The sequence below is a fragment of the Oncorhynchus mykiss genome, chromosome 20, assembly GCF_013265735.2.
Source record: "Oncorhynchus mykiss isolate Arlee chromosome 20, USDA_OmykA_1.1, whole genome shotgun sequence".
Lineage (NCBI taxonomy): Eukaryota > Metazoa > Chordata > Actinopteri > Salmoniformes > Salmonidae > Oncorhynchus > Oncorhynchus mykiss.
The window spans coordinates 3,622,328-3,766,506 of NC_048584.1; the positions used below are offsets into that span (position 1 = coordinate 3,622,328).

Genomic DNA, 144,179 nt, shown 5'->3' on the forward strand with positions numbered 1-144,179 from the left:
TTCAGTTTTTGATTTGTTAAAAAAGCTTGAAATATCCAATAAATGTCGTTCCACTTCATGATTGTGTCCCACTTGTTGTTGATTCTTCACAAAAAAATACAGTTTTATATCTTTATGTTTGAAGCCTGAAATGTGGCAAAAGGTCGCAAAGTTCAAGGGGGCCGAATACTTTCGCAAGGCATTGTATATGGTAACGGGCTATAGTGAATAACACAGAAACCTCATAATCCCCCTTTTTACACCCCTATGGGGTGTAACCATACCATCCGATATACTAGGTTGCTGATGAACCCAGGAACTTTAAACCTTTATTTTGTGAATGTATGAAGTGATGCACGTCCCTTTGTTGATTAACATATATATAAACTGGAGTTTTTGATTACCCCTTTTGACACCCACAAGGGTGTCACTCATTATCCTTTATTTCAGCGGTCCCAACATAGTAATATGTTAATAGCATTTCATGAAAATAATAAAACGTTTTTTATTAATAAAGCATTTATTTTTAAATTTTTTTACAGAAAAACAGAAAAGAAAAATCAAACAAGAAAAATAGGAAAAAAAATCAACAAATGTTATATGCTTTTGTCTCCCCCTTTTGACACCCATAAAGGGTGTCACTTATCAAAAACAGGATAAAACCTTATTGTTTATTGACATGTAAGATATAGAATAACTTTGGTCATGGAAAACAGAGTTAAGCAGAGCAAAGCATTATTATAAACCATCTGGTCCTCTCAGCTACTCCTATCCTGTACCAGGTGGGTTCCTTGCCACCCAGGGACTCTAAACCTTCACATAAGAGAGGACAAGTTATATCGTACACGTTATGTATTTAAGAAGTTATTATTCCACAACCTCACCCACAGCAAACCAGGGGTCATCCTCAGTCAGCCATATCCTCCCCTGAAAGCTTGATTCAGTATCAGCATCTCCAACTGGAGCATCAAGCAAAGGCATCATGCCTGAAGCCTTCACCACATCTGTAACAGACTTCTTAAAACAAGGTATGATGCAAGCAGCACAACACATCAATAACAAAAATACAAGAATTAGGGTCAGAAATCCAGTAACCACCATACCAGTGTACTTACCAAACCAGGCTCCCAACCAAGAGAACAGTCCAGACTCCTTCACCCCCGCCATGGTCCTCATCTCAGCAGATAGTGCATCAAGCCCACTAAGGGCCTTAGATATACTACCATCTGGACTGGTGTTATTAGGAATATACGTGCAACATTGTTCACCGAATATCTTACAGACACCCCCCTGACTGGCAAGAAGCATATCCAAGCAAGTCTATTCTGTCTGGCAACTCTAGATGTAGCCTCCAACTGTTCTGACATACCAGTGAGTGCATCACGAGAGTAATTCACAAAACGCTGTTGATTATATTAGATATAATTAATCCATGCAGTCTGTCTTGCATCCACTATGGCTGGGCCTATAATAGGTAGTAAGTGCCAGAGTCAGTCATTCCTACCCAATGCCTGAAATTCATGAGGAACCCCAACAGGCACCCCCAACAGATTAGTGTGTATGTCAACTGCATCCTCCGTCCATGGAGCACTACGTCTATATCTCCCATGGGATGTAATGTTTTCAGGCCCCCTGGATACAGAACCCAACAGCTGTTCAGCAGTAACATCAACAATGGTCAGTGGAATTATCAAACTGGTCAGAGCACACGTACCTTGCCAGTCTCCTCTAAGAATGGGTCTCAGTACTCTTTTGGGTCCACATATCCACCACACATCAGCCAGACCACTCGTTTGGTTTAGGCCTGCAACTGGCCAAGTGGCATTGATGGTCATGTTACTACTGCAATCAGCTTCAGGCAATCTCCCATAGTCTATGCCATTACCTGTACTCGTGATGCAACTGTAATTGCCTTTCTTTTCAGGGTCTTAGCTGTATACCTCATATAAGACAGCCACAAATTGTCCCTACCATCAAAACCAGTCTCAGTGCCGAATTGATCAATAGCTGAATAGTCTAGAACGTTAATTACCTGAATGAGATTTGACACAGTGGTGGTAGGTGGCAGGTTCAGTCCAGGGGTGGTAGAGGAGTGTGTCTGGCTCTGGTTCGTCTGGGACCTCTATGGTTTTGGCAGCACCTTAATAGAAAACACACCCATCGTGTCTGTCCCGGTCCTTTGTAGTCCGAGGGTGTTGGTGCCTGCATCAGAGAGCTTAATGGTTTTGATGGTTAGTAGGATTTCATCACCTTTACATAGTTCAACAGTGCTCCCAGGTTTCCCCCATATCATGGAAAACATATCCACCTTTGTGGTATCCCCTATGCTATAAGGATACCCTCTTCTCCAATCCCAGAACTGTTCCAAGTTGGTTATCATGTAATCCCCATACGGACACCCTCCCCCATTACACAGGTACACTGGCACTCCTGTACACAGGTGTTAAAACCAAACACAAATATCTCAATTTCGTCCCTGCCCTGTTGGCTCAAAATATGTCCCAAATACTTAACATGAGTCTACCATAATTAAAACTTATCCTAGCTAATTTTCACACCACGTTCATCAGAGAAAATATAATGACACTATAATGTCAATTTCACTGCCTTTTTGGATTAAATTACCTTAATATCAGTATTACAAATTACCCTAGATTATCCATCCAAATGGCTTTCCAATGAGGCTGATCAGACCACAAAGGAAAGTTACAATGGAGGTCATAAGTCATACCACCCCTCCAAAGAAGTGTTTCTTACTATATTAAACAACATTCCTTTATCAAAAGATTTCACCTATTTAATAAAGACTCAGAAAATAAAAACTTATAATATTTAATATGTGAGTGTACCCCTTTAAGATATCTTGTCTCTGGGAACATTGAAATCCCCTTAAACCCAAAACGTTTGCTACAAACAAAACCTAATAATTGTAACAATACCCTCAAATAATTTGTTTTAAATTTCCTCAATGTTTCATGTAACTCATTCAGTCTTTAAAGGATTGTCTCCCCAAAATGCTTTATACCCTGCCAATAAACTCCCACAATTGTGATAAACGTGCACCGTCCCTTTAACATAAAATAAAATCAGCCTCCTGTTTAACTTCAAATGGTGTTATCTGAACAATCAAACCAAAAATCAATAACCAGGAATTATTGTAAAATGATATTCAGCTACTTTTAAAAAATGTATTTGGAACTTTTTTTTTCTGTAAAGTGACTCAAAGCTATAATGCACGCATTTCCCCTCTAAATGACACAACCAATGTTCTCTGTCATAATTTGAGGAATGTTATTGTGTAGTCAACGTAATTACGCAGTTTTACCTTCCAACTTCCTCTACCCCAAAATGTAAACGTACCATGTATTTCGCTAAATTCATAAGAACATTTTGATGGGCACAAATCTATCGTAATTGTCTCTTTATTATTATTTAGAATTCATCAGATTTAGATAACTGTCTCATCCCATGACCCAGCACCTTTAAAAAAACATTAAAAAATATGCCTCCATTCCCAATAGGCTATTCCAGTGATCATTTGGGAAACACAATACATAGAAATTGCCTCGCCATTATCTCAAACGAATTAGTCTCTCAATTCAACCTAAACAAACTATCAAAACGTTCAGTCATATCTTGAACAAATACTAATAACCGTATCAATCCGGGCAAAACCCATAAATATTTGAACTACAATCAGAATGAATTTTAGTCTATCAATGTCAAGGCTGAGACACGAACCCCAGTCCCCCGCATCAAAGGCAAAAACTTTACCCCAAAGCCATTCAAATGATTGAGGTACCCAGCCAATAACCATACCATTATAATTGTCTATACTTGCAAACTCCGGCACCGAGACAATTCCCAGAAAACATTACAATTCAAAGGCCCAAGCTTTTCCCCAGCGAGTATTCTCCTTATTCTCCGTTTTAGCGTCTCCAATATCCAACCAGGCTCCCCGTCGACTGGGAGCCCGTTGGGCAATGCTGCCTTCTTTTGTCCACTCCCTGTATAGCTTTTCTCCCCGCTTCTACCACCATTTATTTCTAAAGTGGACTTCAATGATTTCAACACCTTCTCAGCCTCTTGACTAGTCATTGTTAGGTACATTTGAGGTGTGTATCATATAATTTTTAGAATTATTTCCAATTTACCAATTAGCCACTTTTTTTCATGTCAACGTTGCTACCTCCTTAGTCAATTAACAGTATGACTTCAAGAAATACCCGTAGGTCGTTCAAACTGGTATTAGCTATTCCCACTCAATACCCAATGTACTACATTCATTCAGTGAACTTATCTTATTTCCAATAAAACCCATCTCATTACCCTTAGGTCATTCACCTGTTATTGCACGCCGAAGAATAACTAATGTACCACAGTCACTAGAGGAACTTATCTTATTTCCAATATAACACAGGTCTCTTGCCTGTACTATTATCCGTAGATCATTCAGCCCGTCATCAGTACGCCGACTGATAACTAATGTACCACAATCATTCGACTTGTCCTTATGAAATCTTCATTCACACCAGTAAGTATGCCGACTCACCCACACAAACCAGTAGGCCACCTAGTACACCGACCCACCTAGTACATTACATTCACAGTTATATTGCCGTTCATCCACACTCACACAAGTAGGTTCGCCGACCCACCCTTATATAAACCAGTAGCTTCGCCGAACTACCTAGTACATTACATTCACAGTTATATTGCCGTTCACCTCACATTCACACTGGTAGGTTTGCCAACCCACCCTCACATAAACCAGTAGCTTCGCCGAACTACCTAGTACATTACATTCACTGTCATACCATAAAAGTGGCAAGCCTGCTAGAAAGTCCAGGTGAGTGGCTGTTTGCAAAGTGAGTTGGTGCTTCGGCTGAGTCAAGAATCACCCCACTTGTGGTATCGACCCTACGATTCTGAGATTAAGAGGCTCATGCTCAAACGTCTGAGCTTGCCAGGCAGGTAAATTGTAGTACTGACTTGGACCGACTATTGTACAGATATGTTGGTGCAAAATATGGTGATCAGTGAGAGTGCTTTGCATAGCTCCTGTGGCGCAGTCGGTTAGTGCGTGGTACGTATACAGCAGTATGCAGAGAAGCAATGCCGAGGTTGTGAGTTCAAGCTCCACCAGGAGCAAGTATTCTTCTTGAACCCTCTCCCTGTCTATTTCTTCTCCAGAAAAGGAGCATTTATTCAATCTATTTCATAAGTAATTGGTATGTCATTGAGATAACAGGTCAGACTACAGGCACAGCTAGGATTCAAATGCATAGTCTTCTGTATCACCAGCTATGCCTGACACTTCAGCAAGCCTGCTCGAAAGACCAAGTGGTTGTCTGTTTGCGAAGTAAGTTGTTACTGCGACAGAGAAAAAATCACCCAACATGGGGCTCAAACCACAACCCTGAGATTAAGAGTCTCATGCTCTACCAACTGAGCTAGCTAGGCACCACAACGTAAATATTGAACTGGTCCGAATATCGTACAGCTCCGTTTGTGCAAAATATGGTGATTAGTGAGAGTGTTCTTGATGGATCCCATGGTGCAATCTGTTAGCGTGTTGTACTTATACAGCCCTATGCAGCAAATTGCTGAAAGGGTTGTGAGTTCAAGCCTCGCCATGAACAAGTTTTCTTCTTGAACCCTCTCCCTGTCTATTTCTTGTCCAGAAAAGGAGCACTTTTTCAATCCATTTAGGAGGACCTTTCATAGGTAATAGGTATGTCATTGAGATAACAGGTCAGAGTGCAGGCACAGCTAGGATTCAAATCCATAGTCTTCTGAATCACCAGCTATGCCTGACACATCAGCAATGCAGGGTGGCAAGCCTGCTCGAAAGTCCAAGCGGAGGGCTGTTTGCGAAGTGAGTTGGTACTTCGACAGAGAAAATAAGCACCTAACGTGGGGCTCAAACCCACGACCCTGAGATTAAGAGTCTCGTGCTCTACCGACAGAGCTAGCCAGGTTCCTCAACAGCAATATTGAATTGGTCCGAATATTTTACAGCTCCGTTTGTGCAAAATATGGTGATCAGTGAGTGTTGTTAAGCCTGTTTTATGACTGAGGGTTCAACTAAAGAGCTACCAAGACTTCAAAAGCCCTACACTACCTAATAACAATATAATAGTATTTAGCCAGAATTGTGATGCTTTTAATAAAACATTTTATTGTACAAAATACATACAGGACAATGACAAGACAACCATAAATAACTCAGGACAGTGTACATGACAATACTCCCAACATAACAAACACATAGATGATACAGCGCAATAAGTAGGGAACACCTTGGAGTGATATCAATCAATAATAAAGTAGAAGAATAACAGTTGTTTCATTGGAGTCCACAGTCAGTTGTGTAACCTTCAGTTGCATCTCCAGTTAGTAGTGTGCAGAGTTGCTGTAGGTACTCACATAGAATGTGTGACCAGGGGACCCTGAGATGCTGGAGCCAGGTCTTGAGCAGATACTCTCAGATGAGGACCTGGTAGGCTGCGGGCGAAAGAGAGACTGTGTCAGCCACTAACAACTTCCCATAATGGCACAATGACATAGTTGCCACATTTGCACACAGAAGGAGCGTCGATGGTGACGATGTCCAGTGCCTTCAGAAAGTATTCAGACCCCTTTACTTTATCCACATTTTGTTACGTTACAGCCTTATTCTAAAATGGTTTAAATAAATCAATTTCCTCAGCAATCTACACACAATACCCCATAATGAAAAAGCGAAAACAGGTTTTTAGAAGTTTTTGCAAATGTATATAATTTATTTTGATATATACACACCTTATTTCCATAAGTATTCAGACCCTTTGCTATGAAATTGAGCTCAGGTGCATCTTGTTTCCATTGATTGATCATCCTTCAGATGTGTCACGCCCTGACCATAGAGAGCTGTTTATTCTCTATGTTGGTTAGGTCGGGTAAGGTATGGTATGGTTCCCAATCAGAGGCAGCTGTTTATCGTTGTCTCTGATTGGGGATCATATTTAGGTAGCCATTTCCCCATTTGCTTTGTGGGATCTTGTCTATGTATAGTTGCCTGTGAGCATTATTAAAGCTTTACGTTTCGTTTGTTCTCTTTGTTGTTTTGTTCTTTGAAGTTTTCCATTCCAATATAAAGGATGGAAACATACCACGCTGCATCTTGGTCCACTCCTTGTAACGATCATGACAGAAGATCCCACCACAAACGGACCAAGCAGCGTGGCCAGGAGGAGCAGGTATCCTGGGCCTGGGAGTATATCCAGGAGGTAAAGACATCCTGGACTTGGGAGGAGATAATGGCAGGAGATGAAAGCCTTCCATGGAAGCAGACGCAAGCGGTGAAGGACGGACAACGACGGCACCGGGGTTTGCGGCCATGACGGAAGCCCGAGAGGCAGCCTCAAAAAACATTTTTGGGGGGGCACACGAAGTGGTCGGTGAGGCCAAGGGGCGAGTCTGAGAGCGAAGAGAAATATTGGGATAGACTGAGCGAGGAGTATTGTGAGATAGTTGCGGGGCGTGATGAGGTAGAGTGGATGGTTTGGTGTCTGGAGCAAGACAGTCGCCATGAGGAGCGTGGGATCAGTTTGTCACCATGTTTTGCGGAGAAATGCAATGTGTCTCCAGTGCGCATCCACAGCCAGGGGGCGTTCTCTGCCAGCTCCTCGTACTTGCCGTGCGAAAGTGAGCATCCAGTGAGGACGGGTTGTGCCGGCTCAGCGCTTCTGGTCTACAGTACGCCTCCTCGGTCCAGGATATCCTTCGCCGGCTCTAAGCACTGTGTCGCCAGTGCGCCTTCACAGCCCAGTGCGTCCTGTGCCAGCGCCCCGCACTTGCCAGGCTAAAGTGAGCATCCATCCAGGATGGGTTGTGCCAGCTCTACGCTCTAGACCTCCAGTGCGCCTCCACAGTCCAGTATGTCCTTTGCCCCCTCCCCGCACTCGCCCTGAGGTGCGTGTCATCAGCCTGGTGCCACCTCTACAGTCCAGAGATTCCGGCGACAGTTCCCAGTCCAGAGCTTCCGACTACAGTTCCCAGTCCAGAGCTTCCGGAGATGGTCCACAGTCCGGAACCTCCAACGATGGTCCACAGTCCGGAACCTCCAACGACGGTCCACAGTCCGAAACCTCCTACGACGGTCTGGAACCTCCTGAGACGGTACGCGGTCCAGAACCTCACTTACACTACGGATTACTGATTACACACACCATTGTATATTATACTTAGTTACTTTATTTAATAAATATACATTTTGTTACTCCTTATCTCCATGTGGTCTCCCTTTTGTTACGGGCTTTGAGCCGGTTCGTGACAGCCTCCAGCGACCGTCTGCGGTCAAGAGCCTCCACCGACAGTCTGCGGTCCAGAGCCTCCAGCGGGGGTTCCCAGTCCAGAGCCTCCTGCGAGGGTTCCCAGTCCCAGGCGAAGATCTACGGTCCGGAGTCCCCGGCAACGATCTACGGCATGGAGTCCCCGGCGAAGATCCATGGTCCGGAGCCTCCGGCGATGACCCACAGTCCGGTTCCTCCGATGACGTATCCACGAGCGGAGTGGGTACTTCACCCCGCACCGGAGCCGCCTCCCCTATTGAGTCAGGTTTTTTTTTGGGGGGGGGGGGGGGGGGGTACTGTCATGCCCTGACCATAGAGAGCTGTTTATTCTCTATGTTTGTTAGGTCGGGTGTGATTAAGGGTGGGTTATCTAGGGGAATTGTATATATATGTTGGCCTGGTATGGTTCCCAATCAGAGGCAGCTGTTTATCGTTGTCTCTGATTGGGGATCATATTTAGGTAGCCATTTCCCCATTGTGCTTTGTGGGATCTTGTCTACTGTATGTTTAGTTGCCCGTTGAGTATTATTATAGCTTCATGTTTCATTTGTTCGCTTTGTTGTTTTGTTCTTTGAAGTTTTCTATTCCAAAATAAAGGATGGAAACATATCCACGCTGCATCTTGGTCTACTCCTTATGACGGACATGACAAGATGTTTCTTCAACTTGATTAGAGTTCACCTTTGGTAAATTCAATTGTTTTAACGTGATTTGGAAAGGCACACACGGGTCTATATGAGGTTGAAAGTGCATGTCAGAGTAAAAACCATGCTGTGAGGTCGAAGGAATTGTCCGTAGGGCTCCGAGACAGGATTGGGTCGTGGCACAGATCTGGGGAAGGGTACCAAAAAATGCCTGCAGCATTTAAGGTCCCCAAGAACAAAGTGGACTCCAACATTCTTAAAGTTAAGTTTGGAACCACCTCTTCCTAAAGCTGGCCGCCCGGCCAAACTGAGCAATCGGGGGAGAAGGGCCTTGGTCAGGGAGGTGACCAAGAACCCCATGGTCACTCTGATAGAGCTCTAGAGTTCCTCTGTGGAGATGGGTGAACCTTCCAGAAGGACAACCTACTCTGCACTCCACCAATCAGGCCTTTATTGCAGAGTGGCCAGACAGAAGCCACCCCTCAAGAAAAATAACATGACAGCCCGCATGGAGTTTGCCAAAAGGTACCTAAAGGAAACAAGATTCTCTGGTCTGATGAAACCAAGATTGAAATCTTTGGCCTGAATGACAAGCATCATGTCTGGAGGAAGCCTGGCACCATCCCTACTGTGAAGCATGGTGGTGGCAGCATCATGCATTGGGTATGTTTTTCTGTGGCAAGGTATGGGAGACTAGTCAGGATCGAGGCAAAGGACCTCGAGTGCTCAGGACCTCAGACTGGGGTGAAGGTTCACCTTCCAACAGGACAATGACCCTAAGCACACAGCCAAGACAAGTGGCTCTAGGAGAAGTCTCTGAATGTCCTTGAGTACTGAATAAAAAAGTACTGAGTAAAGGGTCTGAATACTTGTATATATGTGATATTTCAGTTCTATAAACCATTGTTTGCTTTTTCATTATGATGTATTATGTGTAGATTGATGAGGGGCAAAAAACTATTGAATACATTTTTGAATAAAGCTGTAACCTAACAAAATGTGGAAAAAGGTCTGAATACTTTCCGATGACACTGAACAAAAATAGTTACAGTTCATACAGGAAATCAGTCACTCTCCAGTGGGTGGGCCTATGCCCTCCCAGGCCCACCCATGGTTGTGCCCCTGCCCAGTCATGTGAAATCCTCTTCTTCTTTTTTTCAGCCAATCAGAATTAGTTTTATTCCACAAAAGGGCTTTATTTTTTATTACAGTCAGAAGGTCCTGGGCTGGCTGGTTACATGTGGTTACACGTCACAACATATGGTTGTGACGTGGGTTGGACGCCACATTCTCTAAAACTACACATTTTAGAGGCCTTTTATTGTCCCCAGCAGAAGGTGCACCTGTGTAATGATCATGCTTCTTGATATGCCACACCTGTTAGGTGGGTGGATTATCTTGGAGAATGAGAAATGCTTACTAGAAGGGATTTAACCAAATTTGTGCACCAAATTTGAGAGAAATAAGCTTTTGTGTGGATGGAACATTTCTGGGATCTTTTATTTCAGCTCATGAAACATGGGACCAACACTTTACATGTTGCGCTTAATTTTAGTTTAGTTTAAATGAGTGTGACAGGAATTGGAGCGCATTCAAACATTTGTGCCCAACACACAAACAAACATCAGCCTTTCCCTTTCCCCAAATGCCCTCTTTCCCTTTAAGAAGGACACCTTAAAGATATCTTCTTAAAAGTATCTGTTAACAGTTTGTAAATGCCTTTCAAATTAGGTCATTTTTCAGGTGCAACCAGACCTTTCAGAAATGTCTCTTTGTTTTGACTTTGAATAGCTTGATCAGTAAGTCTAGCCTCTAGCTAACATTCCACTCCTTGCCACTCATTGTAATTGCTTGTCAGACTGGACTTTTGGAAATCTCAACGTTCAAGATGCAGCCGGATTTACGGCACAGTTGTTGATTGGTAGTTGGAAACAACATTAATATTTTCCATGATAATGTTATGGAACATGCGGTGAGTGCAAATTTGGTGCAATATTGAATTAGAATTTTAAGAACAACAGCAAACTGTCAGGGTCTAGGTGATGTGGGTTAGGCGGAGGACACAGACATGAGTAATAATAGTAACTTTACTCTGAAATTATCTTCCAACAAGGAGAACAAAAATCCAGAATCACATAAACGAGACAACTGACAACAATAAACACGCACAAAACCATGATGGATCCAGAGGGTTAAATAGGGAAATAATTAAAACGTAATAGGAACCAGGTGTGTACAATCAAGACAAAACAAATGGAAAAAGAAATGTAGGGTTAGGGTTAGGGTTAGGGTTAGGGACGTCAACAGCAGCCTGAACAAGGAGAGGCAGCAACTTCGGTGGAAGTCGTGACACAAACAATACCGTTACAATCTGTTGCAGTAATTTCCTTCTGAAAAGGCAGTGTCAATGCAAGATCATCACTTTTAAGAAGATAGCATTAAGATGTCCAACACACAGCCATATACAGAAGAAACTCAACCACTACACTTTTGCAGGAACTGTTCTCACCCCTAAGGGCAAAAACAGTGAGTCAGTCCTCCAGGTTTCTATTTCTGTGTTGTGAATGAACCTGTTGGTGTAGGCTTTTACCTTGGGTACTCAAGCAAATACAAATTAACACTGCAAATCCTCTATTTGATGTTTGTGTAAAGCAGTGCATAGCAGACTACTGCACATTTACTGTAGGAGCTAAAAAGCTGCAAACATCTGGCCTGCTTATAGTCTTGCAGCTGTGTTTGGTATAAAAAAAATGACGAGGGGATGGCCTTAATCTGGGCCGCTGCAGTGTTTTAGGATGAGAACCCTAAAAGAGAGGACAATCTGTAACTAGTGCTGATTGTCTAGTGCTGAGTGTCTACTTTTGAGGTTTTGGTTCGATTCTGAAAAAAACTATTATGATTTTTGATTTTGGTTTCGAATTTAAATGCACTATGCATTATGTGGGTTGAATGCTGTAACAACACAATAAAACAATTCATAAAAGTTCCATGATGGTAATGACTCTGCTTATCACTTATTAACCATAATTTAATAAAATTACTTTACTTTAATAAAATATTTCAGTTGTGTATATTATATTTGTTTAATTTAACTTTATTATTTTATTCCAAGTCATCATCTCAATTCTATAGAGCTGTTGCCTATACTGTCTGACAAAATCACTATTTTAGTAGTTGTTCCAAGTAAATAAGGGATACTTTTAGGACTGCTGAACACAAATACCTAACGGAGCAACTGCTCTCTCATTTTAAACCACTAGATGCAGATTTCCATTGTGCTCTTAGATTAATTACTGTTGACGGTCATAGAACTCATCATTGTGTTTTGTATCAAAAAGTTTGTTGGGCCTCCTTGTATGCAAAGAGAGAGCAGCATTTTCTTGTGTTTATCTACAAAACACTCATGCAGAAACGTATGTACCTATAATGGCGGCAGGGTAGCCTAGTGGTTAGAGCGTTGGACTAGTAACTGAAAGGTTGCAAGTTCAAACCCCCTGAGCTGACAAGGTACAAATCTGTCGTTCTGCCCTTGAACAGGCAGTTAACCCACTGTTCCTAGGCCGTCATTGAAAATAAGAATTTGTTCTTAACTGACTTGCCTAGTTAAATAAAGGTAAAATATAAATAATCAATAATTAAATTTAGACTAACAAATGACCAAACCCGGTCTCAGGCTTGGATAACACTGGAGGCCCCTTCGGTCTCCACAGTAAAGCTGCTTTTTTTTTTGTGCCCTTTATGTGGAACAACTTACAGAGCTCTCTGAAATGAGATGTTCTGTTCCCCCTTAGTCAGTTCAGAGTAATGATTGGAGACCTACGTTGATAAATGTATGTTTTGTGTAATTTATGTAATTTTGCATATTGTATGTTTGATGTATTTAAACAGGGCTTGGGCCCTACTCTCAGGATGACCTGTCAAAATAAAGGTTAAATAAATAACAATTATTCTGTCTCTTATATAGCAGGCGTAAAAGACCGTACAAGGAGCCGCGCAATGGATTATGGTCATTGGGGTTAATTATCTGCGCTAAACTATATAAAACATTGGCCTGTTGGAAACTACTACTCCCATGCATGAACTGAAATAAATGGAATTCAAAATAATTGGACCAATGTTGGTCAATTAGTTGTTTAAAAACCGAAAAATAACCGTCATTTCGGTTAATTGCTCAGCACTATCCGTAACACACTTTTAATATTTAGAATTGACCAGCCAAACCACCCTTCTTAAGTCGCTTAACCCTGAAGCCAAACGCACCAATGTGTCAGAGGAAACACCATTCAACTGAAAACCGTTGTCAGCCTGCAAGTGCCCGGCTTTCCACAAGGAGTCGCTAGATTGCGATGAGCCAAGTAAAGCACCCCTAAACCCTCCCTTAATCCGGACGACGCTAGACCAATTGTGCGCCGCCCTATGGGACTCTCGGTCACGAACCCGAGGCTTTAGTGATTCAGTAACGCTGCAAATCAAATCAAATTGTATTGGTCACATACACGTGTTTAGCAGATGTTATTGAGGGTGTAGTGAAATTCTTGTGTTTCTAACTCCAACAGTTCAGTAATATCTAACAAGTAATATCGCACAATTTCACAACACACAATATACACATCTAAAGTAAAGGAATGGAATTAAGAATATATAAATACTTGGACGAGCAATGTCGGAGCGGCATACACTAAGATACAGTAGAATAGAATACAGTATATACATGTGAGATGAGAAATCTTAAATATGTAAACATTATTAAAGTGACTAGTGTTCCTTTATTAAAGTGGCCAGTGATTTCAAGTCTATGTACATGTTGTATGGGGCAGCAGCCTCTAATGTGCTAGTGATGGCTATTTAACAGTCTGATAGCCTTAAAAAATAAGCTGTTTTTCAGTCTCAAGGGGTCCCAGATTTGATGCACCGGTACTGACCTCACCTTCTGGTTGATAGCAGGGTGAACAGGCAGTGGCTCGGGTGGTTGTTGTTCTTGATGATCTTTTTGCCCTTCCTGTGTCCTGGAGGGAAGGTATTTTGCACCCGGTGATGCGTTGGGCAGACTGCACCACCCTCTGGAGAGACTTGTGGTTGCGGGGCGGTGCGGTTGCCGTTCCAGGTGGTGATACAGCCCGACAGGATGCTCTTAATTGTGCATCTGTAAAAGTTTGTGAAGGTTTTAGGTGCCATGACAAAATTCTTCAGCGTCCTGAGGTTGCGCCATCTTCACTATTCTGTCTGTGTGGGTGAACCATTTCAGTTTGCCAGCAATATGTACACAGAGGAACTTGAAGCTTTCCACCTTTCCACTGGGGTCCCATCGATGTGAATAGGGGGGTGCTCCCTCTGCTGTTTCCTGAAGTCCACAATCAGCTCCTTTGTTTAGTTTATGTTGAGTGAGAGATTGTTTTCATGGCACCACATTCCCAGGGCCCTCACCTCCTCCCTGTAGGCTGTTTCGTCATTGTTGTTAATCAGACCTACTTTTGTTGTATCATCTGCAAACTTGATGATTGAGTTGGAGGTGTGCATGGCCACGCAGTCATGTGTGAACAGGGAGTACAGGAGGGGGCTGAGCACCCACCCTTGTGGGGCCCCAGTGTTGAGCATCAGAGAAGTGGAGATTTCCTGGCAGCCCGTCAGGAAGTCCAGGACCGAATTGCACAGGGCGGGGTTGAGACCCAGGGCAGTGTGATGGCGATTGCGTCATCTGTGAACCAATAGAAAATTTGAGAAAAAGGCTACCTAAATGTTATTAGCATATCAACTGTAGCACTCGCGCTTTGCAAATTGAAGTGGGTCTAGGGTGACAGGTAAGGTGGAGGTGATATGATCCTTGACTAGTCTCTCAAAGCACTACAGGATGACAAAGTGAGTGCTATGGGGCGATAGTCATTTAGTTCAGCTACCTTTGCAATCTTGGGTACAAGAACAATGCTGGCCATCTTGAAGCATGTGGGGACAGCAGACTGGGATAGGGAGAGATTGAATATGTCCGTAAACACACACGCATGCTCTGAGGATGTGGGTAGGGATGCCGTCTGGGCCGGTAGCCTAGCGAGGGTTAACACTTTTAAATGTCTTACTCACATCGGCCACAGAGAAGGAAAGCTCACAGTCCTTGGTAGCGGGCCGCGTTGGTGGCACTGTGTTATCCTCAAAGTGGGCAAAGAATGTGTTTAGCTTGCCTTGAAGCAAGACGTCGGTGTCCGCGACGTGGCTGGTTTTCCTTTTGTAAACCGTGATCGTCTGTAGAGCCTGCCACATTCGTCTCATGTCTGAGCCATTGATTTGCGACTCCACTTTGTCTTGATACTGCCGTTTTGCCTGTTTGATTGCCTTGCGGAGGGAATGACTACTATGTTTGTTTTCTGCCATATTCCCTATCACCTTGCCACGGTTAAATGCGGTGGTTCATTGCTTTCAGTTTTGCGCGAATGCTGCCATCTATCCACTGTTTCTGGTTAGGGTAGGTTTTAATAGTCACAGTGGGTACAACATCTCCTATACACTTCTTGATAAGCTCGATAACCGTCTCAGTGTTCACGTCAGTATCATTCTCCGAAGCTACCCGGAACATATCCCAGTCCGCGTGATCAAAACATTCCTGAAGCATGGCTTCCGATTGGTCAGACCCGTGTTGAATAGTCCTTAGCATGGGTACTTCCTATAGGAAGGGAGGAGCAAAATGGAGTCATGCTAAGATTTGCCGAAAGGAGGGCGGGGGCAGGCCTTGTATGCATCCCGGAAGTTGGAGTAACAATGGTCCAGTGTTTTTCCAGCGCGAGTGCTACAGTTGATATGCTAATAACATTTAGGTAGCCTTTTTCTCAAATTTGCTTTGTTAAAATCCCCAGCTACAATAAATGTTCCCTCAGGATATATGGTTTCCAGTTTGCATAAAGTCCAGTGAAGTTCCTTGACGGCCGTCATGGTATCGGCTTGAGGGGGGATATACACGGCTGTGGCAATAACCAAAGATAATTTTCTTGGGAAGTAATACGGTTTGAATTTGATTGTGAGGTATTCTAGGTCAGGTGAACAAAAGGACTTCCTGTATATTATTACAATTACACAATGAGTTGTTAATCATGAAACATACACCCCCACCCTTCTTCTTCCCGGAGAGATTCCTGTTGGCAGGACCGACTCTGACAGTATATCCCGAGAGAGCCATATTTCCGTAAAACAGAGTATGTTACTATCCCTGATGTCTCTCTGGAAAGAAACCCTTGCCCTGATCTCATCAACTTTGTTATCTAGGGACTGAACATGAGCGAGTAATATACCTGGTAGCCGTGGGTGGTGTGCGCACCTCCTAAGTCTGACTAGAAGACTGCTCCAAATTGCTCTTCTCCGGCGGCATTGTTTTGGGTCTGCCTCTGGAATCAGTTCAAATGCCCTGGGTGATGCGAACAGGATCCGCTTCGTGAAAATCATAGTGCTGGTCGTAGTGCTGGTAAGTTGACGCTGCTTTGATATCCAATAGTTCTTCCCGAGTGTATGTATGTATGTATTTATGTAATAACAGATAAGATCCTGAGCTAACAATGTAAGAAATAATGCATAAAAAAACGAAATACTTCAGAGTTTACTAAGAGCTAGAAGCGAGGCAGCCCTCTCTGTCGGGGCCATCTTCTCAGACAGTTTATCCTGAGTGAGCCATGTTTCTGTGAAACAGAGTATGTTACAATCCCTGATGTCTCTCTGGAAGGAAATCATCGCCCTGAGCTCGTCAACTTTATTATCCAGAGACTGAACATTAGTGAGTAATATACTCGGAAGCGGTGGGTAGTGTGCGCGCCTCCTGAGTTGGACTAAAAGTCCACTCTGAATACCTCTTCTCCACCGGCAGTGTTTTGGATCAGCCTCTGGAATCAGTTCAATTGTCCTGCGGGTACAAACAAAAATCCGATTCGGGAAAGTCGTATACCTGGTCGTAACGCTGGTAATGCTGGGGTGTTACCGCAGCTCTGATATCCAAAAGTTCTTCCCGGAGGTTTGTAATAACACAAAATAATTCTGGGCAAATAATGTAAGAAATAATACAAAATACTGCAAAATTGCCTAGGAGCAAGAAGCACAGCCATGATGTTCTATACGTATGTCATGGCCATAGCAAACTCTCTGTAACACCCATAATGTTCTCTGTCATAACCATAGCAAACTCTCTGCCACGCCCATGATATTCTCTGTTATACCCATACCACTCACCATTTGATTCACCCTGACTATAGTTGTCATCCAAATGAACAGAGAACTAAATTGTAATTACCACAAGACTTTTACGATCACATTTACCAGAATATTTGCTTATAAATGATTTGTGAAACATGAAGGCCTTATGAACTTTTGTCGAACATCAACTTCACTATCATGAAACAAACAGTTGTCTTGATTCCAAACAGTCTTGACGTGATAAGTGAACAAGAGAATTCAAGCTGGCAGTGTGTTTGATGGAGTTGATCAATTTTACCCTGTATTTCTCTTCAGCTCTGCTATTGTTCTTACAGTCTGGATGCCATACTGTAGATCCTGTGGAGAGAGAAGAAGAGCTCAGAAGAGCCTAAATGTGTAACAGACTTGGGTTCAAATACTATTTGCTTTCGATGAAATACTTTTGCTGTGCTTGATTGAGCTTGCCTGACACAATTACACCAATGTGCAAACTCTGCCAATCAGGCACTCCAGGCAGGCTCAATCAAGAGCTCAAAGTTATCGAAAGAAAATAAATACTAGTTGAACCCAGGTCTGGATGCATAGCTACATCTGAAGGCATGCATCTGTAAATGGGCGGCAGGGTAGCCTAGTGGTTAGAGCGTGTGACTAGTAACCGGAAGGTTGCGAGTTCAAACCCCCGAGCTGACAAGGTACAAATCTGTCGTTCAGCCCCTGAACAGGCAGTTAACCCACTGTTCCTAGGCCGTCATTGAAAATAAGAATTGGTTCTTAACTGACTTGCCTGGTTAAATAAAGGTAAAAAAAAAAAATAAAAAAAAAAAAAATCTTGACTTCCTTGAATTTTCCATTCCATTCATGCTTTTACAAAGTGCATACAACAACATTCTAAATAACCTTGACTCAGTGCATGACTAATTGAAACTTCCACTGAAGTGGAGGTTAGTATTCTCCCCTGTGTGAACATACACAAATGTTTACAGTACTTGAAATTCCACACGATGTACTTGCCCTGGAAACCCACCTTGCAGGTACATTTCCTCTCCTTCTGTGAACATGTGGTTGCATCTGCTGCACCTTGCACAACTGGGATGGTAATGCTTGTCACCTGCCTGGAGAAGGGAGTCAAACGTCACACAGTAGCATGCACTGTAAACCGCAATGTGCTGTCAATACTCAAAACTCTTGAGGAAACCCCTTTCACTTAACAGAGTATAGTTACTTAAAAGGATATTGTAGTTATTACACAAACCGATAAAGTCACTGTGACCCTGTAAAGGGTCCAGATTTGAGTTGTATCAGGTTAAAATGGTTGAGTAATGCCCCCACTATGCCTCACCTCCAATGTAATTTCCCAGTGTGCCTTGCTTTTTCGAGTTAATTGTAGTTACCAACCCACAACTGTATTTGTTAGTGACAGATTGTTGAATTTGTTCATTTTCGTTCCAGTGGCTTTTACCATGTAAGTTCCTAGGCAATGTTATCATTATAATAAAACTCTTCATGAAATACATAGCTTGGAGACCTTCTGCTGAGGCCTAGCTTTATTCTAATAAAACGGTTTACAGATCACATCCACATCAGGCTTTGAAGTAGGGTTGCAGAATTTCCAGAAAGAAAAAAAAATCATGATTAAAGGATTTCCAGAAAACCTCAGGAAATTTACCAGAATTTTGCAACTCTACCTGCAACTCAGATTTTTCTGCCTAGCAAAGTAATGTCTGAGTTCTATTGGAATCCAGCCAGGGTTAGGATAGCCAACATTTTAACATTTCCCTTTGAAAACAGCCTATGTGGCATTGATATGAGTCAGACACATTCATTATAGTGTCAAAATTGACTACATAGTGTAAATAGGATCATTTCGGTCGTAAATTCTAAAATGGAGCTTGAAACCTCAACAATGAGGGCTCATGAGGGGCGCAGCAGTCTATGGCACTGCATCTAAGTGCTAGAGGCATAACTACAGACCCTGGTTCAAATCCAGGCTGAATCACATCCGGCAGTGATTGGGAGTCCCGTAGGGTGGTGTACATTTGGCTGGGGTAGGCCGTCATTGTAAATTACAATTTGTTCTTAACTGACTTGCCTAGTTAAATAAAAAATGAGTAAATGAAGGTTGTGTTTGAATTACAATTATGTGAACAAATCATGCCCCCTTCTGCCAAGCAGTGGTGGTGAGTATAATGAGAAATACTGGAATATTATGACCTTTCTGGTATAATTTAGCTAACGATGTTAGATGACATTATTGTTGGTTATGTAGGTAGCTATCTTTTGATCAAGCTAGGCAGGCTAGCTAATGTTGGCTAGCTAATGTTAGCGTAGCTAGGTAATTAGCTACCTCATTACAACTTAGTTAAGTCATAGGTCATACAAGTGTATTGTTTATTGTCTAGATAATGCTGGTTATGTAACGTTGTCAATTGATAATGCATGCGAGGAAGGCTATCTAGCGACAGGCTACAAATCAGATTTCCAAGTAAGTTCGTAAGTCATACAATTGTATTCTGTATTGTCTAGTGGGAGTCGGGAAGCAAGTACAGGGAGTGAATAATTTTTATAAATAAACGAACATGGACCAAAACAATAAACACGAATAGCGTATAGACATGAAACAGAGTCAATAACGCCTGAGGAAAGAACCAAGGGGAGTGACAGATGTAGGGGAGGTAATCAGGAAGGTGATGGAGTCCAGGTGAATCTCATGAGGCGCAGATGCGCATTGTGATGGTGGCAGGTGTGCTTAATAATGAGGACTGGCAATGTCGAGTGCTGGAGAGCAGGAGCGGGAGTGAACATGACTGTCACGGCTGGCTGAAGGACTGGACCAAGGTGCAGCATGGTAAGCATACATTTTTAACTTTATTTAACAATGACGCCGACAAAACGAAGAACAAAAAACAACAACCGTGAAGCTTTGGGCTATGTGCCCTGAACAACTACAAAGTTAACTTCCCACAAAACAGGTGGGGGAAAAGGGTACCAAAGTCTGGTTCTCAATCAGAGACAACGATAGACAGCTGTCTAAGTTCTCCCACTTAAAAAGATGAGAGGCCTGTAATTTTCATGATAGGTACACTTCAACTATGACAGACAAAATTAGAAAAAAAATCCAGAAAATCACATTGTAGGATTTATAATTAATTTATTTGCAAATTATGGTGGGAAATAAGTATTTGGTCAATAACAAAAGTTTATCTCAATACTTTGTTATATAACCTTTGTTGGCAATGGCAGAGGTCAAATGTTTTCTGTAAGTCTTCACAAGGTTTTCACACACTGTTGCTGGTATTTTGGCCCATTCCTACATGCAGATCTCCTCTAGAGCAGTGGTGTTTTGGGGCTGTTGCTGGGCAACATGGACTTTCAACTCTCTCCAAAGATGTTCTATGGGGTTGAGATCTGGAGACTGGCTTGGCCACTCCAGGACCTTGAAATGCTTCTTACGAAGCCACTCCTTCGTTGCCCGGGCAGTGTGTTTGGGATCATTGTCATGCTGAAAGACACAGCCACGTTTCATCTTCAATGCCCTTGCTGATGGAAGGGGGTTTTCACTCAAAATCTCACAATATATGGCCCCATTCATTCTTTCCTTTACACGGATCAGTCGTCATGGTCCCTTTGCAGAAAAACAGCCCCAAAGCAAGATGTTTCCACCCCCATGCGTCACAGTAGGTATGGTGTTCTTTGGATGCAACTCAGCATTCTTTTTCCTCCAAACACAACGAGTTGAGTTTTTACCAAAAAGTTATATTTTGGTTTCATCTGACCATATGACATTCTCCCAATCTTCTTCTGGATCATCCAAATGCTCTCTAGCAAACTTCAGACGGGCCTGGACATGTACTGGCTTAAGCAGGGGGACACGTCTGGCACTGCAGGATTTGAGTCCCTGGCGGCATAGTGTGTTACTGATGGTAGGCTTTGTTACTTTGGTCCCAGCTCTCTGCAGGTCATTCACTAGGTCCCCCCCGTGTGGTTCTGGGATTTTTGCTCACTGTTCTTGTGATCATTTTGACCCCACGGGGTGAGATCTTGCGTGGAGCCCCAGATCGAGGGAGATTATCAGTGGTCTTGTATGTCTTCCATTTCCTAATAATTGCTCCCACAGTTGATTTCTTCAAACCAAGCTGCTTACCTATTGCCGATTCAGTCTTCCCAGCCTGGTGCACGTCTACAATTTTGTTTCTGGTGTCCTTTGACAGCTCTTTGGTCTTGGCCATAGTGGAGTTTGGAGTGTGACTGTTTGAGGTTGTGGACAGGTGTATTTTATACTGATAACAAGTTCAAACAGGTACCATTAATACAGGTAACGAGTGGAGGACAGAGGAGCCTCTTAAAGAAGAAGTTACAGGTCTGTGAGAGCCAGAAATCTTGCTTGTTTGTAGGTGACCAAATACTTATTTTCCCCATAATTTGCAAATTAATTAATAAAAAATCCTACAATGTGATTTTCTGGATTTTTTTTCTAATTTTGTCTGTCATAGTTGAAGTGTACCTATGATGAAAATGACAGGCCTCTGTCATCTTTTTAAGTGGTAGAACTTGCACAATTGGTGGCTGACTAAATACTTTTTTGCCCCACTAAGTATGGTTCTCAATCAGAGACAACAATAGACAGCTGTCCCTGATTGAGAACCATACCAGGCCAAGACATAGAAATACAAAACATAGAAAAAAGGACATAGCCTCAACCCCCCCATACTGGCCTCGACGAGGCTCATCATGGGTCTGGGCTACTATTCTCCCCCTTTCTGTCTCGGGACTACACCCCCACCAACGGTTGGTGTTGGACGACTGCAAGGAGGAGGAAAGTTTCTCATTCACAGAGACAAGTGGCTTGAAATCATAAAAAGAATGGTCAAACAGGTTTTCTGATGGCATGTGTCAAGATATCATAATATCTATTTGGATCAGATTCTGCACCACGAGGTTTCTAAACATCTTTTTATCAAGGGGTACTTTCGACAGATACCCCTTGTGAATGACTGCGTTGCAGCTAACGTTAGGGGAAGACAGTGTGTGTCGGAGGGTGAGTGTAGCTGGTGCATGAAGTCTGGCGCAGGAGAGCAAAATGAGTGAGCAAAGTACTTTACTCAAAAATATAGGCACATGGTAACAAATACACTTTACCAAATACAAACGGTAAATATATTATGCAGGGGTGAAAACAGCACCCGTTGAAAAACCAGCTATCATGTACCGACAATCATTCACAAAAACCAGGTGGGAAACAGAGGGTTAAATACAGGAACATATAATTGGGGAATGAAAACCAGGTGTGTAGAAAACAAAGACAAAACCAATGGAAAATGAAAGGTGGATCAGCGATGGCTAGAAGACCGGTGACGTCGACTGCCGAACACCGCCCGAACAAGGAGAGAGACCGACTTCGGCGGAAGTCGGTAACAGTGTGGTCAGTGGAGAAGGCACTGTGGCCTAAGACCATACCCGGTTGGTTTTCCAATCCATCAGTGGGAGTAACCTATCCATCAAGTCTGCTCCGAGTAGCAGGGTACAGATTTGAGGCTGGTAACATACACAGGGTGAACGAGCGATACGCCCTGGAAGTGTAGTTTCAGCATGACTCTCAATGTGAGAGGCGAGGTAGTCTGAGTGACACCTCGAAGTGTAGTGTCGCATCGTTCCACTTTTAACCAACGTTTAGTTGGTTTCAAAGCCCTTTTGAGATTATCGAACAATGTTTTAGAGCTGAGCAATATTGTCGCACCCGGATCAATTAGCGCATGACAAGTTAAGCAATCCTCCAGGACATAGGAATATTTTATAGGAATATTTATGTCTGTTGCGTTATGCTAATTAGTGTCAGTCGATGATTACGCTCCCGGACCCGGGATGGGGAGTCACTAGAGGTTTTAAGCAGTCCTCCAGGACGGTTTCCAGGTATGGGTGTTTAGATTCGTGTTTAGAGGACATATTCCCCACAAAGTGGAGTGGTCATTTGCAACAACGTGATGTGCCATTTCTGTTCAAGGTGAAAGCAGATCGACTTTTGAGTGGGCTTGGCTTTAACAAAGCGTTTGACCTTTTTCTTCGCTACCTTTGTATCAGAGTCTATAGACAGTGGGCTTGTTCCTTGATCAAGCGGGCCCTTTATAGCATCTAGAAATTAGAATTTTAATGTCCTTGCTATGGGTGTTAATTCCTGCGGAACTAGTGTCCGGTAATTCCCCATCTAGTCCTTGTGACTTATCTTTTACCTTTTTCTTACATTTTTCTTGCTTTAGTTCTTCAAGTAGTGGAACTTCTGGAGAACATTGGTCTAAGTTTTGATTGTCCTTCAACTATTTGTTACCCTTGTGGTTTGGGAGCAGGAACATAGCGAACAGGTTGATTGTATCGGTAGTCGTTTCGATGGTGACGTACTTTACAGTTATTTTGACTGCGGAGGTTATTGGAATCGTGGTTTCGTGGTAGAAACCGTAGTTGTGCGTCATCTCTCAACTCACCAATACCTGATAATGCATCCTCTAACTGGAGTGAGTGCTCCTGGTCAAACTTCAAAACCGAGTGGTCAGGGCTCTTAGCGTTGTGAACTTTTGATGCCTCAAAAGCTGTGCTTGCGAGCTCTCTGAGTTGTAAGATAGGCAAGCCAACGTGGGCTGCAGGGCCCAAGTAGGTAATGAAGGTGTTATACATGTTCGACAGAAACATTTGTTTGAGTGGTAACAGCTCTTCCATTCCTGTTTCAGTGAGTAGACCAAAGTAAGCTTAACGAAGCCTATGACAGCAAGCTTGTTCATTCCAAGCTTGTTTGACGGTGTTAGCCAGTGAGCTATCATGTTTGCGAGTCGCAGAACCACTGCATTCTAATTTCAACTCTGTGGCAAGTTTAGCGTAGTCTTTTAGCACGTGTTTCTGTTGTAGACGAATGAACCTCGTTATGTGTCTATTTGACGTTCACATCAACAGGTAAACCCTGTCAGAAACCGTATCATTCGGGTAGCCATCCAATACGTCCTCTATGTCAGCTAGGGACGTCTCAGTATCGTTTGGAACGGTGTCAAAGGTGGGGTGTCAAAGCGGGTGGAGAGGGATGTCTTTATCCTTTGGGGAAATTGGGGCCGAAAGGAGAGGAGAAGCCAAGCGTGGGCTTTGTTGGCCAAGAGACACCATATTACTCAGTGCCGAATGGTCAAGAGGAGAAGACTGAGGGCCACAAGGGAGGCAAGGTCTGAAACCGATCGTCTTTACTCCTTTGAGTACAGGGCTCTGGTTGCTTGGATGGGTAGTCACGCTGTAAAGCGTGACCATTCTGGACTTCCTCCAGAAGATACCAAACGGTGGTATTCTGCTGCATTGCAGAGTCCAATTGAATGCTTAGAGTACTGATTATGGACACGTGAATGTCGCACTTGCTCCTTTCGGTCTCATATTTGCAGATAGAGGTCCTGAGTACGGAGAAAGAGATTCAGTGATGAGATTTCTTCCGCTTGCTTAGAAATCAATATTTCCATCTTCATCACCTGAGTTCAGTAATCATTCATTTGGTCAGCAACTTCAACGAGTTCTGCTGATTTGACATCCAACTTAGTCATTGTGTTCATGAACTGATCGTCTTTGGTGTGCAGCATGTTGAGTAGAACATTGTTACTTTGAGTAGCGTTCAACAAAACTGTATGTATGTTATCAAGTTGAGCGCTCCCGTTTGTAGATAACTTTTCAGATTTATCTAGTTCGGCGTGGACATCATCGTATTAAGTTTTGGCTAAATTGAGTTGTTCCTGTAGCATATGATTTTGTTCCTGTTGAATACGATTTTGTTGAAGAGTTTGTTCATCGTCATAAGTTTTTGCAATTACATTTAATTGGTCAGTTTTCAGGTGCAGTTCCATAGCTAGCAGAATCTTTCCCTTTTCTGCATTTGTCATTGGTTTCCCGGTTCTCTCCACCTGTCCCTTTAGGTCTACTGTTACCTGCTTGTGCTTCAGCTGTGCACTGCAGTATTGGACCAATGGCATTCTTGGACGGCAAGACATCAGGGCTACACTGGAGAGAAACTTTACGAGGCCTGCACCCGATGGTTGATTTTGGAGAGCTTTGTTCGTAATTTCTGCTGTTTTCCCGCTAACGGCATAATTAGGGTTGGTATCGCTGCTGAGGTCAGAGATCAATCCATTTATAGGTGGAGGTTCACTAATTAGCGGGCAAGTGGTGACTACCCCCCCTGATAGCTTGCACATTATTAGAACATTTGAAAGAAAAAATATTTTTCCTAATTTTCCAAAAGTTGGTTTTGGAATATGTTGGGAGCTGCAACGACGATTTTAATCTATTTATAGACGTTAATGAACCATCAGTAAAGCATGGTAGAGTAATACTTTTATTTTTATGAGCAGTCCAATATAAATATAAACATGCACATGTGAAGTCAAAATCTAAACAATTGTGTCCCATTTCAATCAAATAGGGTGCGAAGCCAGGCCATGTGAACAAGATGGGAATCTTATCAGACAAACTGAAATATAGGACAATGGCTGAAGGAATTACTATAGATAAAATCTGAATTGTAAATCCCACAAAACCTTTACAACAGCTACAGGAAATGATTTGCCTGTGAGATTAATAACTACTGTCACGGTCGTCCTCCTCTTCGTCTGAAGAGGAGAGGCGAGATGGATCAGAGGACCAATATGCGGCGTGGTAAGTGTCCATGGTAAAATCTTTAATAAAGCAAGACTGAACACTATACAAACGAGTAACAAAAACAATAAACCAAATTCGACCGTGAAGCTACAAAATGAGACCTGTGCTGACACAAGCCACTAACATAGACAATCACCCACAAACAAACAGTGCAACCCAGGCTACCTAAGTATGATTCTCAATCAGAGACAACTAATGACACCTGCCTCTGATTGAGAACCATACTAGGCCGAAAACATAGAAATGCCCCAAAACATAGAAAAACAAACATAGACTGCCCACCCAACTCACGCCCTGACCATACTAAATAAATACAAAACAACAGAAATAAAGGTCAGAACGTGACAGTACCCCCCCCCCAAAGGTGCGGACTCCGGCCGCAAAACCTTGACCTATAGGGGAGGGTCTGGGTGGGCGTCTGTCCGCGGTGGCGGCTCTGGCGCGGGACGCGGACCCCACCTCATCATTGTCTTAGTCCGCCTTATTGTCCGCCTCCGTGGCTTTCTCAGCATGACCACCCCTCTCAATGACCCCACTGGACAGAGGGGCAGCTCGGGACAGAGGGACAGCTTCTCGGGACAGAGGGACAGCTGCTTGGGACAGAGAGACAGCTGCTCGGGACAGGGGGCAGCTGCTCGGGACAGAGGGGCGGCAGCAGCTCTGGGCAGAGGGGCTCCGGCAGTGGCGCCGGGCAGGCGGGGGGCTCCGGCAGCGGCGCCGGGCAGGCGGGGGGCTCCGGCAGCGGCGCCGGGCAGGCGGGAGGCTCCGGCAGAGGCGCCGGACAGGCGGGAGGCACCGGCAGAGGCGCCGGACAGGCGGGAGGCTCCGGACAGGCGGGATGCTCCGGCAGAGGCGCCGGACAGGCGGGATGCTCCGGCAGAGGCGCCGGACAGGCGGGAGGCTCCGGCAGAGGCGCCGGACAGGCGGGAGGCTCCGGCAGCGGCGCCGGACAGGCGGGAGACTCCGGCAGCGGCGCCGGACAGGCGGGAGACTCCGGCAGCGGCGCCGGACAGGCGGGAGACTCCGGCAGCGGCGCCGGACAGACAGGACCACCTGCTGGGAGGAGACAGAGAGACAGCCTGGTGCGTGGGGCTGCCACAGGAACCACCAGGCTGGGAAGACCTTCAGGAGGCTTGGGGTTAAGAGGAGGCACCTGAAAGACCGGGCTGTGGGGGAGCACTGGAGCTCTGGTGCGCAACCTTAGCACCACTTCCCCAGGCTGGATAACCACTCTAGCCCGGACCGTCCAGAGTGCAGGCACAGGTTGAACCGGGCTGTGGGTAAGCACGGGAGATCTAGTGCTTACTACACGCACCTCTCCCTTCGGCTCCATTCCCACATTCGCCCGGCACGAGCGGAGCGCGGGCAGAGGACGCACTGCACCCTCCCAGCGCCCCGGAGACACAGCACGGAGAGCCGGCGCAGGATACCCTGGGCCAAAACTGCGTACCGGCGACCAGACCCGCTGAGCAGGCACCATACGCCCTGGCTCGATGCCCGCACTCGCATGACACTCTCGGGGGGCTGTCCCATAGCGCACCGGGCTATGGGCACGTACTGGCGACACCGTGCGCTTAACCGCATAACACGGTGCCTGCCCAGTATCTCGCTGCTTATAATAAGCATGAGGAGTGAGCGCAGGTCTGCTACCTGGCTTAGCTCCACCCCTCGTGTGCCCCCCCCCAAAAAAAATTTGGGGCTGTCTCTCGTACCTGTCGCACTGCCGTGCTGCCTCCTCATATCGCCGCCGCTCAGCTTTCGCTGCCTCCAGCCCCTTTACTTTCAGTGCAGCAAAAAGTAAAGGGGCTGCCACAAGCCACCTGGGAGACACACCAAACACACCAAACATGTGGAAGAAGGTGCTCTGGTCAGATGAAACCAAAATTGAACTTTTTGGCAACAATGCAAAACGTTATGTTTGGCGTAAAAGCAACACAGCTGAACACACCATCCCCACTGTCAAACATGGTGGTGGCAGCATCATGGTTTGGGCCTGCTTTTCTTCAGCAGGGACAGGGAAGATGGTTAAAATTGATGGGAAGATGGATGGAGCCAAATACAGGACCATTCTGGAAGAAAACCTGATGGAGTCTGCAAATGACCTGAGACTGGGACGGAGATTTGTCTTCCAACAAGACAATGATCCAAAACATAAAGCAAAATCTACAATGGAATGGTTCAAAAATAAACATATCCAGGTGTTAGAATGGCCAAGTCAAAGTCCAGACCTGAATCCAATCGAGAATCTGTGGAAAGAACTGAAAACTGCTGTTCACAAATGCTCTCCATCCAACCTTACTGAGCTCGAGCTGTTTTGCAAGGAGGAATGGGAAAACATGTCAGTCTCTCGATGTGCAAAACTGATGGAGATATACCTCAAGCGACTTACAGCTGTAATCGCAGCAAAAGGTGGCGCTACAAAGTATTAACTTAAGGGGGCTGAATAATTTTGCACGCCCAATTTTTCAGTTTTTGATTTGTTAAAAAAGTTTGAAATATCCAATAAATGTCGTTCCACTTCATGATTGTGTCCCACTTGTTGTTGATTCTTCACAAAAAAATACAGTTTTATATCTTTATGTTTGAAGCCTGAAATGTGGCAAAAGGTCGCAAAGTTCAAGGGGGCCGAATACTTTCGCAAGGCACTGTATTTAATCAATCTACACACAATAGAATAGAATTTAGAATTTAACAAAAATTAAAACAGAAATACCTTATTTACGTAAGTATTCAGACCCTTTGCTATGAGACTTGAAATAGAGCTCAGCTGCATCCTGTTTCCATTGATCGTCCTTGAGATGTTTCTACAACTTGGAGTCCACCTGTGGTAAATTCAACTGATTTGACATGATTTGGAAAGGCACACACATATCTATATAAGGTCCCACAGTTTACAGTGCATGTCAGAGCAAAAACCAAGCCGTGAGGAATTGTCTGTAGAGCTCCACATCAGGATTGTGTCGAGGCACAGATGTGAGGAAGTGTGCCAAAATAACCTGCAGCATTGAAGGTCCCCAAGAACATAGTGGCCTCCATCATTCTTAAATGGAAGAAGTTTGGAACCACCAAGACTCATCCTAGAGCTGGCCGCCAGGCCAAACTGAGCAATCGGGGGAGAAGGGCAATGGTCAGGGAGGTGACCAAGAAACCGATGGTCACTGACAGAACGCCAGAGTTCTTCTGTGGAGATGGGAGAACCTTCCAGAAGGATAACCATCTCCGCAGCCCTCCACCAATCAGGCCTTATAGTAGAGTGGCCTGACGGAAGCCACTCCTCAGAAAAAGGCACATGGCAGCCCGCTTGGAGTTTGCTAAAATGCACCTAAAGGACTCTCAGACCATGAGAAACAAGATTATCTGGTATGATGAAACCAAGATTGAACTCTTTGGCCTGAATGTCAAGCTTCACGTCTGGAGGAAACCTGGCACCATTCCTACAGTGAAACATGGAGGGGGCAGCATCATGCTGTGGGGATGTTTTTTCAGCGGCAATGACTGGGAGACTAGTCAGGATTGAGAGAAAGATGAACGTAGCAAAGTACAGAGAGATCCTTGATGAAAACCTGCTTCAGAGCGCCCAGGACCTCTGACTGGGTCGAAGGTTCACCTTCCAACTGGACGACGACCCTAAGCACACAGGTGTGGCCCAGCCAGAACCTTGACTTGAAGCCGATCTAACATCTCTGGAGAGACCTGAAAATAGCTGTGGGGTAATGGTCCCCTTCCAACCTGAGAGCTTGAGAGGATCTGCAGAGAATGTGAGAAACTCCCCAAATACAGGTGTGCCAAGCTTGTAACACCATACCCAAGAAAACTTGAGGCTGTAATTGCTGCCGAAGGTGCTTCAACAAAGTACTGAGTATAGGGTCATTTCAATTGTTTTATTTTTTAAATAAATTTGCAAAAATGTCTAAAAAATGTTTTTGCTTTGTCATTATGCAGTATTGTGTGTAGATTGATGAGGGGAAAAAACTCTTTAATACATTTTAGGATAAGGCTGTAACGTAACAAAATGTGGAAAAAGACAAGGTCTGAATACTTTACAAATCCACTGTACATTACTATTTAATGAACATTCAATCTAATTTGTAGCCAAACTTGAAAAACTGTCTCAAATGACGAATTTAAAAGCACAAAAAATACAAGTGATTAGTATTGTTAATTCAAATTAGAAAAAGAGTGGAAAATGAGTGGAAGTTTTTGTTTATACAGAAATCCTCAAAACAGTGTCTGGGGACCCTCTGCTAGATTCAATTGTATGTCCTTATGCACATGTTGAGGGTTTCTCATTGACCTATAACCAGTTCACACTCACGCTAACATCTCCTGTCTTATTATCTTTGTTTGATACTGAGAAAATAAGAGAAATATAAACAGAACAAAACAGAACGTGTTTTGGATATTTGAATGGCCATGCAGGAAAGGGTTTAACAATCAATATGAAAAGATAATGCAAGATAATGTTAGCTAGCTAGCTATGGTAGTAACTTCAGTATCTACTGACCTGCAAAGTTGTCAATGTAGCGCGACACATACATTTTGAAACCATCTTCTTTCTTGCTCATAGAGGTAACAGAAGAAGCCTTAACATTCCGATTAACATCGTTCACAGTCATTTGTGGGAGATCCTGCAGATAGCAGGTGTAAAATGCCATACTGGTAGCTAGCTTGATGTCAATGTTGTTGTTGACTTTGCAATGGAAGTTGAGAAGCTGGCTAATTGGAATGCGGAAGTGTTGCCAAGTGGGCGTAACTAGAGGCTATTATTGTACAGGTTTTATCATTATATGTATAATTAAGGTTGAGCACTTGTCTACTCCCAGTTCTACTATCTTCAACAATCTTATTGACAGTAAGGTTGCCAGTTGAGCTGCCAGTATGTATGTATACTGGCAGTTAGTTGGCAGTGAGTTAGTAGCCATTTGAGTGACTAAAATATCACACATAATTTTGGGGGTATAGAAATGCACAAGATCTTAGAAAAAACACTTTCTCTCATGGCTAACTACCATGAAGTTTAAAAAAGACAGGTTGAGTGGGCAGGGAGCTAATATTCATGAGCTCGCCTTGACTGACAGGTATTTGAAATGCCTATGTCAAAAGACTTGGATGCAGTGTTGCAGCACAATCATCTCATGCACATTTGGTGATACACAAAGCAACTGTGTATGGTATGGGCAGGCATAAGCTACGGACAATGAACACAATAGCATTTTATCAATGGCAATTTGAATGCACAGAGATACCGTGACGAGAACCTGAGACCCATTGGTGTACCATTCATCCGCCGCCATCACCTCATGCTTTAGCATGATCATGCACAGCCCCATGTGGCAAGGATCTATACACAATTCCCTGAAGCTGAAAATGGCCCAGTTATTCCATGGCCTGCATACATGTCACCCATTGAGCATGTTTGGAATGCTCTGGATTGACATGTACGACAGCGTGTTCCATTTCCCAGCAATATCCAGCAACTTCACACAGTCATTGATCGGAGAGGGAAAACATTTCACAGGCCACAATCAACAGCTTGATCAACTCTACATGAGACAAAGAGTGGTAACACCAGATATTAACTGGTTTTCTGATCCACGCCCCCACCTTAAAAAGAAAAAAAAAACGTATCTGTCACCAATAGAAAATAAAAAAACTGTCACGTATCTGTCACCTGTATTCCCAGTCATGTGAAATCCATAGATCAGTGCCTAATAAGTACAGTGCCTTGCGAAAGTATTCGGCCCCCTTGAACTTTGCGACCTTTTGCCACATTTCAGGCTTCAAACATAAAGATCTAAAACTGTATTTTTTTGTGAAGAATCAACAACAAGTGGGACACAATCATGAAGTGGAACGACATTTATTGGATATTTCAAACTTTTTTAACAAATCAAAAACTGAAAAATTGTAGATAGATGTTGTTACGGATACAAGTATCCTGTGTGTGTGTGTATTTAATTTCTCTCCTTCTCCCCCTACAGGTGACAATCATCACTCCCCAATCAGTCACCAATCAATCATCAATCAGAAGACACACCTCCTCCGGTTTCCTACCCAATCACAGTTCCTTTCCCTTGGTATAAAAACCCTGTCAGTTGTTTTCTCTAGAGCTTAATCTCTCTGTCAATGCCACATGTCTGTAGATTGCGCTGTGTTTCACTCTCTCCTACTATGTCTCTCTATCTCACTCGCTTTATGTATTGAGCTCTCTTTTGTTTGAGCACCTCCGTATCACTTTGTCCCCACCTTTGAGTATTGGTTTTGCTATATTGTTTGATGGTGGGAAAAGGGTACTAAGACAAGTCGCCCATGGCCATACACTACCCGTAGGTAAACTTTGTTAAATACCCTAGTTAGAACTGGGTGGACCACCCACTGTATTTTTGGATAGTTAGTTAGCTGTGTTTGTAATAGGCTTGTCTAGCTTAGGGGATTTTTGTATATTTGTTTCTTTCCTTGGGTCCAGCTCAGCCCCTTTTCCTGGCCCCCCATTACCGTGTGTTTACCAGTAAACCCTGAGTTTGACGGTAGATTTCAGTTGTTGTGGTTATTTGGTTCTCACTTACTTTGTCACCATTATAAATTGCATGAGTTATGTTATGGGTCTCGTTACCACCCCCCCTAGACTGTCGGGCCAAAAGGGATTCGTAACAGATGTGAATTACTTTGTTTCTCATCTGTTCCTGAATTTCTTTGGATCGCGGCATGATGTCTTGCTTTTTGAGATCTTTTGGCCTACTTCACTTTGTCAGACAGGTTCTATAAGTAACTTCATGATTCATCAGGTCTTGCAGTAATCAGGCCTGGGTGTGGCTAGTGAAATTGAACTCAGCTTTACAAAAAATGTGATTAACCACAGTAAATTTGTGATTTAGCAAGGGGGGGGGGGGCAATTACTTTGTCTCACAGGGCCATGAAGGTTCGGATAGCTTTTTTTTCCCCCTTAAATAAAATCACTTAACCCAAGTAAACACAAAATGCAGTTATCTTTGAGTAATATTAAAATGTGTGATCTGAAACATTTAAGTGTGACAAATGTGCAAAAAAATAAGAAATCAGGAAGGGGACAATTTTTCACAGCACTGTATATATAAAAAAGGTACAATACAACATGATCCAGCCTTCTTGGTAAAAAGAGTAGGTGAAAGGATGATCTGTCCTTTGGTCTGATGAGTTAACATTTGAGATATTTGGTTCCAATCGCCGTGTCTTTGCGAGACCCAGAGTAGGTGAATGGATGATCTCTGCATGTGAAGTTCCCACAGTGAAGCATGGAGGTGTGGTGGTGCTTTGCTGGTGACACTGTCTGTGATTTATTCAGAATTCAAGGCACACTTAACCAGCATGGCTTCCACAGCATTCTGCTGTAATACGCCATCCCATCTGGTTTGCGCTTTAGTGGGACTATCACATGTTTTTCAACAGGACAATGACCCAACACACGTCCAGGCTGTGTAAGGGCTATTTGACTAAGGAGAGTGAGGGTGCTGCATCACATGACCTGGCCTCCACAATCACAGGACCTCAACCCAATTGAGATGGTTTGGGATGAGTTGGACTGCAGAGTGAAGGAAAAGCAACTAACAAGTGCTCAGTATATGTGGGAACTCCTTAAAGACTGTTGGAAAAGCATTCCAGGTGAAGCTGGTTGAGAAAATGTCAAGAGTGTGCAAAGCTGTCATCAAGGCAAAGATGCACATAATTCCAAATGTGTTATGTCAGTTTTGATGTCTTCACTATTATTCTACAGTGTAGAAAGTCAAGAAAAACCATTGAATGAGTAGGTTTGTCCAAACGTTTGACTGGTACTGTATGCATAGTGTAATTGTTTATTGATGTGTTCATGCAAGCTCATCTGCAAAAGAGATTGTGGTCTAAACATGACTCCCTGGCTAAATAAATGTTAAATAAAAATCCATTGTTACACAGGGGTCATCAAGTCTTTGGCTAAGGTAGATTAAAGGCTAGGATGAAACCTATGGGCATGTTTGAATACTCTTCAACATCATTCCTTCCTCGTTTTGTTGAATTAATCACCAATCTGACATGAAGCGATGCGTTACTGCTGGGCTGTAAAAAAAAATTGAGCATGCCATATAGATTCCCGGATTAATGGATGAATCCAATAATATAGAACTTGACTATGCACACTGTTCATTCAAAGCAATGAGCAGCAACGACTGAAGGAACAATGATTTATAATTTCAAGTCATGAGACGGGAGGAGCAAGGGGATGAGGAAATGTTTCTTACTTCCAGAACCTTCCCTGTGATGAACTGATTGCAGGCCTCACACTGGACCCCAAAATGGATCTGGTAGTCTTTCTCGCAATAGGGGGTGCCATCCCTAAGAGAAAAGAGGGGGGTTGGGGGAACAAGAGAGTCAGGCAGACAGAGAGGGCAAGATCTGAACATTTCTAGTCAATAAACACTTAGATATTGGCTGTGATATAAGATGGCGTCTGAGAAGTCAAAACTGTAATATCTTATGCTTCACGGAGTCGTGGCTGAACGACGACACTATCAACATACAGCTGGCTAGTTATACGCTGTACCAGCAGGATAGAACAGCGGCGTCTGATAAGACAAAGGGGGGCGGATGCTGTATTTATCCTCTTGATTCCTGCTTACAAGCAAAAATTAATGCAGGAGGCACCAGTGACTCGATCAATAAAAAAGTAGTCAGATGAAGCAAATGCCAAGCTACAGGACTGTTTTGTTAGCAGACTGGAATATGTTCAGGGATCCCTCTGATGGTCTTGAGGAGTACACCACATCAGTCACTGGATACATCAATAAGTTCATTGATTACGTCGTTCCCACAGTGACCGTACGTACATACCTCAACCAGAAGCCATGGATTACAGGCACCATCCACACTGAGCTAACGGCTAGCTAACGGCTAGAGTTGCTGCTTTCAAGGAGCGGGACTCTAACCCGGAAGCTTATAAGAAATCCCACTATGCCCTCCAACGAACCATCTATCAGGCAAAGAATCAATACAGGACTAAGATCGAATCGTACTACACTGGCTCCGACACTCGTCAGATGTGGCAAACCATCACAGACTACAAAGGGAAGCAACGCCGAGAGCTGCCCAGTGAAACGAGCCTACCAGACGAGCTAAACTACTTCTACGCTTGCGTCGAGGCAAACACTTAAAATATGCATGAGAGCACCATGCATGTTTCAGTGTTACGCTCTCCGCTGCCAATGTGAGTAAGACCTTTAAACAGGTCAACATCCACAAGACAGATTACCAGGACGTGTACTGTGAGCAGGCTCGGACCAACTGGCAAGTGTCTTCACTGACATTTTCAATCTCTCCCTGTCCGAGTCTGTAATACCAACATGTTTCAAGCAGACTACCATAGTCCCTGTGTCCAAGAACACCAAGGTAACCTGCCTAAATGACTACCGACCCATAGCACTCACATCTGTCGCCATGAAGTATTTTGAAAGGCTGGTCATGGCTCACATCAACAACATTTTCCCAGAAACTCTAGACCCACTCCAATTTGCATACTGCCCCAACAAATCCACAGATGATGGAATCTCTATTGCACTCCGCACGGCCCTTTCCCACCTGGACAAAAGACACTTTCAAGTTAAGTGTACTGTTAGCTAGCTAGCTCGCTAGTTAACGTTACATGTATGATTATTATTCGTATCTCAGAGCCATTTGCTTTGCTAGTTATAGCCTAATGTTAGCTAGCTAACATTGAACCTGGTTGGTTAAGTAACTGCAGATTCATGCAGGGTAGTGTCGTCATGAGTTGGGATTATGGTTCATTGTTTAGCTAGCATGTCTTAAAAGAATCCACTATGCAAGTATCCATTTCAATATAATGTCACTGCGACAACTGTTGATAGACGTAGCTGGTAAATTCACTCTGGCTATCAAGCCGATTTCAGAGCAAGGGTAAAATAGTCTAACAAGTTAAATTTTCAGATATTACACGTTTCTAATTTTGATAAAAAGTATTTTTCAAGCTAAAGTGTACTGTTAGCTAGCTAACATTAGCTGGTAGGCTCGCTAGCTAACGTTACGTGTATGATCTTGTTATTCGTATCTCAGACCCATTTGCTTTACTAGTTATAGCCTAATGTTAGCTAGCTAACAGATTCATGCATGGTAGTAATGTTAGTAATGTGGGATTATGGTTAAATACCTAGCTACCTACATGTCCAAGCAAAAGACAAGTAACCATTTCATTAGAATGCCACTGCGACGACTGTTGATAGACGTAGCTGGTAAATTCGCTCTGGCTATCTACTCCGATTTCAGGGCACTCTCGTCTGAGTGTGCCAGAGCGCAGAATAACTGAAGAATTTACGAACGCTCAACACCTGTTGAATATGACCGTAGTCAGTTGGCAAAAAAGTGTAAATTGTAGCTAGCAAGCTGGCCAACGCTAGCCAGTTAGCTTGGGTGCTTGACTGCTGTTAACGCTTGGATCAACCTTTAAAGACATGGGTCGGGCTAAAACTTGAGGGTGTGAACGATGCTGAATGGGTGTAGACAAAGAAGAACTATCCCGTAGGTACCAAAACATTCAAAAGGCCACTTTTGAGGTTACAAGTTTCTCAACTTTCAAAGCAGAATTTCTTCCCTATTGTTCCTCAAATGCAGGGTATGATATACCAGTCTGTAGCTCTGTGTCTGTACTTTTATCAAATGTAAAAAACAAAATGTTGAAATGTTGCTACATGAGACCGAATCAAGGCGCTCAGTCACATATCTGCATTGGATGCGTCTCAAAATCGTCTGTCGCATCTCCGAACAGGCCGACAAAACTATTATGACCCCTCTATGGAAAGATGAGACTTGCTCTTAGAGTACAGATTATTGTATGGGATTTACAAATATTTGAGAGATCATTTCACTTTTGTTTTAAACTTTGAGTAAATGTATTTATTGGTTTCTTTTCATTTTGATAAGAGATGAAAATGCAATGAATTGCAGGTTATTTGTTAATTTCAAAAAAGGAAATTACAGATTTTAAGGTTGTGTCATTTGATTTGGGGTGGGGAATTCTTGGGGGGAAAAAATGGTGTCCCTTGCAATTTTCCCTTTAAGCTGTGCTCGTGCACACAGTTCCCAGGGCCTGCTGCACATAATACATATCAGCGCACGCAGAAAAGCAACGTCACTCAACTTTCTAGAGTTCTCTTGTTAGTTAATACTATCAACGTTTCCCTTTACTGTGGGAATTGTGATTGAATAATACTGCGTTGATTCACTTTCAATGTAACAGACCGAAACAAAAGAGTCTCCTGACCCCTCCTGTCTCAGCCTCCAGTATTTATGCTGCAGTAGTTTATGTGTTGGGGGGCTAGGGTCAGTTTGTTATATCTGGAGTACTTCTCCTGTCCTATTCGGTGTCCTGTGTGAATTTAAGTGTGCTCGCTCTAATTCTCTCTTTCTCTCTTTCTTTCTCTCTCTCAGAGTACCTGAGCCCTAGGACCATGCCTCAGGACTACCTGACATGATGACTCCTTGCTGTCCCCAGTCCACCTGGCCGTGCTGCTGCTCCAGTTTCAACTGTTCTGCCTTATTATTATTGGACCATGCTGATCATTTATGAACATTTGAACATCTTGGCCATGTTCTGTTATAATCTCCACCCGGCACAGCCAGAAGAGGACTGGCCACCCCACATAGCCTGGTTCCTCTCTAGGTTTCTTCCTAGGTTTTGGCCTTTCTAGGGAGTTTTTCCTAGCCACCGTGCTTCTACACCTGCATTGCTTGCTGTTTGGGGTTTTAGGCTGGGTTTCTGTACAGCACTTTGAGATTTCAGCTGATGTACGAAGGGCTATATAAATAAATTTGATTTGAAGAGATTTTGTTGTGTGCAGAATGCATCATAATAGCATTGACAGGGATGACTCAGGTCCCTACTCTACACAGGCCTATATGCAAATAGGCCATTGCCATATATGGATCTGTACCATTCCCTTTGAACTGGACTGTGTTTACAACATGAGCAGTCGGGAATTTGCTTGTTTTGAGACCAAAGCGAGAGCTACTACGTGTGTACATTCGTTCATATTCTTTGCTAGATAGTGAGTTATTAGCACAGTTATGAATCATTTGTAGTCAGCAATGGGGGAGTGATTGCTTCCTACAAAAGCACAAAACCTGTGCATTTCTAGACATCTTTGAAAAGCGAGTCAGAGGGACAGTGTTGTATTTTGAGACAGGCTTGAATAAGCGAAGTAGCCAATAAGAAGAGGGTAGCATAATTTGTCTGATTCTCTGTAATAATGTTATGGGAATAATGATAGTGGTTTCTTGCATTAAACAACACTTTCAGTAATCTCTTTGTCTGAAGGACAAGTGGGTAAACAGGTTATGCCAAGCCCTGCATAGTTTTTTCAAAAGTCTCATGGAAAGTAAGCCTACGTTGAACACCACACATTGGCTGCTACTGTAGGCTGAACGATAGAACAGCTATTTCCATGTTAAATGTTACGGGATGCATTTTCTCCATTGTTTTGATGGTAGGCCACTCTGGCAGGTCTACATTATGATCAAATAGCCACAATAACCTACTTGACCACTGTTTACTAAATTAAAGCAGGTACAGCCTCAGTGTTCAAAGTAAATGCGCAGGAAGTTGCACATATCTCACAACTTTCAAGTTTGTGCTCAGCAGAACTGAAATTTTCTCAGTGACGAAACAACTTAGAGGGAACATTGGTCTCAAGGAATTCTGGTGGAAAAAAAAGTGGTAAAGGGGCAGCCAGTGGAAAATATGGAGCATAGGGGTTGGTAATGTTGTCTAGTTGCACCATGATTGGCTCAGTGTTCTGTCACTCATGTGGGCACTAAGTCACCGCAAAATCTATGGCTAGAGCTTGAAAATTCAAGCCCCTTGTGTGCTGCCATAGAGTTCCATTAGAAGTGCCCATCCAAGGAGGCTCAAGGTAATTGGGCACAGATAAAATTACATCAAATCACGCTATATCTACCGTATATTGACATAATTGGACTGATCATGTCAACATCATACTTTTAAAATCTTAGCTAGCAGTCATCATGAATCAAATAGACAATCTACTGGCAAATCCTTTTCAATCCTTATCATATGAAGAGAGAAATTATGAAGAGAAATGGTATATCAAATTATCGGTGCTCATCTGCCATTGGACATTAACATTACACAACAAGTTGGAAACCGCAAATTCAACAATGAGTGGTTTGGAAGGAATCAGTGGCTACCTGCAAGTCTTGCAAAGCAATCAGTAGGCAGCAATTCAGAGGAGTGGGTGTGTGGTCCAAGTCTGTGTTTAAGGGTCTCCTTTCCAAGCTTAAAATGATAAACACTCAACATTGGCCATGCTGTCAATCCAGTATGACTTCTGCCGTACTGGAAACTCAGAACTCTCAGGCTTCAGTGAGTTCAAGACAACTGCGAACTCAGAGAAAAAGCTCAGACAGGGAAAATACGTTTTGAATGCCCATCCAACTCGGAATTCCAAGTTGGGAACTCGGGCCTCTTTCTAGCGCTCCGACCTGAAGATCAGACATCATGATTCAACCTTGTTTTTTTCCAGAGTCCCCAGTTGTCTTGAAAGCGCCATGAATCCAGAGAATGCCAGACTTGGATGACAAAGTTTTATGACAAAAATATACCCACGAAGGACGAAAAAAAATAAAAATGTATTGGGCACATACACATGGTGAGCAGATGTTAATGCGAGTCTAGTGAAATGTTTGTGCTTCTAGTTCCTACAGTGCAGTAATATCTAACAAATTCACAATGACTACCTTATACACACACAAATGTAAATGGATGGAATAAGAATATGTACATGTAAATACACTACTCGAAAAAATAAAGGGAACACTTAAACAACACAATTTAACTCCAAGTCAATCACACTTCTGTGAAATCAAACTGTCCACTTAGGAAGCAACACTGATTGACAATAAATTTCACATACTGTTGTGCAAATGAAATAGACAACAGGTGGAAATTATAGGCAATTAGCAAGACATAAAGGAGTGGTTCTGCAGGTGGGGACCACAGACCACTTCTCAGTTCCTATGCTTCCTGGCTGATGTTTTGGTCACTTTTGAATGCTGGCGGTGCTTTCACTCTAGTGGTAGCATGAGACGGAGTCTACAACCCACACAAGTGGCTCAGGTAGTGCAGCTCATCCAGGATGGAACATCAATGCGAGCTGTGGCAAGAAGGTTTGCTGTGTCTGTCAGCGTAGTGTCCAGAGCATGGAGGCGCTACCAGGAGACAGGTCAGTCTCAACCCAGCAGGAGTAGGAGGAGCACTGCCAGAGCCCTGCAAAATGAGAGCCCTCCAGCAGGCCACAAATGTGCATGTGTCTGCTCAAACGGTCAGAAACAGACTCCATGAGGGTGGTATGAGGGCCCGACGTCCACAGGTGGGGGCTGTGCTTACAGCCCAACACCGTGCGGGACGTTTTTCATTTGCCAGAGAACACCAAGATTGGCAAATTCGCCACTGGCGCCCTGTGCTCTTCACAGATGAAAGCAGGTTCACACTGAGCACGTAACAGACGTGACAGTCTGGAGTCAGTCATGGTGGGTCAGTCATGGTGTGGGGTGGCATTTCTTTGAGGGGCCGCACAGCCCACCATGTGCTCGCCAGAGGTAGCCTGACTGCCATTAGGTACCAAGATGAGATCCTCAAACCCTTTGTGAGACCATATGCTGGTGCGGTTGGCCCTGGGTTCCTCCTAATGCAATACAATGCTAGACCTCATGTGGCTGGAGTGTGTCAGCAGCTCCTGCAAGAGGAAGGCATTGATGCTATGGACTGGCCCACCCGTTCCCCAGACCTGAATCCAATTGAGCACATCTGGGACATCTTGTCTCGCTACATCCACTAATGCCACATTGCACCACAGACTGTCCAGGAGTTGGCGGATGCTTTAGTCCAGGTCTGGGAGGAGATCCCTCAGGAGACCATCCGCCACCTCATCAGGAGCATGCCCAGGCGTTGTAGGGAGGTCATACAGGCACGTGGAGGCCACACACACTACTGAGCCTCCTTTTGACTTGTTTAAAGGACATTACATCAAAGTTGGGTCAGCCTGTAGTGTGGTTTTCCACTTTAATTTTGAGTGTGACTCCAAATCCAGACCTCCATGGGTTGATAAATTTGATTTCCATTGATAATTTTTGTGTGATTTTGTTGTCAGCACATTCAACTATGTAAAGAAAAAAGTATATTTAATTCATTCAGATCTAGGATGTGTCCCTTAATTTTTTTTGAGCAGTGTATATTGATGCGCGATATCCGTGCGGCATAGGCAAGATGCAACAGATTGTACAAAATACAGTATACAGTTGAAGTCGGAAGTTTACATACATCTTAGCCAAATACGTTTAAACTCAGATTCACAATTCCTGACTTTTAACTCAGGTCACGTTTTACTGTGGATAAAGATATTTTGTACCCGTTTCCTCCAGCATCTTCACAAGGTCCTTTGCTGTTGTTCTGGGATTGTTTTGCACTTTTCGCACCAAAGTACGTTCATCCCTAGGAGACAGAACGCGTCTCCTTCCTGAGCGGTATGATGGCTGCGTGGTCTCGTGGTGTTTATACATGCGTACTATTGTTTATATAGATGAACGTGATACCTTCAGGCATTTGGAAATTGCTACCAATGATGAACAAGACTTGTGGAGGTCTACAATTGCTTTTCTGAGGTCTTGGCTGATTTATTTTGATTTTCCATGATGTCAAGCAAAGAGGCACAGAGTTTGAAGGTAGGCCTTGAAATACATCCACCAGTACACCTCCAATTTGTCAATTAGCCTATCAGAAGCTTCTAAAGCCATGACATAATTTTCTGGAATTTTCCATGCTGTTTAAAGGCACAGTCAACTTAGTGGATGTAAACTTCTGACCCACTGGAATTGTGATACAGTGAATTATAAATGAAATTATCTGTCTGTAAACAATTGTTGGAAAAATGACGGTGGTTGAAAAATGAGTTTTAATTACTCCAACCTAAGTGTATGTAAACTTCCGACTTCAACTGTAACTGTAAATCATGCAAATATAACTTGTGTGTGTAAGCAGTATATAAGAGAACGAATGGGACTGCCCTGGTGAAGCTCACTTCAGCCTGAACTTTATGCATCTGAGTTTCACTGTGACCTTTTTAGCTTGTTGTTATTAAGGGGCAGTATTTTCATTTTTGGAAAAATAACGTTCCCAAAGTAAACGGGATATTTTGTCAGGACAAGATGCTAGAATATGCATATAATTGATAGAAAACACTCTAAAGTTTCCAAAACTGTAACAATATTGTCTGTGAGTATAACAGAACTGATATTGCAGGCGAAAGCCTGAGAAAAATCCAATCCGGAAGTGCCTCATGTTTTGAAAGCTCTGCGTTCCAATGCGTCCCTATTGAGCAGTGAATGGGTTATCAACCAGATTACTTTTTCTACGTATTCCCCAAGGTGTCTACAGCATTGTGACGTAGTTTTACGCATTTATGTTGAAGAATACCCGTAAGCGGCTACATTGTGTAAGTGGTCACCTGATGGCTCTCAGAGTGAATCTCGCGTAAAATACAGAGGTAGCTATTTTTCCAATCGGTCCTACTGAAAAACCTGTCCCGGTGGATATATAATATGTGGATATATAGGTATAGATATAGATATAGGTGGATATATTATCGAATAGATATTTGAAAAACACCTTGAGGATTGATTATAAACAACGTTTGCCATGTTTCTGTCGATATTATGGAGCTAATTTGGAATATTTTTCCGTTTCCGTGACCGCAATTTCCGGTCGGTTTCTCAGCCAAATGTGAAGAACAAACGGAGCTATTTCGCCTACAAAAATAATATCTTGGGAAAAAAGGAACATTGGCTATCTAACCGGGAGTCTCGTGAGTGAAACATTCGAAGCTCATCAAAGGTAAACTATTTAATTTGATTGCTTTTCTGATTTTCGTGACCAAGTTACCTGCTGCTAGCTGGACATAATGCTATGCTAGGCTATCGATAAACTTACACAAATGCTTGTCTTGCTTTGGCTGTAAACCATATTTTGAAAATCTGAGATGACAGGGTGATTAACAAAAGGCTAAGCTGTGTCTCAATATATTTCACTTGTGATTTTCATGAATAGGAATATTTTCTAGTAATGTTTATGTCCGTTGCATTATGCTAATTAGTGTCAGTCGATGATTACGCTCCCGGACCCGGGATGGGGAGTCACTAGAGGTTAAAGAGTTATTCATTTAAGATTGACTTCGAGTGTCTCGTGTAGAGTTTCCACAAGAATTTGGCGTCACAAACTGCATGACTGATTCTGCCTGTCGAGCTTTCTAGTGAAGGTCTGCAAGAAAAACCAGAAATTTCCGGAATGAAGGGTTTGAAAGTGTCTATGGTTGTATGCATTCATTGTTTACTTACTCATTTGATAGTTTAAGTAATAACTAAATTAATAAAATGTTATGATAATTATCAGAGTGAGTGATAAGAGTAGGGAATGTAGTGGAACATTTGTTTGTCCTTTTCTATAAATTAATTTCTGTGTTCATGCAAGTGACTGATTGAATGTGCCTGAGAGGAATCCTCACTATCAGTATCTGCAATTTGGCAGTACGCCCAGAACCTTGTTTTGAGAATGAAAGGGATATCTCAGTTTCAAGTTCTCAGCTTGGAGAGAAGAAGCTTTGTGGGGTATTGTTGGGTCACATGCATGAACCAAACGTTAACAATTCATTCATTATGAATATTTTAATTCATGCAAATATAACTTGTCTGTGTAAGCAGTATAGTAGAGATAACGGGACTGCCCTGGTGAAGCTCACTTCAGACCGGTGTTGTGACCTTAAAACAATTCCATATAGCTTAGTAGAACACCCCCCCTTTGTGCCCCAATATTTGAAATTTCACCTATTATAAGGTTGTAATTTCATATTCCCAATCAGATTACTATTTAGAAGGGAAGCACAGGTTTTCGGTCACAGCCTAAGAGAGAAAGAGAGAGGGGGGAGGGTATAGAGATTAAGAGAGGCTTGATTGAGTGTGTTGCAGTTGATGATTACTCACTTGCTGATGTACTCCCCGCTCAGCACTTTGCCACAGGCCTTGCACTTGAAGCAGCCAAGGTGCCACTGTCTTTCCAGAGCCAATAGGGCCTGGCCATTCTTAATGTCCCTACCACAGCCTGCACAGTCTGAAACACACAAACACACTTTTAGCATTATCAGAAAGACAGAGCAGACATGGCATACACAAAAGCGCACACACACCTATGATTTATCTTTCAAATTAAACCATTAGGTGGCGATGTGAGCTAATAGAAAACTCCTCATTGTCCAAGGGCACAAAGTGATTTATGTTTTCAATATAACATTCAATACATGAGGCTCCAGGTTTTTTTACCCATAAAATACTGATTATATAAATACATGAAGGTAATTGTAACGATGTCTGCTGACAGTCGTCAAGCAAGTTCAGGGACTGAGTGTTAATAAATAAATGCAACATAATACAAAACATGAAAAAAAAATGACGCCTGGGGAAGGAACCAAAATGTAATCAGGGAAGTGATGGAGTCCAGGTGAGTCTGATGACGCGCAGGGGCGCGTAATGATGGTGACAGGTGTGTGTCCTAATGAGCAGCTTGGTGACCTAGAGGTCGGAGAGGTAGCACACGTGACAGTAATAACAACATAGAAGAAACATCCCTTTTCCAGGACCTTCTCTTTCACAGATAATTAATAAAAATCTAAATAACTTCACAAATCTTTATTGTAAAGGGTTTAAACACTATTCCCATGCTTGTTCAATGAACCATAAACAATTAATGAACATGCACCTGTGGAACGGTCGTTAAGACACTAACAGCTTACAGACGGTAGGCAATTAAGGTCACAGTTATGAAGACTAAGGATACTAAAGAGGCCTTTCCACTGACTCTGAAAAAACACCAAAAGAAAGATGCCCAGGGTCCCTGCTCATCTGCGTGAATGTGCCTTAGGCATGCTGCAAGGAGGCATGAGGACTGCAGATGTGGCCAGGACAAAAAATTGCAATGTCCATACTGTGAGACGCCTAAGACAGCACTACAGGGAGACAGGATGGACAGCTGATCGTCCTCGCAGTGGCAGACCACGTGTAACAACACCTGCACAGGATCGGTACATCCGAACATCACATCTGTGGGGCAGGTACAGGAGGGCAACAACAACTGCCCGTGTTACACCAGGAATGCGCAATCCCTCCATCAGTGGTCAGACTGTCTGCAATAGGCTGAGAGAGGCTGGACTAAGGGTTTGTAGGCCTGTTGTAAGACAGGTCCTCCCCAGACATCACCGGCAACAACGTCACCTATGGGCACAAACCCACAGTCGCTGGACCAGACAGGACTGGCAAAAAGTGCTCTTTGCTGACGAGTCGTGGTTTTGTCTCACCAGGGGTGATGGTCGAATTCGCATTTATCGTTGAAGGAATGAGTGTTACACCGAGGCCTGTACTCTGGAGCAGGATCGATTTGGAGGTGGATGGTCTGGGGTGATGTGTCACATCATCATTGGATGATTGTCAGTGCAGGCAATCTTGTTGTCAGTGCAGGCAATCTCAACGCTGCATGTTACAGGGGAGACATCCTCCTCCCACATGTGGTTCCCTTCCTGGAGGCTCATCCTGACATGCCACCTGCCATACTGCTCGTTCTGTGCATGATTTCCTGCAATACAGGAATGTCAGTGTACTGCCATGGCCAGCGAAGAGCCCGGATCTCAATCCCATTGAGCACGTTTGGGACCTGTTGGATCAGAGGGTGAGGGCTAGGACCATTCCCCCCAGAAATGTCCGGGAACTTGCAGGTGCCTTGGTGGAAGAGTAGAGTAACATCTCACAGCAAGTGGAACATCTGGTGCAATCCATGATTGCACTGCAGTGTTTAATGCAACTGGTGGCCACACAAGATAGACTGTTACTTCTGATTTTGACCCCCCCTCCTTTGTTCAGGGGCACATTATTCAATTTCTGTTAGTCACATGTCTGTGGAACTTGTTCAGTTTATGTCTCAGTTGTTAAATCTCGCTATGTTCATACAAATATTTACACATGTTAAGTTTTGCTGAAAATAAATGCAGTTGACAGTGAGAGGACCTTTCTTTTTGGCTGAGTTTAGAAGCATAAGCATTTCGCTACACTCGCAATAACATCTGATAACCATGTGTGTGTGACCAATAGAATTTGATTTGATCTCTCGTGACCACAAGGGAGAGATGTATATTGTTTTGAAAAGAGATGCTTGTCAGCTAATCTAACAGCTAATTCTTTATGATGGCAGCCATGTTTATATTTGACAAGCAAAAACTCCCTGATCCCAGAATGCCATTCACTATAAAATGCAAATAAATCAAGTCAAAGATGGCTGCACCCATTGCCTGAAAAATCTGAATTTAGTTTGGCCACTTTTCAGCATATTACAAATCTTCAACGTACGTGTTACAGTGTATACAAGAACCGGAGCACATGACTTAATAAGTCATTTACAGTTTTTGGCAAATCACAAAGCAAATAAAATGTTATCACCTCACAGATCATCACCCCAAATACAAGTCTACTTCCTAGCCTTACCGTAGCATGAAAGCTACGAAACAGAACAGGAGTATATTTTTACTGAGATCATGTGACAGATCATGTGGCACTTAGATTGCACACAGGTGGACTTTATTTAACTAACTACGTGACTTCTGAAGGTAATTGGTTGCACCAGATCTTATTTAGGGGCTTCATAGCAAAGGGGTGATTACATTTGCACGCACCACTTTTCTGTTTTTATTTTTTAGAATATTTAACACAATATATTTTTAATTTCATGTCACCAATTTGGACTGAATACTTTTGCAAGGCACTACAGTTTTTGTCGATAGAAATTCACTCGCATTTTTGTCAAATGTGCTTTGCTACAATAATTGCGCCCTCAGGATATGTGGTTTCCAGTTTGCATAAAGTGCAGTTAAGTTCTTTGAGGGCCGTTGTGGTATCGGCTTGAGGGGGAATATACACGGCTGTGACTTTTACCGATGAGAATAGGAATCAGTTAATTTGCCCTGTGGGGTACGAACAAAGGATCCGATTTGGGAAAGTCCTATTCCTGGTTGTAATGCTGGTGAGTTACCGTCGCTCTAATATCCAACAGATCATCCTGGCTGTATGTAGAAACGCCCCAAAAATTCTGTAAGAAATAACACATAAAAAAAAGAAATACTGCAAAGTTTCCTAAGAGCTAGGAGCAAGGCAGCCCTATCTGCCCAGTGCCATTTTCAGCATGATCATTACACAGGTGCACCTAGTGCTGGGGACAATAAAAGGCCACTCTAAAATGTTCAGTTTGTCACACAACACAATGCCACAGATGTCTCAAGTTTCGAGGGAGCATGTAATTGGCATGCTGACTGCAGGAATATCCACCGGAGATGTCGCCAGATAATTGAATGTTGAATGAATTTCTCTACCATATGCCGCCTCAACGTCATTTTAGAGTATTTGGCAGATACGCCATCTGGCCTCCATAACCATAGAGCACGTGTAACCACGCCAGCCAGGACCTCCACATCCGGCTTCTTCACCTAAGACCAGCCACCCAGACATCTGGTGAAACTGTGGGTTCGTACAACCAAATAATTTTTGCACATGCTGTCAGAAACCGTCCCAGGGAAGGTCATCTGCATACTCGTCCTCACCAGCGTCTTGACCTGACTGCAGTTCGGCATCGTAATTGACTTCAGTGGACAAATGTTCACCTTCTATGGCCACTGGCATGCCAGAGAAGTGTGCACTTCAGGGAAGAATCTTGGTTTCTACTGTACCGGCCAGATGGCCAGCATATTTGGGATGCTCTAGATCGCCGTGTACGACAGTGTGTTCCAGTTCCCGCCAATAACCAGCAACTTTGCACAACCATTAGCCTTTATGGGATTGGTGCCACCCCCGCAGGACGGTTGAGTTAATGTAGGCTAATGTGATTAGCATGAGGTTGTAAGTAAAATAAAATCCCAGGACATAGACATATCTGATATGGGCAGAAGCTTAAATTCCTGTTAATCTAACTACACTTTCCAATTTACAGAAGCTATTACAGTGAAAGAATATCATGCTATTGTTTGAGGAGAGTGCACAATTATGAAATTGAAATTGTATTAATAAATCAATTAGGCACATTTAGGCAGTCTCGATACAACATTTTGAACAGATCTGCAATGGTTCATTGGATCAGTCTAAAATGTTGCACATCTAGTGGCCAAAATCAAAATTGCACCTGGGCTGGAAAAATACATGATGGCCTTTCTCTTGCATTTAATAGATGATTGTAATTACAAAAACGTTTATTTTCTTTGTATTATCTTTTACCAGATCTAATGTGTTTTTTTCTCCCACATTAATTTTACATTTCCACAAACTCCAAAGTGTTTCCTTTCAAACGGTAGAAAAAATATGCATATCCTTGCTTCAGGTCCTGAGCAATTATATTTGGGTATGTCATTTTAGTCAAAAATTGAAAAAAAGGGTCTGATACTTAGAGAAGTGGGACAACATTCCACAGGACAGAATCAACTGCCTGATCATCCTATGCGAAGGAGATGTGTCATGCTGCATGAGGCAAATGGTGGCTACACCAGATACTGACTGGTTTTCTAATCCATACCCGTACCTTTTTTTAAGGTATCTGAACCCAACAAATGCATGTCTGTATTCCCAGTCATCTGAAATCCATAGATTAGGGCCAAATGAATTTATTTCGATTGACTGATTTCCTTATATGAACTGTAACTCAGTAAAATCTTTGAAATTGTTGCATGTTGCGTTTATCTTTTTGTTCTGTGTAATTACTAATAATTCCTCTTTATTCTGTACTTTCAGAAACCACACACATAATTACACTGAACATCTTTCTTGCCGAAGATTGTGGCCAGCTTTTGTATGCTAGTAACATACTGTTTGAACCTATATGTAATGGTTGTTCATTTAATTGAAGTAGTAGTAGTGGTTGAAGCAAACTAACTAGTTTTACTAGAAGAAAGAAAAACGTCAAGAAAAGACTGACAACTGTCATTTCATTATAAATATGCATAACCCATATTTCAATATTCATATAGTAATTGAACAACCAAAACTGCACTCCCACCCTCCAAGTAATCCTCCAGCAGCTCTGTCATGAGGTTCTTTTTGTACTTTCAGTAGGTAATCATCCCACCTATGGGGAAATGGAGTGGGGAGAATGAAGAAGTGGGAGGGGGTAGGTGGGTGAGCTATTGTCAATATAATTGCATATTGGAACTTTATGTCCAATTCTAAAATAAAATAAAAAACTAGTTCAGTAATATTTTCAGCTGTAAGATGACTTTGAAGTATGTGGCTATTGAGAAATGAATGCCGATCAGATGGAAAAATATCTTCTTATACCACTTTGTAGTTTTCTCAGCGCATTCCACAAAACTGTTCATCATGTTCACCTTATTCACTACCCCCATTTTGAGGTTACAGTACACAGTCTGCTTTGATCTTTCCCTCTCCCGTCAGGTGGTCGACCTTCCCTGTGGCCGACAGGGTTGCTGTATGGACAATGCAGAGGACATGGACGTCTTGTTTGTCATGCTATTTTACTGTCAGCTGTTGACCGTTCTCATTGAACTCCACTTCCTCATCTTCCTGCTTCCGAAATACTGGCATCCCCTTCATGTTTGACAGGACTGTGCCACAGGCCACTTTGCAGTTGAAGAGCAGATGCTGGAAGAGTGTGGGACTGTACCGATTGTCCACGTACAAAGTGTGTCCGTTCCTAAGAAGTGGAGCCAGCATGGTCAACACCATGGACCCGGACACCCCAAGCCCCTCACAATGTTGGATGTCAGTGATGGACCCTGTGTAGACTATATTGTCCTAGACAAATCCTGTATTCACGTCGCACATAACAAAGAACTTGACCCCAAACCTGTGCATTTTGGAGGGAATGTACTGAGAGAAAGCTAGCCTACGCTTCCATAACATCAGGGACTCGTCAATGCATAGGTTTTTGTATGGCACAAAGACCAGACCAAATGCTGATGTCATGCTGGTAAGAACATTGATTTGTATAAAATTGGTCATTTAGGTTGGCAGTAGCCTTGTTTACGAAATGCAGGCATCACAGCAGAACTAGGAAGGGAAAAGAGAGTGACAAAGAAGGGAGTTGCAAACATAGGATCTGTGCTCCAGTGTTCTCTTATGGTGTTATTTACTATTCAGATGAGAAGGACTGTCACCAGGAAGGTATACATTTCACTAATTGTGGTTGTCACCCATTTAGCGAGCCGCCCCTCACTCTTGGCTCTCTCTTCTCCTGTAGCTCCAAGGCAAATTGATTGGTCTCCTCTAATATGTCTCCCACCAGCTCCTCTGTCAGAAACAGCTTGAAGCACTCTGCCTCAGAGGGAGATGGCAAGGGGCTTTGCACTCCAGACTGATACTCAGCAGGGCCGGAGGGGTGAAATGGCTGGTTGCCTTCCAGCTACCGCAGACCTGCCGTACTTCACCCACTGTTGGTCTGCCTCCATCACCACCATAAATCTCCAGAATGACCGGGGACTTCATCGGTGGGAAAGGGGTTAAAATTATTATTGTCATATAATCTTACTTAATTGACCATGTATAGCAAGTTGAAATTTGGCCTTAGAATCAATGACCAAAAAATATGTATTTTCACGTTTCATTGAGCACCTAAAACGCACCGGATTTTAATGCCTGGAAAATACACATTTTCAAAGTCTGGAAACTACATATTTTTGACGAACGTATAAGGCGTCTTTTCAACATCCATATAAGACAGATTATTTTTCAACATAATTTTCCTTACTTGGGTGGATCCATTGTTGTTCCATTTGTCCAGTGAACTATGGACACCTCTCCCACTCTGTCTGGGCAGGGTGACAGGAAGCGGTCTAGGATAGACTAATGTTCGAGAGGTTATACACTCTTAGATAAAAAAAAGCTACTAAGTAAGGTTCTTTGGCTTGTCTCCTTTATGATGGGTCCTGCCTAGAACCCTCTATAAATGGTTCTACCAAACCCTTTTTTATCATCTAAAGGTTCTTCCTAGAACTCTCTTTGAAGGGTTCTTCTTAGAACCATCTATGAATTATTCCACCAGCCTTATTAACCTTTAAAATGAAACTCTTTATGACATTACATAAATCATATGGACTTTCTTTGAGGGCCTAGTTATAGCCTAACACAGTGGTCGGAAACTCCTGGTTTACAAGTCACATTATGCTGGCTTGCAAAGTGATGTGTAATTCCTATTGGAATCCAGCTAGAGTGAAGATATCCAACAATTGGATTTTAAAAATGTTATTTAGGCTTTATTTAACTAGGAAAGTCTGTTAAGAACAAATTCTTATTTACAATGACGGAAAGGGAGGGTTGATAAATGAGACAATCTAAATCATGTTAACAGAAACAATCATCCCACGAGAAAAAAAAACTCACCACAGCCGGATGAAATTTATGACACCTGTGGTAAGGGATCCTCAAAAATGATTTGGACACCCCTCACTCACCCACACACACACATGCACGTATGGACACACACAGTTGCACGCATGCACGGACACCACACACTTACTGCTGGAGCTGCTGATGTCTTTGGGGGTAGGGGACATAGGGTGGATGCAGTGTTGACAGAGACAGTCTTTCCCATTAAAGGTGACACGATCTCCAGTAGGAAATGGTCGTCTGAGAGTGAGAGAGAGAGAGAGTGAGAGAAGAGATACGTCTACAGTATGTGTATGTGCGTGTCTGTGTCTGTGTGTGTATATGCATGTGCATGTGGTAGCACAATGATCTTACTTGCAGATTGTGCAGACGAAACAGGCCGGATGGTACGTCTTGCCGAGAGCAGTGACCACCTCTCCCTCTACAAAGCTCCCACAGCCATTGCAGCATGTGCCATGGAGCCGCTGGTAGTCCAACGTGCACAGGTAGTCCCCGTTCTTCATGAAGAAACCTCCCTGAGCCAAGTCGCACCCGCACACTGAACACACAAACACAACATGTATTCGCTTAGCATACATGCTAAAATTAGAAAAGTTATCTCAGAATCCATCTTCATCAAAATTTTGCCTTCATTTCTTCACAAAATAAAACATTTAATTTCTTCCCACATAAAATGGTTGTAGGTAGCATTATGCTGCAATTAATTAGTAATCTCAGACAAAAAAAATGTCAAGACTCCAGCCACCCTAGTCATAGACTGTTCTTTCTGCTATCGCACGGCAAGCGGTACTGGAGTGCCAAGTCTATGTCCAAGAGGCTTCTAAACAGCTTCTTCCCCCAAGCCAAAAGACTCATGAACAGCTAATTAAATGACTACCCAGACTATTTGGAATCCCCCTCCCCCTTTCCGCTGCTGCTACTCTCTGTTATTATCTATGCATAGTCACTTTAATAACTCTACCCACATGTACATATTACCTCAATTACCCCGACATCGGTGCCCGGTTTTGAACTGCCATTGTTATTTACTGCTGCTTTTTAACTATTAGTTATTCATATCTCACACTTTTTTGTTGGTATTTTCTCAAAACTGCATTGTTGGTTAAGGGCTTGTAAGTAAGCATTTCACTGTAAGGTTGTATTCGGCACATGAGACAAATAAAATGTGATTTGATTTACACAGTAGCTCCAATTTGAGTAATGGAGGATTCCAGAAGTATGTCAGAATATGGCTGCACGATTTGGACAAAATACAGTTGAAGTCACTGTTGAAGTCACAAGTTTACATACACCTTAGCCAAATACATTTAAACTCAGTTTTTCACAATTCCTGATATTTAATCCGGTTAAAAATTCCCTGTCTTAGGTCAATTAGGATCACCACTTTATTTAAGAATGTGCATGGTCTGAATAATAGTGGAAATAATTATTTATTTCAGTTTTTATTTCTTTCATCACATTCCCAGTGGGGCAGAAGTTTACATACACTCAATTAGTATTTGGTAGCATTTCCTTTAAATTGTTTAACTTGGGTCAAACATTTTAGGTAGCCTTCCACAAGCTACCCACAATAAGTTGGGTGAATTTTGGCCCATGACTCCTGTCGGAACTGGTGTAACTGAGTCAGGTTTGTAGGCCTCCTTGCTCGCACAAGCTTTTTCAGACATTTCTCCAAAAAGTACGATCTTTGTCCCCATGTGCAGTTGCAAACCGTAGTCTGGCTTTTTTATGGCAGTTTTGGAGCAGTGGCTTCTTCCTTGCTGAGCGGCCTTTCAGGTTATGTCGATATAGGACTCGTTTTACTGTGGATATAGATAATTTTGTATCTGTTTCCTCCAGCTTCTTCACAAGGTCTTTTGCTGTTGTTCTGGGATTGATTTGCACTTTTCGCACCAAAGTACGTTCATCTCTAGGAGACAGAACGCGTCTCCTTCCTGAGCGGTCCAATGGTGTTTATACTTGTATACTATTGTTTGTACAGATGAACGTGGTACTTTTAGGCATTTGGAAATTGCTCCCAAGGATGAACCGAACTTGTGGAGGTCTACAATTTTTTCTCTGAGGTCTTGGCTGATTTCTTTTGATTTTTCCATGATGTCAAGCAAAGAGGCACTGAGTTTGAAGGTAGGCCTTAAAATACATCCACAGGTACACCTCCAAATGACTCAATTGATGTCAATTAGCCTATCAGAAGCTTCTAAAGCCATGACATAAATTTCTGGAATTTTCCAAGCTGTTTAAAGGCACAGTCAGCTTAGTGTACTGTATGTAAACGTCTGACCCACTGGAATTGTGATAAAATGAATAAGTGAAGTAATCGGTCTATAAACAATTGTTGGAAAAATTACTTGTGTCATGCACAAAGTAGATGTCCTAACCGACTTGCCAAAACTATAGTTTGTTAACAAGAAATTTGTGGAGTGGTTGAAAAATGAGTTTTAATGACTCCAACCTAAGTGTTTGTAAACTTCCAACTACAGCTGTATACTATACATTTTTGTGCATGTAGATATGTTTGTCCGTGTTCGATAGAGCCATTGGACGTCTTTCAGCGATGTTCCAATCAGCGGATTCATTGCTAAATATACAAGCACACATATTTTCTTCCAGTCTCTGAAAGACTACAACTTGTGTTGGGTGGTGCTTCCTGTTCTAGCCTCCGGCACTCCTCCAAGAGGCACCACTAACAACAACATCCTTTGGGCAAAACTGAAAGAACTGACCAGACGCAATGGCTTCAAGTGATTTCTCTCATCAACACGAATTCGACCAGAGAGTATTTTTGATGTTCTATTATCTACATTGTGACATTCAACCATACATGTTTCAACTGGACATTTTTGGGATAGCTAACGTTAGAAGCTCAGCTACAGCCGATGCCAGCATCAAGAGGGCAGATGACAAATATGGTGCCTAGCTAAGTAAGTTTCCGGCAAGCCACCTAGCTAGCTAACTTTAGTTTATCGACTGAAACCCATATTGTACTCCCAGTTAGCACATTGGTGCTGGGCCGATTCCGGCTGAGAGTCGGGCCATTCGGCTGAGAGTCAGACTCAGCCGATGTCATGTGACCCGAGTCTGTCCCGCCTTCGGCAGGATTACGTATGGCTAGGATGTGACAATTGAGCTCGTGCCGTGATTTTGTTAACAACGTTAAACTTCAATGGTAAATTATATTTCTTATCCAATTTGGACATTAAGTAACTGGATAATTTTTGTAATAATATTCCGTAGAAAAGTATGTTAAAATTATTTTACTTCTGCTTAAGTTACCAGTGTAAAAAGGCAGGTGAAATGTAGCTTAACGTTAATTTATTGGACTGAGTAGGATATCGACACATAAAACGACAACGTTAACATAACGGGACTTCTAACATATTTCAAGGCCCGTTTCAAATCAGCTATCAAATTGTGTTGTCTGTGATGTTATTAACTTACAGAAAATTGCTAAACAACCTCTTCTGATTAATCAAGGTGATTGTTTCCTGAAAATGACACGTTTTTGAATGTTAATGCAGTCACTTCGACACCTAAAAATCTATTCTCTGTCTTTCTAGCCTGCCAGCTAATTCCAGCCCCAGTTCTTCCTCCTGCAGCTATTCAGCCAACAAAGATGATTAAGGTTCCTAAGAATTAATGTAAATGCAAATCGCTGCCCTTTAGTAATTCAGTTCAGCAATATGTGTTTCAGAGCTGCAGCCCTCAAAGTGAGCCAGAAATGACTGAGAAGTATTCAGAGTATAGTGTGACTTCAAACATCTGGCGAAGGAGTACTGCAAACGTGTCAAGATTTCTGACTCTATTTAAAAAGAGCAGTCTACACATAATGTAGAAAATGCTGCTGTTCCTTCGATATTTTATATGTCCAATGAGAGCGCAGAGGAAATGTTGGTCAGGACTTTGAGGAAGAACTGTTTGTGGATGCTTTGATGGACACTGCAGGTGTGGGAGAAGGCGAAGGTCAGGGTGAGTTTGATGAGGCTGAGGAGAACCGTTGATAATGAGAGTGATGTCGAGGAGATGGTTGACAATGAGGTTGAAAGTCAAACGGACCGTTTCAAAGACTACTTGGTGAATTGGGTTCTTGAATATGGAATAACATTAGTTGCGTTAAAAGCCCTGTTTTCGATTCTGAGGTTCCACCATCCAACCTTGATGCAAAGATGCAAGAACCCTCAATACCAACAGAGTTGACAGAGCTGCTGGTGGCACTTTTTAAAACTTTGGTATTCTAGGTTCTCTGACACAATTGACAAGCTTTGGCAGAAACTCCCAAATAGGTATACAAAAGTTATTCTATGCACCTGTGAGCATACATAAGTCACCAACTAGCATGGAAAAGTAAGACATGTCTAAAAAAAATAACCATGACACAAATACACAATCTAGTGGGCTAAATGTGGGACATTCAGAATCAGTGAGGGTCAGCAGTTACAGTCGACACCACAGCTTGCGTTTGGCTGGTCAGCATTATAAATTATGCATATTCATTTTCAATTTACACAGTATGTTTCACCTTGTGGACTTTATATCTGTGGAGAAGAAGGAGACCATCATGGGTCCAAGATGGCATGAGCTACTGGCCCCCTTATACAGTGGGGAGAAGAAGTATTTGATCCACTGCCGATTTTGCAGTTTTTCCTACTTACAAAGCATGTAGAGGTCTGTAATTTTTATCATAGGTGCACTTAAAAAGTGAGAGACGGAATCTAAAATAAAAATCCAGAAAATCACATTGTATGATTTTTAAGTAATTAATTTGCATTTTATTGCACTTTTATTTGCACACACTGCAGCAGGTATTTTGGCCCATTCCTCCATACAGACCTTCTCCAGATCCTTCAGGTTTCGGGGCTGTCGCTGGGCAATATGGACTTTCAGCTCCCTTCAAAGATTTTCTATTGGGTTCAGGTCTGGAGACTGGCTAGGCCACTCCAGGACCTTAAAGATGCTTCTTATGGAGCCACTCCTTAGTTGCCCTGGCTGTGTGTTTCGGGTCATTGTCATGCTCGAAGAGCCAGCCACAGTCCACACAGGTGGACTTAATTTAACTAATGATGTGACTTCTGAAGGTAATTGGTTACACCAGATCTTATTTAGGGCCTTCATAGCAAAGGAGGTGAATATATATGCACGCACCACTTTTCCGTTTACATTTTTTTGAAACAAGTTATTTTTTAAATTTCGGACTATTTTATATATGATCCAAATTAATATCAATTTAAATTACAGGTTGTAATGCAACAAAATAGGAAAAACATAAAGGGGATGAACAATTTTGCAATGCACTGTAAGCAAGTAATTTGTGAAACCATGATGTGATGTATTACAGGATTGGATGTTGCCATTTCAATGTTTTTGAATTCCTTTGTGTATCAGCAAATTTGCTTGAGATAATCTCACTGCAACTGCTCACTGTGTCCATGTTGCATAACATAGGCATTTTCAAAGACCCACCAGTCATGGTTAGCTCCCCGCCCACTCACTCTATCTTTTCAGACTTCCAGGTAGTTTGACATTTCAGGAAAGGTAATTGTTTCCAAATGTTGATCATTTATACACAATTTTCCCACAATGCACCATAATTTACAGTATGCTGCAGTAATATGTTTCAGAGTATTTTACTGTTGATAATACCCAAAATTATCATATGAATTACAGTTTTCCGTTACAGTGTACAATTGGATGCGCTAGTGCCTCTCTGGAAGTTCAGGGTAAATTACTTGTTCACAGAGGAATGCACATATTTTTTGTGTGGAAGGACGACACGTCAGCCATTAGCGGAAATTGCTAATGCAGGTCACACCAACCACTGGTATTATGATAGAGGGATTATGGCAGGCTTCCCAGAGCCCTGGAGGTCGAGGGGCCCAGAAGGACACAAATAGACTTTGCCTCTGTGGATTTAGACAGGCATGCACACGAAACACACACACACACACACAGAGAGAGAGAAAGATTTCTGGAGGTGAAATGCTAGCCATCTTTATATATGCTCCAACAGTACTGTCTAAATTCCTGAATCTGCCCACAAGAATGGGACTTTAAAACCTAAAAGCTAACATATGGAATTGTTTTACGATGGTTATGTCATGGATCATTTAGCTATTTGCTTTTGAATTGTAGGACCCCTTTAGGTATGAAAAAATATAAACAGTTATTTGATAATATGTTGCATTTGATCTTTACTACTATAGCCCATAGAAACACATTCATAAATGGCAAGAAAGTTAAAAATAAATCATAAGGAATGTGGTTTTGAAGTGTCTATATTATATCTGGAGGATATAAGAAAGCTCAGGGAATATTTATGATTTTCTGATGTTTTTTTGGACACATATTTTTTATTTTTGTTGCCACTAAACTACCTCCGTTCATTTGTATGGGTTACCTTCAGACATGTCCCGTGAAATGTAGAGCAAAACGGAGAACACCTGCCGAGTTCGTGAGAGTGTCCTCTTTCCTGAGTGGTGTAATATTAGCCGTTTGGATGCTACTGACGTTTTTTTTTGAGATGACCGGTTTTCGGCATGTATCATGGTATGACAAACACTGCTGTTGCTCGGCACAGGTGCGTCAATAGACTCTTAGGATTTGTTCATGAGGTTGCCATGAAAATGGACAGACAAAGCTTTATGAGCGTAGTCTGGCGTATGCAGTCTTTCCAAAAATCTTTCACAAACGTAAGAAAAAATGTGAACATGAAATGTATTTGGTAGTTTTTCATTCAATATATGAAATTCAACAACACTGAGCTCTTTTTTTGTAAGCAGTAAGGAAGATTTGTAGAGCAAGACAAGGTTTTGTTAGTATAAAGGTGGTTTGAGCAATGTTCTTGGTCTAATACTAATTGTAATTTCTATGGATACCAGAGGAGTGAGTTAGTTGCAGACTAAATACTTCTCTATCACAGGCAAATATCATCTTATTTCTGTCAAGATCCTGTAAAGCAATCACTTCGAAATTTGTGAAGACAGTGGAGTGTGGTTAGCGCTTCATAGGGGGTTTCCATAGGAAGCAGCTCAATTTGATTAAAAAAGAGAGGAGAATGATAGAACATTCTTATTCTTTTGGATGCTGAATATCTGCTTGACTTGTGAGTATATTGAGGTAGTTGTACTTACAAGTTGGGCAGCTAGTTATGGATCTCAGTCTTTGGTAAAGGTGGTTCATATCAAATCAAATGTTATTGGTCACATACACATATTTAGCAGATGTTATTGCTTGTGTTCCTACCTCCACCAGTGCAGTAGTATCTAACAATTCACACACATCTAAAAGTCAAATAATGGAATTAAAAAATATATAAATATATAATTATTAGGACGAGCAATGTCTTAGTGGCATTGTTTGATGCTGCTACTGTGCGCATTGTACAGCTGTTAGCATAAGACAAATTATTATAGTTTATAAGAAGTGAACATTTGATATTGTGTCATACTATTGACTGACAATTGACTAAACTGATGAATTTGTATTACTTTGATTATTATTACTGAAAAAAACATTACATATGTTAGCCTTTCCTTCAATGTCCTCTCTCAGCCCACAATACAAACTAACAAGAAGTCCTCTAGAGTTAACCCTGGCTTGAGGGGCGATAATGTCACTGTGGGATTACAAGTTCTGAATGTTTCGTCTTCAATTTTCAATTTTCTGTGAATAAAAATATATTATAAAGAAAATAGTAAGTGGGATCATTTGGAATGAAAATTCCATAGTTCCCGTTCTGGGTGAGAATAGCACGTGACCTATCTCAAGTAAGGAAATGTATACCCTTTGAGACCAGGTGAAAGGTGCCATGTAAATACAATTCATTACCATTCAATGAATCATTCAAGGGCACACTACTCACTCAAGACAGTAACCACAAAGTGACAAAAATTGCAAGAGTTCCAACCATCCTCCACATCTTACCTTTTCTGAAGACTTCCCTGTGCATTGAACCAAAGGGCATGCACCGCAAATTCCTCAAAGTTGACAAGGAAAAGAGACTGGGAATAATAGTGAGATTTGGGTCCGGGGACAGACGCACATGTGCGCACAGACAAACATGTACGTGCGAGCGCACACACACACAAACACACATATATACATGCTCACCCTTGCAGGTAAAGCACTTGATGTGGAAGTGCTTGGACTGGACCCGCAGCACCTCTCCCTTGCATGGCTCCCCACATTTGTAGCACTGGATGCACAGCTTTTCTGCAGGGTCCTGAACATGGGCCACTGGAGGAGAGAACAGACAGGCATGAGCATGGCCACCTAAAATGTATTTAAATCACTGTGTTCAAAACGGGGTGCGTGTACACACAGCAAACATGCGGGTGTTAAAAGTGTTGTGAGTGTTATATCCGATTATTGATTCTAGTGGGGTTAACACCAGTGCGATTGAAATTGACACCAACTGCAGTGAATAAATGAAGTTTTATTTCAATCACAGTGGAATCAACACTGCGGGGTGTTGTTACTTGACTGTGTTGAGTTCATTTCCGTTAAATATGTGTACGAAATATATTTTTTAAATATCTCCTAGATTTATGACAACCATGTTTCTTATTTACTTTTGGTCTGTCCTTTTTGCCATTTATGATGTTTCTATAGGCTTTAGTAGTAAAGGCCAAAATCAACATTTTATCAAATACATTTTTTTATACCAAACGAGGTCCTAAAAATTCAAAATCAAACAGTTAGATGATCCATAGTTTGACCATCTTAAAACAATTCCATACCCCAAGTCCCCTAACATCTTTGACTCTCGTCACCTGCAACAATAAAGACTGCTTCCGGGTAAAAGGATTTTTGCTGGCTAATAATCTTGTACAGTTCACTGAGTGTCGTCTTGGTGTTTGCTGTGATAATAACACGTGAGTTTCCTCAGCGTATAGTGGGGTTGGTGTTTTAACATCAGAAACTCCAGGTTGGGTGAACAGGAGCTTGCGATGTTTTCAACTTCCGTACATCAGGAATTGTTTGAGGAAACATACCCCCATAGACTCTTATTAGACATCGCCATCTGATCCATTCGAAATATGGAGAAGCCGTCTGGTTGAATAGTAGAGTGTAGTGTATTATCCGTAAACCACAACTCAGCAAAAACAAAGACACTGCATTCCCTGATGTCCCTCTGCAATTGTTCACAAAGTTTATTTTCCAGCGATTGGATATTAGCCATCAGGATACTAGGATGAGGAGGCGGTGTAGCCTATATTTTCAGCCTAGCTCGGATTCCCTACTTTCCTTCCTCTTCTTCATCGCCAGATTAATAGCGACTCTTGGCGGAATGCATTGCTTGCCTGCTGTGGGAGTGATAAGCATTAATTTAATTTAAATGTAACCTTTATTTAACTAGGCAAGTCAGTTAAGAACAAATTCTTATTTACAATGATGGCCTACACCGGCCAAACCCGGACGACACTGGGCCAATTGTGCGCCGTCCTTTCGGACTCCCAATCATGGCCGGTTGTGATACAGCCTGGGTTCTCAGTAACTTAAGGATTGGACACTTTAAAAAAAGAAATCAGCTAAAATGACGTACCCAAATCTAACTGCCTGTAGCTCAGGACCTGAAGCAAGGATATGCATATTCATGATACCATTTTAAAGGAAACACATTGACGTTTCTGGAAATGTGAGATTAATCTAGGAGAATAGAATACATTAGATCTGGTAAATGCAATAGAAAAGCCATTATATGACTTAGGAGTCTAGACACCATTTAGATTTTGGTCACTAGATGGCAGCAGTGTATGTGCACAGTTTTAGACTGATCCAATGAACCATTGTATTACTGTATCAAGTCCGCCCAAATGTGCCTTGGTTTGGTTTATTGATACATTTAAGTACATAACTGTGCACTCTCCTCAAACAACAGCATGGTATTATTTCACTGTAAAAGTGAATGTAATACTGAAAGTACAGTTAGATTAACAAGAATTTAAGCTTTCTGCCCATATAAGATATGTCTATGTCCTGGGAAATGTTCTTCTTACTTACAACGTCATGCTAATCACTTTAGCACACGTCAGCTCAACCGTCACGCGGGGGAGACACCAATTCGGTAAAGGATATCATGCAGACATGAATAATGAACTCTCTGGGAAGTAGAAAGACAGGGGTGTATGTTTTATGATTAACCACTCATGGTGTGATTGTTATAACATACAGAGACTCGAGTCCTTTTGTCCACCCGACCTAGAATACCTCACAATCAAATGCAGACCATATTACCTCCCAAGAGAATTCTCTTCGGTTATAGTCACAGCCGTGTATATTCCCCCTCAAGCTGACACCACGTCAGTCCTCAAAAGGACTTCAAGGGACTTTATGCAAACTGGAAACCACATATTATTGTAGCTGGGGATTTTAACAAAGCAAACTTGAGGAAAACGCTACCGAAGTTCTGCAAACACATTGACTGCAGCACTCGCTCTGAGAAAACATTAGACCACTGCTACTCAGCTGCTACTCAGAAACGCTTACAATGCCCTCCCCCGCCTTCCCTTCAACAAATCTGACCACGACTCCATTTTGCTCCTCCCTTCATATAGGCTGAATCTAAAACAGGAAATACCCATTCTGAGGACTATTCAACGCTGGTCTGACCAATCAGAATCGGTGCTTCAAGATTGTTTTGATCGTGTAGACTGGGATACATCTTCTGCACATCTATCACTCCAATGTTTAATTGCTGTATTGTTATTATTTCACCACTATGGGCCTATTTATTGCCTTACCTCCCTTATCCTATCTTCTTTGCACACACTGTATACTTTTTCTATTGTATTATTGACCATATGTTTGTTTATTCCATGTGTAACTCTGTGTTGTTATTTGTGTCGCACTGCTTTGCTTTATCTTGGCCAGGTCGCAGGTGTAAATGAGAACTTGTTCTCAACTAGCCTACCTGGTTAAATAAAGGTGGGAAAAAAAGTACAATTATATATTCCGGGTAGACTCACAGAAAAACATTGACGAATACGGTGACTAAGTTTATCAGGAAGTGTATAGGAGATGTTGTACCCACTGTGACCATTAAAACCTACCCTAACCAGAAACCGTGGAAAGATGGCAGCGTTCACGCAAAACTGAAACCACCGCATTTAACCATGTCATGGTGACTGGGAATATGGCCGAATACAAACAGTGTAGTTATACCCTCTGTAACGAAATTAAACAGGCAAAATGTTAATATTGAGACAAAGTGGAGTCACAATTCAAGGCCTAAGACACAAAACTTATGCGGCAGGGTCTATAGAAAGTCACACCGACATCTTGCTTCCGGACAAGCTAAACACCTTCACCTGCTTTGAGGATAACACAATGCTACCGGAGTGGCCCACTACCAAGAACTGTGGGCTCTCCTCCGTGGCCGACGTGAGTAAAACATTTAAACGTGTTAACCCTCGCAAGGCTGCCGAACCAGATGACATCCCTAGCCGCGTCCCCAGAACATGTGCAGACCAGCTGGCTGGAGTGTTAATGGACATATTCAATCTCTTCCTATCCCAGTCTGCTGTCCCCACTTGTTGCCCCAAGATGTCCACCATTGTTTCTGTACCCAAGAAAGCAAAGGTAACTGAACTAAATTACTATTACCCCTTAGCACTTCTGTCATCATAAATTGCTTTGAGTGGCTAGTGTTGTGGAAATTCAGTACTGAGAGAGATTTGGCCATTTCTTCAAACAATCATCTTTATTTAATATTGATTAATTATTGCAATAATGAGGCTGGTCGACCCGCCCACCCTTGAGTGTTGTACCGAGTAACCTAACCTTTACACAAATGCAGAGTACTATATATAGCTGACACCAACAAGTCATGGTTGGTTAAACAGCCCCCTCATGCAGACCAAAGAGCATCAGAGGCCACTGTGGCTTCGTCCTGTCGTTATCTGCACGTGGGTTGTTGTCTTAACACTACCCTGACTTAGTTTCCCAGATGCGAGGATGATTTTGAGACAATGAGGGATTGTTCTACTCCTAAACTATCTCTAGTAAAACACATTATTTTCTATGTAATGCTGTCTTTAACCCATTTGTCAGCTCAAGCCATCTCCAGTGAAGCCCATGTAAACACAGACACTAGCAGGACAGAAATGTCTTAATATTAGTTAAATATTAATTGTTAACCATTAAAACCTCTCTTGGGTAGGGGGCAGTATTTTGAAGTGTGGATGACAAACATGCCCAAAGTAAACTCCCTGTTACTCAGGCCCAGCAGCTAGGATAAGCATATGCATGGTACTATTGGATAGAATACACTCTGGTTCTAAAACTGTTAAAATAATGTCTGGGAGTATAACAGAACTGAGGCAAAAACCCGAGGAAAATCCATCCAGGAAGTGGGACTTTTTTGAAGTGAATTGTTTTCCATTGAATGCCTATTGACTCTGTTATAGGTTAGGGCCCAGATTGCAGTTCTTATGGCTTCAACAGTCTTTAGACATGCTTTCAGGCTTGTATTTTGAAAAACGATGAGTAAAAATACCTTTTGGTCAGAGGACAAGGGAAGAATGCAGAGCTGCTTTGCGCGCGTGACCGATAACGCGCCGTTCGTTGTTTTTCCTTTCTATTGAAAACGCTATTGTCCAGTTGAAATATTATTGATTATTTAAACAATAGACAACCTGAGGATTAATTATAAACATCTTTTGACATGTTTCGACGAACTTTACCGGTTAGGATTTATTCGTCTTCATTTTTGACCTCCCTGGAGACAGTGGATTACTGACCAAAACGCCCCAACAAAACAGAGTTTTTGGGACATAAAGAGGGATTTTATCGAACAAGACAAACATTTATTGTGTAACAGGGAGTCTTGTTATATGAAGATCATAAAAGGTGAGTGATAAATGTATCGCTATTTCTGACTTGTGACTCCTCTACTCGGCTGGAAAATGTTTGTATGCTTTTGTAAGCTGGGGGCTGTCCTCAGATGATCGCACGGTATGCTTTCGCCATAAAGCCTTTTTGAAATCTGACACAGCGGCTGGAAAACAAGAAGTTAATCTTTAAACCGATGTGTAACACTTGTATATTTTATGAATGTTTATCATGAGTATTTCTGTATTTTGAATTTGGAGCTCTGCAATTTCACTGGATGTTGGCCAGGTGGGACGCTACCGTCCCACCTGCCCATAAAAGGTTTTAATATCAAATACACAAGGTAAATATGTAATTTTTCTATCACACTAGAAGTTAAGGATCATATCACCTCTACCTTACACCATAGACCCACTTAAATTTGCATGTCTTTTTATTCTCAATGCTGCCTGCAGCATGATATATATTGCCTGTGCGCATAAATGACAGACAGTTTTTGGTCGGTGCAAGTATCTGGAGTCAACAGAGGAGCGTATAATAATCCTACAGTAGAATTCATTTCAGGCAGCAGATCAAATGAATGTCTACAATGAACGAGTCACTCAGAAAAACAAATCATGACCTTTGTCAGTAAAAAAGATTTGTTAAAATGAAAGAATTGTTCACGAATTGCACATCACGACAAGCCAACATATTGTGATTTGATTTGGCCAAAGAATCAGGATCATCAGACCAAAATGTTGGGGGGAAACTATACCATAACGGAGGGCCTTACGACATGTATAATCTATAGTCATGAATCGTTTGCGTTTAATTCAAAAACATGGATTACACTTTCATTTTGTGAAGGTTTCAGAAACAGAGAAGTATCACTGCAAAAACCATGTCTCTGTCATGAACAAAAACAATCAAGGGTGGGTATCTCTTATTTTCACTTGAAAGGAATGCTGGGAAATGTGCAAATAAGGCTCTACCTACAATGTTAAAATAACACTCCCAAAAAAGACCACTAAGTGTTAATTTAAGTTGCTATTTGCAACACCCAAGACGTTAGTTTGTCAACACTTTGAAAAGTGTTACTTTAAAACATATACAATATACACTACTGATAAAAAGTTTGGGGTCACTTATAAATGTCCTTGTTTTTGAAAGAATAGCACATTTTTTGTCCATTAAAATAACATAAAATTGATCAGAAATACAGTGTAGACATTGTCAATGTTGTAAATGACTATTGTAGCTAGAAACGGCACATTTTTTATGGAATATCTGCATAGGTGTAGAGGCCCATTATCAGCAACCATCACTACTGTGTTCCAATGGCACGTTGTGTTAGCTAATCCAAGTTTATAATTTTAAAAGGCTAATTGATCATTAGAAAAACATTTTGCAATTATGTTAGCACAGCTGAAAACTGGCCTTCTTTAGACTAGTTGAGTATCTGGAGCATCAGCATTGTGGGTTCGATTAAAGGCTCAAAATGGCCAGAAACAAAGAACTTTCTGCTGAAACTTGTCAGTCTATTCTTGTTCTGAGAAATGAAGAATATTCCATGCGAGAAATTGCCAAGAAATTGAAGATCTCGTACAACGCTGTGTACTACTCCCTTCACAGAACAGCACAAACTGGCACTAACCAGAATAGAAAGAAGAGTGAGAGGCCCCGGTGCACAACTGAGCAAGAGGACAAGTACATTAGAGTGTCTCGTTTGAGAAAGTAAGATTAAACTGGATTTAATTGTCTTTTCTACACAAATGACTCTATAATGTCAAAGTGGAAGAAAAAGTCTAAGGCTTTCCGCTAGATGTTAGAACATTGCTGTGGGGACTTGCTTCCATTCAGCCACAAGAGAGCATTAGTGAGGTTGGGCACTGATGTTGGTGCGATTAGGCCTGGCTCACAGTCGACTTTCCAATTCATACCCAAGGTGTTCGATGGGGTTAAGTTCAGGGCTCTATGCAGGCCCGTCAAGTTCTTCCACACTGATCTCAACAAACCATTTCTGTATGGACCTTGCTTGTCATGCTGAAACAGGAAAGGGCCTCCCACAAACTGTTGCCACAAAGTTGGAAACACAGAATCATATAGAATGTCATTGTATGCTGTAGCGTTAATATTTCCCTTTATTGGAACTAAGGGGCCTAGGCCGAACCTTGAAAACAGCCCCAGACCATTGTTCCTCTTCCACCAAACTTTACAGTTCGCACTATGCATTCGGGCAGGTAGTGTCCTCCTGGCATCCGCCAAACCCTTTTTTGCTGCTGCTCGGCCATGGAAACCCATTTCATGAAGCTCCCAACGAACAGTTATAGTGCTGATGTTGCTTCCAGAGGCCATTTGGAACTCGGTTGTGATTGTTGCAATCGAGGACAGATGATTTTTATGCGCTACGCACTTCAGCACTCAGTGGTCCCGTTCTGTGAGCTTATGTGGCCTACCACACTTGTGTGGCCTACCATAAGCAGCTGAGCTATTGTTGCTCCTAGACATTTCCTCTTCACAATGTCAGCACATACAGTTGACCGGGGCAGCTCTAGCAGGGCAGAAATTTGACAAACTGATTTGTTGGAAAGGTGACATCCTATGACGGTGCCATATTGAAAGTCACTGAGCCATTTTACTGCCAATATTTGTCTATGGAGGTTGCATGGCTGTGTGCGTGATTGTATTCACCTGTCAGCAACATGTGTAGCCGAATCCACTAATTTGAAGGAGTGTCCACATACTTTTGTATATACAGTGTAAGTATTCAACCCCAACAACATGTTAGAATCACCTTTGGCAGAGATTACAGATGTGAATCTTTCTGGGTAACTCTCTAAGAGCTTTCCACACCTGGATTGTGCAACATTTGCCCATTATTATTTTCAAAATTCTCCAAGCTCTGTCAAATTGGTTGTTGATCATTGCTAGACAACCATTTTCAGGTCTTGCCATAGATTTTTAAGCAGATTTAAGTCAAAAACCTGCCAATCTGTCATCTTGGTAAGCAACTCCAATGTAGATTTTTCTGTCCTGCTGAAAGGTGAATTCATCTTCCAATGTCTAGTGGAAAGCAGAATGAACCACATTTGTCTCTAGGATTTTGTCTGTGCTTAGCTCCATCCCGTAAATGTTTTATTCTGAAAAACTTCCCAGTCCTTAGCGATTACAAGCATACTCATAACATGATGCAGCCACCACAATGCTTGAAAATATGGAGAGTGGTACTGAGTAATGTGTTGTATTGGGTTTACCCTAAACATAACACTTTGTGTTCAGGACAAATAGTGAAAAGATGTTGATCCATCCTCAGTTTTCTCCTATCACAGTCATTTAACTCTGTAACTGATTTAAAATCACCATTAGCCTCATGGTGAAATACCGGTGGTTTCCTTCCTATCCGGCAACTGAGTTAAGAAGGACACACATCTTTGTAGTGACTGGGTGTATTGATACACCATCCAACGTGTAATTAATAACTTCACCATGATCAAATGGATATTCCATGTCTGTTTTATTTTAGTTTTTACCCATCTACCAATAGGTGCCCTTCTTTGTGAGGCATTGGAAAAACTCCCTGGTCTTTATGGTTGAATCTGTTTATTAAATTCACTGTTCGACTGAGGGACCTTACAGATAATTGTATGTGTGGGGTAAAGAGATGAGGTAGGCATTCAAAAATCATGCTAAACACAATGTTTTTTTCTAACACTAGATTAGCGATTAGATCAGGGGTTCCAAAATGTTTGACTCAGGTCCCCCTTCTGACATTGGGGAACATCCCACACCCCCCTTTGCGTGCACGTCACGTCTATTTCTATGGGCACAAGCACTGATCATGCCACAAACCTTTCACACCCTCTTGTTGCCAGAGAGAAACATTTCCAGGCATACAGCTTATTTCCTGCATTTATACACTTTTTGTCATGGGATGCCGAAAACATTGAGCTGTTTCAAAGCTAATTCTCTTGCATTTCTATACATTTCGCCATGTCTAATGTGTATTCATGTGATATTTGAGTGACAAACATTACTCAAAACAAAATCTATGGGCTAAAAAAACCTAGCTAAAAAACGCTGATATCGTCTAGTTCAGTGGTTCCCAAACTAGGAGTCGCCACCTGTCACGTTAGTCATAATGAGGCGCAGCGTGCGTAGAATTCCACATGTTTAATAATTAATAAACCCTATAAATTAATAAACCCTATAAACCCACCCTAGTCACACCCGGACCTAACCAACATAGAGAATGAAAAGCTTTCTATGGTCAGGGTGTGACAGTATCCCCCACAAATGTGTGGACTCCGACCGCAAAACCTGACTCAATAGAGGAAGGTCCTGGTGAGGGGCAGTAAGGGGAGCAGTACCTACTCCGCTTGTGGATACGGCATCATCTTCAATGGCGGCTCTGGTGCTGGGATCGTCGCCGGATGCTCCGGTCCTTGGATCGTCGCCGGGGACACCGGACCGTGGGTCATAGCCAACTGGGTTGTGAAGGTGCACTGGAGACCTGGTGTGTATAGCCGGCATCAATTGTTCCGGAACTTTATCACACTTCTCAGGACGAGTACGGGGAGCTGACTCAAGTGGCACCAAACTGACAACACATTCCTTCATTTCAAATCCGTGCATCCTCCACCAACTCAACAACTCTCCCATTTCTATCTCCTCCAAATTCTCCTTCTTCTCCCAGACTGGCTCTGGTTCACTCTTCTGCACCGCCGACTGCTCCATGTGCACCCCCATTGATTTTATTGGGGTTTCTGTGGCCTACCTCCCCGACTTCGTCGCTTTCGCTGCTTCCGCCTGCCTCCATGGCAGGCTCTTCTCTACTGCTATTATGTCGTCCCAAGTCCAGGATGTTCTCTCCATAATCTCCTCCACAGACCAGGATGCCATTATCTCCCGAGCACGCTGCTTGGTCCGTTGTTGGTGGGATCTTCTGTCTACAGATAGTTGCCTGTGTGCACACCAGTAGTTTCACGTTTCGTTTGTGCTTGTTTGTTTTGTCTGGTGAGTCTCTATTAATTAAAATATGTGGAACTCTACGCACGCTGCGCCTTGGTCCAATCATTATGACGAATGTGACACCACCCCAAAATGGGGTCGCAGAAGAATTTCTAAAATCCCACCAAACCCTCCCCAAAAATGATATATAATATACTCAAAACTGTTGTTGGCTTAGCTACATTTACAAGCTATTCCTCTCAACTATACAATCATACTTTATATCTATCTAGCAAGCTAGTCATCCAGCAAAGCATTTTTATATTTTGCTGACTTTTTTTGTCACTTTTGGAGCACATGCTTTTGTCACTATGGTAGTTCCCTACAATGGCAAAGTGTACCTTTTCTTAGTACATGGTTTTGTATCTGTGGACTACATGTAAGTAAGGTAATATCTGAGATATAAACTGGGGTACAATAATGTACCTACAACTAAAAGTTCAAAGGATGACCTTTACAGGGTATCACCCCAAGCCAAGTGGTTGTACCCCATTAAGAACACATCTAAATCTTTATTGTGTAGGTACAACACACTCAATGAGCTAATCGTCTTTAAGTAAACATGTACTTCAAGTTGTCATATGGGACACATGGATACATACACACGTGTACACAGTACACTCACACACAAACACATGCAAGCAAGCAGACACACACACAGGTTTCTTAAAAAAATATAAAAATGTAAAGACATTGTACATTTTTCCCAGGAAGGATTGTTGTTTGGTACTCGAAAAGTAGCAATTTCTGCAGAATGGCTGCAACTTTATACCAAATGCTTCAGAAAGGGTTTTAAATCTAGTGGACCAATAATCTGCCAGATAAGGACAGGACCAGAATATGTGGGTCAAGTCCGCCAAGGAGCTTTTACACCTGTCACATGTTCCATCAAAATTTGGGTAGAACTTGGACAATCTGGCCTTGCTGAAATGGATATGGTGAAGTACCTTATACTGTATAATGCTTAGCTGGGCACAAGACGAGCTAACATTTACAGTAAGTAAGGCAGTATTCCAGACTCTCCTCTCAGATTGGATTTTATTGAGTGATGGGATATTTTTTATTTTATTTCACCTTTATTTTAACCAGGTAGTATAGTTGAGAACAAGTTCTCATTTACAACTGCGACCTGGCCAAGATAAAGAAAATCAGTTCGACAAATACAACAGCACAGAGTTACGCATGGAATTAACAAAACATACAGTCAATAATACAGTAGAAAAAGTATATATACAGTGTGTGCAAATAAGGTAGGATAAGGGAGGTAAGGCAATAAATAGGCCATGGTGGCGAAATAATTACAATATAGCAATTAAACACTGGAATGGTAGAAAGTGCAGAAGATGAATGTGCAAGTAGAGATACTGGGGTGCAAATGTGCAAGATAAATAAATAAATACAGTATGGGGATGAGGTAGTTGGATGGGCTATTTACAGATGGGCTATGTACAGGTGCAGTGATCTGTGAACTGCTCTGACAGCTGGTGCTTAAAGCTAGTGAGGGAGATATGAGTTTCCAGCTTCAGAGATTTTTGCAGTTCGTTTCAGTCATTGGCAGCAGAGAACTGGAAGTAACCAGTGAGATATACCTGCTGGAGAGCATGCTATGGGTGGGTGCTGCTATGGTGACTAGTGAGCTGAATTAAGGCAGGGCTTTACCTAGCAGAGACTACTAGATGACCTGGAGCCAGTGGGTTTGGCGACGAATATGAAGCAAGGGCCAGCCAACGAGAGCGTACAGGTCGCAGTGGTGGGTAGTATATGGGGCTTTGGTGACAAAACGGATGGCACTGTGATATACTATATCCAATTTGTTGAGTAGAGTGTTGGAGGCTGTTTTGTAAATGACATCGCTGAAATCAAGGATCGGTAGGATGTTTGGCAGCATGAGTGAAGGATGCTTTGTTGCATAATAGGAAACCGATTCTAGATTTCATTTTGGATTGGAGATGCTTAATGTGAGTCTGGAAGGAGAGTTTACAGTCTAACCAGACACCCAGGTATTTGTAGTTGTCAGAACTGTCCAGAGTAGTGATGCTGGAAGGGCGGGCAGCGATCGGTTGAATAGCATGCATTTAGTTTTACTTGCTTTTAAGAGCAGTTGGAGGCCATGGAAGGAGAGTTGTATGGCATTTAAGCTCGTCTGGAGGTTAGTTAACACAGTGTCCAAAGAAGGGCCAGAGGTATACAGAATGGTGTCGTCTGCGTAGAGGTGGATCATAGAATCATCAGCAGCAAGAGCATCATCATTGATGTATATAGAGAAGAGAGTTGGCCCGAGAATTGAACCCTGTGGCACCCCCATAGACTGCCAGAGATCCGGGCAACAGGCCCTCCGATCATTAAACTTAGTAAGGCTGAAAGCTGAATTCAGTTTGCCTGGAAGGAATAGGTGATTATTAAATAAAGGACCTTCAATAGAGAAATCACAGAATTTAAAATGTTGATGGAATTGAGTCCAAATTTCAAGAGTTTTGACAACAATTGGATTGCATGTGTAGCGTAAACAGAAAGAGGGAGATGGTGGAGGTGACTAAAGCTGACAAAGATTAAGAGAAACATGAGTTGGCTTCTGTTTGATACCACCACCCCATAAAAAAGACATAAGCTTATCCAATAAAGTGAAGAAAAAAAAGAGGGAGACACTGGAACAAATACAGAAATCTGGGCAATACGCTCATCTTGATACAATTCGCATTACCAGCTAAAGTAAAAATGGAGAATACTCCATCTCTGAAAGTCCAGTTTAAGTTTGCTGAACAGAGAAATAAAGTTATCATCATGGAGGGAAGACGAGGTACATGTGATATTGTTCCCTAAATATTTAAAGCCAGCCTCGGACATACGAAATGGAATAGTATCCCACGGAATTTGTAATGCTAATGAATTAATAGGAAAATGTATTTATAACCCGAAAACACACCAAACCTATGCAATAGGTCCACTACCTCAGGGACCCACATTTCAGGGTCTGAGATAAAAGCAAGTCATCTGCATACAAGGAAACTTTGTGTTCCAGTCCCCATCTGTAGATAACATGTGTTGTCTTTAGCATAATAGAGAGGGGTTCTAGCGCCAGGGCAAATAACAGAGTGGACATTGGACATCCCTGTGTAATAGCATAACTTTAGTCCGTCCCCTCGCCCCTACCCAGGCTTGAACCAGGGACCCTCTGCACACATAGACAACTGACACCCACGAAGCAGCGTTACACATCGCTCCACAAAAGCAGCGGCACTTGCAAGGGGAACAACTATTTCAGGTCTCAGAGCGAGTGACGTCACCGATTGAAACGCTATTAGCGCGCACCACCACTAACTAGCTAGCCATTTCACATCGGTTACACCTGGCGTGTGGCCCTTGATAATGGGAAATACTGTGAACAAAGTTTGAAGCCTTGGGTGATGAATACAGTTGTACCCAGAAATTAAAATTTGCACCAAAGCCACATTTTCCCAGTACAGAGAATAAATATTCCCATTCTCCCCTGACATTAAGCAGACGGCAAATGTTAGAAAAGGAGTGGCGACCCTTAATAAATCCTGTCTGCTCCGTTGATTCTATTCGAGAGGCATGCAAATTCGCTAATATTTTTACACCTGCATTTAAAAGAGAGATTGGTCTGTATGAGCCACACTCAGATGCATCTTTGCCGGGTTTTAACAAAAATGTAATCGACGCCTCTGTCAGGGTTTGGGGTAAAACACCCAGGTCCAGGGAATTTTCAAACATTTCAATCAGGAGAGGGGATAGTTTGGCAGAAAACGTATTGTATAAATTTGATTGTGCTAGGAGATTTCACACTTTGCATTGCTGTAATTTAATTAATAATATCCTCTAGCTTCAAAGGTCTCCTCTCTATATTACTGGTAGGAGTTTCCAAATTGTCAAGGAAGTCATTCATAATTGAATTGTCTTCAGGTGATTCAGATGTGTTAAGATCAAAAAACATTTTTTTTTGGGGGGGGGGGGGGGTGACAGTATTATTGATTTCAGTGGGACTATCTTAAGACACCCGAGGTGTTGTGAATTTGAGGGATCAGCTGTGCGGCAGATTTTCACTTGAGTTGATGAGCTAGAAGTCGACCAGCCTTTTCTCCATGTTTGTAAACAAAACCGCGTGCACGGAGTAGCTGCTGCTCAGCCTTATTGGTGGATATTAAATTGTACTAAGTTTGAAGACTCAGCCTTTCTTTGTAAAGTTCTGGTGATGGAGAGGTGGAGCACTGTTGGTCTAATTCCAGAATTGAGTTGATCAGCTGTTGTTGTTATATTTGGTTGTTTATTGAGGAGAGGAAGAGAAAAAAAAAATGTTTCCTCTAAAAACAACTTTAAGTGTTTCTCAAAGTGTAGATGCAGAGATCAAATCAGTTTTAATTGTCTCAACAAAGACAAATCTGTTCAATGAGAATGAGAAGTCGTGTGACAGAGGAGCATGATCACTAATAACAATGGCAGAGTATTCTACTTTCTTAACAGAGGGGAGAAGGGCTTTATCTACAAAAAAGTAGTCTATTGTAGAATAGGAGTTGTGCACATGAAAATAAATATAATTATTTGTTACGGGGAAAAAGGAATCTCCATGGATCTACACATCCTGGGTGGATCACACAATTCAAGTCACCTCCAAAAATGTAATGGTGTGAGTTGACATTGGGCAGCAAAGAAATAAGTTTGTTAATGAAATTGGGAGGATAAACATTTACAAGCAAAACAGAGGTGTGAAAGAGAGAACCAGACACCATAACAAAATGCCCCTGTGGATCCAAGATTATGTCAGCAGCGGTAAATTGTACTTTCTTATGAATAAGTACTGCTGTTGCCCTTAGCATTGTATTTTGAGTGGAATATTTGTCCCACCCAAGATTTACGGCGTCTACCATGATCTGCTGCACACAGATGTGTTTCTTGTAAGAATGCTATATCGGTTATTAAATTCTTAAGATAACTAAATACTCTAGTACGTTTAACCAGGCCGTTCATTGCCTTGATGTTCCAGCTTGTAAACCTAATAGCTGATTACCCAAGTCCCACCCCAAAATCTGAATGGTCAGTCATTAAAAGTTGAGATTTCTAAATGAAGACTGAAATAGAGATGAAAACCCTGTATAAGATCACCGATCATATCTTGTGACAAAAGAAAAAGCACGTACCAAAAAGTTAGTCAAAATACTGTTGAAGTAGAATGTGTAAGAATCAAATGGTTAATGAAGGCAAACAACATCCCCCCCACCCCCTGACATAAAACCCTCCAAAATAACACAGCAAACAACATCCCCCCACCCCCTGACATAAAACCCTCAAAATAACACAACAAACAACATCCCCCCCACCCCCTGACATAAAACCCTCAAAATAACACAACAAACAACATCCCCCACCCCCTGACATAAAACCCTCAAAATAACACAACAAACAACATCCCCCCCACGCCTTGACATAAAACCCTCAAAATAACACAACAAACACCCCCCCCCCCACCCCCTGACATAAAACCCTCAAAATAACACAACAAACAACATCCCCCACCCCCTGACATAAAACCCTCAAAATAACACAACAAACAACATCCCCCCCAGGCCTTGACATAAAACCCTCAAAATAACACAACAAACACCCCCCCCCCACCCCCTGACATAAAACCCTCAAAATAACACAACAAACAACATCCCCCAACCCCCTGACATAAAACCCTCAAAATAACACAACAAACAACATCCCCCCACCCCCTGACATAAAACCCTTAAAATAACACAACAAACAACATCCCCCCACCCCCTGACATAAAACCCTCAAAATAACACAACAAACAACATCCCCCCACCCCCTGACATAAAACCCTCAAAATAACACAACAAACAACATCCCTCCCAGGCCCTGACATAAAACCCTCAAAATAACACAACAAACAACATCCCCCCCACGCCTTGACATAAAACCCTCAAAATAACACAACAAACACCCCCCCACCCCCTGACATAAAACCCTCAAAATAACACAACAAACAACATCCCCCAACCCCCTGACATAAAACCCTCAAAATAACAGAACAAACAACATCCCCCCACCCCCTGACATAAAACCCTCAAAATAACACAACAAACAACATCCCCCACCCCCTGACATAAAACCCTCAAAATAACACAACAAACATCCCCCCACCCCTGACATAAAACCCTCAAAATAACACAACAAACAACATCCCTCCCACGGCCTGACATAAAACCCTCAAAATAACACAACAAACAACATCCCCCCACCCCCTGACATAAAACCCTCAAAATAACACAACAAACAACATCATCCCACACCCTGACATAAAACCCTCAAAATAACACAACAAACAACATCCCCCCACCCCCTGACATAAAACCCTCAAAATAACGCAACAAACAACATCCCCCCACCCCCTGACATAAACCCCTCAAAATAACGCAACAGACAACATCCCCCCACCCCCCGACATAAAACCCTCAAAATAACACAACAAACAACATCCCCCCACCTCCTGACATAAAACCCTCAAAATAACACAACAAACAACATCCCCCCCACCCCCTGACATAAAACCCTCAAAATAACACAACAAACAACATCCCCCCATGCCCTGACATAAAACCCTCAAAATAACACAACAAACAACATCCCCCCACCCCCTGACATAAAACCCTCAAAATAACACAACAAACAACATCCCCCCCACCCCCTGACATAAAACCCTAAAAATAACGCAACAGACAACATCCCCCCACCCCCCTGACATAAAACCCTCCAAAATAACACAACAGACAACATCCCCCGACCCCCTGACATAAAACCCTCAAAATAACACAACAAACAACATCCCCACTGACATAAAACCCTCAAAATAACACAACAAACAATGTCCCCCCACCTCCTGACATAAAACCCTCAAAATAACACAACAAACAACATCCCCCCACCTCCTGACATAAAACCCTCAAAATAACACAACAAACATCCCCCCCACCCCCTGACATAAAACCCTCAAAATAACGCAACAGACAACATCCCCCCACCCCCTGACATAAAACCCTCAAAATAACGCAACAGACAACATCCCCCCACCCCCCGACATAAAACCCTCAAAATAACACAACAAACAACATCCCCCCACCTCCTGACATAAAACCCTCAAAATAACACAACAAACAACATCCCCCCCACCCCCTGACATAAAACCCTCAAAATAACACAACAAACAACATCCCCCCATGCCCTGACATAAAACCCTCAAAATAACACAACAAACAACATCCCCCCACCCCCTGACATAAAACCCTCAAAATAACACAACAAACAACATCCCCCCACCTCCTGACATAAAACCCTCAAAATAACACAACAAACATCCCCCCCACCCCCTGACATAAAACCCTCAAAATAACGCAACAGACAACATCCCCCCACCCCCCGACATAAAACCCTCAAAATAACACAACAAACAACATCCCCCCACCCCCTGACATAAAACCCTCAAAATAACACAACAAACAACATCCCCCCCACCCCCTGACATAAAACCCTCAAAATAACACAACAAACAACATCCCCCCCACCCCCTGACATAAAACCCTCAAAATAACACAACAAACAACATCCCCCCATGCCCTGACATAAAACCCTCAAAATAACACAACAAACAACATCCCCCCACCCCCTGACATAAAACCCTCAAAATAACACAACAAACAACATCCCCCCACCCCCTGACATAAAACCCTCAAAATAACGCAACAGACAACATCCCCCCACCCCCCTGACATAAAACCCTCCAAAATAACACAACAGACAACATCCCCCGACCCCCTGACATAAAACCCTCAAAATAACACAACAAACAACATCCCCACTGACATAAAACCCTCAAAATAACACAACAAACAATGTCCCCCCACCCCCCTGACATAAAATCCTCAAAATAACGCAACAGACAACATCCCCCCACCCCCTGACATAAAACCCTCAAAATAACGCAACAGACAACATCCCCCCACCCCCCGACATAAAACCCTCAAAATAACACAACAAACAACATCCCCCCACCTCCTGACATAAAACCCTCAAAATAACACAACAAACAACATCCCCCCCACCCCCTGACATAAAACCCTCAAAATAACACAACAAACAACATCCCCCCATGCCCTGACATAAAACCCTCAAAATAACACAACAAACAACATCCCCCCACCCCCTGACATAAAACCCTCAAAATAACACAACAAACAACATCCCCCCACCTCCTGACATAAAACCCTCAAAATAACACAACAAACATCCCCCCCACCCCCTGACATAAAACCCTCAAAATAACGCAACAGACAACATCCCCCCACCCCCCGACATAAAACCCTCAAAATAACACAACAAACAACATCCCCCCACCCCCTGACATAAAACCCTCAAAATAACACAACAAACAACATCCCCCCCACCCCCTGACATAAAACCCTCAAAATAACACAACAAACAACATCCCCCCCACCCCCTGACATAAAACCCTCAAAATAACACAACAAACAACATCCCCCCATGCCCTGACATAAAACCCTCAAAATAACACAACAAACAACATCCCCCCACCCCCTGACATAAAACCCTCAAAATAACACAACAAACAACATCCCCCCACCCCCTGACATAAAACCCTCAAAATAACGCAACAGACAACATCCCCCCACCCCCCTGACATAAAACCCTCCAAAATAACACAACAGACAACATCCCCCGACCCCCTGACATAAAACCCTCAAAATAACACAACAAACAACATCCCCACTGACATAAAACCCTCAAAATAACACAACAAACAATGTCCCCCCACCCCCCTGACATAAAATCCTCAAAATAACACAACAACCAACATCCCCCCACCCCCTGACATAAAACTCTCAAAATAACACAACAAACAACATCCCCCCACCCCCCTGACATAAAACCCTCAAAATAATAAAATAATAAACAAAATAATGAACACAGTACAAAATGAAACTGTCCTATGCTCGCCTCTAAGGCGGAATGCAAGCTTCCCCAAATAGGGTCAAACTCCCAGTAAACCATCTGTCACTTAACATACCCTACACAAGAGGGCTCTCAATTATTGACATAAATATATACAACGCCAGTTTTAAATTCTTTAAACTCAAATATTAACAGTGTCGCTTAACAGTTGATTAGTTACATCCTCCACTGGCTTTAACAAATGAAAATAGTCAAATAAAATGTTCTGTCTGTCAAGACTTCGGCCCATGTGTTAGGGGGGTGATCTGCGCCACGCCACGTTCCAGTAGCCGCAATGCGCAACGGTGTCCACAACCACAGGGAGTAAAATATGATACTGTAACACCAACCTGTTACAGATAGGCAGCAGTAACACCAATCTCTTTCTCTCTCTCGGAGGACTTGAGCCCTAGGACCATGCCCCAGGACTACCTGACATGATGACTCCTTGCTGTCCCCAGTCCACCTGGCTGTGCTGCTGCTCCAGTTTCAACTGTTCTGCCTTATTATTATTCGACCATGCTGGTCATTTATGAACATTTGAACATCTTGGCCATGTTCTGTTATAATCTCCACCCGGCACAGCCAGAAGAGGACTGGCCACCCCACATAGCCTGATTCCTCTCTAGGTTTCTTCCTAGGTTTTGGCCTTTCTAGGGAGTTTTTCCTAGCCACCGTGCTTCTACACCTGCATTGCTTGCTGTTTGGGGTTTTAGGCTGGGTTTCTGTACAGCACTTTGAGATATCAGCTGATGTACGAAGGGCTATATAAATACATTTGAATTTGAGTAACGTCACCGGCAGGGCTCTAAAGTGTCACTAATTTGGTTGCATGCAGAATATTTTGTTGTGCTACTATGAAAAAAAATCTCCCAAATAATAATGGCTGTAATGATAAGGCTCCGCTGTACTGTTGTTTCTGAGTGCTCTAGAGAAACAGGCAAGTGCAGATCGTTAGCGCCATGGTTTGCACCCTGACTACACTGAAAATGGCTTGCTTCCAACCAGGTCAAAACATCTGACCCATATTACCGGCACATTTTATCTTTCTGTAGTGGATTACCGGACCGCATTTTACATTCATAAACCATGTAGTGGGCCATTCTAAAACTACTTGCGCGGCAAAGTAGTTCACCATCTGTTTACATTTGTTCAATGATGTTATTTAATTGGCTAGCTAGCTAGCTAACAATCTGGCCATTTTTACCAGTATATTCAAACATGTGGGGGCACAGAAAAAAAGGGATCGCTTCTTCAGGAGATCTACGTATGATCATAGATAGCAATGAGTGAATGACAGATCTCTTGCCCGTCATCATCACAAACATGACATTTTTAAAGAGAGAGTATAATAGGGAAAATAATGCTTTTACACAATGTAGAAACCTAAAATTCCACAAATCACTTAGTAATTTCAATCACAGGTATTCATGTCAAAATGTTTGCTTGTATAATAAAGAAATGTATTTACAGTGTTAGATATTAGTTTCTAACCCACAACATGTGCTTCAAAAGTAGCTAGATTTAATATTGGCCCAATATAGGCTGTTTCTCAATCCATTTTAAAATTCTTATTTTCTGGTGCTCCTAAATTTCATGTGGTGATCCTAACTTTTGTAAATTGGCAACACCATTTTACCAAATATCATTTGTTGTTTTGAGCCCTGGTCACCGGTGACGCAATTCCAATTTCTTAATTGTCCGCTAAAGCTGATTAATAACCTTGATTTACATACTGTTCTTAATTTTATACAAAAAACAGTTGTAGACCTTAAACTGGTACAAAATAGAGAAAAAAGTATACAGTGCCTTGCAAAAGTATTGATCCCCCTGTTTTTCCTGTTTTGTTGCATTACAACCTGTAATTTGAATGGATTTTTATTTGGATTTCATACAATGGACATACACAAAATAGTCCAAATTGGTGAGGTGAAATGAAAAAATATGACTTGTTTCAAAAAATGTTCAACAGATAAATTGGTGCATGCATATGCATTAACACCCTTTGCATTCACACCCTAAATAAGATCTGGTGCAACCAATTACCTTCAGAAGTCACATAAGTACACTGCTCAAAATATAAAGGGAACACTAAAATAACACATCCTAGATCTGAATGAATGAAATATTCCTATTAAATACTTTTTTCTTTACATAGTTGAATGTGCTGACAACAAATTCACACAAAAATGATCAATGGAAATCTAATGTATCAACCCATGGAGGTCTGGATTTGGAGTCACACTCAAAATTAAAGTGGAAAACCACACTACAGGCTGATCCAACTTTTATGTAATGTCCTTAAAACAAGTCAAAATGAGGCTCAGTAGTGTGTGTGGCCTCCAAGTGCCTGTATGACCTCCCTACAATGCCTAGGCATGCTCCTGATGAGGAGGCGGATGGTCTCCTGAGGGATCTCCTCCCAGACCTGGACTAAAGCATCCGCCAACTCCTGGACAGTCTGTGGTGCAACGTGGCGTTAGTGGATGGAGCGAGACATGATGTCCCAGATGTGCTCAATTGGATTCAGGTCTGGGGAACGGGCGGGCCAGTCCATAGCATCAATGCCTTCCTCTTGCAGGAACTGCTGACACACTCCAGCCACATGAGGTCTAGCATTGTCTTGCATTAGGAGGAACCCAGGGCCAACCACACCAGCATATGGTCTCACAAGGGGTCTGAGGATCTCATCTCGGTACCTAATGGCAGTCAGGCTACCTCTGGCGAGCACATGGAGGGCTGTGCGGCCCCCCAAAGAAATGCCACCCCACACCATGACTGACCCACCGCCAAACCGGTCATGCTGGAGGATGTTGCAGGCAGCAGAACATTCTCCACGGCGTCTCCAGACTCTGTCACGTCTGTCACATGTGCTCAGTGTGAACCTGCTTTCATCTGTGAAGAGCACAGGGCGCCAGTGGAGAATTTTCCAATCTTGGTGTTCTCTGGCAAATGCCAAACGTCCTGCACGGTGTTGGGCTGTAAGCACAACCCCCACCTGTGGATGTCGGGCCCTCATACCACCCTCATGGAGTCTGTTTCTGACTGTTTGAGCAGACACATGCACATTTGTGGCCTGCTGGAGGTCATTTTGCAGGGCTCTGGCAGTCCTCCTCCTGCTCCTCCTTGCACAAAGGCGGAGGTAGCGGTCCTGCTGCTAGGTTTTTGCCCTCCTACGGCCTACTCCACGTCTCCTGATGTACTGGCCTGTCTCCTGGTAGCACCTCCATGCTCTGGACACTACGCTGACAGACACAGCAAACCTTCTTGCCACAGCTCGTATTGATGTGCCATCCTGGATGAGCTGCACTACCTGAGCCACTTGTGTGGGTTATAGACTCCGTCTCATGCTACCACTAGAGTGAAAGCACCAACAGCATTCAAAAGTGACCAAAACATCAGCCAGGAAGCATAGGAACTGAGAAGTGGTCTGTGGTCACCACCTGCAGAACCCCTCCTTTATTGGGGGTGTCTTGCTAATTGCCTATAATTTCCACTTGTTGTCTATTCCATTTGCACAACAGCATGTGAAATGTATTGTCAATCAGTGTTGCTTCCTAAGTGGACAGTTTGATTTCACAGAAATGTGATTGACTTGGAGTTACATTGTGTTGTTTAAGTATTCCCTTAATTTTTTTGAGCAGTGTAGTTAGATTGCACACAGGTGGACTCTATTTAAGTGTTACATAATCTGTCACATGATCTCATTATATTATGAAGGAGCTGCAAAGCAGATTGGTGTATCTGTCCATGGGACCACTTTAATCCGTACACTCCACAGAGCTGGGCATTTACGGAAGAGTGGCCAGAAAAAAAGCCATTGCTTAAAGAAAAAAATAAGCAAACACTTTTGGTGTTCGCCAAAGGGCATGTGGGAGACTTCCCAAACATATGGAAGAAGGTGCTCTGGTCAGATAAGACTAAAATTGAGCTTTTTGGCAATCAAGGAAAACGCTATGTCGGGCGCAAACCCAACATCTAATCACCCCAGGAATACCATCCCCACAGTGACGCATGATGGTGGCAGCAGTTATTTCTCAATGTTTTCTCCCCTTCCACTGTCCCGATCTCTTTTCTTCACTAATTTCTCACTCCCTGACCATACTAAAACAAACTCCACCACTCCAGTAGGGCTGCCAACTCAGACCAAACTCAATCTGGGAGATTGAAGGTAATGTTATTATTTGGTGACTCCCTTTACAGATTTGAAAACTGACACTCTATTTATATGCATCTTCTTAGGGTTAGGGTTAGGGTAAGAGTAAGGATTAAGGTTAGGGTTAGTGGATAGTTAATAGAACATTTTGTTAAAAGTTGAACAAGTTCAACTCACCAAATAAAGTGTTACCAAATTGTCCTAAAACTTTTGACATTACAGGAATTAATTTCAAAGACAATCTAACTGAATAGCATTATCGCTCGCCTTCAGAATAACAAGCCTGGTCTCCAGACCAAATCGGAATGGTGGCAACACTAGGCAGATGAGCAATCCCTTACCTGGTCCAATTGATCCCATGTCTGGCGGCATGCCTACCATCCGCTCACACAGGATATAGTCGTTGGGGTTCAGGAAGGGAAGCTGCTCCATCATTGATTGTTTCGGAATCAGGTAGAGAACCTCAGCAATCTGACCATCCTCAATGATCGACATGCGCCTAACCGAATTCTTGCGCTTAGCCCTGTCCATCACCACCATATCCTCGCCCCGGCTGGAGCCACAGATCTTGCCCAGGCTGCTGAGGTTTGGCATGTCGATACTAACAAAGGTCTCGGCCCAGCAACGAGGGTTGCAAACTGACTGAAAATTAGAAACCATGCAGAAGGACTGCAAGAACCAGAGGAACACTAGGACGGCCGTATGGCAAAGCAGAACACAGGAACGGTAGGGCGGCCAAACAGTTAAAGCAGCGAAAACCGCAAACACCCTTTGAACCGTCTCAGGTATTAAGCTGACCTCTAAGACTTTGTAACATTGTATGTGTGTGTGTGTTTGTGTTGTCCGTCAAGCACTGCAAGACTAACTCCTACTCACTCCCTTAAGAAGATTAAGAGGGATGTATTTTTAGTGTTTATCTGCAGGGAAGGTATAGCAGTGGAGCCGTGACGCAGTAAGTCAAGTCAAATGGCTGGTACAGTCATTCTATCATCCTGCATTTCCCCCTCATCCAATTTCATGCCCCTGAGGCATATCAAAACAAGAGCAGCATGCATCTATGGTAATCTCCTGTGATTGGGGGAATCTTTAAGAAGATTATGAACTTCAGTCTTGTTTTTTTACCATCACATGTATTACAGTTAAAATGAATCTCTTTATAGCTAAAGCCACAGTTAAGCTAGATCACAGGTCAATGCATTTTCCTATCCATTCTCTATTCTTGAATTGAATGGGATACAATCTAGGGGCAAGCAGAGAAGTGAATCATTTATCGTTGGAGGGAGAGGGGACTTGGTGGTGTAATTCCATGTTACTACTTAGATTACATTTGATCGGGAGCAGTATCTACAATCAAAACCCTGTTTCAGATGTTGTTGCTGCAGATTTGAGTTCAATTTTTTTTGGATTGGTTAAAGTTGTCACTGGGCAGGTCGTCATTGTAAATAAGAATTTGTTCTTAATTGACTTGCCTGGATAAATAAAGGTTAAATAAAAACATTTTTAAAAAGTTATGAAGCTAGTTCTTTGACAAGGACATTTTGCCCTCTAAGGCTGGGACAGGGAGGTTTCCACATTTACCCTGGCACCCAAGAGGCTGAGATTGGCCTTAAATACATATAAAACTACAAGCGTTGTATTTGGTTGAAAACATTCTGTAAGACCTAAACCTCAACTGGAGTTGTGTATAAAGGGTGTGACCGTTGAGGAAGCTAAACTCCTAGGTATAACATTAGATGGTCAATTCATATCGAAAAAGTTGTTGTGAAGATGGAGAGGGGTATGTCTGCTATAAAAAGATGTTCTGGGTTTTTGAGACAAAAACCAACTGTAATAGTTGTTCCTGCTCCGGTCTTGTCCGATCTTGATTACTGTCTGGTAATATGGTCAAGTAGAGAAAAGAAAGACCTACTGTACAGTAGCAAAGCTGAAGCTGGCTAAAAGCAGAGCAGCATGCCTTGCCCTTACCTGCATAAACAGAATTAACATAACATGCACACCAGTCTTTCCTGGTTGAGGGTTGATTAACTGCTTCTCTTCTAGTTTTTAATGAAAATTATTACTCTAAGGAAAATTCCAGATTGTTTGCATAATCAAATAACATTCAGCTCAGACATCTATACATATGCCACCAGCGGTATCTTCACAGTCCCCAAGTCCAAAACGAATTCACAGCAACACACATCATTATACAGAGCCATGATTGCGCGCATGGAAATCCCTTCCGTACCCAATTACTCAAGCAAACAGCAAAATTACCTTAAAAACAAATATTAAACAACATCTCAAGGAACGTTGGGGACTGTGAGGGGAGTTGTGTTGTTGTAATATTTGTTGTTGTTGATGTATTGTTTGCATATCCGTGTATTTTACACGTGTGACTGTCCTTGTCTATCAGCGTGTCAGTGTTCTGTTACTTGTCATGTTTTGTGTTTTTTGTACAGCCCATGAAGAATAGTTGATGCCTCTTCAAAAGCTAATGGGGATCCACACAAACAAATAAAAATGTATTATAACAAATAACACACAAACACACATGCCCCTTCCCTGAGTTATTTCATATATACTGTATCTCTCGCTGTCTCACGTCAGGGAGTGCAACTTTCTATATTAATTCCTATGAGGGAAGTGCAGAGAGCAGTGATCTCACAGCCCTTATGTAAGCCATTTCCTCAGATCAAAGGTAACCTTATCCGGAGGTCAACATAGGTTGCATACTGAGGTTGCAGCCGAAACATGACACGTTTTTTTATTACTGTGCAGTACAGTGACTTCAGAAAGTATTCATACCATTTGACTTATGCCACATTTTGCCTGAACTCAAAATGATTTTTTTAAAAATTCTCACTCATCTACACACAATTCCCCATAGTGAAAATGCATTGAAAATTAAATACAGAAATATCTAATTTACATATGTATCCACCCCTCTAAGTCAACACATGTTAGAATCACCTTTGGCAGTGATTACAGCTGTGAGTCTTTCTGGATAAGTGTCTAAGAGCTTTGCACACCTGGAGAGTACAATATTTGCCCATTATTCTTTTCAAAATATGTCAAGCTCTGTTAAATTGGTTGTTGATCATTGCTAGACAAAACTGTAACTCGGCCACTCAGGAACATTCACTGTCTTCTTTATAAGCAAGTCCAATGTAGATTTGGCCTTGTGTTTTAGGTTATTGACCTGCTGAAAGGTGAATTCATCTCCCAGTGTAACGGCATTCAGAGGTGGAAGAAGGATCGGACCAAAACTTAGCGTGGTAAGTGTTCATGATGATTTATTCAAAACAAACTGAACACTGAAATACAAAACAATAAACAATGTGAACAAAACGAAAACCGAAACAGTACCGTGTGGCCCAAACACTCACACGGAAACAAACACCCACAAACCAAAAGTGAAACCCAGGCTACCTAAGTATGATTCTCAATTAGGGACAACTAACGACACCTGCCTCTGATTGAGAACCATACTAGGCCGAACACAAAAACCAACATAGAAAAACAAACAGACTGCCCACCCCAACGCACGCCCTGACCATACTAAACAAAGAATAAAATAACAGAACTATGGTCAGAACGTGACACCCAGTGTCTGGTGGAAAGCAGACTGAAGCAGGTTTCCTCTTAGATTTTGCCTGTGCTTAGCTCCATTCAGTTTTTTTTTTATCCATAAAAACTCCACAGTCCTTAACGATCACAAGCATACACACAACATGATTGCATCCTCTACTATGCTTGAAAATATGGAGAGTTGTACTCTGTAATGTGTTGTATTGGATTTGCCTCGAACAAAACACGTTTTGTATTCAGGACAAAAGTTAATTGCCCAATGCCTTGTTGCAAACAGGATTCATGTTTTTGAATATTTTTATTGTGTGCATGCTTCCTTCTTTTCATTCCTTTCTGTCAATTAGGTTAGTATGGTGGAGTAACTACAATGCTATAGATCCATATGCAGTTTTCTACTATCACAGCCATTAAACCCTGTAATTGTTTTAAAGTCACCATATGCCTCATGGTGAAATCTCTGAGCAATTGTCTTCTTCTAGGAAGGACGCCTGTATCTTTGTAGTGACTGGATGTATTGATACACCATCCAAAGTGTAATTAATAACTTCATCAAAGGGATATTCAATATCTGCTTTGTTTTATATTTATTTTTTACACATTACCTTTAGGAGCACCAAAAAATAATTTATGTTTAATTGATTGATATACAGCCAATATGAATTCTAGCTAATATTTAAGACTATGTTGTGCCTTAGAAACTAATATGTAACACTGTAAATATGTTTGTTTATTAAAAAAGCTAAAATGTCATTGAATTACAAGTTATTAGTTCACACATTGCATTCGGGAAATGTATTTTTTCACATTTCGTTATGTTGCAGACTTATGGATGAAAACCTCTCTGGGATATGTGGGACGCTAGCATCCACCTCGCCAACAGCCAGTGAAATTGCAGGGCGCCAAATTCAAAACAACAGAAATACCATAATTAAAATTCCTCAAACATACCAGTATTTTACACCATTTTAAAGATACAGTTATTGTAAAACCAGCCACAGTGTCTGATTTCAAATAGACTTTAAGGCGAAAGCACACCAAACAATTGTTTGGTCAGCACCTAGTCACAGAAAACCATAAAGCCATTTTCAAGCCAAGGAGAGCCCTCACAAAAGTCAGAAATAGTGATTAAATGAATCACTAACCTTTGATGATCTTCATCAGATGGCACTCACAGGACTTCATGTTACACAATAAATGTGTGTTTGTTCAATAAAGTTAATCTTTATACCCAAAAACCTAATTTGAATTAGGTGTGTTACGTTCAGAAATGCATTGTCTCAAACAAACATCCGGTGAAAGTGCAGAGAGCCACATCAAATGACAGAAATACTCATAATAAACATTGATAAAAGATACAAGTGTTATGCATGGAATTACTGATAAACTTCTACTTAAAACCTGTTAAGGATATGGCAGACATACGCCCCCTTTGGAGAGATTGGGTACCCCTAGTAAACTGGAAAAAAAATCTGTCAAAAATTGCTAATATATGCAAATAAATTATTATTGGATAGAAAACACTCTAAAGATTCTAAAACCGTTGGAATTATGTCTAAGTATAGCAGAACTCACAGGGCAGGCATTCTTCCAAACTAGTTTTTGTGGCCATGAAAGTTGGAGCAACTTTGACGTCATGGCCCCCACCCTTCCCAACCAGTTATGATTCTGGGGACACTTTCTATCTCTTCCGCTAGATGTCCTCTTTCATTAGAGCTTTGAATCGTTCAAATCCCGCGAGAATTGACCCTATGGGAGTGAAATTAGTGCGTGCCACGAGAGAATAGGCTGTGCGTATGGGCGCGAATTGGTCCCAGCCATTCCTTTGTTCCAGCACTCAAGAGAATGGCAGACGATGGCCGATTGAATTGAAGTTTGTTTTGCGTGTCTAAAACATCATAAAGCTTGCTTCTGCACTTAGTTTGACCTGTTTAGTCGACATATAATATGTAATTTTGAAGTTTTGATGCGCAACTTTTCCGGACCAGAGGACGTTTTGGGTGCATTTCAGCTGATGTTATTAGCAGTAGCTAATACAAAGACGCAAGACTTGAAACCAAACGATGTATTGGGTAAGTATGAAGCCTTCCAGAACATTCTGAACGAAGACCATCGAAGGTAAGGGAATATTTATGCTTAAATCTGTGTTTCTGTTGACTCCAACATTACGTGGAAATGTAGCTTGGAACTGAGCGCTGTCTCAGCATATGGAATAGTGTGCGATTTCTGTAACGTTAAAAATAAATCTAACACAGCGGTTGCATAAAGAAGCAGTGTATCTTTCTAACTATATGTAGAACATGTATATTTAGTCAAAGTTTATGATGTCTATTTACGTTATCTTGCCGCGCTACATAGATTTCCTGCGGGCATTTTTTAGTAATTTCTGAACGTGAACTCACTGTAAATGGACATTTATGGATATAAATGGCATATTATTGAAAAAAAATATATGTACTGTGTAACATGTCATATTACTGTCATCTGATGAAGATTTTCAAAAGGTTAGTGAGCGATTTATTTTTTAATCCTGCGTTTGTTGATTGCATGTTTTGGCTATTGAAATGAGCTGTGTCTGGTGGTGGTTTTACATATATATGTGCTATGTTTTCGCCGTAAAACATTTTAGAAATCTGACTCGCTGGCTAGATGAACAAGGTGTTTATCTTTCATTTGAGCTATTGGACTTGTTAATGTGTGGAGGTTAAATATTTGTAAGAATATTTTTGCGTTCCATGCGCCACCGTTTCAGCTGAACGTGGGAGGGTTGATTCCCAATTGGGAACCAGTATCGTAGACAGGTTAATGCAACCGCTGTGTCAGATTTCAAAAATACTTTACTGCGAAAGCACATCTTGCGATTATGTTTGGTCAGCGACAGGTCACAGAAAAACATACAGCATTTTCCAAAGAAGGAGAGGTGTTAGAAAAGTCAGAAATAGCATTATGAATATTCACTAACCTTTGATGATCTTCATCAGAATGCACTCCCAGGAATCACAGTTCCACAATAAATGTTTTTTTTCTTTCTATAAAGTCCATAATTTATGTCCAAATACCTCCTTTTTGTTCGCGCGTTTAGATCACAAAGCCAAACTCACGATGCGAGGGCAAGTCCAGGCGAAAGTTCAGACAAAGTCCAAAAAGTTATATTACAGTTCGTAGAAACATGTCAAACAATGTATAGAATCAATCTTTAGGATGATTTATCATAAATCTTCAATAATGTTTCAACCGGACAATTTCTTTGTCTTTAGAAAGGAAAAGGAACTCAGCTCTCTCACGTGAGCGTGCGAGACTGAGCTCATGGCATTCTGCCAGACACCTGACTCAAACAGCTCTCATTCTCTCCCCCTTCACAGTAGAAGCCTGAAACAAGGTTCTAAAGACTGTTGCCATCTAGTGGAAGCCTTAGGAAGTGCAATATGACACCATAGACACTGTATATTATATAGGCAATGACTTGAAAAACTACAAACCTCAGATTTCCCACTTCCTGGTTGGATTTTTTTTCAGGTTTTTGCCTGCCATATGAGTTCTGTTACACTCACAGACATCATTCAAACAGTGTAAAAAACTCTAGAGTGTTGTCTATCCAAATTTAATATTTATATCCAAATCAAATGATACGCATATTCTAGCTTTTGGGCCTGAGTTTAAGGTAGTTTACTCTGGGTACCTTATTATCTAAGCTACTCAATACTGCCCCCCAGTCCCAAAGATGTTAAATAAATAATTTTCATCATCAATCTACACACAATACGCCATAAGGAAAAAGAGAAACAGGTTTTTAGAATTGTTTGCACATTTATTAAAAATAAAAACATAAATACCTTATTTACATTAGTATTCAGACCCTTTGCTATGAGACTCAAAATTGAGCTCATGTGCATCCTGTTTCCATTGATCAGCCTTGAGTTGTTTCTACAACTTGACTGGAGTCCACCTGTGGTAAATGCAATAAATTGGACGTGATTTGGAAAGGTTCACACCTGTCTACATAAGGTCCCACAGTTGACAGTGCATGTCAGAGCAAAAACCAAGCAATGAGGTCGAAGGAATTCTCCATAGAGCACCAAGACAGGATTGTGTTGAGGAATATATCTGGGGAAGGGTACCAAAAAGGTTCTGTAGCATTGAACGTCCCCAAGAACACAATGGCCTCCATTCTTAAATGGAAGAAGTTTGGAACCACCAATACTCTTCATAGAGCTGGCAGCCCGGCGATCGGGGGAGAAGGGCAATGGTCAGGGAGGTGACCAAGAACCCAATCGTCACTCTGACAGAGCTCTAGAGTTCCTCTGTGGAGATGGGAGAACCTTTCAGAAGGACAACCATCTCTGCAGCACTCCACCAATTAGGCCTTTGTGGTATTGTAGCCATACGGAAGCCACTCCTCAATAAAAGGTGCATGACTATCAGATCATGAGAAACAAGGTTCTCTGTTCTGATGAAATCAAGATTGAACTCTTTGGCATCACTTCTTGAAGAAACCTGGCAAAATCCCTACGGTGAAGCATGGTGGTGGCAGCATCATGCAGTAGGGATGTTTTTCAGCAGCAGGGACTGGGAGAATAGTCAGAAACGAAGGAAAGATTAACGGAGCAAAGTACATAGAGATCCTTGATGAAAACCTGCTCCAAAGTGCTCAGGACCTCAGACTGGGACAAAGGTTCATCTTCCAACAGGACAACGATCCTAAGCACACAGCCAAGACAACACAGGAGTCTCTGAAATTCCTTGAGTGGCCCTGCCAGAGCCTGGACTTGAACCCGATTTAACATGTCTGGAGAGACCTGAAAATAGCTGTGCAGTGATGCTCCCCATCCAACCTGACAGAGCTTGAGAGGATCTGCAGAGAAGAATGGGGAAACTCCCCAAATACAGGTGTCCCATGCTTGTAGCGTCATACCCAAAAAGACTCGAGGCTGTAATTGCTGCCAAAGGTGCTTCAACAAAGAACTGAGTACAGGGTCTGAATACTTATGTAAATGTGATGTTTGTCTTTTATTTTTAATACATTTGCTAAATGTCTAAAAATCTGTTGTTTCTTTGTCATCCTGGGGTATTGTGTGTAGATTGATCAGGGGAAAAAATGATTTAATCAATTTTAGAATAAAGCTGTAACATAAGAAAATGTGGCAAAAGTAAAGAGGTCTGAATGCTTTCCGAAGGCACTGTATATATTAGGTTTCTACATTGTGTAAAAGCACTATTTTCCTATTTTCTTTATAAACATCTATCATTGATGTCCTGAAAAAGCTATCCCTTTTCCTTTCTTTCTGTGGCAACAAATATTTGGATATACTGGTAAAATTAACAGCTTGTTAGCTAGCTAGCCAATGAGGTAACATCACTGAACAAATGTAAACTAATGGTTAAAGACCCGTTTTCACTCTAGTAATGGTGAAACCATGACGCTAACATATCTGCCCTCATTTGTTTATGGCAATCAAAAAAAATGGCACAACGACGCCTTATCATTTCAATCTACCCATTTTGCCATGGGGTGGAGAGTAATACCGATACTGTCATCGGATCATAGGATGTGCCAATGTTTGTGAACGATTCCCTTAATTTGTTCAGAGCACTTTGAATAGTGAATAACACAAAATTGTCCTTGAAAGAGATCAGGTCTTTTTTGGATTTTCTCAATGGCAGTATTAATCCGACCATTTTTGTACCCCCTCTCCTTGAAATTTTGTTGCATCTCAAATTCCTCTCCAAATCTGAAGCTGATTTGACGTGTGTCAGATTGCATAGTAAATCTCAGGTGCTCAGAACAATAGTTAAGAAAAGCATGGGGCAAGAGGGTTGAGAATTGACTGTTTCTCCATGTAACCCAGATACAAATTAGCATAGTTAGGAGCCATAGAAGATCCCATAGCAGTACCCTTCGTCTGGATAAAGAAATTATTTAGAAACGTGTGCATGAGTGCCTCCCGAGTGGCAGAGCGGTCTAATGTGTCTAAGGTGTCACTACAGACCTTGGTTTGATCCCAGGCTTTGAGGCAGCTGGCCAGGGTTTGGCTGGGATAGGTCGTCATTGTGAATAAGAATTTGTTCTTAACTGACATGCCTAGCTAATTAAAGGTAAAATATTTTTTTATTGGATATCATGAAAACTGAGGAAAAAGGTGGTAAAAAGTACAAAAAGATACGCCAATGTTATAATGCGAGTGTTGAATAGCCAAAAGCTGTGTTCTTTTTTGGAAGGTACAGTGGCAAGAAAACGTTTGTGAACCCTTTGCAATTACCTGAATTTTTGCATAAATTGGTCATAAAATTTGAACTTCATTTAAGTCACAACAATAGACAAACACAGTCTGCTTAAACTAATAACACGCAAACAATATTACATTTTAATGTGTTTATTGAACACAGTGTAAACAATATGTGAACCCTTGGATTTAATAACTAGTTTACCCTCCTTTGGCAGCAATAACCTCAACCAAACATTTTCTGTAGTTGCATATCTGGTCAGTGGTCAGGAGGAATTTGAGGTCAGGTCGGGTTGAGGTCAGGACTCTGAATGAGCCACTCTAGAAGGCGTATTTTCTTCTGTTGAGGCGATTCTGTTGTTGATTTACTTCTGTGTTTTGGGTCACTGTCCTGTTGCATCACCCAACTTCTGTTGAGCATCAATTGGCGGACAGATGGGCTTATATTCTCCTGGAAAAAGTCTTGATAAACTTGTGAATTCATTTTTCCATAGATGATAGCAACTGTCCAGGCCCTGAGGCAGCAAAGAAGCCCCCAACCATGATGCTCACTCCACTACACTTTACAGTTGGGATAAGATTTTGATGTTGGTGTGCTGTGCTGTGCCTTTTTTTCTCCACATATAGTTTAATCTGTCCACAGAATATTTTGAAAGTAGCACTGTGGAACATCCAGGTGCACTTTTGCGAACTTCAGATGTGCAGCAATGTTTTTTTTGGACAGCAGTGACTTCTTCCGTGGTGTCCTCTTATGAACACAGTTCTTGTTTAGTTTTTTACGTATCGTAGACTCGTCAACAGAGATGTTAGCATGTTCCAGAGATTTCTGTAAGTGTTTAGATTACACTCTAGGATTCTTCTTAACCTCATTGAGCATTCTGCACTATGCTCTTGCAGTCATCTTTGCAGGACGGCCACTCCTAGGGAGAGTAGCAACAGTGCTGAACTTTCTCCATTTGTAGACAATTTGTCTTACCGTGGACTGACAAACATCAAGGCTTTTTAAGATACTTTGTAACCCTTTCCAGCTTTATGCAAGTCAACAATTCTTAATCTTCGGTCTTCTGAGATCTCTTTTGTTCGAGGCATGGTTCACATCAGGCAATGCTTCTTGAGGAATACCAAGAATAGTGTTTTTATACGGCAGGCCAGCTCTAACCAATATTTAAAATCTCGTCTCATTGATTGAACTCCAGGTAAGCTGACTCCTGACTACAATTAGTTTTTGGAGTCATTAGTCTATGGGTTCACATATTTTTTCCAACCTACACTATAAATGTTTAAATTATATTTTCAATATCGACAAGAAAAATATTATAATTTGTGTGTTATTAGTTTAACTTCTTGAATCTAGGGGGCACTATATTCATTTTTGTAAAAATAACGTTCCCAAAGTTAACGGGCTATTTTATCAGGACAAGATGCTATAATATGCATATACTTGACAGCTTAGGATAGAAAACACTCTAAAGTTGCCAAAACTGTAAAAATATTGTCTGTGAGTATAACAGAACTGATATTGCAGGCAAAAGCCTGAGAAAAATCCAATCCAGAAGGGACTCTTAGAATGCTCTGAGTTCCTATGCGTCCCTATTGAGCAGTGAATGAGATATCAACTAGATTCCCTTTTCAATTGCTTCCCTAATGTGTCTAGTGTCACAATACATAGTTTCCGGCTTTCATTTTGAAAAATGAGCCTGAACGTCAGTGGTCAGCTGGAGTCTCTCAGTGTTTGTGCGTAAGAGACAAATGCGGCCATTGTTTCTCTCTTTCCTACTAAGAAGCCATCTGTCCCGGTTAATATATTATCGAATAGATATTTGAAAAACACCTTGAGGATTGATTATAAACAACGTTTGCCATGGTTCTGTCGATATTATGGAGCTAATTTTGAATATTTTTCGTGACCGCAATTTCCGGTCGAATTCTCAGCCAAACGTGAAGAACAAACAGAGTTATTTCGGCTACAAAAATAATATTTTTGGAAAAAAGGAACATTTGCTGTCTAACTGGGAGTCTTGTGAGTGAAAACATCCGAAGCTCATCAAAGGTAAACTATTTAATTTGATTGCTTTTCTGATTTTCGTGACCAGGTTGCCTGCTGCTAGCTAGGCATAATGCTATGCTAGGCTATCGATAAACTTACACAAATGCTTGTCTTGCTTTGGCTGTAAAGAATATTTTCAAAATCTGAGATGACAGGGTGATTAAACGCTAGTAAAAAGAAATGCATGCTTTTCAACCGTTCGCTGCATGCACCCGCACGCCCGACTAGCATCACCACCCTGGATGGTTCCGACCTAGAATATGTGGACATCTATAAGTACCTAGGTGTCTGGCTAGACTGTAAACTCTCCTTCCATACTCATGTCAATCATCTCCAATCTAAAATCAAATCTAGAGCCGGCTTTCTATTTCGCAAAAAAGCCTCCTTCACTCACGCCGCCGAACGTACCCTAGTAAAACTGACTACCCCACCGATCCTCGACTTCGGCGATGTCATCTACAAAATAGCTTCCAATACCCTACTCAGCAAACTGGATGCAGTTTATCACAGTGCCATCCGTTTTGTTACTAAAGCACCTTATACCACCCACCACTGCGACCTGTATGCTCTAGTCGGCTGGACCTCGCTACATATTCGTCGCCAGACTCACTGGCTCCAGGTCATCTACAAGTCCATGCTAGGTAAAGCTCCGCCTTATCTCAGTTCACTGGTCACGATGGCAACACCCACCCATAGCACACGCTCATCCCTAAAGCCAACACCTAATTTGGCCGCCTTTCCTTCCAGTTCTCTGCTGCCTGTGACTGGAAGGTATTGCAAAAATCATTGAAGCTGGAGATTTATCTCCCTCACCAATTTTAAACATCTGCTATCTGAGCATCTAACCGATCTCTGCATCGGTAAATAGCCCACCCAATTTACCTACCTCATCCCCATACTGTTTTTATTTATTTACTTTTCTGCTCTTTTGCACACCAGTATCTCTACCTGCACATGACCACCTGACCATTTATCACTCCAGTGTTAATCTGCTAAATTGTAATTATTTGCCTTCCTCCTCATACCTTTTGCACACAATGTATATAGACTATATATTTTTTTTATCTACTGTTTTATTGACTTGTTTATTGTTTACTCCTTGAGTAACTCTTGTGTTGTTCTCTGTTCACACTGCTATGCTTTATCTTGGCCAGGTCGCAGTTGTAAATGAGAACTTGTTCTCAACTAGCCTACCTGGTTAAATAAAGGTGAAATAAATAAATACAAATAAAATCTAGAGGTGTGAAGACACAAACAAAGAAGCGGAGGAAGGGAAGTGTGGAACCTGCTGGCAGAGAGGTAGAGTGGCAATGGCACTCTGTGCTGGAGGAGGATGTGGAGCCACGTTTTCCAATATTCAGACCAAAAAGGCCACCAGAACCTCAGCTGGACATGACCTCAAAATACAGCCCCATGCAACTTTTTCAGCTGTTTTTCATCCCGTCAGTTGTTGATTCCCTGGTGTGTAATACAAACAAGTATGGGGCTAGGAAGCAAGCAGTAAAGAAAGAGGCATGGAATCCCATTTCCATGTCAGACCTTTTCTGCTACCTTTCACTGGTCATTTACATGGAGCTGGTGAAGTTAAAAACCCTAAAGGATTACTGGAAAACATCCCCACTCTATCAACTGCCTTTCCCCCCACTGTCATGTCCTCTACAAGGTTTCTAAATATCTCACGGGCGCTTCACATCAGTGACCCAGAAGTTGATGAGGAGAACGACAGGAGGAGAGTCTGTAGACTGGGCCTCTGTCTGTTTTCATATCTATCAGTATCCTACAAATCCTGATATAGCAGACTGAGTAGTTTAATGGAATTGGGTAATGAACATGAGAACATAATTCTCATTTCAATTTGATCCTTCGAGAGCCAGATTCCAATACCTGTCCCTGCCATCCGACGGTACCACGCCGAAAACGGTGCACGGGCGTGTCATTGACTCGTAAATTAAAGACCTGTCCCCTGACATGGGGGCTCTATAACAGGCCGGTATATATCTAAGGTCGGCAGAGATGGTGACAGAATCTAACCAACATTGCTTTTCCCGGTTTACGAGACGAAGGTCAGAAAATCTTTATTCATGAATTGGGGGAATTGACACTTTGTTTTTGTGTAGTTGAGGTGTTGATTTTAAATTCCCAGAGTGCATTCCTACCCGGTGACCTATCTTTAGAATTTTATGGAGAGAAAAGTTTTAAAGGCAACAAATTATTCTATGCAAATGGAAGGTAGGAATTGGGTGTAGAGCCACCTAGGCAGCAGTAGAATGGGGTCCGTAATGACACCGGGTATCTGCAGTACCAAACTAAACTAAAGAATATTGAGATCTAATTGTAACTCGATCAAGAATATATTAGAAGATCCGTAAATGACACGAGGTATCAGGGGCTACTACCTATGTAAACTAACGAAAAGGAGAGTTACACATTAGAAAAGGATGATAGCAATTGGGTAAGAGATTAAAGAGACCACACACGTAGTAGTCAGGCACATACATTGATCATAGAAATAGATACACCTAGAGTGAGTTTGAGAATAGGCATATTGGTAATAAATCCTCAAAGGAGGTTCCGGAATTAACCGGAGATGTACGGTATATGCAGTTAAAAGATAAAATAAATGTCTATTTTTGTGTAACGTGGAGGAAGAAGTATGAATTTGATGGAAGTTTGGACGTAGAAAAGTTGGAACTAATGATACGACGAATATGTAAGGCATGTGGAGACAAGGCAGATAAACAGCAGGCCGAGGGGCATGAAACAGCGAGGGTATGGTTAGCCGAGGCGAGGAAGAGAGCAGAGGGAGAAAAGAAAAAGGAAGTAAAAAAGAAGGAAGGCGTAAGTAGCCAGCAACTAGGAACAATAACTCCCACGGCTCCTCTGGAGGTCTCTCATAAGCCTAAATTGTACCCAACCTGATAGATCAGGCGTGGAGAGAGAATCCCGATGATGAAACGGTGGTGGTGAGACGATGGCAGCCAGGGCTTCCCGTCCCACCCCCACCACCCCCATATGGGGAACCTCAAAGAGCCGAGGGAGGGGTAGAGCAGGAGGAGGAAAGGAGAGGGCTAGCTGCCCTAGGGAAAGTCAGGAAAGATTTAACCGAACTAGGACAGGCTTTAGCAAACTTATTGAGAAAGTGGATAGAGGTAGAGAAAGGGAGAAAGTCGAGAAAAGTGGATAGAGACAGTCAAAAGAAAGGGGGAGATAGATGCTTTAACTGTCACAAACCGGGTCATTTTGCTAGAGATTGTGAGGCACCGTGTAAACACTTCACTAAAGTAGGCCACAATCACAGAGGCTGTAGAAAGGACAGAAAGGATAGGAGAGAGGGTCAAAGGCAAGAACCGAGAGAAAAAGGTCAGGCGCCTACAGCCAGACAGAATAGAAAAGAAAGGAGATCAGTACCTAATGGTAACTATCGGAATAACTTTAGATAAGCATAAAGGAGGCTTCAAGGAAACGAGAAGTAAGGAAGATCAGACAGGAACGGAATATTTCATCGCCGCTCTTGAGGAAAGAGCAGGAAAGATTTTAAACAGAAGGGGAAAAACAGAGAAATGCGATGACAGAGACAAGCGGTGTTTTAATTGCGATAAGAAGTGGTGTTTCAATTGCAATGAGACAGGACATTTCGCCTGGGAGTGTAAGGCTCCCTGTAAACAATGTGACCTGGTGGGACACAATCACCGAAATTGTAATTCAACTAAGGGGTAGGACAGGCGTGACAAGCGGGAGAGAAAGAGGGAGGCAGAGACAAGGAGAGCGAGATTAATGAGAATCCTCGATGGGGAAACGCTTGGACCTTTAAATTAGGGCTATTTTCTGGGAATTGTCTCGGTGCCGGACTACAGACAATTATAATAATAGGGTTATTTGTGTTGAGGAACACCAACATTTACAGGGACAAACTGATATCTTTCCGACAGATATGATTGATCTAAACCAGGCCAGAACTTGTCCATGTAGATCAATTTGGGTTTCCAAGCTCTCCAAAAGAATGTGGTGATCAATGGTATAAAATGCAGCACTAAGGTCTAGGAGCACGAGGACAGATGCAGAGTCTCGGTCTGGTGCTATTAGAAGGTCATTTACCACCTTCACAAGTGCAGTCTCAGTGCTATGATGGGGTCTAAAACCAGAGTGAAGCGTTCCATATAGTACATTGTTTTCCTTCAGGAAGGCGCAACAGATTTTTCACATTTTTTTGAGAGGAATGGGAGACACGATATAGACCGATAGTTTATATTTTCTGGGTCAAGGTTTGGCTTTTTCAAGAGAGGCATTATTACTGCCACTTTCAGTGAGTTTGGTACACATCCAGTGGATAGAGAGCCATTTATTATGTTCAACATAGGAGGGCCAAGCACAGGAAGCAGCTCTTTCAGTAGTTTAGTTGGAATAAGGTCCAGTATGCCGCTTGAAGGTTTAGAGGCCATGATTATTTTCATCAATGTGTCAAGAGATATAGAAAGAGAGGAGGATGGCATTGCCGTCAACATGTTTTTTCTACTTAAGCACACACAGAGATACACAGAAATCAGTACCATGGACAGCCAAATTATATTTAGCTTTTAGATGTCACTGTAACTAAGGATAGGTGATTAGATGATGTTGAAATATTGAAGTTGAAATGGGGCTGGAATAGTGGTGTAACGGCTTTCTTCTATCTCCTCCTCTGACGAAGAGGTGGAACAAGGATCGGACCAAAATGCAGCGTGTAGATTGCGATCCATGTTTAATGAACAAACGTAAACATGAATTAATACAAACACTACAAAACAAAAGAACGTAATGAACGAAACGAAAACAGCCTATACTTGTGTAAACTAACAAAGACAGGAACAAGGACACTAAGGACAATCACCCACAACAAACTCAAAGAATATGGCTGCCTAAATATGGTTCCCAATCAGAGACAACGATAAACACCTGCCTCTGATTGAGAACCACTTCAGACAGCCATAGACTTAACTAGAACACCCCACTAGCTACAATCCCCATATATACACACCACATACAAAAACCCATGCCACACCCTGGCCTGACCAAATAAATAAAGATAAACACAAAATACTTCGACCAGACCACTCAATCAATGTCTTAGTCCCCTCTCCTCGCGTCCTTGGATAGTCCACCCTCGCCACCGACCATGGCCTAGTAGTCCTCACCCAGAACCCCACTGGACTGAGGGGCAGCTCGGGACTGAGGCAGCTCGGGAGTGAGAGGAAGCTCAGGAGTGAGAGGAAGCTCAGGAGTGAGAGGAAGCTCAGGAGTGAGAGGAAGCTCAGGAGTGAGAGGAAGCTCAGGAGTGAGAGGAAGCTCAGGAGTGAGAGGAAGCTCAGGCAGGCTGATGAATCTACCAGATCCTGGCTGACCTGGCAGATCCTGGCTGATCCTGGCCGACTGGCGGATCTGGAAGAGTCTGGTTGACTGGCAGATCTGGAAGAGTCTGGTTGACTGGCAGATCTGGAAGAGTCTGGTTGACTGGCAGATCTGGAAAAGTCTGGTTGACTGGCAGATCTGGAATAGTCTGGTTGACTGGCAGATCTGGAAGAGTCTGGTTGACTGGCAGATCTGGAAGCTCCATGCTGACTGGCTGCTCTGGTTGCTCCATGTTGACTGGCGGCTCTGGCTGCTCCATGCTGACTGGCGGCCCTGGCTGCTCCATGCTGACTGGCGGCCCTGGCTGCTCCATGCTGACTGGCGGCCCTGGCTGCTCCATGCTGACTGGCGGCCCTGGCTGCTCCATGCTGACTGGCGGCCCTGGCTGCTCCATGCTGACTGGCGGCCCTGGCTGCTCCATGCTGACTGGCGGCCCTGGCTGCTCCATGCTGACTGGCGGCCCTGGCTGCTCCATGCTGACTGGCGGCCCTGGCTGCTCCATGCTGACTGGCGGCCCTGGCTGCTCCATGCTGACTGGCGGCCCTGGCTGCTCCATGCTGACTGGCGGCCCTGGCTGCTCCATGCTGACTGGCGGCCCTGGCTGCTCCATGCTGACTGGCGGCCCTGGCTGCTCCATGCTGACTGGCGGCCCTGGCTGCTCCATGCTGACTGGCGGCCCTGGCGGCTCCATGCAGACTGGCAGCTCTGGCGGCTCCATGCAGACTGGCAGCTCTGGCGGCTCCATGCAGACTGGCAGCTCTGGCGGCTCCATGCAGACTGGCAGCTCTGGCGGCTCCATGCAGACTGGCAGCTCTGGCGGCTCCATGCAGACTGGCAGCTCTGGCGGCTCCATGCAGACTGGCAGCTCTGGCGGCTCCATGCAGACTGGCAGTTCTGGCAGCTCCTTGCAGACTGGCAGCTTTGGCGGCATCCTGCAGACTGGCAGCTCTGGCGGCTCCTTGCAGACTGGCAGCTCTATGCAGACTGGCAGCTCCTTGCAGACTGGCAGCTCCTTGCAGACTGGCAGTTCTGAACAGGCGGGAGACTCCGGCAGCGCTGTAGAGGAGGAAGGCTCTAACAGCGCTAGACAGGCGGGAGACTCCGACAGCGCTGGAGAGGAGGACGGCTCTGGCAGCGCTGGACAGGCGAGGCGCACTGTATGCCTGATGCGTGGTGCTGGCACTGGTGGTACTGGGCCGAGGACACGCACAGGAAGCCTGGTGCGGGGAGCTGCTACCGGAGGGCTGGGGTGTGGAGGTGGTACTGGGTAGACCGGACCGTGCAGGCGCACTGGAGCTCTTGAGCACCGAGCCTGCCCAACCTTACCTGGTTGAATGCTCACGGTCGCCCTGCCAGTGCGTTGAGGTGGAATAGCCCGCACTGGGCTATGCAGGCGAACCGGAGACACCGAGCGCAAGGCTGGTGCCATGTAAGCCGGCCCAAGGAGACGCACTGGGGACCAGATGCGTAGAGCCGGCTTCATGGCACTTGGCTCGATGCTCACTCTAGCCCGGCCGATACGCGGAGCTGGAATGTACCGCACCGGGCTATGCACCCGCACTGGAGACACCGTGCGCACCACAGCATAACACGGTGCCTGCCCGGTCTCTCTAGCCGAAGAGGTGGAACAAGGATCAAACCAAAATGCAGCGTGTAGATTGCGATCCATGTTTAATGAACAAACGTAAACATGAATTAATACAAACACTACAAAACAAAAGAACGTAATGAACGAAACGAAAACCGAAACAGCCTATACTTGTGTAAACTAACAAAGACAGGAACAAGGACACTAAGGACAATCACCCACAATAAACTCAAAGAATATGGCTGCCTAAATATGGTTCCCAATCAGAGACAACGATAAACACCTGCCTCTGATTGAGAACCACTTCAGACAGCCATAGACTTAACTAGAACACCCCACTAGCTACAATCCCAATATATACACACCACATACAAAAACCCATGCCACACCCTGGCTTGACCAAATAAATAAAGATAAACACAAAATACTTCGACCAGGGCGTGACAAGTGGAGCCAGCTCCTGTTTTCTTTGTGACTTGCAGTAACTCTCCGGTGTTTTAAATGAACAGTTGTTCAGTTGCCTGAAAATGTCGTAAACATTAACTTGATTGACAATGCTGTAGGTCATGTAACTGTTTGTTACATGCAATATGTTTTGTGGTCTCCACCGGACAAATGTTGCTCTCCGGTTTTGTGATGAAACAAATGTGTGGTTGAATTTATTCTGACATTGTGTCTTCTTATTGTTTCGGTCTTATATATCATGGTGGCAAGGCATATGAACAAAAAGGCTATAGAGCAAACAACGCAATTATCACAACACATAGGTTGTAATGGGGCTTTTTTTCCTGGCTTGGCTTCCCCAGTGATTTTACCCACGCACCCCTACTGCAAAAAAGGTGTTGCATTATACTCCTGAAAAGATTACAACAGAGTTCATAATTGATTTCTTTTGATCACTTTCCAACAAAAGTTTTGTCGTTTTTTTCTACCAAAATACAAAGAAACCATGATTTCGAAATGTTCTCTGAAAGCATTCTCCAGAGGAATGCTTTTGAGGAGGTTTTTGACCAACTTAAACATTGGCCTTTGAATTCCAACTCCTAAAAAGGTCTTGGAATATCATGTCAAATGTGCATTATAACTGAACACCATCTTCTTGCAACCCAACTCCCCCCTAAGGATGGTTCACATTTAACACAATCAAATATGTTTGCTTGTAGATCACAACGATTCCCAGATAAGCAAAACAGCCTGAAAAAGTTGACCATACCAACTGCATCCCACACAAGAGTGAACGCAAAAAAAATAAAACATTTAATAGCACAGTGGACAGAGAAAGTATTCCCCCAAAGCTCTTACATCAAAGCCTGTAAGGTCTTAAGCCTCCCGGTTGTTTGGTAAATATAACTCACAAATACTCAGCCAAGAATGTGCTGGGCCGCCTGCCCATTGAGCGATTACGGCCCTGCGGGTTGTTTCAGTACTATCTAATCCTATTACACGATCCCTTGTACTGCTGCTCGTGAGTTCCAGTGACTCACTTGGTAAAGATGTGATTAATGTAATTGCACTTCCATTGCCGGACAGACGGCTTCAGGAAGTGGTAATTACACTTAAGTCCTCCTGCTAGTGGAGCTCAGAGGTAGATAGTTCAGAGTGAAGTAATTTTTCCAACAATTGTTTACGGACAGATTATTTCACTTATAATTATCACAATTATAAGTGATTATCACAATTCCATTGGGTCAGAAGTTTACATACACTAAGTTGACTGTGCCTTTGAACAGCTTGGAAAATTCCAGAAAATGATGTAATGGCTTTAGAAGCTTCTGATAGGCTGATTGACATAATTTGAGTCAATTGGAGGTGTACCTGTGGATGTATTTCAAGGCCTACCTTCAAACTCAGTGCTTCTTTGCTTGACATCATGGGAAAATTGAAAGAAATCAGCCAAGACACGTTCATCTGTACGAACAATCAATCCCAGAACAACAGCAAAGGACATTGTGAAGATGCTGGAGGAAACAGGTACAAAAGTATCTAGTAAAATGAGTTAAAAAAAACAGTAAAACGAGTCTATATCGACATAACCTGAAAGGGTGCTTAGCAAGGAAGAAGCCACTGCTCCAAAACCTCCATAAAAAAGCCAGCCTACTGTTTGCAACTAACTGCTCATGGGGACAAAGATTGTACTTTTGGAGAAATGTCTTCTGTTCTGATAAAATACAACTGTTTTGCCATAATGACCCTCAATATGTTTGGAGGAAAAAGGGGGAGGCTTGCAAGCTGAAGAACACCATCCCAAGCGTGAAGCACAAGGGTGGCAGCATCATGTTGTGGGGGTGCTTTGCTGCAGGAGGGACTAGTGCACTTCACAAAATAGATTACATCATGAGGGAGGAAAATTATGTGGATATATTGAAGCAACATCTCAAGACATCAGTCAGGAAGTTGAAGCTTGGTTGCAGATGGGTCTTCCAAATGGACAATGACCCCAAGCAAAATTCCAAAGTTGTGGCAAAATGGCTTAAGGACAACAAAGTCAAGGTATTGAAGTGGCCATCACAAAGCCCTGACCTCAAGCCTATAGAAAATTTATGGGCAGAATTGAGAAAACATGTGCGAGCAAGGAGGCCTACAAACCTGACTCAGTTACACCAGCTGGGTCAGGAGGAATGTGCCAAAATTCACCCAACTTATTGTGGGACGCTTGTGAAAGGCTACCCGAAATGTTTGACCTGAGTTAAACAATTTAAAGGCAATGCTACCAAATATGAATTGAGTGTGTGTAAACTTCTGACCCACTAGGAATGTGATGAAATAAATAAAAGCTTAAAATAAATAATTTTCTCTACTATTATTCTGACACTTCACTTTCTTAAGATAAAGTGGTGATCCTAACTGACCTAAGACATGGAATTTTTACTAGGATTGAATGTCAGGAATTGTGAAAAACTGAGTTTAAATGTATTTGGCTAAGGTGTATGTAAACTTACGACTTCAACTGTATGTGCAGGCTTTTGTCTAAGCTGAGCACTAATTCCCTTTTCACACCACTGTGCCAAGCTAAGTTGAGCTGGTCTGGTTAGGCATCCACCATAGATGCTGAATCCATGGTGGAAAGGACATTGTAAAAATAAAGATTCTCAGAGCCAGCAAAGTACCATTCGGGTCAGCAAGGTAGTGTGAAAAGGGTATAACACACTAGTCTGGCTGACACCAGACCACGCCAGAGTCTGTCGCTTTAGACAGGCAAATAACACACCTGATTCAACTAGTCAACTAAACTTCAAGACCGTTGTTAGCTGAATGAGAAATGTTAGGGCCTGCAAGTACTGCAGCTCTCCAGGAACAGTAGCGGAGAACATTTTCACATGGGAAAAGAGGTCAGTTCACAATGTTTACTTTCCACTTGACTGTAAATTCAAAGCATTGTTTTGGCTCTTTGGTTCACTAGTGCAAATAAAGCTGAAAAGAGAGGAAGAGCGTGTTAAACGTCATTAAATCAAAAATAAATAAAAACAGAAGTACAGAAAAAGCAATAAATGCAGTTGAATGGTCAGAACAAAAAAAAAAACAGCTTATAGAGCGAGTTTTAGGAGTCACACACAGACACATTCAACGCACCCACTACGCTATCAATGCAAGTGTATAACCAGATGATCAACCACGTTAAATTGGCCTTAATAGCCATAATAACTCTTGATGATGGTGACCTGAGAACATCAAGCTGAATGTCTTAGATTTATTCATAGCAGTGTTTTGTTAAGCCATCAACAGCTCCTTTTTAACAAACATGCTCGCTAAGATCCCACTGGGCACAGATGTAAGTTTAGCATCTAATTTAGATTTACATTTGGTGTAGTTGTCAAATAAAGTGAATTCAATGTGAAATCATAAAAACATGGCACCATGTCATTGAATATAGGTTAAAAGTTGGGTGAAAAAACTTGCCTGAAGTTGATTATTCTTTTTAAATCCAATCAGTTTCCCACATAATTTTGGTTGAAATTACGTGGAAACAACGTTGATTCGGCCTCCGTCAAACAGGCATTGGATGTACAGTGGTTCCTCCTTTAAAAGTTGCGAGTTTACACTGCGCGACTTAGAGTCACAGCTTCATTGCTCCAGGCCACCGCAAGGGGGAGTTAGAGCACTCATTATGCATTTGGGTCCCAAGGTTTTTATATGACCAATCATATCGAGTGGTTCCAATGACAAATTTGACGTGAGCCACCCGTTGGTGACTTTCTTCAGCAGAGATGGCTGACAAAACGGTGGAACCCAATGTAAGTAATGATAACGTCATAACGAGTCAAGCAAAAAAAGATATATTGAAAGGAATATGTTAGTTAATGTAGAGACAAACGATTATAATAAAAAAATATGCACAAAGTTAATTTACGAAAATTGCTATTTAGTAAAAAATAAATAAGTCAAAACCAATACCAGTGGTATCAAACTCCATTCTTGATGCTGTGTCTGCATGTATGTATTACAATTATACATTTCAACAGTGTTTACCACTCCTGCTCCTTGGACATCAATGATTACACATTGTAACTATGCAATAGACTAGAAACATGATCTAAGTAAAGGCTGATTTGTAATTCATATATACTGAAAAAAACAATACACTACACTTCCTCTGCATATCTAACTCCCTTCATTGGCATTAATCTGAGGTTCTACCAGCCATGTGAACGATTGAAAACAGGGCAGCAAAGTTTGTTTGTCACCAGAGTGGTTTAGAGCATGTTACTATTTGCCTGTGAATAACCAGACCTTCATACAAACTTGCTATGCTGAATTATTGACGCACAACCGAAGGTGCTGCCATATCCTGCCAGCACGCCCACGAGCGAGCCACTCAGGCGGTTAATGTTCTGGAAGAAGAAAAAAAAATATATATATGTCACTGCTCCCAAGTGGCACAGCGGTCTAGGGCACTGCATCTCAGTGCAAGAGGCTTTACTACAGTCCCTGGTTTGAATACAGGCTGTATCACATCCAAATGGGAGTGCCATATGGTGGCATCTTGGTTGGGCCTGGGTAGGCCATCATTGGAAATAAGAATTTGTTCTTACCTGACTGGACTAGTTAAATAAATAAAAACAGGTGGCAATCAATAGGAGGTGAACAGTGGTTGCTGAAAATATAGCCAACTGGCACACCAACAGATGGAGAACACCTACACCAGTCGAGCAATTCATTTCAACAATAATCTTCATTTTAAGTTGACTTTATAAACAACAATAGGTATTAATTAGAGTCTATTTCTTCTGAGCCAAGACCTGCTGTATATAACATAACTTAACTGGCTGACAAGGCTATGAGGCTAACAGCCTAATAGAAGTAAGATTTGTTTTATTAGGCCTACTTACAATCTGGCATCTGGTCAAAAATGCAGCATTCTACGTAACAATCATTTAAAGAAAAAAGGTCTGCACTTTAGAAATAAAAACTAACCATGTATATCTCAAATTCTGAAAGTAATTGGAAAGGTAGATACAAATTATTTGTGACACTGTGGTTACAATAAGAAATGTAAACAAGATGCTGTGGTTTTATTTACAGTAGTGATGGACAACTGGAGGCATTTTGAAAACAGGTTTTCAAACACTTGTTTTTCACAAGTGTACTGTAGTACTGTAGCAAGTGTAGCCCATCAAGCAAATGCTTCCTATTAGCAGGACAATAGACTTTTAGAACCTGGCTACTATTGTGAAAATACCTCAACTTCCATCCAATGTACTCTGAAGTGCTACATTTCTAACTCAAACAGCGAATGTTAATGTAAAATATATTTTAGTCGCACCTCCACCCAGCTCCACGACCACAGGTAAAACCTTGCTGAGATTATCAATGTATTTGTTGCATTGTTGTATTGTCAATTTCTCAAAACATCTTGATGGCCTTGACCAGTTAATCTTTGCTTGGCAGAGTTATGGATGAACGTTATCAGTTGATGCCAAACAAGTTTGATCGAGTTTAAATCAAGAGACCTACATGAAGAGATGTAAAAAATATTTTCAGATATCCTGCAGAACTACCATAGGTGTTGTAGGTCTATTATTTAACCTTTATTTTACTACATAAAGGTCTGCTTACTCTGCTGGCGTCTTGACCCAGTTTATGGCCTCATTTGCAATGCAAACCCGGGCGGCAGTGTGTTTTGGGTCATTGTCTGCATTTGGGAAGAAAAAAATACATTTAGCCTAACAGCCAACATTAGGTACAATACTAGAAATATACATGTAAAAAGGACTAAACATAACAAAATATTGCTATAATGCTACCTTGAAAGAAACAATGTGTACCCAGAAACACCTCTCTGACATAGGGTCCAGCGTGTCTCTTGATGATTTCTTCCTCAAAGAAATCTCGAGCCACACATGAAAAAGGAGGCAAGAGTGAATTATTGTGGAACACAACAGTCCCTGAGGTGTAGGCTACAATATTTTATGTACCTTTTGCTTTGTAAATTATAAGGGCACAGGGTGAGACCCAGATGCAGACAAGGGAGGCAGATGGTTCGAGTCTTTAATACTTATTGTATCCAAGGGGCAGGCCTGAGAATGGTCGTGGACAAGCAAAAGATCATAACAAGGTCAGAGTCCAGGAGGTACAGAGTGGCAGACAGGCTCGAGGTCAGGGCAGGCAGTATGGTTGGGAAGGCGGGTTCAGAGTCAAGGGAGGCAAGGGTCAAAACCAGGAGGATTAGTAAAAAACAGAGAAGGAGGGGGGAGCAGGTGCACGACGTAACACACTGATTGACTTGACAAAACAAGACAAACTGGCACAGACAGACAGAAAACACAGGTATAAATACCCAGGGGATAATGGGGAAGATGGCTGACACCTAGCGGGGGTGGAGACAAGCACAGGTGAAACAGATCAGGGTGTGACAGTAAATAGCCAAACTTACCATCAAAAATCTAACATGGGCCTGGTCCCTGGCGAGAAATTGCCCCCCACACATGGAGTTTTAGTAGATGCTTGGGACTCGGCTTGCTTGATCTTCTTCCTTCTTCCCTGTCGCCATTTTGAGCAAATTGCTCAAGGGCCACGGTTGATTCCTCTATGTAGAAAACGTCATTGAATATCTCGCCAGCTTTGATCCATGCCTGGGCCTGCAGGACGCGAGGGTCTTTGTTTGTCAGCCGAATCATAGGGTCGAAACTACAGAACATTATGGCTATTAGCAGGGCTATATTTTGGCCTTCATAACATATTATTTTGGCCTTTATTCAGTTCACAATCGCTCACTTGTTTTTTCAAAATAAAATAATCTCCAAAATATCGCTATATATAGCCTTCCCGCTGTGGATGTCTATTTCAGCACCATTTTCGCGCTGCTCTGAGATAAGCATTGAGAAACTAAAATGTTCAAATATATTCCATGATAGTCTTAAAATATAAGTGTTGACTGACTATAAGCAAATTATGACTGCTAAATAATCAAGTTAGGTTTCTCTAGAAATAAATAATTCTAAATAACAAACTGGCTTTATTTACAAATTAGTGAGAATGTCTCACCCCATGTTCAAGAATTGCCTTTTTCTCAGGTTAAATGAAAAATAAATCTCCAAAATATTGTTACTTTTTAAACAAAGCAAGTATTATTATGAATTAATTTAGAATTATATAAAAAACCCTTAGATAAAATCACAGATTCTAATGGAAAATGCCCTTAGATATTAATTTAGAATCCTCTAATCCTCAAAATGTTATTATTGGCGGAGAGTCACGTCATTGCAAAAAATATACTGTAGGCATTCCATAGGTGAAATGAGTCTCACTAGGGTTGACTAATGTGCTGTTAAAAGTGGTATAGGTCTTATTTATTTAAAAAGTATATTGAAGTTAGAAGAAATAGGATTTGAAGCAATAACATTTTTTAAACAATAAGATTTCAGCATCGTTTCGCTTACTCTGAGACCGGTCTTGATAAATCAATGTGATTTTTATTTTCACTGATTCTCCATTTGAGTATTGGTTAGACTAGAATTAGAACATTAGTGTGCAGAAATGTTATGTTCTTAGTGTAACCTTCATTCAACTAGACAAGTCAGTTAAACACCAACTGTCAGAGCAGCTCACAGATTACTGGACCTGTACATAGCCCACCTATACTTTAGCCCAAACAACTACCTCTTTCCCTAATGTATTTAATTTATTTATTACTTTGCCACCATGGCCTTTTTTTTTTTGCCTTTAACTTCCTTATCTCACCTCATTTGCTCACATCGTATATAGACTTGTTTATACTGTATTATTGACTGTATGTTTATTTTACTCCATGTGTAACTCTGTGTCCTTGTATGTGTCGAACTGCTTTGCTTTTTTTTGGCCAGGTCGCAAATGTAAATGAGAACTTGTTCTCAAATTGCCTACCTGGTTAAATAAAGGTGAAATAAAATAAATCAATAAATAATTGTGCATGAAAGAACAGTGAAGAAATATATTCAATATAGCCTAAATATTTATAATTTAAAATATATTACTATTACGAACCCCTTTGGCCTAGGGGGAATGGAAACGAGACCCGTAACATATCTCTTACAAATCATAACAGTGAAAAAAGAACAGTGAGAACTAAAAACAACAGACCCTCAACCAGCTGTATAAGTCCATAAGCAAACAAGAAAATGCTCATCCAGAAGCGGCGCTCCTAGTGTCCGGGGATTTTAATGAAGGGAAACTTAAATCCATTTGATCTAATTTCCTCCAGCATGTCACATGTGCAACCAGAGAAAAAAAACTCTAGATCACCTTTACTCCACAAAGAGAGACGCATACAAAGCTCTCCCTCGCCCTCCATTTGGTAAATCTGACCATAATTCTACCCTCCTGATTCCTGCTTACAAGCAAAAACTAAAGCAGGAAGTACCAGTGACTCGCTCAATACTGAAGTGGTGAGATGATGCGGATGCAACACTACAGGACTGTTTTGCTAGCACAGACTGGAATATGTTCCGGGATTCATCCAATGCTATTGATGAGTATATCACCTCAGTCACCAGCTTCATCAAAAGGGCATCTTCAAACCAAGCTGCTTACCTATTGCAGATTCAGTCTTCCCAGCCTGGTGCAGGTCTACAATTTTGTTTCTGGTGTCCTTTGACAGCTCTTTGGTCTTGGCCATAGTGGAGTTTGGAGTGTGACTGTTTGAGGTTGTGGACAGGTGTCTTTTATACTGATAACAAGTTCAAACAGGTGCAATTAATACAGGTAACGAGTGGAGGACAGAGGAGCCTCTTAAAGAAGAAGTTACAGGTCTGTGAGAGCCAGAAATCTTGCTTGTTTGTAGGTGACCAAATACTTATTTTCCACCATAATTTGCAAATTAATTCATTAAAAATCCTACAATGTGATTTTCTGGATTTTTTTTTCTTGTTTTGTCTGTCATAGTTGAAGTGTACCTATGATGAAAATTACAGGCCTCTCTCATCTTTTTAAGTGGGAGAACTTGCACAATTGGTGGCTGACTAAATACATTTTTGCCCTACTGTATGTGAGAATGCTGTTCATTGACTAAAGTTCAGCATTCAACACCTTAGTGCCCGCAAAGCTCATCACTAAACTGAGGACTCTGGGACTAAACACCTCCCTCTACAACTGGATCCTGGACTTCCTGATGGGCCGCCCCAAGGTGGTACGGGTAGGCAACAACACATCAGCCACGCTGATCCTCAGCACGTGGGCCCCTCAGGAGTGCGTGCTTAGTCCCCTCCTGCACTCCCTGTTCAACCACGACTGCGTGGCCAAGCACAACTCCAACACCATCATGAAGTTTGCTGACGACTAAACAGTGGTAGGCCTGATCACCGACAACGATGAGACAGCCTATAGGGAGGAGTTCAGAGACCTGGCAGTGTGGTGCCAGTACAACAATCTCTCCATCAACTTGAGCAAGAGAAAGGAGTTGATTGTGGACTACATGAAAAGGAGGGACAAACAAGCCCCTATTCACATCGAGGGTATCTGTAGTGGAGCGGGTCAAGAGTTTCAGTTTCCTTGGTGTCCACATCACCAACGAACTATCATGGTCCAAACACACCAAGACAGTTGTGGAGAGGGCACGACAACACCTAGTCCCACTCAGGAGACTGAAAAGATTTGGCATGGCTCCCTAGATCCTCAAAAAGTTCTACAGCTGCACCATCGAGAGCATCCTGACTGGTTGCATCACTGCCTGATATTGCAACTGCTCAGCCTCCGACCGCAAGGCACTACAGATGGTAGTGCTTATGGCCTAGTACATCACTGAGGCCAAGCTTCCTGCCAAACAGGACCTTTAAATACTAGAGGCATGCCACCAAAATTGTCAGACTCCATTCACCCAAGTCATAGACTCTTCTCTCTGCTACCGCACGGCAAATGGTCCAAAAGGCTCCTTAACAGCTTCTACCCCCAAGCCATAAGACTGCTGAACAATTAATCAAACGGCCACCCGGACTATTTACATTGACATCCTCCTACCATTTTGCTTTTACACTGCTGCTACTCGCTGTTTATTATCTATGCATAGTCACTTTAACCCTACCTACATGTACAAATTACTAACCTGTACCCCCGCACATTGACTCAGTACCGGTACACCCTGTATATAGCCTCGTTATTTTTATTTTATTGTGTTACTTTTTCATTTTTTACTTTTAGTTTATTTAGTAAATATTTTCTTAACTCTATTTCTTGTACTGCATTGTCGGTTAAACTTCTTCGGGATAGGTGTCCTGTTAACTTAACAGTTGTAAATCATGTAGCGCAGTGTGTCATCATCGCAGATTTTAGAGAAACAACAAATGTCGATACATTTAAGTGTCTTATATTGGCTGAAAATTTCAATTCTTGTTCATCTAACTGCGTTGTCCAATTTACAGTAGCTATTACTGCGAAAAGAAATGCCATGCTATTGTTTGAGGAGAGCTCAAAACAACAAAACACTTTTTTCACCTCGACAGGTTTGATACATTCACATCTTAAGGTGAAATGTGTACATACACTCTGAAATCTTGCTGTGATTTGTAATCCCAAGGGTCCCAGAGATAACATGAACTGTCATTTTGTTGGATTAAATCCTTTTTCACATCCTAAATATGTCCATATAGCATGCACGATCGATTTTGTATTTCCCCTTGTTCAACTTGCAAAGAAAGGAATCTGTAAAAATCTAACTCTGAACATTGTTTCAATCAGTCAAATTACATTCATATTTATTCCTCAGAGATCCTAGTATGTAACTAGACTTCACTATATCGTTAGGAGTGTAGTATATCCCATAGGTCACCAAATTTGGTCAGAGAGCGACGCCTTCATGGCGCGCCGATGACACGGGCGGTCTTCACTTGATTGACTGAAACTTTGTCAAATGAGCACCAATTGGGGTCAAACCAAGCTGGGCTTTACGGAAACCTCATATCTGTCGCACAATTTTCTTTTCTCTAATTCTTTTAGTGGTAAAGACTGACTTCAAAGATACCACATTCAAGTCCTCCTTCCCCCACTTAGTCTGACTGCTGCTCTCTCTAACTCCACAACAACCCCCCCCCCACGGCCATCTATAGGTGTGAATACCCAGCCAGCCTACAAATAGATGGTAAGTGCTTTACAGCTGTAAGGGGGGAATAGAAGTTTAGGCTTGGATAAAAACAAAAGAACATTGTCTGCATGTAGGGAAATTTTGTGCTGCGTGTCTTTTATTTTAACAGAAGCTATATCGGCAAAACTGTTTCCAAAACTGTAAAAATATTGTCTGTGAGTATAACATAGTTGATATTGCAGGCGAAAGCTTGAGAAAAATCCAATCCGGAAGTGACTCATCTTTTGAAAGCTCTGCGTTCCAATGCGTCCCTATTGAGCTGTGAATGGGCTATCAACCAGATTACTTTTCTCCGTATTCCCCAAGGTGTCTACTGCATTGTGACATAGTTTTACGCATTTATGTTGAAGAATACCCGTAAGCGGCTACATTGCGCAAGTGGTCACCTGATGGCTCTCAGAGTGATTCTCGCGTAAATACAGAGGTAGCCATTATTCCAATCGGTCCTACTGAAAAAACAATATTATATGATTATAAACAACGTTTGCCATGTTTCTGTCGATATTATGGAGCTAATTTGGAATATTTTTGCAGTTTTCGTGACTGCAATTTCCGGGCGATTTCTCAGCCAAACGTGAAGAAGAAACGGAGCTATTTCGCCTACAAAAATTACATTTTTGGTAAAAAGGAACATTGGCTAACTGGGAGTCTCGTGAGTGAAAACATCCGAAGCTCATCAAAGGTAAACGATTTAATCTGATTGCTTTAATGATTTCCGTGACCAAGTTACCTGCTGCTAGCTGGACAAAATGCAATGCTAGGTTATTGATAGGAACATTTGTTGTGTAACTGGGAGTCTCGTGAGTGAAAACATCTGAAGATCATCAAAGGTAAATGATTAATTTGATTGCTTTTCTGATGTTCGTGACATAGCTACTTAATTCTTAGTGTACATAATGTTTTGTAACGCTATCGATAAACTTACACAAACGCTTGGATTGCTTTCGCTGTAAAGCATAATTTCAAAATCTGAGACGACAGGTGGATTAACAAAAGGCTAAACTGTGTTTTGCAATGCTGTACTTGTGATTTTGTGAATATGAATACTTTTTAGTAATATCATTTGACTGTGGCTCTATGCTATTCAGCGGTTGCTGACGAAAATTATCCCGCTAACGGGATGGGTAGCGTCAATAAGGTAAAGGGGAACTTTTGACTAGCCAGCTTGAGGATGAGATCCCTGGTCTGGGGATAGTGCAGCCGTATAATGAATGGCCTTGGTGGCACGCCCTTGGCCAGCTTCGTTGCCTGTGATCTGTGTGCATGGTTGATCAGGATGGCCGTTTTGAAGTGTTCACTTCCCAGCAATGTCAGTATCAGCTCCGAGACAAATTCAGTGGGTTCCCCTTTCTCAGTATCCTCCTGGATCCCAAATATTTGGATGTTCTGGCATCTTGAATGCGACTCGAGCATTTCCAATCGGGCATTCAGGGTTTTGTTGGCATTTTTTTACTTCTTGATGCTACCCATCCCTTTAGTGGGATAATTGTCATCAACAACCGCTGAATTGCATAGCGCCACATTCAAATAATATTACAAAAAATATTTATATTCATTAAATCACAAGTGCAATATAGCAAAACACAGTTTAGCCTTTTGTTAATCCACCTGTCGTGTCAGATTTTGAAAATATGCTTTACAGCGAAAGCAATCCAAGCGTTTGTGTAAGTTTATCGATCGCTCGACAAAACAATATGAACACCTAGCATCAAGTAGCTTGGTCACGAGACTGAGAAAAGCAATCAAATGAATTGTTTACCTTTGATGATCTTCGGATGTTTTCACTCACGAGACTCCCAGTTACACAATAAATGTTCCTTTTGTTCCATAAAGATGATTTTATATCCAAAATACCTCCGGTTGTTTGGCGTGTTATGTTCAGAAATCCACAGGAAAGAGCGATCACGACAACGCAGACAAATTCCAAATAGTATCCGAAATGTCCACAGAAACATATCAAACGTTTTTTATAATCAATCCTCAGGTTGTTTTTAAAATATATAATCAATAACATATCAACCGCAACTGTCTTTTGCAGTAGGAGAGGGAAAGGCAATGGCTGCCCAAACTCTGTTGCGCCAAGCAAAACGTTGCTGGCACCCGGCCATACAATGACGCGATGTTATCTTTCTGGCAAATTTTTCAAAATAAAAGCCTGAAACTATGTCTAAAGACTGTTGACACCTTGAGGAAGCGATAGGAAAAGGAATATGGTTGAAATCCCTTTAAATGGAGCAAAGGCATTAAATGGAACATGAAGTTTTCAAAATAGAAGCCACTTCCTGGTTTAATCTTCCTTTCACCTGCAATATCAGTTCTCATCACTACAACTCCAGTACGGGCTCGGGAGAGACAGGTTGAAAGTCATGCGTCCTCCGATACACAACCCAACCAAGCCGCACTGCTTCTTAACACAGCGCGCATGAATTGCAAGCTGCACCAATGTGTCGGAGGAAACACCGTGCACCTGGCAACCTTGGTTAGCGCGCACTGCACCCGGCCTGCCATAGGAGTTGCTGGTGAGCAGTGAGACAAGGATATCCCTACCGGCCAAACCCTCCCTAACCCGGACGATGCTAGGCCAATTGTGCGTCGCCCCACAGACCTCCCGGTCACAGCCGGTTACGACAGAGCCTGGGCGCGAACCCAGAGTCTCTGGTGAAACAGCTGGCGCTGCCGTACAGCACCCTTAACCACTGCGCCACCCGGGAGGCCCTCACGGACAATATCTTGACAGTTTTGGAAACTTTAGAGCATTTATCCTAATCTGTCAATTATTTGCATATTCTAGCATCTGTTCCTGAGAAATAGGCAGTTTACTTTGGAAGGTCATTTTTCCAAACATAAAAATAGTGTCCCCTAGCTTCAAGAGGTTAACCTCTCTAGGATAAGGGACGCTTGCGTCCCACTTGGCCAAAAGCCAGGGAAAATGCAGCACGGCAAATTCCAATCAAATTATATAAAAATCCAACTTTCATTAAATCACACATGTAAGATACTAAATTAAAGCAACACTCGTTGTGAATCCAGCCAACATGTCAGATTTAAAAAAGGCTTTTCGGCGAAAGCATAAGAAGCTTTTTTTGTTGGCACTCCAATATGTCCCATAAACATAACAATTGGTCCTTTTGTTCGATTAATTTCATCCATATATATCCAAAATGTCAATTTATTTGGCGCGTTTGATCCAGAAAAAAACAGCTTAAAATTTGCACAACATCACTACAAAATATCTCAAAAGTTGCCTGTCAACTTTTCCAAAACATTTCAAACTACTTTTGTAATACAACTTTAGGTATTTTTAAACGTTAATAATCGATCAAATTGAAGACGGGTCTATCTGTGTTCAATACAGGAAGACAACAAACCAACGCTACTTTTCAAGTCTTGCGCAACTCTCAACATTGTTACCCAGTTCCTAGATGGCCGTACTTCTTCATTGCACAAAGGAATAACCTCAACCATATTCCAAAGACGGGTGACATCCAGTGGAAGCAGTAGGAACTGAAAACACCTGCCTAAGATATACAATTTCCCAATGAGAATTCACTGAACAGACAGAGACCTCAAAAAAGAAAATGCTTAACTGTTAGTCCTCAGGGTTTTGCCTGCTACATAAGTTATGTTATGTGTTTTCTATCCAAATCTACTAATAATGTGCATATCTTATATTCTTGGCATGAGTAGCAGGAAGTTGAAATTGGGGACGCTATTTATCCAAAAGTGAAAATGCTGCCCCCTATACCTTAATAAGTTAAAAGTACATGGAGAGCTAACATTAACGACATGCATGTCAATTTCTCATGGCTCAAAGTGGAAGAGACATCATCATTACTTGTTATCGCAAGAGGTATTGACAAGCTGAAGGTACTGAGCTGTCTGTTTAAAAAATACTAGCACACAGCTCGGACACCCATGCATACCCCACAAGACATGCCACCAAAGGTCACAGTCCCCATGTCCAGAACAGACTATGGGAGGCGCAAAGTACATCCGGTAACTGATGCAAGCAGTAGAATGAGATTTAAAAAGCAGGTATAAATACACATTATGGAACAGCAGGGACTGTGAAGTAACACAAACATAGGCACAGACACATGCATACACACATGATAACATACGCACTATACACACTTGTACACATGGATTTTGTGTGGTAGTGTAGTATGGGTCTGAGGGCATACACTTAGTGTGTTGTGAATTCTGTAATGAATGTATTGTAATGTTTTTTAAATTGTGTAACTGCCTTAATTCTGCCGAACCCCAGGAAGAGTAGCTACTTCCTTGACTAATGTGGATCCATAATAAATACAAATTCAAAATTCTCTTGACCTCCAATGTTAATTCACCTAACCTGCTGTGTTAATTATCCTAACCTGCAACATTAATTATCCTAAACTGCTATGTAAACAAACTATCTTTGGAGACAAATCAGCATCATCACCACACCGACAGCCGATAATTTCCCCTGACACTCACTTGGAGCCATTCAGTGCTGTTGTTTATGTATGTAACTCGTGGGATAAGCTGTAGCATTAGCAATTTATTTCAAAAGGAGCCAACTCACAAGTGAAGAAATTCTGGAGATTTTTGTCAATTCAGACAATGATTCTGAGTATGACAGTGAGGAAAAAGATTCTGACAGTGACAGTGAGGATCTGCCTTCTAACCATGTGGCCATGGAGAACCCAGAATCTGAGGACTGTTTGCTCACCAACGAATTCCCAGGTCCCTCTGAAGATGCTGATGGAGGCCTGTGGTAGCTGTAAGGCCTCTAGCCATTTCACCCCTCCTGGCGCTGCTGTTTGCTTTGATGAGTCCCTGTCTGGAGTGCAAAGCCCCTTGCCATTTCCCTCTGAGGCAGAGTATTTCAATCTGTTTCTGACAGAGGAGCTGGTGGGAGACGGTGCAGGAGACCAATAGCTATGCCTTGGTGTTACAGGAGGAGAGAGATCCACAGGGCCACCTGACGGGAGAGAGAAAGATAAAACCAGACTGTGTTCTTGACTATAATTGCAAAATGGGGGCAGTGGATAAGGCGGACATGATAAACAGCTTTGTGGCATGCGCTCGTACAACCACCAAGTGATATAAGAAGATGTTTGTATCTGATTGACACGTCCTTAATGACCACATACAGTGAGCTCCAAAAGTATTGGAACAGTGACAATTTTTTTGGGGGGGGCTCTGTACTCCAGCACTTTGGATTTGAAATTATACAATGACTATGAGGTTAAAGTGCAGACTAACAGCTTTAATTTTTGTACATACTGTAGTCTCCCCATTTTAGGGGACCAAAAGTATTGCGACAAATTCACATAAAAGTAGTAAAAAGTTAAGTATTTGGTCACATATTCATAGCACGCAATAATGATTAGTGAAAATGTTACAATTGCCTAGCATTAATATTACTGCTTAGCATACAGTCGTGGCCAAAAGTTTTGAGAATGACACAAATATAAATTTTTACAAAGTCTGCTGCCTCAGTTTGCATGATGGCAATTTGCATATACTCCAGAATGTTTTGAAGAGTGATCAGATGAATTGCAATGAATTGCAAAGTCCCTCTTTGCCATGCAAATTAACTGAATGTCACATTCGACGTACGGAGGAGACCAAGGCGCACCGTAAGATGAATACATACTTTAATGAAGACGAAGAACACTTAACAAACTATACAAAACAACAACCCGACCGTGAAGCTATAATAATACTAGTACAGGCAAGAATAGACATAGACAATAACCCACGAAATACCCAAAGAAGATGGCTGCCTAAATATGGTTCCCAATCAGAGACAACGATACACACCTGCCTCTAATTGAGATCCAATCTAGGCAACCATAGACATATATAAACACCTAGATAGTAAACCAACCCCAAAAAACAAACAAAACCACTAGACAGTACAAAAACACAAACATCACCCATGTCACACCCTGACCTAACCAAAATAATAAAGAAAACAAAGAATACTCAGGTCAAGGCGTGACAATGAATCCCAAAAAACATTTTACACTGCATTTCAGCCCTGCCACAAAAGGACCAGCTGACATCATGTCAGTGATTCTCTCGTTAACACAGGTGTGAGTGTTGACGAGGACAAGGCTGGAGATCACTCTGTCATGCTGATTGAGTTCGAATAACAGACTGGAAGCTTCAAAAGGAGGGTGGTGCTTGGAATCATTGTTCTTCTTCTGTCAACCATGGTTACCTGCAAGGAAACATGTGCCGTCATCATTGCTTTGCACAAAAAGTGCTTCACAGGAAAGAATATTGCTGCCAGTAAGATTGCACCTAAATCAACCATTTATCGGATTATCAAGAACTTCAAGGAGAGCGGTTCAATTGTTGTGGAGAAGGCTTCAGGATGCCCAAGAAAGTCCAGCGAGTGCCAGGACCGTCTCCTAAAGTTGATTCAGCTGCGGGATCGGGGCACTACCAGTACAGAGCTTGCTCAGGAATGGCAGCAGGCAGATGTGAGTGCATCTGCACGCACAGTGAGACAAAGACTTTTGGAGGATGGCCTGGTGTCAAGAAGGGCAGCAAAGAAGCCACTTCTTTCCAGGAAAAACATCAGGGACAGACTGATATTCTGCAAACGGTACAGGGATTGGACTGCTGAGAACTGGGGTAAAGTAATTTTCTCTGATGAGTCCCCTTTCCGATTGTTTGGGGCATCCGGAAAAAAGTTTCTCCGGAGAAGACGAGGTGAGCGCCTGTGACCATTCATGTGTGGGGTTGTTTTTTAGCCAAGGGAATGGGCTCACTCACAATTTTTCCTAAGAACACAGCCATGAATAAAGAATGGTACCAACACATCCTCCGAGAGCAACTTCTCCCAACCATCCATGAACAGTTTGGTGATGAACAATGCCTTTTCCAGCATGATGGAGCGCCTAGACATAAGGCAAAAGTAATATCTAAGTGGCTCGGAGAACAAAACATCGATATTTTGGGTCCATGGCCAAGTTACTCCCCAGACCGTAATCCCATTGAGAACTTGTGGTCAATCTTTAAGAGGCGGGTGGACAAACAAAAACCCACATTCTAACAAACTTCAAGCATTGATTATGCAAGAATGTGCTGCCATCAGTCAGGATGTGGCCCAGAAGTTAATTGACAGCATGCTTCAGTGGATTGCAGTGCCGTGGTAATTTCCTGTATTACTAAATGAGGAGAGTTTACAAACCACGCACCAGTCAGAGTTATACTTAAACTTCATCTTTAATTATATGAGCTTCTGCAATAGCATTTTACTTTCAACATTTCAGTATCTCTAATGAAAAGTTGATAGTGGTCAACATAATGGCAACTGAGATCTTTTATAGCAAAGATCCACCCCTAGTCGACATGACAAACCACAGATAAGAGGAACTGTTCACAAATACTTTTACTTGAGAGAGGAGTATCCCATAGCCAGATTGCATTCACTATAATTTATCATTCAGTTTGGTCTCTAAAACGAGATTATAATCTCATCCCAGGTACTTCATAGTACAAAAACATTACCTCAGTATCTGGAGTGCTCTTTGGCCAAAGACATTGTAAATCTCCTTTGTCAGTGCTATCTCATAGAGGCCCATCCTCAGTGGAACACTGAACACACAATATTCTGTCAAATAAAACAACCATTCTAATGCAATACAAAGATTATAATATAATATTTCAAGCACTATAACATAATCTCGCAATTTTCCAAGACAAGAGGTCTTGAAAAAGAAGGGTCAACACTGCAAATATTAACTCTTTGCATCAACTTGGGGTGGCAGGGTAGCCTAGTGGTTAGAGCGTTGGACTAGTAACCGAAAGGTTGCAAATTCAAATCCCCGAGCTGACTAGGTACAAATCTGTCGTTCAGCCCCTGAACAGGCCCACTGTTCCTAGGCTGTCATTGAAAATAAGAACGTGTTCTTAACTGAATTGCCTAGTTAAATAAAGGTAAAATAAAAACTTAATGTAATTGTCAATAAAAGCCTTCGACACAAGAAATGCTTGTAATTACACTTCAGTATTCCAAAGTAACATCTGACAAAAATATTTAAAGACACTGAGGCAGCAGACTTTGTGGAAATTCATATTTGTGTCATTCTAAAAACTTTTGGCCACGACTGTACTATACTTTGAGCTCTTTCGCTGAATGACATGCCATAGTTTCACCAGACCTGTTCCCAGAAAAGGAAATTAACTAACACAGAAAGACAGTCAGACTGCAATTTTTATATAAACTCAATGACACATACTGTACACTCTGTTGTCTCTGAGGTAGTCCTTGTGCATTTTTGAACTTACTTGAGAAATGAACGAGCCCTTGGATTTCTGTAAGGAGGCACTTTAGCGAGATGAGTCTCAAAACACTACTGATGGCTGTCAGGCCTTACTCTGGAAGTGGAGAGACTATGTCAGCAGATATCAAATGAGGCCGAGCAATTGTTTGGGGGGAAACAGCAAGGACATTGAAGCTTTCTTCGACTGCTTTATTTGTGGCTATGGTTTGCTGAACTCACAATGTGGACATTAAAGTGAATGACAGTTTCAGTTAAACCACTGTTCACAGTTATGGATTCGGGATATGCACTTAACATGATCTGTATCAAAATGCAATATTTATTTCCAAATTCTCCAGTGACGTCTCATAATGTTTCCCTTTCACCGGCTTGTTTGGAAAACCAACCGTTTTCTTCAATCTTTGATGGGTTTGCCGCCTTCTGCTATTTCTTTTGACATTATCTGGGATACAGGGGAAATGTGAGAAGTGAAAATTTGAATTTATTATTTATTTTTGGCCTTGTCTCCTGCCGAGCCGCTCACTGAAGCATACCTTATCCCTACTCCTCATTCATGCCGAGTAGGGGGTTATTTGAGGGTTGATGATACACTGCCAGACTGGATACGTCACTCTGTCACTGGCTCTCTCGACAAGCCTCACTTCAAAGTTGTGGCGATCAGTGCCGTTTAAGATTAGGGAGGACAATTTTTTTTAATGAGCATGGCCTTATTTCTACTACAGCATATTGGATGACTGTCATTCATATTCCATTTACCCAGCACAATGTAACATCGATAGGTATAGGCAACAACATGATACTCAAATGAACACTATAACCATCATGAGGTTGCTACAACCTAGCCTACAAATGAATGTTTAAAACGTAGTTGAACAGACTGATCTGGGGTGTAATCATTAGTCCAAACAGTAAAACAAGAGTTTATAATGGGCAAATTCAGGTGGATCCCTCCCCGTTTCATTCTGTTTGCTTCTGTTTAAGAAACATTTTGCAACAGAATCAACTGAATGAATACACTCTTGATCACCCACACACACAGTTCACTTTCATAGCAGTCACATACACAGCATCATCACTTTGCTCATTGTATAATTCCTCCTCTCATCCTAGTGCTCTCCTCCTCTCACCTTTTCCCTTGCTTGTGGACTTCAGCGCACAACACAACATCTGTATGTGACCGGGCGCAATAACCTCTCCAAGCCAAATCTTCATACCATAACCGCTAACAGCTACACAGCCTACGTCATTGTCACCGTGTTAATATTATAGTTAACAAACTGTACTGAACAAAAATACAAACGCAACAATGTAACAAGTTCAAAAATGTTACAGTTCATATAAGGAAATCAGTCAATTGAAATTATTCATTAGGCCCTAATCTATGGATTCCACAAGATTGGGCAGGGGCACAGCCATGGGTGGGCATGGGAGGGCATAAGCCCACCCACTTGGGGGCCAGCACCACCCACTAGGGGGCCAGGCCCAGTCAATCAGTATGTGTTTTGCCCCACAAAAGGGCTTTATTCCAGACAAATACTCCATCTGTCCGGGTAGCTTGTCTCAGACGATCCCACAGCTGAAGAAGCAGGATGTGAAGGTCCTGTGCTGGTGTGGTTACACGTGGTGTGTGGTTGCGAGGCCAGTTGGCGTGTACCGCCAAATTCTCTAAAACAACATTAGTGGCGGCTTATGGTAGAGAAATTAACATACAATTATCTGGCAACAGCTCTAGTGGACATTCCTGTAGGCTGCATGCCAATTGCACACTCCTTTAAAACTTGAAACATCTGTGGCATTGTGTTATGTAACAAAATTGCACATTTTAGAGTGGCCTTTTATTGTTCCCAGCACAAGGTGTAACTGTAATGATCATGCTGTTTAATTAGCTGCTTGATATGCCACACCTGTCAGGTCGATGGAATATCTTGACAGAAGAGTAATGCTCACTAACAGAGATGTAAACAAATTTGTGCACAAAATTGGAAAGACATGAGCTTTTTGTGCATATGAAACATTTCTGGGATCTTTTATTTCAGCTCATGAAATATGGGACCAACACTTTACATGTTGTGTTTATATTTTTGTTCAGTATAGAATTAACATGTTAGTAAACCCACAATCCAATCAAGGTGTAAAATCACACGGTGCAGTGTACAGCAAGCAGTTTAGTAGTTACACCCAGTGGGAATAAATTAATTAAACCAAAAGCTTCCCTTGGCTTGGAAGAGTTGACGTGTTGGATAGCCTTAGCCAGCTAGGTAACATAAAAAGCATTTCCTCTCTGTTTGCGTCAGGTTGTTGAGTAGGCTAAATTAGCTGCATTTAGTAAGTTCCTTTGAGGAACCTCCACTGCTTCAAAGGCAACAGACATAGTGGCTGTTCGAGTGGAACACTAGCTTCTGACACATCAGTATTCCTCACACACGGCGGCGCAGCTGCAGCAGAAAGACGCCACAGAACAATAAATGTGTCTGCATTTGGAGGTGTCTCTTTGGGAGTGGATCCTGCTGTGTCTCTCTCTATTTGTCAAGTCCATTTTCTGTGATTCATAGCAGCCAAATCTGTCCAAGGAAATCAATCCTCTTCAATACATTCGTTATGTCTGATACTAAGATACACTCTAAAGTCTGGGTTACAAACAATCCAATGTGGGTTCTTTGGTAAATATTGGACAAAACACACTGTTTTATTTTGACCCAGCCAGTTGGGTTGCATGAATAACCCAACGTGTTGGGTTGTTGGAATTACCCAAACATGAGCTAATTTAAAGGTCCCGAACAGTCTGATTTCCATGTAAAATAGTATTTTCAGCCATAATATTTTGTCCTGATAAAAATTGCTTGAAATATTTGTATCTTATGTCAAACTACCAGGAAGTCTGAAAAGACTGACTGGGATGGTAGCTAGTAGGCTGAGTGGGCGGGGAGAGCACCATGACTGGTGGTTCTTTGAAAATGCTTCTGTCAAGCAAAGTGGACACAGTGAGCAAGTGAGATTATCTCATGCAAATTTGCTGACACAAAGCAACTCAAAAAACATTGAAATTGTATGCAACATCCAATGTTGATGAAGCAAGTTAGCTAGTTCACCTTGGACAAGTTGAAACTTTACAGGGTGAGATCTGGGTACACTTAATTAAATATACATATTGAGTGCCAGACAGTGTTCATACAGTGCATTCAGAAAATATTCAGACCACTTGACTTTTTCCACATTTTGTTGCGTTACAGCCTTCTTCTAAAATGAATGAAATAGTATTCAGACCCTTTACTCAATACTTTGTTAAAGCACCTTTTACAGCAATTGCAGCCTTAAGTCATCTTGAGTCATCAATCTTGGCACACCTGTATTTGGGGAGTTTCTCCCATTCTTTTCTGCAGATCCTCTCAAGCTATTTCAGGTTGGATGGGGAGCATCGCTGCACAGCTACTTTCAGGTCTCTCCAGAGGTGTTCGACTGGGTTCAAGTCCGGGCTCTGGCTGGGCTTTTCAAGGACATTCAGAGACTTGTCCCGAAGCCACTCCTGTGTTGTCTTGGCTGTGTGCTTAGGGTCTTTGTCCTGTTGAAAGGTGAACCTTCACCACAGCCTGAGGTCCTGAGTGCTCTGGAGCAGGTTTTCATTAAGGATCTCTCTGTACTTTGCTCCGTTCATCTTTGCCTCGACCCTGGCTTGTCTCCCAATCCCTGCTGCTGAACAACATCACCACAGCATGATGCTGCTGCCACCACCAAGCTTCACCGTAGGGATGGTTCCATGTTTCCTCCAGACATGACAATTGGCATTCAGGCCAAAGAGTTCAATCTTGGTTCATCAGACCAGAGAATCTAGTTTCTCATGGTCTGAGAGTCTTTAGGTTCCTTTTGGAAAACTCCAAGCGGACTGTCATGTGCCTTTTACTGAGGAGAGGCTTCTGTCTGGCCAAAACCATAAAGGCCTGATTGGTGGAGTGCTGCAGAGATGGTTGTCCTTCCCCTATTTCCACATAGGAACTCTGGAGCTCTGTCAGAGTGACCATCTGGTTCACCTCCCTGACCAAAGCCGGGCAGCTAGCTCTTCGAAGAGTCTTGGTGGTTCCAAACTTCTTCCGTTTATGAATGACTGAGGCCACGGTGTTCTTGGGGACCGTCAGTGCTGCAGTCATTTTTTGGTACCCTTCCCCAGATCTGTGCCTCGACACAATCCTGTCTCGGAGCTCTACGGACAATTCCATTGACCTCATGGCTTAGTTTTCGCTCAGACATGCACTGTCAAATGTGGGACCTTAGAAAGACAGTTTGTGTGCCTTTCCAAATCATGTTGTAGAAACATCTCAAGAATGATCAATGGAAACAGGATGCACCTGAGTTTAATTTAGAGTCTCATAGCAAAGGGTCTGAATACTTAAATAAATAAGGTATTTCTGTATTTTTTAAACAAAAATGTACAAACACTTCTAAACACCTGTTTTCACCTTGTCATTATGGGGTATTGGGTGTTGATTCATATCAAAATATATATTTTAATCAATTTTAGAATAAGGCTGTAACATTTCAAAATTTTGAAAAAGTCGCACCAAATGGTGGGCGTCACAGGCACCAGGATTATTCCATTTAAGATGATCTTCCTCAACACTTAATCCCACCCCTATTATCACTCCTTTCAATGGCACCCTACTTCAAAGAGCAAAGCAAGTCACAGTTCTTGTCCCTAGTCGCGTGTTAGAGAGCGCCCACTCCCTTGGGACCAAAGAAACACAATAAATCATCACAAGTCCACTTCAAGTTACTTTCAACAACTAAACAGTCCCAACCTCTTCTCCACCCAACCTGACACCACATGTGGATTAGCCAGAATACAAGGATCCATTCTTTCCACAAATCTCACTCCCACTGGGCCAGAATCATCTTTGTCCTCTTCGAGACGAAGCTCAATCTCAGCGGTCGTCATCGCAGGTACTTCATTCTCACTCTCTTCAGGTTCCATCTCTGAGCTACTGGAGCACAATCCCTCTTCTTGCACTTAACACTAACCTTCCTCACCACACTGCTTCTCTATATACAGCTCCTTTTCGGCAGTCACCACCAGAATTGAATTAATACTGAATCTAGGCACATTCAATTTCCTCCTGTAGCTCTTCCAACAGTTTTGTGTCCTCCTCTAATCCATATTCACTCAAAGCTCCTTAAACTTTCCTCCGTTCTGCCATTTTACAGGCTATATGTCCCCTACCTACTCTCATCCGACGACACTACGATTTGACACAAAAAAAAAAAATACAGTTTGGCATGTCTCTTGATGTAATGACATGACAACTGCATCTGCCTTTTGAGCCACCATTCTTCTGCATTTATTCCATAGCCAGTTACTAGCTAACATCAGACACAGATGAAAGCAAAAACCTTTAATTAAGTATATTTGCCTTAGATTAATAGAGTAAACCTCTAATTATATTGGCTACACTCACTTCTGTCATCACACAGCACACTGCCCTATCCCATCTGGACAGGAGGAATACCTATGTAAGAATGCTGTTTATTGAATATAGCTTAGCATTCAACCTCATAGTACCCTCCAAGCTCATCATTAAGCTTGAGGCCCTGGGTTTCAACCCCGCCCTGTTCAATTGTGTCCTGGACTTCGTGACGGGCCACCCCCAGGTGGTCACAGTAGGAAACAAGACGTCCACTTTTCTGATCCTCACCACAGGGGCCCTAGAAGGGTGCATGCTCAGCCACCTGCTCTATTCCCTGTTCACCCATGACTGCGTGGCCAGGCACACCTCCAACTCAATCATCAAGTTTGCAGATGACACAACAGTAGTGGGCTTAATTACCAACAATGACGAGACAGCCTACAGGGAGGAGGTGAGGGCATTTGGAGTGTGGTGTGAGGAAAACAACCTCTCATTCAACATCAACAAAACAAAGGAAATGATCGTGGACTTCAGGAAACAGCAGAGGGAGCACCCCACCCTATCCACATCGACGGGACAGTAGTAGAGAAGGTGGAAAGTTTTAAGTTCCTCGGCGTACTCATCACAGACAAACTGAAATGGTCCACCCACACAGACAGTGTGGTGAAAATGGCGCCAGGAGTCTGAAGAAATGTGGCTTTTCACCTAAAACCCTCAAACTTTTAAAGATGCACAATTGAGAGCATCCTATCTGGCTGTATCACCTCCTAGTAAAGGAACTGCACAGAGGGTGGTGGAGTCTGCACAATGCATCACCGGGGGCAAACTATCTGCCCTCCAGGACAACTACAACACCCGATATGACAGGAAGGCCAAAAAGATCATCAAGGACAACAACCACACGAACCACTGCTTGTTCAGCCCGTATCAAAGCTGGGACAGAGAGACTGAAAAACAGCTTCTATCTCAAGGCCATCAGACTGTTAAACAGCCATCACCAACATAGAGAGGCTGCTGCCTACATACAGACTTGAAATTATTGGCCACTTTAATAAATGGATCACTAGACACTTCAGTAATTCCACTTGAACTTTTATGGCTGCAGGGGCAGTATTGAGTAGCTTGGATGAAAAGGTGCCGATTGTAAACGGCCAGCTCCTCAGTCTCAGTTGCTAATATATGCATATTATTATTAGTATTTGATATAAAACACTCTGAAGTTTCTAAAACTGTTTGAATTATGTCTGTGAGTATAACAGAACTCATATTGCAGGCAAAAACCTGAGAAATTACACTTCCTGTTTGTATTTTTTCTGGGGGTGACAGATTTTCAACCAAGCTCTAATTGAAATTACAGCGAGATATGGATGAGTTTTCACTTCCTACGCCTTCCGCTAGATGTCAACAGTCAATAGAACTTTGTTTGATGACTCTAATGTGAAGGGGAGTCGAATGAGACAGGAAATAGTCACGACTGCCACAAGTTGACCATGCTTTCACCAAGCGCGTTCACAGGGGAAGGACCTGCGTTCCACTGGTCATCTGAAGTCATTCTAATTCTCTGGTTGGAACATTATTCAAGATATATGTAAACAACATTCTAAAGATTGATTCAGTACATCATTTGACATGTTTCTACTGGCTATTACGGAACTTTTGGACGTTTCGTCACGTTATAGTGGACGCGCTTATGTGCCTTTGGAATTGTTTAACAAACGCGCTAACCAAGGTAGCTAATTGGACATAAATAATGGACATTTTCGAACAAATCAAGCATTTATTGTGGACCTGGGATTCCTAGGACTGCATTCTGATGAAGTTCATCAAAGGTAAGAAAACATTTATCATGTATTTTTCTAATTTTATTATATTTCTGAGCGCCGTCTCAGATTATTGCATGGGTTGCTTTTTCCGTAAAGTTTTTTTGAAATCTGACAGCGGTTGCATTAAGGAGAGGTATATCTAGAAATACATGTGTATAACTTGTATTATCATCTACATTTACGATGAGTATTTATGTTGAAACGATGTGGCTGTGCAAAATCACTTGATGTTTTTGGAACTAGTGAATCTAATAAGCCAATGTAAACTCAGATTTTTTTATATAGATATTAACTTTATCAAACAAAACATGCATGTATTGTGTAACATGAAGTCCTATGAGTATCATCTGATGGAGATAATTCAAGGTTAGTGATTAATTGTATCTCTATTTCTGCTTTTTGTGAATTTTATATTTAGCTGGAAAATGGCTGTGCTTATTGTGGTTTGGTGTAGACCTAACATAATCGTTTGTAGTGCTTTTGCTGAAAAACATATTTGAAATCGGACACTTTGGTTGGATTAACAACAAGATTAACTTTAAAATGATATACTGTAAAACACATGTATATTTTGGGAATTGTAATTATGAGATTTCTGTGGTTTGAATTTGGCGCCCTCTATTTTCACTGGTAGATGTCATATTGATCCCGTTAGCAGGATTGCAGCCATAACAAGAAATGTTTACATGTCTTGCATCATTCATCTCATATGTATATTCTGTATTGTATACCATCTATTGCATCTTGTCTATGTCGCTCTGTCATTCTCATCCACATACAGTGCCTTGCGAAAGTATTCGGCCCCCTTGAACTTTGTGACCTTTTGCCACATTTCAGGCTTCAAACATAAAGATATAAAACTGTATTTAATTGTGAAGAATCAACAACAAGTGGGACACAATCATGAAGTGGAACTACATTTATTGGATATTTCAAAATATTTTAACAAATCAAAAACTGAAAAATTGGGCGTGCAAAATTATTCAGCCCCTTTACTTTCAGTGCAGCAAACTCTCTCCAGAAATTCAGTGAGGATCTAGAAGCACTAGAAGCAAAAGCATTTCGCTACACTCGCAATAACACCTGCTAACCATGAGTAAGTGACCAATAAAATTTGATTTGATATGAACCCACACTGCCTTCAAACCAAGACATGCTGCCTGCTAGTTGTCTATGTATCAACTTTCAAATCATTTTCTAACAGTTTGAATTGAGTTGTGTTCTGCCTCCTTATTAATTCACATAGAAGTAGCCCACTTCACTGTTTCGGACAAACTTACCTCTTTGAAGAGAGCCCAAGCACTTCCCCAGTGTTTTCGCAGATCAAGTATGCAGACATTTGTACAGGCTTGCACAAACTTTTTCCCCTTGGCACATTTTCTGGCTTGCACCTGCATTGCCTTCGTTGTTGTTTTCCTTACAAATAATAACTTTGCAACATCAATGTAAGTGCCTATTTCTGTATATACTGTTGTCATTTGTACTGTAGCATACAATATGTACTCTTCCGTTCAAAAGTTTGGGGTCACTTAGAAAAGGCCTTGTTTTTGAATGAAAAGCATATTTTTTTGTCCATTAAAATAACTTTGAATTGATCAGACATACAGTGTAGACATTGTTAATGTTGTAAATAACTATTGTAGCTGGAAACGGCAGATTTTTTAATGGAATATTTACATAGAAGTACAGAGGCCCATTATCAGCAACCATCACTCCTGTGTTCCAATGGCACGTTGTGTTAGCTAATCCAAGTTTATCATTTTAAAAGGCTAATTGATCATTAGAAAACCCTTTTGTAAGTATGTTAGCACAGCTGAAAACTGTTGTTCTGATTTAAAACTGGCCTTATTTAGACTAGTTTAGTATCTGGAGCATCAGTATTTGTGGGTTTGATTACAGGCTTAAATTGGCCAGAAACAAAGCCTTTCTTCTGAAACTTGTCAGTCTATTCTTGTTCTGAGAAATGAAGGCTATTCCATGCGAGAAATTGCCAAGAAACTGAAGATCTCGTACAATGCTGTGTACTACTCCCTTCACAGAACAGAGCAAACTGGCCCTAACCACAATAGAAAGAGGATTGGGAGGCCCCGGTGCACAACTGAGCAAGCGAGCAAGTACATTAGTGTCTAGTTTGAGAAACAGACACCACAAGTCCTCAACTGGGAGCTTCATTAAATATTACTTGCAAAACACCAGTCTCAACGTCAACAGTGAAGAGGCGACTCCGGGATGCTGGCCTTCTAGGCAGAGTTGCAAAGAAAAAGCCATATCTCAGACTGGCCAATAAAAATAAAATATTAAGATGTGCAAAACACTGGACAGAGGAAGATTGGAAAAAAGTGTTATGGACAGATGAATCTAAGTTTGAGGTATTTGGATCACAAAGAAGAACATTCGTTAGACGCAGAAAAAATTAAAAGATGCTGGAGGAGTTCTTTACGGCATATGTCAAGCATGGTGGAGGCAATGTGATGGTCTGGGGGTGCTTTGGTGGTGGTAAAGTGGGAGATGTGTACAGGGTAAAAGGGATCATGAAGAAGGAAGGCTATCACTCCATTTTGCAAAGCCATGCCATACCCTGTGGATGGTGTTTAATTGGAGCCAATTTCCTCCAACAACAGGACAATGACCCAAAGCACAGCTCCAAACTATACAATAACTATTTATGCAATAACTATTTAGCAGTCAGCTGGTATTCTGTCTATAATGGAGTGGCCACCACAGTCACCAGATCTCAACCCTATTGAGCTGTTGTGGGAGCAGCTTGACCGTGGGAGGTGCTTCAGGAAGCATGGGGTGAAATCTCTTCAGATTACCTCAACAAATTGACAACTAGAATGCCAAAGGTCTGCAAGGCTGTAATTGCTGCAAATTGATTCTTTGATGAAAGCAAAGTTTGAAGGACACTATTATTATTTAAATGAAAATATCATTACTTACAACCTTGTCATCATCTTGACTATATTTCCTATTCATTTTGCAAATCATTTCATGCATGTTTTCATGGAAAACAAGGACTTCTCTAGATGACCCCAAACTTGTGAACGGTAGTGTACAGTGGTCCCTCCTTTAACAGTTGTGAGCTTACACAGTGGGACTTAGAGGTACCCAGCATCATGGCTTCATTGCTCCAGACCAACACAAGGGGTAGAAGGAGCACTTATTATGCATTTGGGTCTCAAGGTTTTTATATGACCAATCATATTGAGTTGTTCCAATGACGAATTTTGATGCGAGCCACCCGTGCCTGTTGGAGTTCTTCAACAACGATGGCTGACAAAACATTACGGTGGAACCAAATATAAGTTGTTATAACGTCTTAACAAGTCAAGCAAAACATTTACAATTGAGAGGAATATGTTGAGACAAACGTTTGTGCATATTTTTCTGTCAAAGTTCACTTGCTAAATAGCGATTTTGGTAAATTATCTGACTAGCTAACATTAGCCAGCTAGCTAGTGTTAGGAGAATGAATTTGTCATTTGTGTTTAATGTTTTAGGGACTACTGAGAAAACCAGTAAACCAGGCTGTCGTCTTGTGAAACAGTGGATGTAAAGAATCTAGCTAGCTAAAGCATTTACAGCAAATTGAATGTGCAATTGTGTAAGCTTGCCTTGCAATGCAGCTGAAGTAACATAGCTAGCTAACTATTTACTTGCTTATTGTGTAGTGGAGGATAAAAATAACTGTATGCCTATGGATGTGTAGCTAGCTACAGTATGTAGCCGATCTGTGAATGGACACTAAAACGTTAGGTTCTGTACGAATATTCAAACCTATCTATGAACCTCAGCTATCAAAGTTGTTGCATCAACAAACTTCAAGACTGAGTGGCATTAATGAAGCCTATGGATTGAGTAGAATATAATCATTTTATTGTGCTAAGGACGCAAGTCCTATATACATGTTTTGTAGTTATTACCACGCATGAGATCCCCATATTGTAGCCTGTACATTGAATATATTCACTGATCATCTACTCTTCCTTGGCAAATAAAGGTGTGGTTCAGGTATGAATCTCTTTGCGACATTATTTTTCAATCACATCAAACTCCATTAATTCATTAAAAATCCTACAATGTGATTTTCTGGATTTTTTTTCTCATTTTGTCTGTCATAGTTGAAGTGTACCTATGATGAAAATTACTGGCCTCTCTCATCTTTTTAAGTGGGAGAACTTGCACAATTGGTGGCTGACTAAATACTTTTTTGCCCCACTGTATGTCTCAGCACTTGGTTATTGAAAGGCTAGCCCCAGGGAAATCCAGACATGGCAGCAACAGATAGCAACAGATAGTCCAGTGAAAATGGCTGTGTTTATGTGGGTGTAAATCTGAAAATTAGCAGCTGACATCTTAAGGGTTTTTTAAATAATGCATGAGAGAGGTTCCATGTACAACAAGACAGGCAGAGACGGAGAAAAAGATCACAGAACAGTTTAATTACCACTGGTTATGGACACTTTTGCCAGCAATAAATCTTCCACGGCCTGGTCCTCGAACAGTGAACATCTGGCAATATCTACATTTTCGACCCCTTGATCAACTCACTTTCTGAAAGTAAAGAAAACATCTTATTTTTTCTAGATATGAAAAAAATAACTGAGATATGATCGTTCAATCTAAAGCAGCAGATGTCATTTTTAAGATATGTCATTACAGCCCAGTGCTGCTTACCTGAGATGCCATCTTCGTAGATGTCCGCTTTGACTTCCTTTGTATCTGAAAAAAGTAGCTTTCAGAACAATTCATTTTGATTGAGAATAAAAAAGTTTTGCTCAAAAAGACAAATTTACCTCCATAGCATATAACAATTTGCCTGTGAATAACCACACCTTCATACAAACGTGTAAGAAGGAAAGGAAAGAGATACTAAAGAATAGTCTAATAGCCGGGCAAGGTGTGACCCCCCCCCCCCTAACACAGACCGGATTTGCCCTAACGACCTATTCAATGTAATAAAGTAATGACTTTTCAAAACAACAATTGTTGTAAGTTTGGGAAGGGGGTTAATAGCTGAACAATAGACTATTCAACCTTTACTAAAGAATAGTCTAATAGCTGAGCTAAGTGTGAAAATCCCCCCTCCTATCACAGACCAGATTTGCCCTAAATGGTATAGTTGTTTTGCTTTCTCAATGGACATTCGGGTGTTTTCATAAATTCACTCTGGCTATCTATAGGCTGGACAATAGAACAAGTCAAAATGACCCCCAAGGCTGAAAAATGGCTTTCAGAACGTTGGCTGAACTGAAACACTAGCGTGAGCCCATAGCAAAGTAATGGAATCGAACGTTCACAGAGCCTGTTTTGACTGGAGCGATGCTTAGAATTCCATGAAAAATGTATCCCTTTTTATTTTACGACTACAATCTGTTTGTTGGACGAGACTAGAAAAAAATAACTTGTAAACTTAGGCACCTCGATGGTGTCAACTGTGCTTATGTCTGCGTAATGAAAAAGTAGGGAAAAAATATAAACTTCTGACTATTTCGATGACAAACAAGTTCTCTGCCCAGACTTACAAAGAGGAGATTCTCCTGATTAAATGTTGCCCGTGTAACAGTTTTGATTCCGTCCCTCTCCTCGTCCCTACCTGGGCTCGAACCAGGGACCCTCTGCACACAGACAACAGCCACCCTCGAAGCATCATTATCCATCGCTCCACAAAAGCCACGGCCCTTACAGAGCAAGGGGAATAACTTCTTCATGGTCTCAGAGCAATTGACGTCACCGATTGAAACGCTATTAGCGCGCACCCCGCTAACTAGCTGGCCATTTCACACTGGTTATACCTGACTTGAATATATATATACACAGTGAGATATTTGGCGAAATACCCCGGCATGCATCTCTCCACATAGGAAAACAATGGGGGAGCTCAGTGTTCCAAGAGCAAAAAGTATTTTGGGGCTAGCATTTGATGACAACCGAGCTAGCAGGCTTAGATAATTAGAAAGCGTAGATTCTCATGATTAAAAACCCAAAATACACACATTGCGCAATTTTTGGCAAAATAGTCAGACATGCCTAAAGTCGTGGCCAAAAGTTATTAATTTGTCACAAATATTAATTTCCACAAAGTTTGCTGCTTCTGTGTCTTTAGATATTTTTGTCAGATGTTACTATGCAATACTGAAGTATGATTACAAGCATTTCATAAGTGTCAAAAGCTTTTATTGACAATTACATGAAGTTGATGCAAAGAGTCTTTGCAGTGTTGACCCTTCTTTTTCAAGACCTCTGCAATCCGCCCTGGCAAGCTGTCAATTCACTTCTGGGCCACATCCTGACTGATGGCAGCCCATTTGTTTGTCAGAATTTGTGGGTTTTTGTTTGTCCACCTGCCTCTTGAGGATTGACCACAAATTCTCAATGGGATTAAGGTCTGGGGAATTTCCTGGCCATGTACCCAAAATATAAATGTTTTGTTCCACTAGCCACTTAGTTATCACTTTTGCCTTATGGCAAGGTGATCCATAATGCTGGAAAAGGCATTGTTTGTCACCAAACTGTTCTTGGATGGTTGGGAGAAGTTGCTCTCGGAGGATGTGTTGGTACCATTCTTTTTTCATGGCTGTGTTCTTAGGTAAAATTGTGAGTGAGCCCACTCCCTTGGCGGAGAAGCAACCCCACACATGAATGGTCTCAGGATGCGTTACTGTTGGCATGACACAGGACTGATGGTAGCACTCACCTTGTCTTCTCCGGAGAAGCTTTTTTCTGGATGCCTCAAACAATAGGAAAGGGGATTCATCAGAGAAAATAACCTTTCCCCTGGGCCTCAGCAGTCCAATCCCTGTACCTTTTGAAGAATATCAGTCTGTCCCTGATGTTTTTCCTGGAAAGAAGTGGCTTCTTTACTGCCCTTCTTGACACCAGGACATCCTCCAAAAGTCTTCGCCTCACTGTGCGTGCAGATGCATTCACACCTGCCTGATGCCATTCCTTAGCAAGCTCTGTACTGGTGGTGCCCCGATCCCGCAGCTGAATCAACTTTAGTAGACGGTCCTGACACTTGCTGGACTTTCTTGGGCACCCTGAAACCTTCTTTACAACAATTGAACCACTCTCCTTGAAGTACTTGATAATCCGATAAATGGTTTATTTAGGTGCAATCTTACTGGCAGCAATAAGCCCTTTTTATGCAAAGCAATGATGACGGCACGTGTTTCCTTGCAGGTAACCATGGTTGACAGATGAAAAACAATGATTTCAAGCACCACCCTCCTTTTGAAGCTTCCAATTTGTTTTTTTTTAACTCAATCAGCATGACAGAGTGATCTCCAGCCTTGTCCTCGTCAACACCCACACCTGTGTTAACGGGAGAATCACTGACATGATGTCAGCTGGTCCTTTTGTGGCAGGGCTGAAATGCAGTGGAAATGTTTTTTGGGGTTTCAGTTCATTTGTATGGCAAAGAGGGACTTTGCAATTAATTGCAATTAATCTGATCACTCTTCATGACATTCGGGGGTACATGTAAATTGCCATCATACAAACTGAGGCAGCAGAAAATTAATATTTGTGTCATTCTCAAAACTTTTGGCCACAACTGTATATTTCCCCCATAGGAATATTACATTATTATTTTTGTTGCCAACAATAGCGAAGCAGGCATTGTGACATTGAACAAGCTGGGAATAGAACGTTCACAAGGTGAGTTGGTGCCACGGTGCTCAAATTATCCAATAGGAGCTGGCAGGGTGAAAAAAATGCACTAAAATAAGGCCTGTTTTTTCTCGATTACTTCAAAATGACGGCAAGAACCTGGGATATATGGTCATATTATGATACTCGGCTCCACGGCGGATGTAATGAAGTAGTTTTTATCACAGAAGAACCTTGTAAAAAATGTTTTTTTTTCCCCAGCCTACTATCTTCACGGATTTCAGAGAACTCTCGTCTGAGTGTACCAGAGCGCAGAAAAATTACTTTACAAGTGCTCAACACCAGTTTGAATATGGCCGGTGTCAGTAAATGTTGGGAAAAAAGCGTATTTAAATTGTTTTCCAGCAGCACGTTTACAGTCACCAAATCAAATCAAATGTATTTATATAGCCCTTCGTATATCAGCTGATATCTCAAAGTGCTGTACAGAAACCCAGCCTAAAACCCCAAACAGCAAGCAATGCAGGTGTAGAAGCACGGTGGCTAGGAAAAACTCCCTAGAAATGCCAAAACCTAGGAAGAAACCTAGAGAGGAACCAGGCTGTGTGGGGTGGCCAGTCCTCTTCTGGCTGTGCCGGGTGGAGATTATAACAGAACATGGCCAAGATGTTCAAATGTTCATAAATGACCAGCATAGTCAAATAATAATGAGGCAGAACAGTTGAAACTGTAGCAGCAGCACGGCCAGGTGGACTGGGGACAGCAAGGAGTCATCATGTCAGGTAGTCCTGAGGCATGGTCCTAGGGCTCAGGTACTCCGAGAGAGAGAAAGAAAGAGAGAAAGTGAGAATTAGAGAGAGCACACTTAAATTCACACAGGACACCGAATAGGACAGGAGAAGTACTCCAGATATAACAAACTGACACTAGCCCCCCGACACATAAACTACTGCAGCATAAATACTGGAGGCTGAAACAGGAGGGGTCAGGAGACACTGTGGCCCCATCCGAGGACACCCCCGGACAGGGCCAAACAGGAAGGATATAACCAACGCTCTGGTTAACACAAAAACTGCCTTACCAGCTCTGCTAGTGCGAGTAAAAGGGTCAGAGTGGTCTCATTTGTGTCTGGAAGTAGCTCCCCAACTTTAGCTTGGGTGCTTGACTGCCGTTGAAAGACCAGAACATTCAAATCAACTCTACTTCTCGGCCCTAACGTCCAGTGTGCTCTCAAAGAGCGAAACGGTCTGAATTTACAAACTGACAATCTGGCTCTGAAGGCTCTGAATTTATGAGCATCACGTTTTACAGTGCCATATTTCCTGTTCCATCCTAACGGAAACCCAGATGGTTTTTCATTTTTCAAGTATTAGAAACACCTCAATATTAATCAAATTAATTAAGCAAGTACCAGTCAAAAGTTTGTATACACATACTCATTCCAGGATTTTTCTTTATTTGTAGTATTTTCTGCATTGTAGAATAATAGTGAAGACATCACAACTGTGAAATAACACCGGTCTCCCGCCTGCCCAGCATTCTGTAGTACAGACATGGCCTGCTCTCCCTTATATAAGGAATTAGGCACGTTCCCATGTTTACTACAGTATGTATTGTAGATTGCACAGTAGCCTAATAAACAAATAGATGAACAAATACGGATGTTGATTTAGTTATGGATCCATTACAAATTACTATGGGAATAAATATCACTTATTTACAGAAATATTGTAGCAAAGTTGTCTAATGAAGTCAAACAATTTAGAGTCCTCCAATCCTGTAGCCTACTTCCGACAATCACGTTGTACAGCGCCATATTTTCCGTTCCATCCTAACGGAACCTCTTAGGGTTTAGTTTTTCATTTTTCTCTGAAAGTAAGCGCCATAATATTAATAAAATTAATTAAGCCAAATTTCTTAAAATCAATCCCTTATACTATGTAATATCCATATGGACATACATTTGTCTTATTTTATTGAGTTTGTCCATAGGGCATATGTGTTGTCCATTTGCAATATATGATCATAGGAAATTGGATTCCGAACCCAAAAGTCAGTGAAACATGTCCAAATCGCATAAGACAAGTCCAAATGGTATATATACTGACCAAATGATAAGCCACGAATCAACCAAGAATGTCTATTTGTCATGTTTGATCATAGGAAGTCAGAATTTCTCATTGATGCTGATTCAGCATGTCCATTTCATAATGGGAAGTCCTTATGAATATACATTGGCAATGGACACTGTCAACTTGCAGAAGAGCATGTTCGCACTGACAATATAGCATATGTGTGATGGACACTGTCCAGTTGCTCGTTGGTGTTGATTTCAGCCTTCCCATTTAGTAATGGAAAATCCCTTGTTAAATACATTGGAAATGGGCAAATGTAAACTGTCCATTTGCAATGTCTTACAACCGGCATTTACCATCATGAATTGGACGTGCTCTAATATACTGCATTGGGTTCCCAGGTGCTGTTGATTGAAACGTCCAAAATTACCAAGGACTCCCCAGTTTGGTTGGACCCGGGTGGGAGGTGCTCCCTACCTGGTCATGGACCCCGAGCACCACCCTGAAGCCACTCTAAAGTTTCTAAAACTGTTTGAATAATGTCTGTGAGTATAACAGAACTCATATGGCAAGCAAAATCCTGAGGAGAAATCAAAACCAGAAGTGAGAAATCTGAGCTTTGTATGAGTCCCCAACGAAATCCCCTTGGAATATTAATGATGTTGCACTGCCTAGGGGTTCCACTAGATGTCAACCATCAACATAAATTATAATGAGACTTCTATGGTGTTGTGGGAGTGAATGTTACGCACGCCTCTATGAAGAGGGAACGCAACACCCTGCTACAACTCAACTCTCTGTGAAGTGAAAAAGGTATGGACTGTAGGCGTGAGTAAGGATGACAAAAGGCAGAATGTGGTACTGTTTACAAGGACTTTATTCCTTTACACGGTAATATGGGGAAAAGGGGCTGGACGGGTAATTGGAGACAGCTGTGTCTTGACGAGGGGGCGGGGTCAGCTCTCCAATTAGCCATGGAGTTGATCAATCAGCTGCTTGAGGGATTTCAGGAAGCCATTTCCTGAAATAAACACATGCAAATACACAAACTACAACACATAAACTGGGGAACGTAACAGTGAATGATAGCAGAATCAGTTAGGTGTCTGGCAGTCAGCCATTTTCTGATCACGCTTATTCCTCATGGTAGTCACTTGCGTTCCATGGCTCATGAAGACAAGAAGGAATTGTCCGGTTGGAACTTTATTGAAGGTATATGCTAAAAACATCCTAATGATTGATTCTGTACATAGTTTGAAATGTTTCTTCGACCTGCAATATAACTTTTTAAAGTTTTTGTCCGATGTAATGCTGACCAAAATGAGGTAACAAAAGAAGGTATTTGGACATAAATAACGGACATTTTCGAACATAACAAACATTTATTGTGGACCTGGGATTCCTGGAGTGCATTCTGATGTTGATCATCTAAGGTTAGGGAATATTTATCACGTAATTTCTTGTTTATGTTGATGTCAACATGGCGGCTATTGTGACAAATGTTTCTGAGAGCCGTCTCAGATAATTGCATGGCTGGTTTATTCCGTAAAGTTTTTTTGAAATCAGACACAGCGGTTGCATTAAGGAGAGGTATATCTATAATTCCATGTGTATAACTTGTATTATCATCTACATTTATGATTAGTATTTCTGTTGAATGATGTGGCTATGCAAAATCACTGGATGTTTTTAGAACTAGTGAATGTAACGCGCCAATGTAAACTCATATTTTCATAAATATGAACCTTATCAAACAGAACATACATGTATTGTGTAACATGAAGTCCTATTAGTGTCATCTGATGAAGATCATCAAAGGTTAGTGATTCATTTTATGTTTTTCTGCTTTTTGAAACTCCTCTCTTTGGCTGGGAAAAAAATGGCTGTGTTTTTCTGTGGCTATATGTGGTGACCTAACATAATCGTTTGTGGTGCTTTTGCTGTAAAGGATATTTGAAATCGGACACTGTGGTGGGATTAACAACAAGAATAACTTTACAATGGTATGAGATACATGATTGTTTGAGGATTGTTAATTATGAGAATTTTGATGTTTTGAAAATGGCGCCCAACACTTTGACTGGCTGTTGTCATCTCGCTCCCGTTAACGGGATTGCAGCCATAAGAAGTTAATGGAATTGCCTTAACACACCGCAACTGGATCTACAGCTTTTTTGGGAAAAAAAAACATTTGTTTAAATGAACCATCAACAAACGAACATTGTACGTTTTCTTGTAAATTATGTTAAACAAATGGCTGGTTCTTTTTTCCTTACACCGTAGGATTATGTACTTTGACGTGAAGCGGTCAAATTGGTGCTGTACTACTGTTTGACCTTTAATCCCAGAAAATGGGCATTAACTCAAAGAGCGTTGAGGCCTCGACGCCATCTTGATTCTGGGATAAAAGTAAGTTTGGCCACCCCTGTGCTCACTGAGTTTCGTCTTTGAAGTCTTTTCCGTTTACGAGAAACAGCCATGTCCTTTTTGTGATGTTATGTCCATTAGCAATAAGCAGCCATGTCACCATCTGGTGGAATTTTCCGGTACATCAGAAAAATGTCCCAAAATGTATAACGCGGAAACCAAATGTCTGAGAGACTTTCTTTGATGACTTCCCAGAAGACCGGGCCCTGGGAATGACCTAAGGCCGTTGGCCTATTTTAATAACACCTGCAGACATCTAGTAAGGTACCGTACATTTGCAATGTGGAGATCCTCATCAACCATACGGGAAGTGCCACTCGCATCCCTTATGTAGGGAAGGGGACGAGTGGAAGTCTGCCTTCAAAATGGCCAGCGGCCACTATGATTATGGATTACATCATCGCTGCAGGGAGTGTACAGATGGATCCCGGGAAGTTGAGAGCGGTGGTTGAGAGCGGTTGGCCCCAGCCTACATCCAGGGTGCAGCTGCAACGTTTATCGCTGCTTTATCCGGGGTTACAGCACCCTGGCTTCCCCTCTGTCTGCACTCACCTCTCCTGAGATTCCGTTCACATGGTTCCCAGCTGCTGATCGGGCGTTCCAGGAACTCAAACATTCTATCACCACAACTCCCATCTTGGTTCATCCTGACCTGTCCCGCCACTTTGTGGTGAAGATTGATGCTTCGTCCTCCACCACAAAGTGGGGGCTGTCATGTCATGTTCTGTCCTGTCCCAGTGTTCTGCCCTGGACCTCAAGATACATCCTTGCACCATCTTCTCCCATCACCTCAACGCCACAGAGAGGAACTACGATGTGGGGAATCGTGAGCTTCTAGCGGTGAAGATGGCATTGGAGGAGTGGAGGCACTGGCTGGAGGGGCCGGAACGTCCGTTCATTGTGTGGACCGATCACAAGAAATTGGAATAGCTCCGCACTGTAAAAAAAAAAAAAAAAAAAAAAAAGAAGGCCACTCAATTACCACCTCATCGACGGGGGGGATTGTGCGATAAATCTCCTGGCAGACGCTGCACTTCCCAGGAATCACGTGTATCCCCTGTCGCAAGCGGAGATGGTGGCTATGGATACATATGTCTCTGAATCCCTGCGTCAGGGGTACATTCGGCCCTCTACTTCACCCGCCTCCTCGAGTTTCTTTTATGTGAAGAAGAAGGATGGAGGTTTACGCCCGTGCATTGACTATGGAGGTCTCAATCAAATCACGGTGAGGTACAGTTTCCTGCTACCTCTTATCGCAACGACGATTGAGTCAATACATGGGGCGCACTTCTTCACAAAACTGGATCTCAGGAGTGCGTATAACCTGGTGCATATCAGGGAGGGAGACGAGTGGAAGACAGCGTTCAGTACCACCACAGGACATTATGAGCACCTTGTCATGCCGTACGGGTTGATGAATGCTCCATCAGTTTTCCAATCCTTTGTATACGAGGGGGACCTGCGGGGTCCCTGCAGGGTGTAGTGGTGTATATCGATGACATTCTGATTCCGCTACACGCGCCGAGCATGTGTCCTTGGTGCGCAAGGTACTTGGACGACTGTTGGACGACTGTCTTGGACGACTGTCCTACCTAGGGTATTGCATTTCCACATCAGTGGGGGAGATGGAGAGTGACCGCATTGCAGTTGTGTGTAATTGGCCGACTCCCACCACAGTAAAGGAGGTACAGCGATTTTTAGGTTTTGCCAACTACTGCCGGAGATTTATCCGGGGTTATGGCCAGGTTGCTGTGCCCATTACCTCGATGCTGAAGGGGGGTCCTGTATGGTTGCAGTGGTCGGGCTGAGGCGGACAGGGCTTTTGGGCAGCTAAGAGATCTGTTTACTTCGGCTCCTGTGCTGGCCCATCCAGATCCCTAGTGAAGGTGGATGTGTCCGAGACTGTGATTGGAGCCGTGATCTCACAGCGCTCAGGCACGCCAATGAAACTCCGCCCCTGTGCTATCTTCTCTATGAAGCTCTGCCCAGCGGAGCGTAATTATGATATGGGGGACCGGGAATTGTTGGCTGTGGTTAAGGCATTGAAAGCGTGGAGACATTGGCTTGAGGGGGCAAAACACCCTTTCCTCATCTGGACTGACCACTGCAACCTGGAGTACATCCGGGCAGCGAGGAGACTGAATCCTCGTCAGGCAAGGTGGGACAATTCTTTACCTGTTTTATATTTACCCCATTCTACAGACCCAGAATAAGAAGGCAGACGCACTGTCCCGGCTGTATGACACAGAGGAGCGGCCCATGGATCAGACTCTCATACTCCCGGCCTCCTGCATCGTAGCGCAGGTCGTGTGGGCTCTGGATGCGGACATTGAGCAGGTGTTGCGTACAGAGCCCACTCCCCTCCAGTGTCCTGTTGGGCGTATGTACGTTCCGTCTGCTGTCCATGACAAGTTGATCTATTGGGCCAACATATGTCCCTCCTCTGGTCATCCGGGGATCGGTCGGACAGTGCGCTGTCTGACTGGGAAGTACTGGTGGCCCGCTTTGGCTAAGGACGTGGGGGTTTATGTCTCCTCCTGCTCGGTGTGTGCCCAGTGTAAGGCTCCGAGACACCTGCCCAGAGGTAAGTTAGATCCCTTACCCATTCCACAATGACCTTGGTCACATCTGTCAGTGAATTCCCTAACAGATTTTCCTCCCTCACAGGGAAACACCACGATCGTTGTCATTGTGAATCGTTTCTCTAAGTCCTGTCGTCTCCTCCCTCTGCCTGGTCTCCCTACGGCTCTACAGACTGCGGATTCCCTGTTAACACACATCTTCCAGCACTACAGGGTGCCTGAGGATATAGTGTCAGATCGGGGTCCCCAGTTCACGTCGAGAGTTTGGAAGGCGTTCATGGAACGTCTGGGGGTCTCGATCAGCCTTACCTCAGGTTTTCACCCCGAGAGTAACGGGCAGGTAGAGAGAGTCAACCAGGATGTAGGCAGGTTTCTGCGGTCCTATTGCCAGGACCAGCCGGGGGAGTGGGCAGCGTTCGTGGCCTGGGCCAAGATGGCACAGAACTCGCTTTGCCACTCCTTCACTAACATCTCCCCCTTTCAGTGTGTATTGGGGAACCAGCCGGTTATGGCACCGTGGCATCAGGGTCAGACCTCCTGCGGTGGACGACTGGTTTAGGCGCACAAAGGAGACATGGGAGGCCGTACCTTCAGTACCTCGTGAAGTGGGAGGGATACGGGCCGAATGAGAGGTGATGGGTTCCGTTTGCAGATGTTTTGGACCCTGAACTGGTGCGGGAATTTCACTGTCGCCGGCCGAATTGCCCTGCACCTCGTCCTCCGGGTCGTCCTCTAGGCCGGTGTTGGCGCGCCGCTGTAGCCGTGCATCAAGGGGGGGCGTCACCGGCTTCTTAGCCATCGCCACTCCATTTTTCATATATCCATTTCTCTTGTTCCATACACACCTGGTTTTCAATTCCCCAATCAATATATTTGTATGTAACCCTCTGTTTCCCATCATGTTTTGTGTGTAATTGTTTCATGTTATTGTGGTGTTTTATTACGCGCTTTACTTTTGTTATGTTCCGTGTTTTGAGCGCGTTTGATTTATGTAGTGCTCTCGTTTTTGGAACTAAAATAAAAGTGCGCCTGTTTACATCACTCTACTCTCCTGCACCTGACTTCGCCTCTAATACACCCGTTGACAGCGACACCTCCAATCTTCTGATTTGACCTGCTGGGTCATATATCAATAACCCAGCATTAATAACCAAGCAGTTTAAAAAAACTAAGAAACAATTAAATGCCTGCAACCTAGCAGTTGGGTCAAACAAAAAAAACATTATTTTGTGTAGGTTCACAAGTAGGAGTAGTGTAGGTTCACAAGTAGGCTACACTACCTCTGCAACCCTCCCAACCCCTTTCCCACTTATTAGTAACCTATACATTTTG

General features: G+C 42.3%; 1 protein-coding gene across 1 annotated transcript; it reads right to left on the reverse strand.

Annotated features, from left to right (window-relative positions):
- Positions 1 to 16,764: 16,764 nt before the first annotated feature.
- Positions 16,765 to 82,886, reverse strand: ablim1b (actin binding LIM protein 1b). The gene is made up of 9 exons (XM_036956457.1): positions 82,634 to 82,886; positions 59,402 to 59,527; positions 51,653 to 51,836; positions 51,429 to 51,538; positions 43,859 to 43,985; positions 34,045 to 34,138; positions 18,147 to 18,234; positions 17,421 to 17,479; positions 16,765 to 16,835 (listed from the first exon to the last, which is right to left on the reverse strand). The coding sequence occupies exons 1-9, from the start codon at positions 82,884 to 82,886 to the stop codon at positions 16,827 to 16,829; spliced, it is 1,050 nt and encodes a 349-aa protein (XP_036812352.1). The 3' UTR covers positions 16,765 to 16,826.
- Positions 82,887 to 144,179: the final 61,293 nt, after the last annotated feature.

Bases quoted from the DNA above. Each gene is read 5' to 3' on its own strand.
- ablim1b (XM_036956457.1), bottom strand. From the start codon at position 82,886: ATGCCAAACCTCAGCAGCCTGGGCAAGATCTGTGGCTCCAGCCGGGGC. The intron at 34,139-43,858 runs GTGAGTAATCAT...CTTTTCTCTTAG, and splicing joins AGCGGGGAGTACATCAGCAA to GGATGGCACCCCCTATTGCG. The intron at 17,480-18,146 runs GTGGGTTTCCAG...CTCTCTCCACAG, and splicing joins AGAGGAAATGTACCTGCAAG to GATCTACAGTATGGCATCCA.